General features: G+C 38.3%; 1 protein-coding gene across 1 annotated transcript; it reads right to left on the reverse strand.

Annotated features, from left to right (window-relative positions):
- Positions 1-41741: 41741 nt before the first annotated feature.
- Positions 41742-100565, reverse strand: TGFBI (transforming growth factor beta induced). The gene is made up of 17 exons (XM_020991242.1): positions 100261-100565; positions 92356-92454; positions 75226-75290; positions 73266-73426; positions 72745-72909; positions 71634-71780; positions 68070-68211; positions 65056-65268; positions 64734-64871; positions 63610-63755; positions 60611-60747; positions 59434-59564; positions 55444-55568; positions 54006-54108; positions 45725-45804; positions 43345-43369; positions 41742-42387 (listed from the first exon to the last, which is right to left on the reverse strand). The coding sequence occupies exons 1-17, from the start codon at positions 100392-100394 to the stop codon at positions 42347-42349; spliced, it is 2052 nt and encodes a 683-aa protein (XP_020846901.1). The 5' UTR covers positions 100395-100565; the 3' UTR covers positions 41742-42346.
- Positions 100566-143652: the final 43087 nt, after the last annotated feature.

A 143652-nucleotide genomic window follows, 5' to 3' on the forward strand; every position in this document is an offset into this window, starting at 1 on the left:
AGGCAATTTTAGGGTAAGTGACTTGCCCAGAGTCACATAGCTAGTTGAGTGTTATATATCTGAGGTTGGATTTGAACTCAGGTCCTCCTGACTCCAGGGCCAGTCCTCTATCCACTGTGCCACCTATCTGCCCCCAAATATGTTTCAAGTAATAAGGAAATAAAAAGGAAAAAAGACAAAAGGAAAAAGGGAATTGTGGGGAGGGTAGTTAAAGGAGGCATTAGTCTTAAGTAAAACAAATTTGAACTAAGATTGTACAAAGCTGATTATAACTCTTTTTTTTGAGGTGGCAAAGAATGGTAATTTGTGTGATTGTCCATCAACTGAGGAATGGCTAAACAAATCATAGCATATAAATATGATAGAATACTACTGTACTCTAAGAAATGATGAAAAGGATAGTTTGAGATAAACATATGAAGACTTGTAAGAACTGATACAGAGTGAAGTGAACAAAACCAGAACAATTTATATAATGAAAGATTTAGGAACTCTGATCAGTGTAATGACTAGCCTTAATTTCAGATGAAACATGATGAAATAAGGATGAAACATGTTACCTGCCTCCTGATACATAGGTGAAAGTTTTGTATCAGAATGATGAGATCTGGATGCATACATGCTTGCATACATGCACCCATACCATTTTACTAAACATCCTTTTCTAAAAAGTGCTTAAGACTAGCTAATTAAATTATTCTCAGCTGTTAACCAAGACAGGAAACACATTAGTGAGGCTTTGTTAACTACACAGGATCAGACAAAAACAAGCCCCTCCTTCCAACCCCTGGGATATGCCCTGAGGAAAAGCAGTAGCCAAGCTGTGGGGACACAATTCTTCATTGTGAATGGGAGTCTGGATAAGTGCCTCAGAGCATGTGTTGTACTAGCCAGGTACTAAGCTCAGTTGTTTCTATGGAATTAGTCCTACAGAGCTGGGTGGATTTACTGTTCTAGACAGGAGAACCCCTAACAGATGAAGAGTAGGAAACATGAACATCCCTGCATCTGGACATTTTGTATGCACATTGTATAAATGTGTACCACAAGTGCACTAATACTTACACACTTGGATACCTGTGGTCCATAATAATAGCATTGATGTGGGCTCTTCCTTTCCACCTTCTATGATTAACTAAATTAATTCTCATCTGATAATCATGCCTTTACACCTTCTCATTTTATGCTACTCTTGCCCATGAGTTTTTCTCTAGAGAGGAGCTACACAAGGCACTGCTGCTTACCTGCATGATCTTGAATAAGTCTCTTTCCCTCCCTGGGCTTCCATTCCCTCACCTGTAAAATTAGGAGATTGGGTCAGATAATGAGGCCCTGTCAAGATCTAAGTTTATGATCCTTTCACTGGAGTTCTTCCTCTGATCATTTTATGATTTTTGGGGGCACTCAAGAATGCCCAGAAAAAGAGATAGGTTGGTTATGTATTGAATTAGAGATCACAGGTGGATAGCCTATCTTTATTATCATATGACATTTCCAATATATGTATATTGGATTGATTATTGATGTTATTAAACTGCATTCTAGTTATACTTGCTCTTTGGACCACCTATAGTTTTGCTTCCAAGATCAAGGTGTTAATTTTCCTCAATGAACCCTACCTGAACTGGAGTCAGGCTTCTGAGCTGCATCACAATAACTCCAGAAAAATCCTGAAGTCTTTACCACACATAATAGTGACCAAGAGATATTATAAGAAACTATAGAAAGTAACTTCTTGAACCCTAAAACTGTACAAAAAACCTGTCAATAGCCTACAGACAATAGGAAAGAGGGAGCTCTCCATCAAAGCAATTGTCAGCGCGACCAGAAACAGGATACATGTAGCATACAAAGCTCTGTGTCAAGAGGAAGCAAAAGCAGTGAGTTCCCCTGCGTCTGTCTCCCCAGAGAAGGTATGGGTAAAGACCTTGGCATCCCTGAGAAGGAACAGCATTCAGATGACTTAGGCCTCAAGGCTTTGAGATTCCTAACACTCTGTTCTGAGTTGTCAAAGAGGACACTGAAGAACCAGAGCTGTGAACCTTAAAAATTCTAGGGGAGTCTCTTTAGTGAGGAAGCTGCAAGTCAGTGTAAGAACCCAGGGGAAGCCAGAGTGAGACCAAGAAGGGTCCACCCAAAAGTAAACCAGGAGGCAGAGACTAGCCCTCATACAAAGCTCCACGTTAGGAACTGAAGCTGGAGAGATGAGTAAATCAAAGAAAATAACAATCAGTATAAAAAATTAGTGAAAGTCTAACTCCATAATAACTGCAAAGAGACACTCAAAGGGACAGCTAGGGGGTGCCACGGACAGGGCACCAGTTTTAGAGTCCAGAAGACTTAAGTTCAAATCTATCCTCAAATACTTACCAGCTGTGTGACCCTGGGCAAGTCACTTAATCCTGTTGGCCTCAGGTTCCTCATCTGTAAAATGAGCTGGAGAAGGAAATGGCAAATCACTCTAATATCTTTGCCAGGATAGCCTCAAATGGAGTCACAAAGAGTCTGAAATGACTTAAGTGACTCAACAACAACAAGACACTCAAAGGAAAAAAAAATGGATTTTTCATAGGGATTACATATAAGAAGTTTTTCTTTTCTTTCGTCTTTTAAATTGTGGGATGACATGAGAGGGAGAGAAGATAATTTGTTAACTAGAAAATAAAATAAATATTTTTAGAAAGAGCATGGTGTTCTATGATTTATAGCTATATAGTATTTGGTCATGGCGACCTATATATTTACAAACCTTGTAATAAATGTATGTCAGCCTGGAATCTGTGAATCTGAGACACGTGGGAACATGTTTGTACAGTAGATTTAGTGCTAGAAGGAATCCCTAGAGGCCATTAGTTTAACTCCTTTATTTTACAGGTGAGGAAAGTGGTGAAGTGACTTGCCCAAGTCATCAAGTGAGGAAGACATGTTCAGGACCTACCTTGGTCATTTATTATCTCTAAATCCAAGGCTTTCTCTATTTCACCATGCTACCACCACTCATAAATGAATAGGTTATGTCCACATTGATGTCTTTCATTCCTGACCTAATGGTTATAATTACAGACAATTTCTTTTCCAGGTGCTAAGCCAATCTTCTGTCTTCCCAAGGCCAAGTTATTTTAAATACTCTCCTGATGTACTGTGGACTCAACACTCCCAACTTTAGCCGTGGCATATACTAATGTTGCTTTGCCTGGCATTTGAAGTTCGTGGGACAAACTGAAGCACTGCGAGTGGGTACGTGCAAGTGAACAGACTGACGTGTGGTCACAGTCCTTTTCACGTCACACGTGTGAAAACACTGTGTGATTTGTAGTTATAGCTTTCATGGAGTATATGTCGACCACAAAAATCTTCTAGTTTGGGTCAAGATCTGGTCTATGATTCAGAGGATATGTTCCCTCTCTTAACAGGGGAGTTCTCATATGACTAGGGACCTTGGATTCAGTAAAGCTGTTCTCTCTGAAAACTTTCCTCATCGTGGTCAATGCCTTTGCTTACACTGGACTCTTTTACTTGAGATTTAGAGCTGGAAGGGACTTCAGAAGTAGACTGATCCAACCGGAACATTTTATGGAGGAGGAAGTTCAGGCCCAAGGAAGGTCAAGTACCTTGGCAGAGGTTATACAAGTAGAAAACTAAGAAGATTCAGAAGTGAAGCATCTGATGCCAAATCCAGCATACTTTTCACTGCTGCCTCTTTAGGCAACCCTTCTTTTTCTTGTCTGCCTTACCTAATACTGCCCATCTTTCCATGCTAAAATAAAGTCCCATTCCTTCAAGAAGTTTTCTTCAAATATTGATACATGATAGTTCCAATTAGTAAATTCTTTTCTTTCTTTCTTTCTTTTTTTTAGGCAATTGCAGTTAAGTGACTTGCCCAGGGTCACACAGTTAGTAAGTGTCAAGTGTTTGGTCTGAGGCTAGATTTAAACTCAGATCCTCCTGACTTCAGGGCTGGTGCTCCATCCACTGTGCCACCTAGCTGCCATTGGTGAGGAGACTTTAAAAGGTTCTTTGGACTTCTTGTAGTTAACAACTCAAAAGAAAAAAAAATAATGTTGTATTGCCAGGTCATAAGCTGATAAATTCTCTCTCCAAATACTGGTTCGCCTGAGCTCAGGAAAGAACACATATACATGGAGGCACTTTGTGTGTTCAGACACACAGGGGTAGGTAGAGGACAAAATGGCAACTTTTCTTTTCCCAAACTCTTGCAGCTCACAGCAGTCCTTAGGAGTCAAAAAACCACCAGGGAAGAAGTGAAGAGATTGTCTTTTCAAGCTTTTTGTGTGGGCTGCATTGATGCTCAGCTTCTCCTGAGCCATCTATCCTTCAAAAACTCTTCATCATCACTCTGTCCCAGATACTCAATAACTCATGACCAGAAATGGGCTCCAAAAGCCTCCACAGGTTGGATCAGAACTTGGTAGGACAAAACTGAGTGTGTTCTACTACTCTAGCCCACATTTCTCTCTTCCCTTCCTTGCTCATAATTTATCTCATTCTCTAATTATTTCTCGTGTGTGCCTTCAAGGTGAGAGGTTCATGTATTTCATCACGCCTAGTGCTTCAGACAAGAAGGAAGATAGGAAGGAAAGAAACAAACAAGCATTTATTAAGCCCCTACTTTGTCCCAGGCACTGTTATAAGCCATGCTAAGTACTTTATAAATATTACCTCATTTGTTGAACACATACAGGTGCCATTGTTCCATTTTGCAGTTGGGAAAACTGGGTCAGAAAAAGGGACTTGCCCAGAACCATACAGTTAGTATGTGACTGAAGTTGTTTTGAATTTGTTTTTCTGACTCCAGGCTCAGTACTTTAACTACTGCACCACCTAGCTGTTTTACAATGCTAGGCACATAGTGTGTGCTCAATGTTAGTTAAAATGTCTAGGGCCCTTAAAAGATTATGTACTGGAGTCATCTGTACAATTTTGTTTAGGCAAAACTGGAGACAAACCCACTGGAGAGGAATGAGACCCTAGGATTCACAGCAATTCAGGAAAGGAGATAAAATAGAGGAGAAAAATTCATCTTTCTTCACAGTCTTCCAAATTTGTGGGTGTTGTTTTTCCTAAGCATAGCACCCTTTCACAAATAGTATGTTCTTTAGTGAACAACAAACCTAAGAGCTGAATTCTTGGAGTGGGCTGGAGGGAGGTTCCCACCCTGAGAATGAAATCAGACCTTTTGCATAATTGCTTTGAGATTGATGCTTCAAATGGTTTTTGACAGTAGAGGGGAGTGCTTACTTGAAGCAAAGAAGAATTGAAGGAGTGAATGTGTACCAGATAGCCAAGAGAGGGGATTATTGAAAAGCCTCCTTCTGGCTTTCTACTGCCCCTAAGGACACGTTGCATATTTAAGGGTGAAAAGGGCAGAGTTGATGAACTTGAGTCTAAACTAACTTTTGAGGAGGGATTCAGGGATGGGGTGGGACTGACTGTTAGTACTTTGGACCTTAAAGACAAAATTCTGTGGACTTGAATTCAAAGCATGCTTCTTTAAAAGCAAAACAAAATTAAAAAAAAATAGAACTGGTCACTAGCCATCCTTCCTGAAGTCCACCTTTCTCTAATTATCTCTTCCTATATTTACTGTGAAAGTGTTGGCCTCCTCAAGTGGTCTTCTGTCCACCACTGAGTCAGGAAGAATCATTCATTTAAATGTAAACTTTTGGCCTTAGGAATGAAGGCATGCTTGGGGGGACAAATCTACTTAGCTCAAATAGACAAGGCCATTCCTGTTTCAGGTTGATTGCTTCCAGAAGCCCTGGATAATAATCTTGGTTATTCCAAGGACTTGTATGACATTGGACAAATCCTTTGCACCTCTCTGGACTTCAGCTTTCTCCTCTCATGTTATGCTTATAAATCTTATGACTCCATTCATCTTCTGAAAGGAGAGGAATTGGGCATGATGTTAAAATCTCTTTCCTACTTAGATGTTTTATGATTCCAAGACATCCCATGAAATTCTCCACTGTAGTGTTGGAGAGCTATAATAGGTTGGGGGAAGGAATATAGAGTATGATAATACAAGTAACAGATTCAAATGCAGTCCCTGATAACCTCCCAGTCACCCATAGAAAAGGAGAGATGGTCTTTATGTTCATTTGGCTTACATTATCTTTCCATCCTTCTCCTGAAGATGGCAGCATTGCTAAATCTTAAACATCCAGATAGCACAGAAGGAAGAGATCCAGGTCCAGGAGGCACTCCCTCTGTTGGGGGTGGACAGGATGGGTATCCATGAGATAGAACTGCCCAGCAAGACCTCAACTTGACTCCGAAGGGAAAAGTCCCTAGAGGATTATTTTAAGAAGATAGCCATCCTAATTAGAGACAGAGGGTCTGTTCTCAAGTGTTTTCAAAGGCATTTCCTCAATTAGGAAATCTTTGGCCTACTAGTTCAAATTGCGCTAATTTGTTGGAAGATAAACTAGGGATGTGCTATCACTCAGTCAGATATAGCTCACAAATAATGGCTCTTGGTGAAAGTATGCAGGGCTGGTTTTGTTTGGGGTTCCCTGTTTCTGTTGTTTGGAAAGGTTACCATAACAACCGCAGCTGTGTTTAGCTATTATATACCATGAAAAGCCAAAGGGATCCCTCTAAGAAAGGGGGCCTTTGACTTGGGGAATTTGAGAATACCATTTAAGAAGCTATCAAAAGGCAAAGCAAGAGCTAAGAAGACTATGTGCCTCCCACTTTGTGTCAAGGTTATTTGACAACCATTGGATAGTTTCTTCAGCCTTCTACTATATGAAAGTTTAAGAACTGCCCCTTTCGTGTCCCTTCTGTGGTTTAATATAAGAAGAACCAGGGCTGCAGGCTCTGCTGTGGAAAGTAAATGGATAGAAGAGGGATCTTTGAGGACTTAGGCCAGTCTGTCCAGATGGAGTACAGCACCCAGAAAGTGAGCAGCCAAGAAAGACCCCCATTTAGCAACACAGACTTATTCTGATCAATGCTAGATTGCAGTGATGCCCTCTACCTCTTCATTTATCTCTATCAGAGAGAATTCAGAACAACCTGAAGAGGGGGTTTAAACACCTCTTGCCACATTTGAGAAAAGGTTACTGTTTTCCAGTCTCTAAAGGATTCCTAGATCATAGGGACAAAGTGTCCAAAAGGATGGCCTTTCCTGAGAAAAACCCATTAAAAATATAAATTAACGCCCCCTCCACCCTTTCTTTTGCTGTTTGAGATTTACAAATGTTTTCTTACAATGGCTCACTGTGTGAGGTCAGTTATGTGACTGTGAGTATAAGATAGCATGACATAGAGCATGGGAACTTAGAGACCTGGATTCAAATAGCCTTTGGAGTAGAACACTTATTACCTGAGGGTTGTAAAATGGGGATAATACATACACTGCCATTTTGAGGAAAGCATTTTGTAAACTGAACAATAATGATTATATTATCAAGTACATATATATAATGTGTGTGTGTGAATATATATATGTATATATATATATATACACACACATATATATATAGTTGTTGTTGTTGTTGTTCAAACCTGTGATTTCAGTGTTGCAGGGAGCTCCTAATGAAAGGCTCTCAACCAAGGCAGGTTAGTATATGCTCTGTAGTTTAGCCTTGAGAATTGCCTGAGGCATTGAGAGTTTAAGTGACTTCCTCCAGGTTCACACAGCTATTTTGCATCAGAGGCAGAACTGGAACCTGGGCTTTCCTGACTGAGGTTAGTCCTATCTGTTACTTGCCTCTGGCTGTGCAACTGTAAGTGTCAAAGTTTGGTTTCAAATCCAAGCTATTTCTGCCTGGAATGCAAAGGAATTTTCCATTTTGACGTCTTCAAGACCAATCACCATCTGGCGACTGGCCACCATTGCAAGTAGCTCAGATTTCATTATGTCAGAGCTCAACTAATGAACTCTGGGAGGTACAGAAGATATTTCCTTGAAATGGCCAGAGTTCCTTGTATATTTTTTTCAAAACTTGGGAGCACAAGACTCAAAATCTATCCCTGGAAGATGCTACTCAAAAGAAGTCCAGGAGAAATTAAAGAGTGTATAAATACTCCTTTTTGGGCACTGCTCTTTTTCTAATCATGCAGGCTCATGACTGAAGTCACCTGCACCTCTTCACTCTCACTCATGCCTATATCCAATCAGTTGCAAATTTCATTGATTTTTTTTTCTCTACAACATCTGGCCCATTCATCCTCTTCTTTCCACTCAATTACAACCAACCATCTTAATTTGGACCCTCATTACCTGGATAATAACTTCTTAATTAATCTCTCTGCATTTATTCTCTCCCTTATTCAATCTACCCCTTGCTCAGGTGCAAATTGATATGCTTAAAGCACTGATATGACCAAGTCACTCCCCTGCTCAAGATGTTTCAGTGACTCCCCATTGCTTTAGTACAAAACACAGACTTCTTTGGCATTTTAAAGTTCCTCAGTCTGGCCCCAACCTATCTCTCCTGGCTAATTACATAATAATTCCCCTCACACATTTTACAATTAAGTCAAACTGCCCTAGGAACTATAGTATCCATATACTTGACATTCCATTTATTAACTCTGTGCCTTTTCAGAAATGGTTCCCCAATTCTAGAATATTCTACCTCTTTATCTTTTCCCTTCTGGAACCTCTAGCTCCCTTCAAAGTGTCCACTCAAGTATCACCTCCTTCAAAAGGCCTTTGCCAATTCCTCTCCCCACTGAAATCACATATTTATTCTGTATATGTTCTGAAAAGCAGTGTGGCATAATGGTTAAAGAGCTGGTCACTGTCCAGAAGCAAGTGCTACCTTAGATATACCTAGGCTATGGACCTGAGCAAGCCACTTTTACTTATCTGTGAATCTGTGGTATCTTCCCAGTAGAAAGTAAGCTTTAGGGGGGCTTATATTTGAATTTGTATTCCCAGCATCTAATGCATTGTTTGATACATAGTTACTGTTTAATAAGTGTTTATCAACTGTAGAATAGGTTCAAGAAATAGATTATACCTTGATGCTAGGACTCCAAGGCCATAAAGAGAATGGACCATTGGAGATTGAACTCGAAAGCAGAATTTTCTGCCACAGTTGAAAGCCTCTGAGAGAGATGCAGTGGGATGGATTGTCAAACGGACACAGATGGTAGCAGAGAAGGGGAACAGTAGCAGCAGCAACAGCATTGTGACTGGAACTGGGGATTAAGCAGGCAGGCTCAGTTCTAGGGGAAAGAAACTACAAAACAAAACTCAGATTATACCTTGTGGGAGGTAACTGTATCTATAAAACAGGACTGGTTCACTCCTTCCAATATGTTCTGACATTGGTAGGTTTAGGTTCCCAGAGAAGGAAAACCACTAGAGTCCTTAGGATCAATTTTGTTGTAGTACAGACCTGCATAACTTGGCGTAGATTTTAAGAATCTAAGCAGTGGCTACATTTTAAGAAACTAAGCCTCAATTAGTTCTTTAGCTGATTCTCTAGGGTTCTCTAAATATACCATCTCTAGAGTCCTCTAAGCATACCATCATATTACCTGGAAAGAGTGATAGTTTTGTTTCCTTTCTGGCAAGATTCTCTAAGCAATAATCGAGGACTCAATATTTGCACAATTCTAGCATCCCTGTAGACTGTGCCCAGACTTATAAGAGGTTAAAGGGGTGCCAATGAATATCATAGAAGCCTTGACTGGGTGATTTTTGAACTGGTTCTTATGTATTTGACTTTGTTGATTCCCTATTACCAAAAGAAAGGAAGGAATCTGAAACTCAGCAAGAGGATAGGTATGTTATAGAGGTAGGAGGAGAGATGTGCTCAAGGTGCAATCCACAGATTCCAACTCAAGGATTTCTGTCCAATTACAGAAATATTTAAGATAATTACTTTATCAATATTGAGAGACCTCAGAAACTATCAGAGGTTGTAATAAAAAAAGAAGATATAGATGGGAGTAGATTACTGGACTTTAAACAAAAGAATTCATGTAGACCAGTACACCATGCCAGAGGTGGAATGTCCTGGATTGCCTACTAGACAATTGCACAATTCTACAATCCCTGTAGAGTGTGCCCAGACTTATAAGAGGTTAAAGGGGTGCCAGTGAATATCATAGGAGCCTTGACTGGGTGATTTCTGAACTGGGTCTTATGAATTTGACTTTGTTGATTCCCTATTACCAAAAGAAAGGAAGGAATCTTCCTTACTACCTTTCAGCCTTGGACTTAGGATCAATTAGGACATATGGATCAATTCTTATGTCTGAAGAAGGCAAGGAAAGACTGCATTCATCTGACCTGCTGTATTTTGCTAGTGCGAATGCATGTTCCAAAGCCCTCAGAGGCATCAACCATTTCTCAATGACTGGAGAAAGTAGTTGGGGACATGAACTGCCTGGAAGTACTTTGTATGATTGTACCTTGATGATGTAATTTTCTTTGGTAAGGTACTAAAAGAACATGGGAAGAAACTGATGAAAACATTGTATCAGTTGGAGAAAGTTGGTCTGAACTTGTCAATTGATGTTTCAGTTTTGCAGAGTTTCTGTTATGTGGGCCACATTGTATCAGCAGCATGAATTAGCCTTCAACTTAACAAGAACAACTTCATGCAATACTTCAAAATGAAAAAAATACATTATTCAGTCACTTTAGATAAATCAACTGATACTACTGATATGGTGTAAGTTTTATACTTCATTCAGGTCATAACAGCAGATTTTCTTTGCTACAAAGAGTTACTTGCTTTGGGAAGCAAGTTCCATAGAGTGAACAGAACATGGGGAACAAATATCTTCAACAACTTTCAAGATCAATGTTAGACTGAATTTGGTAAATTTAGTGAGTGTATGTACGGACGGTGTGTCTTCCATGACAGAAAAACATGAAAGGCTCATTGCACAGATTAAAAAAAAAAGTGTTAACAGATCCAGATGCTCTCATTTCTTTTTATTGTATCTTGCATCCCCAAAATCTCTGTGCTAAAGCTACTATTTTAAGTGACACTTTGCAACAAGTTATAAATATTGTTAACTATATTCATGCAAATGCAACACAGTATTATCAGTTTGTAAAATGCTAAAGTTGAACAAAGAAGATTTGCCACATCATTCTAAAGTGTTGGCTATTGCAGGGACATGTGCTAATCAAAATGTTATTTCTGCAAGAACAGACAGTTAAATTTTATGAAGAACAGAATCAGTAATATGAATTATCAAAGGAAGATTTCTATAAGAATGCTGCATTTCTATGACATCATGTCATATCAAAATGACTTGAATATTTTTTGCAAGGTAAAACTAAGTCTATACATGATATGTAGCCAAAAATCCAAGCGTTTAAATAAAAACTGTCTTTTCTTCAAAGTACTTCTTCTTCAAAGGGAAATTTTGGATGAACATTTTCCCCAGTTAGCAAAGGTCATTGATAAGCAGGATGATTTATGTGAATCCTTCGAAGAATACATAGCTGTTATAGACCTATTAATTGGAAAATACAATGAAAGGTTCACTGACTTTGAGAATCATGACATCACATTCAAATTAGCATTTCAGCCTCACCTAGTTGAGGTAACAAATGACTGAGACCCATTTAGAGCATCAGCTGAAACTGTGGACCTCCATGCTGCAACCAAATATTCAAATGCTTTCCAACAAAAAATAGACACAACAAAGTCATTAAAAGGTTAGTTAACTTTAAAATTAACAAATAGTTTTCATTTTTTGAAATTATTAAGTACATAGTAGTTAGATTTTTACAAAATAATGTATATTTTTAAGTATATCTAATTAAAGTTTCTTGAATTTTGATTACAGCTAAATACAATGCAGCCTTCCAATGTGAAAATGTTCGACCCCTGCCCTAGGGGCTTGGTAAGGCTAGTGTGGATGCAGATGCCTTGCTCAGAAGGCCACAAATAACTTGAGTTGTGATGATACCAGAAGGTATGAAAGCAATCTGTGATAACCAAGGACCTTGACTAAAAACAAGTACAAGTATAGCTAAGAGTTTGGGATTTCCCCTAGATAACACAGCAAATTCATATGTAAACTTTGTTTAGTAGAATTATCTTCCTTGCCAAGGTTGTCTGCATATGACTGGTATTGAGAAGAGATGACAGAGCCTGAGGACTAAGAGAAATAATAAAAGCTAAAATGTCAAGTAGTGATTAAGTTGCATTCAGCAGAAGGCATTTTACTGCTGGGGAAAAACAGCAGAAGTTGGAGCTGTGAAATATGGTGCTGCATCAGACAGTGAATGATCACCCACGTGGAACCAGAAAGGAATTGATACTACTCCTAGCATACTGCCTAATAGCCATGAATGTATTGCAAGATAACTTTGAATATATGGATCAAGAAAGAGCCCTTAAGCTGGTAAGGAACAGATTTTACCAGAATAGGATAGTTCTCTCTCTCTCTCTCTCTCTCTCTCTCTCTCTCTCTCTCTCTCTCTCTCTCTTTATCTATGTCACTAAGAAATGTGAAACTTGTGCCAGATGTATACAAAGAAAAGCATTACCAATGATACTACATATTTGGGGAACATAAGTAGCAGTAAGCATTTAAAACTTGTCTGTACTAACTTTCTATATGTGGGAGGAGACAGTAAAATATAAGTTGTATCTTACTGGTGACTAACTATTTTCACTAGGCATAAACATGACCAACTAGAAACCAGAAAGCATATGTTGGAAAATGTCATGGAAAAAGTTTTTTTGGGTGTATCTACTCCTTTTCAATGGCAGCTAGGTGGCTCAGTGGATAGACCACTAGGCCTGGAATCAGGAGTTCAAATCCAGTCTCAGACACTTATTAGCTGTGTGATCCTGGGCAAGTCACTTAATGCTGCTTACTTCAGTTTCTTTATCTGTAAAATGAGCTGGAGAAGGAAATGGAAAATCACTTCACTATCCTTGCCAAATGGGGGCATGAAGAGTTGGACACAACTGAAATGACTAAACAACAAAATTCCCTTTTCAGATCTACTCTGGTTAAAATAGATATTTTGAAAGCAAGTTACTAAAAAAAAAGTTAGCTTTTGTAGTTAGTCCAGTGATACTCCTTTTCATCACAAGGACACCCATAGTCTGAATGTTTTGACCTTATGCTGTTGAAGATGTTGGGAACTTTGATGCCTGAAAAAAAAAACTTAAAGAAGTTAACACATGTCATTTCTAGTATATCTATTCAATTCCACCAGAAATGATACCATAGGTCTTACATTGCTCTTGTTTGGGCAAGAATTAACCCAACAATAAGTTTTAGTTCAACCCCCAGATGAAGGAAGGATGTAACTACTCACACTCAGTACATCTCCCAGTTAAGGAAGATGCTGAGAGACTATCACAGTTTCATTTCAGAAAAAATGTGATAGAACCAAAAGATAATATGAAGCTCTGGTGCAGCGTCAAGATCTTTAACAAGAAACTGAGTTCTATTGAGAAAGCTTGGCATTCAAAGGTCTCACAAGTTAACTGAATGGTGGAACACTTACTCACATAAAGTTGATGAGACCTGGCAACTTCCTTATTTACAAAACAGTCTCAGAAAATGGAGGGGCCCTATCGAGACTATTTAATGCAACTTCCTCTTGCCTAAAGGAGAGTTACCTGGACTTTCTAATGAACACATGGAGAGGACTGATAGACACTTTGGGGAAGGTTAAGAAAAAAAGAGTCTGTCCACTCCAAAGACGTTCTGACCCAGAAATGGGCACTGATAATGAAGTTTCCAGAGAATGAGATCATGTATACTATTACAAAGCAGGAGTGTTGAACTCAGAGGTGACTTCTTCCTTACCTAGAACTGTTACAGACACCCTTAGGGTTTGGATTGAATGCACAGAACACAAGCATACTGACAACCAGTGTAGACAAACAAGTCTATAAAGATCTAGATGGTCAGTCCGTGGCATCTGCTAACTTGGATAAAAAATCATGGATCAGTCAGTGACAAGAGTGGTTGATCCATCAGACCAGTGGCTAGGCTAAAGTTAGGATGTTACAGGTAAACCTAAAGAAATAGACATATAATTGGATGATGATGCTAGAGTTTTCCCATGTGAAATGCATTATTACTACTATATGTTCATTACAGCACATTAGTACAAGTCAGAGTATACTTATTTCATTTTTTGCTGTTATGCTCATTTGACTGTGTTTTGTGTTGTGTTCACACTACAGTAATATAGGTTCATTGTTTTGTATATATGCTAAAACTTATAGTTAAATTGGACAGCTAGGTAGTGCAGCGGATAGAGTCCTGGGCTTGAAGTCAGGAAGATTCATTTTACTGAGTTTAAATCTGGCCTCAGACACTTACTAGTTATGTGATCATGGTTAAGTCATTCACCCCTATTTGCCTCATATGTAAAATAAGCAAGAGGAGGAAATGACAAACAACTTAAGTATCTTCACGAAGAAAACCCCAAATGTGGTGATGAGGTGTCAGACACAACTGAAATGACTAAGCAACATCAGAGTACTTTTCTTATATCTACCTAGCTTTGCTTGTTTACTATCAATTGCTATGAATTTGAAAATTCATGTACTCTTGAGCTTTACATGTAATAATAATAATAATGTCATTTATTATGTATTTATATATTGCCTACTATGTTTGAGACACTGTGCTAAGTACTTTTTACAAATATTATCTTTGTTGATCCTCATAACAACATTGGGAGATAGTTGCTATTATCACCCCCATTTTACAGATGAGGAAACTGAGGCAAACAGTTTAAGTGACTTGCCCAGGGTTACTCATCCAGAGAGTGTCTGTGGTCAGTTTATTTTTTTAAATATGATTATTATTATTTTTACATTAGTCATGTTGTAAAGAAGAATTAGAACCTATGGAAGAAACCACAAGAATGAAGAAACAACAACAAAAGAGAGCAAATAGTATGCTTTGGTCTGCATTCATAGTTCTTTCTCTGGGTGTGGATAGCATTTTCCATCATGAGTCTTTTGGAGTTATCCTAGACCATTGTATTGCTGAAAAGAGATGTCTATCAAAGTTAGTCATTACACAATGTTGCTGTTGTTGTGTACAATATTATCCTGGTTTTGCTCATTTCACTGAGCATCAATTCACTGTAAGTCTTTCCAGGTTTTTCTGAAGTCTGCCTGCTCATTATTTTTTATGGAACAATGATATGCCATTATATTCATATACACAACTTGTTCAGCCATTCACCAGTTGATAGGCATCCCCTCAATTTCCAATTCTTTGCCACCACAAAAAGAGCTGCTATAAACATTCTTCTACATATGGGTCCTTTTCTCATTTTATGATCTCTTTAAGATACAGGCCTAGAAGCGGTATTTCTGGGTCAAAGGGTATGCACAGTACAATTGTTCTCCAGAATGGTTGGATCAGTTCACAAATATACCAATAATGCATTAGTGTTCCAATTTTCCCACATCTTCTCCAACATTTATCATTGTCCTGTTTTGTCATGTTAGCCAATGTGATAGGTGTGATGTGGTGCCTCAGAGTTGTTTTTATTTGCATTTCTCTAATCAATAGTGATTTAGGGCATTTTTTCATATGACTATAGATAACTTTAATTTCTTCATTTAAAAACTGCCTGTTGATATCCTTTTGACCACTTAGAAATTGGGGAAATGATTTGTATTCTTATAAATTTGACTCAGTTCTATATATATTCAAGAAATGAGGTCTTTATCAGAGACACCGGTTGTAAAAAATCTTTCCCAGTTTTCTGCTTCCTTCCTAATCTTGGTTGCATTGGCTTTGCTTGCGCAAAAGCTTTTCAATTTAATGTAATCAAAATTATCCATTTTTCATTTCATAATGTTCTCTGTCTCTTGTTTGGTCATAAATTCTTCTGTTGTCCATAAATCTGACAGGTAAACTATTCCTTGCGCTCATAGTTTGCTTATAGTATCAGCCTCTATATTTAAATAGTGTACCCATTTTAACTTTACCTTGGTATACAGTGTAAGATGTTGGTCTATGCCTAGTTTCTGCCACACTATTTTCTAGTTTTCCCAGCAGTTTTTGCTAAGTAGTGAGTTCTTATTCCAGAAGTTGGAGTCTTTGGGTTTATCAAAGAGCAGATTACTATAGTCATTGACTACTGAACCTATTCCACCATCTACCACTCTATTTCTTACCCAGTACCCAGTAGTTTTGATGATTGCTACTTTATAATGCAATTTAAGATCTGGTATGGCTAGGCCACCTTCCCTTGCATTTCTTTTCATTAATTCGCTTGGTATCATGGACCTTTTGTTGAATTTTGATATTATTTTTTATAGTTCTATAAAATAATTTTTTGGTAGTTTGAATTTTGTTATTTTTTTCTAGCTCTATAAAACAATTTTGGTAGTTTGATTGGCATGACACTGAATAAGTAAATTAATTTAGGTAGAATTGTTATTTTTATTCTATTAAGTTGGTTTACCTATGAACAACTAATATTTTTCCAATTATTTATATCTGACTTCATTTTTGCAAAAAGCATTTTATAATCATGTTTTTATGGTTCCTGGGTCTGTATTGGTAGGTAGACTCCCAAATATTTTATATTGTCTACAGTAACTTTAAATGGAATGTCTCTTTCTATCTCTTGCTGTTGGACTTTGTTAATAATATATAGAAATGCTTATGATTTATGTGGGTTTATTTTATATCCTGCAACTTTGCTAAAGTTGTTTATTATTTCAAGTAATTTTTTACTTGATTCTCTAGGATTCTCTAAATATACTATCATATCATCTGCAAAGAATGATAGCTTTAGGGGCAGCTAAGTGGCACAGTGCATAGAGCACCGGCCCTGAAGTCAGGAGGACCTGAGTTCAAATCCAACCTCAGACCAAACACTTGACACTTGCTAGCTGTGTGACCCTGGGCAAGTCACTTAACCCCAATTGCCCCCCCAAAAAAGAATGATAGCTTTGTTTCTTCTTTGCTTATTCTAATTCCTTCAATTTCTTTTTCTTGTTTTATTGCTAAAACTAACATTTCTGATACAATATTGGATAACAGTGGTGATAATGGACACTCCTTGTTTCACTCCCCATCTTATTGGAAATGCTTCTAGCTTATCCCCATTACCTATAATGCTTGCTGATGGTTTTAGAGAGATGCTACTCATCATTTTAAGGAAGACCCCACTTATTTCCATGCTCTTTAGTGTTTTTAGTAGGAATGGGGGTTGTATTTTGTCAAAAGCCTTTTTGCATCTATTGAGATAATCATATGATTTCTGTTAGTTTTGCTGTTGATATGGTCAATCATGCTGATAGTTTTCCTAATATTGTCCTAGCCCTGCATCCTGGCATAAATCCCACCTGGTCATAGTATATTATTCTGGTAATAAATTGCTGTAATCTACTTGCTAGCATTTTATTTAAAATTTTAATAGGTCTATAATTTGATTTCTCTGTTTTGGCTTTTCCTGGTTTAGGTATCAGCACCATATTTGTAGCATAAAAAGAATTTGGTAGGACTCCACCTATTTTTCCAAATACTTTATATAGTATTGGAATTTATTGTTCTTTAAATGTTTGATAGAATTCACTTATAAATCCATCTGGCCCTAGAGGTTTTTCTTAGGGAGTTCATTGATAGCTTGTTCAATTTCTTTTTCTGAAATGGAGTTATTTAAGTATTTTACTTTCTTTTTCTGTTAATCTGGCAATTTATATTTTTGTAAATATTCATCCTTTCACTAAGATTGTCAAACTTATTTACATACAGTTGGGCAAAATAGCTCCTAATTATTGTTTTAATTTCCTCTTCATGGTGGTGAATTTATCCTTTTCATTTTTATACTAGTAATTTGGCTTTCTTCTTTCTTTCTTTTTTTAGATTAAATTAACCAAAGGTTTATCTATTTTATTGGGTTTTTTTTCATAAAACCAGCTCTTACTTTAATTTATTAGTTCAATGGTTTTCTTAATTTCAATTTTATTGATCCCTCCTTTGGTTTTCAGAATTTTTAAGTGGTTTTTAGTTGGGCTTTTTAATTTGTTCTTTATTAGCTTTTTTTAGTTGCATGCCCAATTCATTGATCTCCTCTTTCTCTATTGTATTCATGTTAGCACTGAAAGATATAAAATTTCCCCTAAGAACTGCTTTGGCTGTATCCCCTAAGTTTTGGTATGTTGTCTCATTATTGTCATTTTCTTAGATTGAGTTATTGATTGTTTCTATGATTTGTTGTTTGACCCACTCATTCTTTAGGACTGGATTATTTAGTTTCAAATTGATTTTTAGTCTACCTTTTGATAGCCTTTTATTACATATAACTTTTATTGCACCATTGTCTGAAAAGGATGCATCTAATATTTCTGAAGCCTTTCTGCATTGGATTGTAAGGTTTTTATGCCCTAGTACATGGTCAATTTTTGTGTTGGTGCCATACACCACTGAGAAAAAAAAAGTATATTCCTTTCTATCCCCATTCAATTTTCTCCAGAGGTTTATAATATCTAACTTTTCTAAGATTCTATTCACCTCCTCAATTTCTTTCTTGTTTATTTTGTGGTTAGATTTATCTACTTCTGAGGGGGAAGGTTGAGGTCCCCCACTAGTATTGTTTTGCTGTCTATTTCTTCCTGTACTGCTTTAACTTCTCCTCTAAGAATTTAGATACTACACCACTTGGTGCATATATGTATTAATAAGTACTGATATTACCTCATTGTATATGGTACCTTTTTAGCAGGATGTAGTTTCCTTCCTTATCCCTTTTAATTAGATCTATTTTTGCTTTTGCTGTGTCTGAGATCAGGATGGCTACACCTGCTTTTTTAACTTCAGCTAAAGCATAATATATTCTGCTCCACTCTTTTACCTTTACCCGATGTTTATCTTTCTGTTTCAGATGTGTTTCTTGTAAATAACATATTGTAGGATTATGGTTTTTAATCTACTCTGCTATCTGCTTCCATATTATAGGAGAGTTCATCCACTGACATTCACAGTTATGATTAAATATGTCTTTCTCTACATCCTATTTTCCCCCCGTTTATATTTTTCTTTTTCTCTCTCTCTTTTTTTGTTTTTTGTTTGTTTTTTTTTGCTGAGGCAGTTGGGGTTAAGTGATTTGCCCAGGGTCACACAGCTAGTAAGTGTCAAATGTCTGAGGCCAGATTTGAACTCAGGTCCTCCTGACTCCAAGGCTGGAGCTCTATCCACTGCACCATCTAGTTGCCCCCTTCTCTCTCTTTTGTCTATTTTCCTCTCCACTTGTGTTTTGCTTCTGACCACAGCCTACCTCCATCTGCCCTCCCTTTTCCTGCCCCTTTCCCCTACTACTTCTTTCTTCCCTTCTGCCCTCCCTTCTATCAACCCCCTCCCTTTTCTTCCTCCTTTTGCCTACTACTTCCTACAGGGTAAGAGAGTTTTCTAAACCTACTTGAGTTTGTATGATATTCTCTCTTTGAGCCAAATCTAATGAGAGCAAGGTTCAAACAATACTCACCTCTCTCCCTTCTTTCCCTCCACTGTAATAGGTCTTTGTGCCATTTCATGTGTTGTAATTTACCCTTTTGCCCCCTCTTTTCCTCTTCTCTCAGTACAATCTTTTATTTTACCCCTTAATTTTTTTTTTATCATCACATCAAAGTCAACTTATATCCACACCCTCTGTCTATGTATAATACTCCTTCTAAATGTCATAATAAAGATACAGTTCTTAAGAGTTACAAGTATCATCTTCTCATGTAGGGATGTAAACACTTTAACCTTATTGAATAACCTGTGTTTTTTTTTCTTTTCCTGTATACCTTTTTATGCTTCTCTTGATTCTTGTATTTGAAGATTAAAATTCCATTCAGCTCTGAATTTTTCATCAAGAAGATTTGAAAGTCCCCTATTTCATTGAATGTCTATCTCCTCCTCCAAAAGATTATGCTCAGTTTTGCTGGGTAGTTGATCCTTGGTTGGAATCCAAGCTTCTTTGCCTTGCAGAATACATATTCCAAGCCCTCTGATCTTTTAATGTAGAAGCTGCAAGGTCCTGCATAATCCTGACTGTAGTTCCACAATATTTACATTGTTTCTTTCTGGCTACTTCCAGTATTTTCTCTTTGTCCTGGTAATTCTGGAATTTGGCTAAAACATTCTTTGGCGTTTGGGATCTCTTTCAGGAGTGGATTCTTTTGATGACTATTTTACCCTCTGGTTTTAGGACCTCAGGGCAGTTTTCCTTGACGATTTCTTGAAAGATGCTTTCTAGGCTCTTTTTTTAATCGTAGTTTTCAGGTACACCAATAATTCTACATTATTTCTCCTGAATCTGTTTTCCAGGTCGGTTGTTTTTCCAATGAGGTATTTTGTTTTCTTCTATTTTTTAAATTTGATTTTGTTTGACTGATTCTTGACATCTCATAGAGTCATTAGCTTCCACTTGCCCAGTTCTAATTTTTAACAAATTGTTTTCTTCTGTTATCCTCTGTACCTCCTTTTCCATTTGGCCAATTCTTTTAAGGAGTTGTTTTCAGTGGACTTTTTTTCCCCATTTGGCTAATTATATATTTTAAGAAATTGTTTTCTACGTTAATTTTTGTCCTTCCTTTTCTAAGCTATTGTCTCTCTTGCATATCTTTCATTTCCTTTCCCAATTTTTCTTCTACCTCTCTTATTTAACTTTTAAAATCCTTCTTGAGCTCTTCTTTTTTTTGTGAAGCAATCAGGGTTAAGTGACTTGCCCAGGGTCACAGTTAGTTAAGTGTCAAGTGTCTGAGGCCATATTTGAACTCAGGTCCTTCTGACTCCAAGGTGGGAGCTCTATGCACTGTGCCACCTACCTGCCCCTTCTTGAGCTCTTCTAAGAAGGCTTTTTAGGTTTGAGACCTATTCATATTCCCCCTGGAAGTTTTGGATGTAGGTATATTGACAATATTGCCTCTTCTGAATTTATGTTTTGATCTTCCCTGTCCCCATAGAAAGAATCTATGGTCAGTGTGTGTTTCTTCTTGTTGTTCATGGTGCTTGCCTAATTCCTAACTTTTGAAGTTGAGCTCTCTAGCTACGGCATAGTGGGTACTGTCCCAAGCTTCTTGGGCTGAGGGCCAAGGGTCTGATCAGTGGCTTTGTGTTCTGGGGCCTCAGGTGCTGGAAGCCAGAGGGTGCAAGGGGGTCTGGAAGCTTACTTGGTGCTGAGCTGGGGGCCTAGTGGTGGTATCTTCATGTGCTGAGGCCACAATGAAGTTCTCCTGCATTTCCCCAGGGCTACACTAAAACTCTGGGGTGGGTGGGTGGGGTGTGGCTGCTGGAGGATGCCAGTCCACCTGGAGCTTCACTGAAGCATGGGAGAGTTGGCTGCTGGGGTATGCCTGCCTGCTACAAATGTGATGGTTCTCTAATCTGGAGTCTGTTGGTTTCCATGATTGTGCCAGGGCACAAAGGTTTCCCTGTTTATGCCAAGGCACTAAGGGGTCCTGATGTTGATGCTTACCTGCTCTACCATCCTAGGGCTCAGGATCTTCCACTGGTTTGCTGAGGTAGGGCTTGCTGCTGGCTTGCCAGGATACCTCCAGTCCTGTACTATTCCCTTTCACCAGAGCAAGAGGGACCTTTTTCATCAATCCCCCTAGGCTTCCAGGTTAAAGGACTACTGCATCCTGTTTTTCTGCTGGCTCCCCTGTTCCAGAATTTTTCCTGGGGCTGTATTTTCTGGGTTTTTAGAGGTCAGTAAGGGAGAGTGAGAGAGACTTACTGCTTGTTCTACCATCTTGACTCCCAGAAGTCCTTGAGGTCAGTTCCGAATTTAGGTTTTCCTGACCCCAGGCCCAGTATTTTGTTTGTTGCACTAGTGACTATATGCTATATCCTGCATGTCACTATTATACCCTGCTAGGTGACGTTCTGTATAGTGCCATATCTATTGCATGAGCTGTTTATGAACATTTGTTTTCTTTTGTTTCCCATGGTTGGTTACCTGAGATACCAGAAAAACACTCTTGTTTCCAAGTTCTCATATCCGTGCTCATGCTGTATAACAGGTTTCAAATTCCTTTTTCAAGGGATTGCAAAGAGTTTCAACCTGTAGAGAAATATATCTTGAGTCTCCATCTAAACCCGAACTTTCTGTGTATTACTGAGTGTGCAACATGATGGACAGCATTTAGGGCCAGTTCTGTACATTCTTTGAGAGAGACACTGGCTTCTAGACTCTTTTCAGGAACAACTCCAGGAGAGAGAGAAAGAAAGATTTCAGAAGCTACAGACATGTAGAGGAGGATGACTCTTTACCACATCCCTGATTTCCAGCTTGCCTCACTAAAGACTTTAGAGAAGGAATTTCTCTTTGGGTGAGACTAACATCTCTCTCTTATTCTGAGCTGAGAGTTTATTTTCTTCTCAGCAGAAGAGTTCATTTACGTGTATTTTTCTGGCACATTATATTCTGTATAAATTCTCCAATTTCTTTTTATTGTTTTGCCTGGATATGAATTTTCTTTACTATTTGTGATGGACTTTAGTGTAATAAATGTTTCCCTTGAAGAGTTAGGGCTACCTTTTCCCCTTAAAAAGCTTTTGGGAACTGAACTGAAAAAAAAATCATACTCTTAGACCAATGATATGAGGTGGGGGGTGGGGAGGTGAGATGATATAATCCTAGAACAGTACTACTCCCAACTGCAAAAAAAAGCACCCAAACTCATGGCCCTTCTCACAGTCTCCCTTGGGGAGGGGTGGGTCAGATTCCAGAGATATTTGTTCTTATTATACCCTAGACCCATTTTAGACAACACATATGATATATATATATATCTGAGTATATGCACTATCTTACACAAACAAATATACATTTTATTTCTGTTTTAGCCTTTATGGACTTTCAAAAGACTTTCTTTCCTATATTGTAAAATTCATGAGTTAAATCCATTTGGATGGGTTATGGTTAGAGGAAGCTGAATGACCATCAGGACTAGAGTAAGACAGCCACTTGTCTTTAATCACTAGAATTTTGTCCATCATAAAAGGACATGACAGATCATGGACTAGCAATTCTGCAGATAGTGTTTTGATTCATTCACTAAACATTTGGAGCAAAGTTACCTTCTCTAGATTTTCTCTTTGTTCCCAAAACCTTTTCCCCAGCTACTCAAACAGGAAGCAGAGTTGGGGTGTAGGGGACAGGGGAAGGAAAAGGAGAGGCCATAGGAATGAATAGACTGCCTCTTGAGGCAGAAGCACACTTTCAGACAAAAGAGTGGAAAAATACTAGACTCCCTTCCTCAGCTCACAGTATCCCTATTGCTTCATGGCCTATAAATAAACCAGCTAGAGCAGTAGCACAGAGCAAATCTGTTTACTGTGATGTTTGACTGACAAAGGGTTATTGGGATGATAGGTTGTAAAGTAACATTCAAATCTTATATAGGAGGAATTTGTTATACATTTGATTTTATTATCCTGTAATAGGGGCGTGAGAATCCTAATAAAGCCAGAATATAGTTGTTAACTCTTTAAGTACTAAGGTTAAAGCAAAGATGAGACTGGTTAGTACTCTGAGATGTCTGCCTCAAGTACCCAGCAACTTTGAGTATCCTGAACATTGTTAATAATGAAGAAGTAAGGGGCAGTTAGGTGGCACAGTGAATAGAGCTCTGACCTTATAGTGGCGAGAACCTGAGTTCAAATCCAGCCTCAGACACTTAACACTTACTAGCTGTGTGACCCTGGGCAAGTCACTTAACCCCAATTGCCTCACCAAAAAGCAAAAAAAAAAAAAAGAAGTAAGCTCAGTTCAAGCAACCAAATAGATACCACAAAGCATATATTCCCTCCTCATCACAACTCTCAGGCTATATTCAGAGTCTACTTACTTTTGTTTAAATGTAGCTTCTAATAACTCTCATAAGTAGACTTCCTAACCCATATGATTAGGAGATGGGGTAGGCTTCAGAGGTAGGCATGCAGACTGATGCCAGAAAAGTTGCAGCCAGACAACAAAGGAAATGGAAAGCTCATAAAGGCATAAAATGCATAATTTACAGGTTAGCAATCTAGGAACATAAAACCTAATCCACATCAAATGGAAATGAACATCAATTTTAAAAGCTTTACATCTAAATGACAAGAGCAGACCAAGTCCTACCCTCCTATCTGATCTAGTCTTAGCCAAGAGGGAGAGGGAAGCTTAAGTATCTGAAGACCTTTAAAGGGAAGTATTTTCAAACTTTGATTTTATTTATTTATTTATTTGTTTTTCAGTGAAAGACAAGGTTTATTTGAACATCTGTCATATTGGGCAGACTCTTAAGGAGTCTGAACACCTTAGTAAAGCAGTGGCTAGATTATAAGAATCTGAGCAGTGGCTAGATTTTAAGAATCTAAGCACCTTAATGGAGACAAGGTGGATCTTACATACAAAAAGACTGGAGGAGGGATCTAGGAGTGGCCAAGTAGTTTCAGGTGACTGGAGGAGGGGGTCTAAGGAAGATCTGGATGGGAGTGGCCAGTAAACTGGAGTGAACAGAACTCCCGGGACCTGGACCATGTGGCCAAGGGAGATAAGAAATGGCCAGGGGCCATAGGGAGTCAAGACAATGGAGAGCTAGGCTAGATTAAGGGTAACAGAATTGGGAGATTGGGCATAGCCACAATGAAAGTCCAATTGATGGAATTATAGCCTCAGGCAAATGCCAGAGATTTGGCCATGTGGAAAAGTCCAGGGTTTTTCCTTTTTGGGGTCTAGCTCCCATTGTCATAATTCCCCCCTCAAACAAATGGGACCCAAATTCTTTTGGGGTAAGGGGTGAAGGTATTAGCTTCTGAAACTGCTTCCTGCTGGCAAGGGGTGTAGAGCTGCCCTACCTCGATGGGGTCCCAAAAAGGAGGTTGACTGGAACTGAGCACAGGCTGCATCCAAGGAATGATGGGGGAACATTGGCTGGTACCCGCTGTTTGCTATCAACTGTAGGTGAATGGCCTGTAGTATGGAAGACACAAATCTGACAAAAAAGACTACAGGGCCCAAATGACAGGATAAAATATCCTTAGCTCTGTTTGGATTCAGATAACTTCAGTTTTTCAACCATGCAGTATCAAATCCACCTCACAGCCAGACTCAGGAATAGCCAGATGGGTAACATTCCTTTTCAAAAGAACATAATGGGGAAACTTAGCCAGGAGGATCCCATCTTAGACTGAGGCTGAAATTGTCCTTTCAGCTTTTCCTGATGCTGACTAGTATCACATTCTCTGAGTAGCTTATGGCATTTCTCTCAGATGGTGGATTATTGATTATTGATGGATTGTGACCTATCAGACAACTTGAAATAAAATCCTGGGAACTTTTACCTCAAACAACAAGTTTCATTAATCACAGCTTAGGAAAAACTTTTCCATGATTTACATCTCAAACTTAAATTTGTCCTGCTGTAAAAGGCCAATCGTTAGAGATTTCTATACACTTGCAAATTCTCAGCAAGCCATACATAACCCAAACAAGCTTTTTTGGCTAGTTTACATATTAAAACAATAACCAACAATAGCCAAATTGTTTTAGTGGTAACTAAATTATGAAAAGTTGCTTGACATAACTGATAGAAAAAGTTCACCAATTTGAAACTTGAAACAAACCCATTACCAATCAGGTGACTTCAATTTTATTAAATTCATTTCCAAATTACTTTACACAGAGAATCAACATCTCATCATTAACAGTTAAAACTACAAATTTAAAAGAGTGTGCTTACCCAAGTTTGGAAGCTAGCTTCTTTACCTTGACAGGATGTGCTGAACCTGGGTGATGCTTCCAGGCAAAGGTTGCTGCAGCACCCAAGGCCATTGCTAGTGGGACTCAGGCTGTAGCTGTTGCCTCTCCCCCCTCCTTCCTTTGCCAGGTAAGGGAGAATGAAATCAAAGGTGAGGGGTAAAAGGTGAAACTCTCTTCTCCTATGAGAGTGGTTAACATACCCTCTTGACTCAAGGGAAGGTAGTGAGAGAAAGGAGTGACCAGGGTTGTAAGGAGGAGTTTCAAAACTCCTTAATGATCAATCACAAAACCTCCAGAATCTGCCAAAATATTTTTAGTTGTTCTAACTTTTCCCTGTAACCTCCATGAAGGAGAATTCAGTGGTGTAGAGAGAAGGGAGTAAGTAAGCCTCAGGGAACCAAAAAGCAACTACAGTTTCCCCCAATTCCCAAGGGCTGAGAGAATTGATAGAATTGGGCATACACTTATGGATAGAGCATCCATCCTTGTCCTCTATGCTGTGGAAGGTGTACCCAGGTCCATGGCCTCAACCTGACCCAGTGGACTGAGAGCCTGAGAGTGTCAGGCTGAGTGCAAAACAGCCTCGTAACTGTCTGAAAAGCACTTCTAAGCCTTGGTGCTGAAAGAGTGACCCCAATTGCAGAGCAAGAAAGTGGGGGGGAGGTGCTTGCATACCTTCCAGTCTTGGCTGGAGAAGAACTTGGTGTAAGGCAGTTTCCTCGTATGGGCCACCAAAATGTTGAGGTTTAGGGGTTTAGGGATGCTGGGACTCCAAAATCACAACACATGGATCCTGCCTGAAAGAATTTCACCCAAGCCTTCTTTCCGCTAAAGACAAGGTTTATTAGAACATCCATCATATTGGGCAGACTCTTAAGAAGTCTGAAGATTAAAAAGCTATTGGCTAGATTTTAAGATCTAGGCATCTTAATGGAGACAAGATGGATCTTATATACAAAAAGACTTATGAGAGGGATCTAGGAGTGTCCAAGTAGTCTATGAGGTAATATAATGCTAGCGTCCTGGGCCACAAGGCCAAGGGAGAATGGAGTCTAGATAGGATTAAGGGTGGGAAGTGGCCTGGTGCCGTAGGGAGGTAAGACAATGGAGGGCTAGGCTAGGTTAAGGGTAACAGAATTGGGAGATTGGGTATAGCCACAATGAAAGGCCAGTTAATGGGATTATAGCCCCAGGCAAATGCCAGAGATTTCCCATGTGGGAAAGTCCAGGGTTTTTCCTTTTTGGGGTCTAGATCCCATCCTCATCACCGCCAGCATCACATTCAGAGTGGCTTGTGGCATTTTTCTCAGATGGTGGATTGTTGATTATCCATGGATTATGACCCATCAGACAACTCAAAATAAAATCCTAGGAGCTTTTACCTCAAACAACAAGTTTCACTAATCACAGTTTAGGAAGAACTTTTCCTGGATTTACATCTCAAACTTAAATTTGTCCTAATATAAAAAGCCAATCTCAGAGATTATTCCTATATAATTTCAAGTTCTTACAAACTTTGCATTTTTAAAGTTAAAGAGGGAAAGAAGAAAGTCATCTTGCCATCCTCCAGCCCCCCGATCCCCTGTAATTGTATGGGTTATGGTGAATGATTTCTACCTTATGGCTGGCAGCAAGCCAAAAATGCTGCTTTTCCTGGAGTTCCTTGGATGACTAATTTAAGGAATATGTAGGGTGAAAAGAAGGAACTTACTGTCCAGTGGGAGGTGGCCAGAGCCAAATGAGGTGTGCAGCTATGAAAACTATAGAAATCACCGTCTATCGTTGTTTCCTACTTTTATGCTTAGTTCTAAAAGTCAAAAATTTGTTTATTCAAGGAGAACAGTGACCTTCTCTATTTCTAACCTATGAGGATCAGGTTCTAGAAAGCAAGAATAAAAACAACTGGCACGTCTGTGTCTCTTAAAGCTTCACAAAGCACTTTCCTCACAACTCTGTGAAGTAGATGTACTATTCCCATTTTACATATGAAGCAACTGTAATTTCCTTAACAAAGGAAATAATTCAATAATTCAAAAGATCAACTTTAAAAAATAATGTTTTAATTTTATTTTTTAGAAAAGCATGCCACAACATTTTCTAGTTACCATTGCTTCTTTTTATTAATCTTCCTGTCAAAAAATGATTTGTAACTTATGTTTTTAAGTGTACAACTGAATGTTTTAAATCTGTTCAAATCATTCACATTTTGGCTGCAGGTGGAAATTCAATAATCATTTTTCTTCATCTTTTAGTCAAATAAGTGTTAAAACTTTCATAAAATGTAGAATATTGTAGCTTTTTATTTTTGTCATTTTTTTCTTCTTCTTCTTGAGTTGTCTTAATGTTGTTCATTAAATGACATTGCTCAGGAAAAAAAAAGAGAACTTATTCCTGTCTGATTCAAAGACTGAACATGGGTCTTGTGACTTTCAACCCAACATTCTTTCCACTTCACTCCCTTAAAGTACGGCTGGTAATGCTCATGTTAACAACCTCCCAGGGTTGTCGTGGAAAGAGCCATTTGTAAACTATAAAGTACCACAAGAAAGTGAGTTGTTTGGAATCATCTCCACAGAATGACAGAGCTGGAAGGGACCAGACCAGGCTGAGGTTGTCATTTTGCAGAAGAACTTGAGACTCAGAGAGAAGCTATTTGCCCAAAGTTCCTGGCAGTACTATGAGGAGAACCATGGCCTTCTGATGTCCATGGCCTGCCCCATCATACCACATTTTAAGTACAGCTCTCTTTGGTAGTTAACTCAGAGTTTTTAATGACTGGGTCTGTCTTCTCAGTCTCCTCAACTCCTCTTAGCTCTCTGGTACATCTAGAACCTTAAGTGTCTGCCAGTTTAAAAATAATCTATGCATAAATGAGTGGGATTTTATTTCCTCTGAGGATAGAATTTTGTAAGTATTGTCTTTTTAATTAGTAATCCTGAAGGTGAGGGATTTTAGATCAGGTAGGAGGAAAAGGGCAGCTCCAGGGACTAGATAAAAGCTTTAAATCTGAGTGATTTTTCTGGGATCCCTTAAAGCACAACTCTAGTATACCCTTCCATGGCCAAGGGAAAAACCTGATTCTAAATCTAGCTGTTAGAAAAAGTGACTGTGACTCCCAAGAATGGCTAGTAAAGGGGGGAGGGGGTAAAAAACAGATTGCAAGCTTCTTTCTAGAGCTGATACTTTGGACTTAAAGGCAAAACAAACAGAGACAGGCAGACAGATAGATATTTAAATAAATGAGAGATAAACAAACAAGGAAATGAATGTAACCGCTGATTTCATCTTTGGCTGGCTTAATTTGATTAAGAAGATGTTTTTAATGTTGTTTGCAAATAACATAGGGTTCCTCATTTCTTCAGTTTCATGACACTTTGGGAGCAGCAATATTGGTGTCATTATGGAAGCATGCAAAAAGCAGCATTTCTTGAAATGAAGCCTTCAATTTTCATTACTAATTGTGGATTAGGACTCTACTCAGTCCTTTGTTCAAATGTTTATTGTAGGCCCAACTGGCATCTTGAAAGGAAAATCAGTTTAATAAGCTGTCTGATTCCAAGATATCTTGCCAAAGCACTGGGATGTTTTATCCCCTGGGGCTGGTGGGAAATACATCCTCTGTAGTGAGCTGGAATTTCGAGGTCAAATTTGGGGCAGAAATAAGATCAACCACTCCATCTTTCAACCTGTACCAGTGACTGATGCTAGGGATTTTTGACTAGGGCAGGATCTGACACAAGTTAGCCCTGCACTCTGTCCCTTCCAAATGTCTATCCATTTCCTTCCCCATTTATTTTATCATGATACACATCTGCAGATGGCATAAATAATAGCCAAAGCTCCAAAGCTACAAGTGAACTAGGCTAGATAGACTGTCCAACACCACAGAGAGTGTAGGATTTTAAGAGTCCCATGTAACAGAAGAGGGCAAATTTATAGGTAGATAAATTCTTTGTTAAATACTTATTATGTGGAAAGCACTGTGCTGCTGAAGTGCTGGAGATGCATATACAAGCACACAAGGAGTTTATTTTCTACTGGAAAGAAAAAATAAAAAAGCAGGGTAGAGGGAGGAGGTGTGAGCCACAGCATGGTGAAAAGATACTGGGGAAATGGTGGAGGTCTGGCTCTGGGCAAGAAAAAGACAAAGTTGACTTATCATAGCCAAGAAACCCAAGGCAGAAGTCTTTACTGTCCATATCTTCTTGTAAATAATTTAGCTTTTCCTTTAGCATTTAAATTTTGTAATGTCATTTGTCACATATATGTTAGGTATTCATTGTCTAAGAGTATAAACTTTTTAGCAAAATGTAGTTTCCCAGTTTCTTCCAATTGTTTTTTTTTTTTTGCTGATATTTTTCTTCTGGAATCAATTACTCCCCCTACTTTTTAAAGTCAAGCTTATGCATAATGGATTTTGTTCCAACCCCTTATTTTAACTCTGTGTAAGCCATTAATTTTCTTTTTTTAATTTAAATCTATTTAATTCTGAACTTAAGAAATAAAACAAGCATTTCTGTAACAAAGGGGATAGAAAAATAGGTGATTGTTCCTGAAGTTGCAGATCCATTTTGTACAACTTGCTATTCTTTTCAAATATACAAAAAAGTTATCAAGTGATTTTTTTGCCTTCCCCTACCCAAACTTTGAGATGACTACTATTAAATACAAATCTGTATGTATGTATATATATATATATGTATATATATATACATGTATGTATGTGTATATATACACAGAAAATATATATTATGTACATACATATACATGTATACATATATATGCACACACACACACACACACACATATATATATATATACACACATATACATATATGTCAGGTTTTTTTTATCTGGATTCAAACAGCATCTTCCTTTATAGAATCTTTGCAGTTAATTTGGATATCTGTAATAGAAGGACTTGGTTGCTGAAAGTTGTTCTTACAACAATATTGCTGTTACTGTATACAATATTTTCTTGGTTCTGCTCATTTTGCTCTTCATTATTTCATGGAGTTCTCTCCATGCTTTCCTAAAATCGAGTTCATCATTTCTTATAGTAGAGTAATATTCCATCATGAACATACACCACAATTTGTTTAGCCATTCCCCAATTGATGGGTATCCTTACAATTTCCAGTGCTTTGCCACCACAAAGAGAGCTGCTATAAATATTTTAGAAAATGTAGGTTCTTTTCCATTTTCCCTAATCATTTTGGGAAACAGCCCTAACAGAATTGCTAGGTTGAAGGATATAGGCAGTTTATTAACTCTTCGGGCATAATTCCAAATCCTCTCCATCGACAACAATGAATTAACAGTCTCAGTTTTTCCACATCTCCTCCAACATTTGTCACTTTTTGCATTTCTGTAATCAATAATGATTCAGAGCTTTTTTTATATGTTTTGATTCTTCATTGGAAAATTGCCTGTCCATATTCTTTTGTTTTCCTTTTTTCTTTTTTCTTTTTTTTTTTGGTTAGGCAATGGGGTTAAGTGACTTGTCCAGGGTCACACCACTACTAAATGTTATGTGTCTGAGGCCGGATTTGAACTCAGGTCCTTTTGAATCCAGGGCCGGTGCTTTATCCACTGTGCCACCTAGCTGCCCTGCCTGTTCATATTCTTTGACCATTTATTAATTGCAGAATGACTCACATTCTTATAGATTTAACAAAGTTCTTTAAGTATTTGAAATATAAGACCTTCATTTGAGGAATTGGCTATAAAGATTTCCCCCCCAGTTTTCTGTTTCCCTTATGATCTTGGCTACAATTATTGTTGTTGTTTTTGTATAAACCCTTTTTACTTTAATGTTATCCAAATCATCCATTTCACATCTTACAACACTCTATGTCTTGTGGGTTCATAAATTGTTCACCTATCCATGAGTCTGATAGGGTAATAGGTTCATATCCTTCAAAATTTTTGCAATATCTCCCCTTATATCTAGGTCATGTATCCATTTTGACCTTATCTTGGCAAATGATGTAAGATATTGGTCTGTGCCCAATTTCTGCTGGACTGCTTTTCAGGTTTCCCAAAATTTTCACCAAATAATGAATTCTTATCCCCAAAACTTAAATCTTTACACTTGTCAAAAACTAGGTTACTATATTTGTTTGCTGCTATAGATTATATGTCTATTCTGTTCCACTGATCCACCTTTCTATTTCTTAGACAGCAACAGATAGTTTTGACAATTACTGCCCTACAATATAGCTTAAGATCTGGTACTGCTAAACCTCTTTCCTTTACATTTTTTTCCAGTAGTTCCTTTGATATTCTTGGGCTTTTGTTCTTCCAAATGAATTTTGTTATTGTTTTTTCTAGCTCCATAAAATAATATTTTAGTAAAATAATTTAATTGGGATGGCATTGAATAGGTAGATTAAATTTGGTGAAATTATTGTTTTTATTATATTGGCTCTGTTTATACATGAATAATTAATATTTCTCCATTTATTTAAATCTAATTTTATTTGTGTGCAGTTTTTATGGTTTTGTTTATCTGGAACCTGGATTTATTTTGGTAGGTGTATTCCCAGGTATTTTATACTGTTCCTACTTTTCTGAAATTATTATTCCAGTTAACTTTTAAGTTGAGTCTTTAGGATTTTCCAAGATTATCGTATCATTTGTAAAAAGAGATAATTTTATTACTTCATTCCCTATTCTGATTCCTTCTATTTTTTTTCTTCTCTTATTGCTATTTGAGGATTTCCAATACAATATTGAATAATACTGATGATAGTGGACATCCTTGTTTCACAACAAATCTTACTGGGAAGGCTTCTAGTTTATCCACATTACAAATAATGCTTGCTAATGATTTTAAGTAAATACTTCTTATGAATTTAAGGAAAAGTCCATTTATGTCTATACTTTCCAGGGTTTTTAATAGAAATATGCATTGTACTTTATCAAATGCTTTTTCTGCATTTATTCATATTATCATATGATTTTTGTTACTCTAATTATTGATATAATTATGTTAATAGTATTCCTGGTATAAATCCTGCATGGCCATAATTTATAATTTTTTATGGTATATTTGCTGTCATCTTTTGGTGAGTATTTTATTTAGGATTTTTGCACCCATATTCATTAATGAAATTGGTCTATAATTTTATTTGTCTGTTTTTACTTTTCTTGGTTTAGGTACCAGTATCATATTTATTTCATAAAGGGAGTTTAGTAGGATCCCTTCTTTATCTATTATTCCAAATAGTTTATTTAATATCGGAATTAGTCGATCTTTAAATATTTGATAGAATTCACTTATAAATTCGTATAGTAGTGGTGCTTTTTTCTTAGGAAACTCATTTATGGCCTTTTCAATTTCTTTTTTGAAAACAGATCTCTTTAGATATTCTATTTCCTCTTTTATGGATCTAGGCAGTTTGTATTTTTGTCAATATTGTTCCATTTCACTTCAGTTGTTAAATTTGTTGGCATATAATTAGACCAAATAACTCCTTATAATTGGTTTGATTTCATCTTCTTTAGTGTTATATCCACCCTTTTCATTTTTAATACTGGTAATTTGGTTTTTCTCTCTCTTTAAAAAACATATTAACCAATGGTTTATCTATTTTATTGTTTTTTTCATAATATGAACTCCTAGTTTTATTTATTAATTCAATGGTTTTCTTACACTTAATTTTATTAAGTTCACCTTTAATTTTTAGAATTTCCAATTTAGTGTTTAATTGAGGATTTTTAATTTGTTCTTTTTCTAGCTTTTTTTAAAAAAACATTACATACCAAGTTCATTGGTATGCTCTTTCTCTTTTTTATTGATATAAACATTTAGAGTTATAAATTTTCCTCTGATCACTGCTTTTGCTTTACCCCATTAGTTTTGATTTTTTTTATTATGGTCATTTTCTTTAATGAAATTACTTATTGTTTCTATTATTAGTTTTTTTTTAACTCATACATTATTTAAGATTAGGTTGTTTAGTCTCCAATTAGTTTTTAAAAATTTTTCCATGGTCCTTTATTAAGTATAATTTTATTTCATTGTTGTCTGTAAATGAAGCATGTAATATTTCTGCTTTTCTCTTTTTAACTATAAAATTTTTTGTGCCCTAATTGATGGTCAGTCTTTGTAAAGGTAGTATATGATGCTGAGAAAAATGTGTATTCCTTTCTATTTCCATTAATTCTCTCCAGATATCTGTCATATCTAGCTTACCTAAAATTCTATTCACTTCTTTAACTTCTTTCTCATTTATTTTTGGTTGGATTTGTCTAGCTCCAAGAGGAGAAAATTAAAGTCTCCCATTATAATATTACTACTATCTATTTCCACCTGTAATTCATTTAACTTTTCTTTTAAAAATTTAGATGTCATGGTATTTGGTACATGTAAGTTTAGTATTGATATTGCTTCATTATCTATGGTACTTTTTATCATCACATAGTTTCCCTGTTTATCTCTTTTGATCAAATCTATTTTAGCTTTGACATTGTCTGATATTATGATTGCACCCCTGCTTTTTTTGCCTTGGCTGAGGCATAATACATTTTGCTCCAGCCAGTTATTTTAACTCTGCGTGTATCTCTTAGCTTTAAATATTTCTAGTAACAATATTGTTGGATTCTGATTTTTAAACCATTCTGCTATCAGTTTCCATTTTATGAGTGAATTCATCCCATTCATATTAAAAGTTACAATTACTATTTGTGTATTTCCCTTCATCCTATTTTTCCTCATTATTGTCCTTCTCAGCTTCTCTTCTTACCCTATCCTGCCCCTAGTTTACTTCTCACCTCTACCTCCCTATTCCACACTCTTTGAAAGAATTTATCCCTTATTCTCTCTACCCACTCCTCTAAGAGTCCTTCCCTTTTCTTCTCCCTCTAAACCTTAATCTACACACCCTTCTACTCCTGTCCTGTTCCCTTACCCTCCTATTTCTTTATAAATTTAGAGAGAGAGAGGGAGTATAGAGCAGGGTTTCAGCACTATCAGCCCTCTAACCACATCAATGTGGTTATCAGTGATGTTTAGATATTTCTTGTGTAGTTCTTTTGTGTATTTGTAACCTTCTTCTTAACCTTTTCTGCTTCTGTTAAGTTTATGTCATTTTTGTCTTTTATCATGTCCATTTTTTTTTTTGCTTGGAATGTTCCCTTATTATCTCCAATTTTCTTGAAGGGCTCTCTTGTCTTTCTCATTCTATTGTTTTCTTCTATTTCTTTGTATTGCTCATTTTAGAAAACCTTCTCATCTTTCCTTGCTATTCTCTGGAATTCTGCATTCAGTTGGGTAGATCTTTCCCTTTCTCATTTCCCTTTCTCTCTTTCCTCAGCTATTTGTAAAGTCTCATCAGACAGGTAATTTGCTTTTTTGCTCTTCTTTTTCTTTGAAATGTTTTTTGTTGCTGCCTTCTATACATTATTGCAAACTTCTGTCCATATTCCGTCAGGCACTCTACCAGGTCTAATTCCTTAAATCATCTTAAATCATCATCTCCATTTCATATTCATAAGAAATTTTATTTAGGTCATACCTATATGGTCTGATGGCCTTCCCAACTTTATTGAATTTAAGTCTGAATTTTGCAATAAGAAACTCATGATCTGAACCACAGTCAACTAGTGGTCTTGTTTTAACTAACTGTATAGAGGTTCTCTACCTTTGACTATGAAGTATATAATCAATCTGGTTTCATTATTTACCATCTGGTGATGTGCCATGTGTAGAGCTGCCTTTTAGGTTGTTGAAAAAGAGTGTTCATTATGACCAGCAAATTATTTTGACAAAACTCTATTGGTTTCTGTACTCCTTCATTTTGTACTCCAAGGCCAACCTTGCCTGTCATTGCTATTATCTTTCGATTTCCTGCTTTAGTATCCTAATTCCCTGTGATAAATGTGACATCCTTTTTTTTGATGTCATTTCTAGATGTTGTAGGTCTTCATAAACATGATCAATTTTACCCTCTTTGGCATCAGTGGTTGGAGTATAGACTTATATTACCGTGCTGTTGAATGGTTTGCCTTGGATTTGAACAGATATCATTTTGATATTTTTGAACTTGTACCCTAGTACTGAAGACTACTCCATTTCTTCTAAGGGATTTTTGTCCACAATAGCACATGTAGTGATCACCTGAGTTAGATTAATGCATTCCTACTTACTTAAATTCACTGACACCCAAGAAATTCATATTCAATCTTTCCATCTCCTGTTTGACCATCTCCTGCTTCTCTTGGTTCATAGATCTTACATTCCTGATTCTCATGTAATATTGATCATTATAGCATCAGATTTTCATTTCATCACCAGATGCATCTGCAGCTGAGTTTACTTTTGCCTTTGTCCCAGCCACTTCATTAGCACTGGAGCTATTTGTAGTTGTCTTCCATTCTTCCCCAGTAGCCTATTGGACACCTTCCAACCTGAGGGGCTTATCTTCCAATGTTATCTCTTTCTTGACAGAGATACTGGAGTGATTTTCCATTTCCTTCTCCAGTGGATCACCTTTTGTCAAAACTCTCCACTATGACCTATCTATCTTGAGTAACCCTACACAGCATAGCTCATAGTTTCGTGGAGCTATGCAAGCCCCTTTGTCATGAAAGGGCAGTGATCTGGGGGGAAGGTGGGGTAAGGAGAAGAAAAGAAGAATTCCTACCAAATTCCTTCTATGATAAAAATATGATCTTGATAACAAAACAGAGAGAGCCAAAATGTTGAAAAGCAACTATAAATCAATATCCTTAATAAATATCGATGCAAAGATGTTCAATTAATAATAGCAAGGAGATAACAGAAACATCACAAAGATTATATGCTATGATGAAATTAGATTTATACAAGGAATGCAAGATTGGTTGAAAATTAAGAAAACTATAAACACAATTCATCATGTGCATAAGGGGTGTGTGTGTGTGTGTGTGTGTGTGTGTGTGTGCATGTGTGTGTGTGTGTGTGGTTCATTTGTATGTTATGCATGTCCACATATAAATGTCTAGTTGTTGCTCACAAGTATGTATTGGATAGGTATCTCTAGTCTCCTCCTCCCACCATTCTCCAAGGGAGATTTTGATTCCTGCAAGAAGAGGAAGGCACAGGTGATTAGGGCCTCATAGTTGGCCACTCTGCTCTCCTAAGAGAGATAGGTATTGGACTACAATTATATATATATATATGTATATATATATATATATATATATATACACACACAATAGTGTATATTTATCCTCCTAAATGTTGTTAGTTTAGGAGAAATAATTTTTAGTTTTATGCTGAGCTCCTTGTCTCTATCTCTTAATGGGGAAGGAGTGCTACAAGTTATAGGGCAGCTAGGTGGCACAGTGGATAATAGAATGGTGTCAGGAAACTCCTCTTTTTGAGTTCAAATCAAGAATTTACTATCTGTGTGACCCTGGGCAAATCTCTTACCCTTGTTTACCTCAGCTCCTCATCTATAAAGGAGCTGAAGAAGGAAATAGAAAATCACTCCAGGATCTTTGCTAAGAAAACCCCAAATGGGGTCAGGAAAAGTTGGATATGACTGAAAAACAATTGAACAATGACCTCCAAGTTGTATTTCCAATATTTAACTCCCTTTTCACCAAATGCCAGTTACACAAAAACCGCACATAAGGCAATAGCAAATAAACCCATTTATCCAAGCTGATAGCAATCAGAAATCAGAAAAGTTATACAGAAGATAGTAATATATCAAAAAATACACAGAGTGAATGAATTCTCCTACTGGGGGTGAGAGGGGAACATCTCAGTTCAACCAAAAAAGAGAGTCCCCAAAGATAAATTCCACAATATCTCTAATGTTGTAAGCTGGAGATATAGACACAATCAAGGCATTATATCCTCTATATGCTGATTTCTTTCAAGAGTCTTTGTCTTCCTTTGGGGACCTCTCCCTGAAGAGAATATTGAACCTTATCTTTTCCTTTTTGAAGATGGAACCAGAAGACCAGGCTCCTTCTCCCAAACTCACACCACTCTGCCTCTCATGTAGGCATCAAGCAATCAATCTCTATCAATGAGGAGAATCTTAGTAAGTGTGCTATCACCTAGTGATATATTTTTAATATAATAGGAATGACAATGTTGCCTCTTTTAATTTATTTATTCAGTGTCATACCTATCAAACTACCAAAGGATCATGTGGAAGACTGAAAGGTTAAGCATTCCATGGGAAACAATGAAAAAAAAATTTGTAAAAGGGTGTCAGATCTCAAAGTATTCTACAAAACTATAATCATAAAAACAATTTTGTTTTGATTAAGAAATACAGATTTATCCATGGAACAGTTTAAACAGGCAGAAGTAAATGAATATAGTAGCCTAGTATTTAACAAACCTAAAGAATGCTACTACTACTGAGCTAAGATCTTAAAATTGGACAAAAAGTGTTGGGCAAACTGGAAAGCAGTCTCTTACAAAAGTATACACTAACATATTATGCCTTATAGTGTACCAAGGCAAGCTACAAATAGGATGTGACTTAGACATAAAAGATGGTATTATAAACAAATTAGAGGAGTAAAGAAGAAATTTGCTGCCAGGCATATGGCTATAGGAAGAATTCATGACCAAAGAAAAGATAGAATCACAGAAAATAAAAGACAATTTTGATTACATAAAATTTTAAAAGTTTTTTTTTTTATTTTGGGTAAACAAAAATAAGGTAACTAAAGCTGAAGCCCTTTTCTTTCCAAAGACTGAGCTGGGGCCATTTTCTTCATCCTGATAGATGAGTCCAAGGTCTCCATCTTCTGGGCATTAGTATCAGAGTAACCTTGCGGAGGTGGCTGAATCTTGTAAGTCAAGGGCTGAGTTCTTTATTGGTTGAGGGGAACTGAGCTGTGTTTTTTTTCTTCTACTCTGACATTTTGGTTAGTCTCTCCCACATATACTTTTTAGGTTCCAACTAGAATATCAATATGGGGCGGTTTGCTGGTATAGTAGATAGAGTACTGGGCCCGAAGTCAGGAAGTCTCATCTTCCTGAGTTCAAATCTGGCCTCAGACACTTACTAGCTGTGTGACCCTGGACAAGTCATTTAATCCTGTTTTGCATCAGTTCCTCATCGGTAAAAACAAAAAATGAACTGGAAAGGAAAATGGCAAACCACTCTAGTATCTTTGCCAGGAAAACCCCAAATGGAATCATGGAGGGTCAGACACAACTGAAATGATGGAACTTAAAAAAATATCAATATGTGAAAACAAAAAACTCAAATAATATGAAGTGGCCAAGATTCTTACAAATTGCTTTTATACAACTTGAGTATTATCTTCAGAAGATCCATGGATGGATTTAGCATCATAAAATGATTCATGCCATTCTTAAAAATTTTGATTTCAGTAAAATGTGCTATAAAATAATCATTGAAGCAAAGTATATGTTCTACACATATTTATTTGGACCATGGGAAACTTCAGTCACTACTGCTGCTTCATAAGTCCTCTACCCCATATACTAATCTTTTTCTGGAAGAAAGTTTGGCTAAGCATCCAAGGACCTATATGTGATATACCTCTCTCTTCAAGGTCTTCTTTGATACACCTACTCATGGGACACTTGAGCAGTGGGTACTTTCTTAGCCAAATGTGTAGGGACTGTCTAGAGTAACTATCTGGGAACTTTGTTATTTCTTCAAGTCACTTCATAAGAGTCATATGCAAGAGGACAAAGAGAACTCTGGGGAATGCCACAGTTTTCTGTTTCTCCCCACCCTTAAGCTACAGCCCTAGTTCATCTCAGCTCTAGACTTGAGTTAGCTCTGAAATCTACAAAGCTTCCTTATCTGAAAACACTTGGTTGATAAGAGCTTCTCTGTTTGTACTGCAGTTTATTTTACAATGGATACTGACAAGTAAAAGGATTGCCACCATTCCTGTGCTGAGATGAGCAAGCAGGTTGATAGCCAAACAAATGAGCATGCCATCCTTGCTGAGCAACATTGTGGCCTTGCTTTATAAGTGTGAGGATACTTTACTTACTGCATCCATGTTGTGATATGACCAGCGCTCCCCCTCTTTTCTCTCAACAAAACTGTTCCTGGGAGCTTGGAAGGTGAGGTTGAAGTGTTTGGCTTTTTCCCTAAAGATGTATTTCAGCCTGACTGTCCAGGATTCCTAATTATGGCTTTTCACATAGGCCCACTCTTCTTGGGCAGAGCAGACCATCATTGCCCTGTCCTAGCCTCAGCACCTTCATCTCAAGCTGTTAGTAGGACTGGAATCTTCTGGGGCTGTCCTCAGCTCTGAGATAACCAAAGTAAAAGCAGGTAGGATAAAGACCAAGAGTTAATGACAGGATGTTCGCAACTGGTGGTAAGGGTGTCTAATCTGGGGGCCTGAGTTTTTGAAGTTTCCTCTCTGGAACTTTGGGTAGTTAAGAATAAATCAGGAATCCTCCCTGAGTACTCTCAAGAACATCATCTCTCTGAACTTCATTTTCTGCCTCTGGAAAATAGTGACAAACCTTGCCAGGCTGTTGTGAGGCTTAAATGAGAGAACAAATGTGGAGGTGTGCTGGACATTACAAAGTACTAAAAAAAATGGGAGGGATTGTCAAACGTGGAAGACAGTGCACAGGCAGGTTGCCAGTTCTGAGTGGCTAAGTTTGTAAATGTTTCCAGGCATTTGGGAAGGACTTAGTCATGGCCCTTGCTTCTGATAGTCATTTTGTCTATATGCCAGACCTTATCTTTTGATGTTGTTTTCTATTGTTGATCTGGGAAGGGGGAGGGAGATGTTTAGAAGATATCAGAGTCCAGTGGTTGGTGGGGAGAGGATATGAGGAAAGGTATGGAAGAAAGTACTAGTAGTTCCCTGATTCTATTTTCCATCCATAAGTACTTCTCAAGAAGAGTACCCAAAACCTTGGCTCAATCTGGGTGTGGCCACAGGAAAAGTCCTTGTGCTTAATGTGAAGTGTGGTGGCAGAGTTGAGGCACTGGAAATCAGGTTGGGATTGCTTCCTGTGATTCTGGGAACCTCCCAGCACTAACAGCCTATATATATATATATATATATACATATATATATATATACACACACATATATATATATATATATATACACACACATACATACATATAATATATATACACATATATACATACCTATTATATATATATATATATATATATACACACACACACGTATGTATATATATTTGCCTTCTATACACTACATCATGGTGCCCCTTGCAATGACCATTTATGATCTTCATTTTACAGATGAAAAGACTAAAGGGCTGAATATGGAGTCAAGAAATCTTAGGTTTATATCTTACTTCTGATGATATAACTATGTGACCTCACCTCTGATGCTCAGCATCCTTCCAGCTGTAAACCTATGGGCACATGACATTAAGTGACTTGCTGAAGTTTGCATAGCAAGTCAATGTCAGACCTGGAACTTGAACTCATGCCTTTTCTTTTCAGTCTCACGCTCTTTCTATTTCTGAGGCAATACCCATAAAAGTATCTCTCTCTAAGAGAAACAGAAAGGGTATGAATTTGAATCAACTCATAAAGGCACACTAAAAAAATAAAACCTCCTCCACCTAGTAAAATAAAGACTGAGAGGCAGCTGTGGTATAATAGAAAAAGCCCCAGGATGGGAACCTGGAGGCCTGAATTTTAGTTCTGGCATTGTCACTAACTCACTGCATGATCTTGGGCAATTTTACCCCTCATTCTGGATCTCAGCTACCCTACATGTCAAATGAGTTTAACTCAATGATCTTTAAGGACAGTGAGTGGCACCACCTGCAACAGAACCTAGGTTTCCTGACTCATGGGGAGTTTAGAACCCTAATGGACTTTAAAGGCAAAATTAGAGATGTTCAGGGTATAAGCCCAAACTCTGAGGGCAATATCATTGAGGTATCTCACAAACCATTCTTTTGCAGACCTGATGAATGTGGTGGGCTAATAGTCTAAGTCATCAGAATACTTCTGATGTCCCCATTGTCTTTGTCCTAGGAGCCTGAATAGGTGAAATTTCACATGATAAAAACACAAAACCAGAGCACAATGAACAGACAAACAAATTATATTTTCTTTTGTTTTATTATTACAAATTGTGTCATTGCCATTCTTCTTCCAGGGAAATTCACGTCCACATACTACACAGACCCACTCCTTCTTTACATCCTGGGGATAGTAATACAGAAATGCTCAAACCTTAGGAGACATAGAACACAAAGAACAGAACCATTCAAACTATAGCTTATATAATGCAGTTTTTTCCAATTGAAACAGGTTTCCAGAATAATGAACTCTAGATGAAGTGATGATGGAGACCAGTTCAAAAACATGGCTGCTATCAGAGATCTGGTCAGACATGGCCCACAGGATGTTGAGTAAGTTCTCCCAAATTGCTACTATGCTTCTCAGAAAGAACACCCAGGATGTGTTTTGCTTTGTTTTCTTTTTGACTGGCTATATGTTTTGGACTTGGTATGTAAGTGTTCTTGTGGCCATGAAATATATGTCCCCCCACTACCCACATCCTCCCCAGATCAGAGGTACTCTGGGGCCACCCTGTTTTAGAGGCAATCCCTGGATAATGAATTGTGAGATTGGTTTCTTCTGCAAGCCAATGTTGTTTGTGGTTGGGAGTTATCATAACACATTACTCCAAAGGTCCTTTGGCTTAATGTCTCATCCTCTCCAATAACTGCTGGTAGACTGGAGCTATAGTGGAACAGAGGGAGGGAGGACATGTGTAAGAAAAAAATAGAGCTCACTGGACAGAAAATGAAAACTCATTTTCCCACATCTATCCTCAGTATATGAACTTCCTTCCAAATGTCTTTCTTTATCTCCACTTTTACAGGTCAGATCAAGGCTCTTAGTAGGCTATAAATAGCAATCAGTAATTGACAGGTTTTTTTTTTCCTTTGCCTCAGTAAAAGATATTTAATTTCTTATCCAAAAGGCAATAATATCACCCACTGTTTCACAAATATTCTTAACCATAAACATCTCTCCTCGTAATGACTGATAATCCTCATATCCCCCCATGCCCACCTTCCCTCAAATCAAAACCATCTTTCTCTTGTCTCCCTCTTAGCCTGCCATTATAAGCACTGTTTTGCTTTGTAGCCTAAAGGTTGCATGAAGCCTCTATGGCTAAGAAACCATTCAGCTTTTGGAGCTCTGATTTCCATAGCCCTCTTCCCAGATTCCAATTTTCAGGAAGGTGGTGGCTTAAGAACTGGCAGAGAGGCCAGTATCTTTATAGTCTTACTCAAAAAATAGCAACAGAAGTAGCAAAAAAAAAAAGCTAAATATTTTAATAAATATATTACTATTCAATGAAAAGATAATTAGCAGACTGAAGAAAAAATTTGTTACAACTTCCTCTCCACGTTTCTCTGAGATTCCTAGGGACTCTGAACCTCTTTTCCAAGTTACATGCATTAATATAAGCCCATGGTTATCAATCTTTCTTTCAGAGATGACTGTTAGTCTCTATAGAGCATATTTTTTGACTTTTAGAAGTGGATCTTTCTGCATTTGCCTCAATTTAATCTGAATGCTTTGCAAATGACCTAATTGATACTCTTATGCAGAACATGCCTACTATTCCCCCTAAGAACCACACTGCTAGGTGACAGACAAAAGAGAAGACACAAATATTAGCCTTACCTAATCGTATAGATCTTTGGGAAGTCTGGGGGGAGAAGAAAAGTAATTTGTTACATTTTCTAAGAGCAATAACATTGGGATTTATTTACTTCACTGGTTTTTAGATGATCAGTGACACATTTCCTCTAATTGTACTATATTACAGATAATGCTTGATTGTTTGCACTCATGGTAGGGCAGAAGGAACATGGAAAAGAAAGTGTGGAAATAGTCTCTAGACTGTTTCAGTCTCCTGTCTGCCTTTGCCCTCCTGTGTAATGTGCCAGGAATGCACACTAGAAACAGTCAATTACTGGGAGCAATATCTCCTCAGTTATCCTTTACCTGTATTGCCTGGAGTTATGGATAAAGACAGAGACTAGACCTATGATTTCAACTGGTGTTGTCAAAGTATTTGAAGACATCCTGTTTTCCCAGAACTAAAGCTATGATCTTGGCATAGCAACAATCCTTTGTGCTCTGGATGACCTCAACCTTTATCAAAGCTTTGGCTAGCACCAGGTGTTCACTGAGGGATTTATGATTTTCATATTAATCAATAACTGTTTAGATTTGTTGGAGCTCCCCTTATTTCCCAAGGACCTGAAAGGCAATGTGCTACAGCCTAAAGCCATCCATCAAAATCTTCTGACGTGCTAACAATCTCTGAAATCTTGTGCTTGTATAACCAAACTAGATACTGCACTCTTGTTCTGGCCAGGCTAACTCTGGTTCTGTATTCCATTGAATAATCACAAGGCTCAAGGACTCTTAATATTTAAGACAATCAACTTAAGAATTGTTCCCACAGTACCCAGGAACACCTGTATTGCCCATGCATGAGCCTGCCATGGGAACTGCTAAGAATGATTGTGTCATAGTCCAGCCCATTTGTGTGTTTTTTTTTAATGTATATAAGACCTGCCTTTGTCCCAGCATGTTAAGCCCTCCTCAGTGGGGGGAAGGGGGAGGGGAGGTCCCACTTGCAAGCATTTTCCTCACTCTGAAATTAACTAAACTTCTGTTTAATCTCTGATACACCTTCCTCTGGCCTGTTCTGTTTAACTCTGGCCATTCCCAGGCTAGAGGTGGTTTCAGTCCAGTTGACAGTGTAAGCAACTCTCAGGTGAAGAAGCTCCTTTTGACAATGCTGGTTGGCACCTTCTCTATTTAAAGTCATTGAAAGTTGTGTAGAGCACTGACAGGTGAAATGATTTGCCCACAGTCACACAGCTAATATATGCCAGAGGGGGGACTGGAAAACAGATGTCTCTTGCTCTGAGACTGGCTCTCTATTCACTATACCATGCTTCCTGAGTAAGGGAAAAGTTAACGGGTCTGAAAAATTCACAAACTTGGTAAACTGGCTCTAAATGAGGGGAAATTATTTAGGCTATGAATGAGTCATTTCTAAGGGAACTCCAAAAATGGGTCTTCTCCTCAGAAAGCAAGAGCAAATGATTAGCTTGTAATAGCAGAGTATGGACAGAGTGTGATACTTAAAAGTAATATCAGGATCACCCTTGTTTAATTTAGGCCTCTCTACCAATCTAAAACCTTTTTCTTCAGGTTCATCTGTTAAGTATGTAATGAGATTTAGGAATAACATAATGGTCCAAATTAATTTGAAGTTACAGGTTTTTTTTGTACTGAATTCTGGGTCATGGCTTAAAAAATTCCTGTTTGTTTTGATGGGATTTGTTCCATTTCATATAGCACTGGCCATTGTCAATGCTGCCTGCATTTGAGACTGCAAAGGTGAAGGGTGTCCAGTGTAGAGAAAAATGTAAAGCCATACTTTTGGGTTCAAAAAGTCAACATTATCAAAATGGCAGAGTCATGAATAAGCAACAGTCCATGTATTAAAAAAAAAAAGTCCCAGAGATCTATTGGATTTAGTCATCACTGTGGGGTGGCTGAAAGACAAGTCAACAAGCATTTATCAAGTGCATATTGAAAATGTTTACTCTGGAGAAAGGAAGACTTAATGGGGTATATAATAGCTTGCTTTGGAAGAACTTTCATAATGAAACAGATTAGATTTGCTCTGCTTGGTCCTTGAGAGCAATGGTAGAAGTTTGGAGAGAGACAGATTTTGGCTTGAGGAGACCTAGGGAAAGGAGGCTTGAGGCTTAAGGAAAAACTTCCTAACAATGAGGTATCAAAAAATGGAATGGGATACCTTACTGGATGACTGCTTTTTGAGATGTAAATATCAATACCTACAATGTACTGATTGAGCTAGATAGCCACTGAAGCCCATTCTATCTCTGAGATTTTGTGAGATTAGCAGAATTGGTAAAGCATTGGGAAGTCTAGCCTTTGAGGGTGGCCAGAAATACCTGGCTGAAGGATCCGAGGTTATTTAGTCTGAAGAACAGGAGTTGAGGACTGATCTTACCTTGGAAAAAGCAGAAGCTTGTCTGAAGATTTCTAGGGCAGAGTCTGCAAGCTCATCTCCTCGGTCCTGAGGTCTATTGGCTGGAGGAGACAGGAAATAACAGTATACATGAGAGAGAAGTGTCAAACAATATCTGGCTTTTATTACCTGTACTCATTCCCCTGGTCCTCAAATAGAGAATTTCTCAAGCATATCCCTAGGGCAGAGCTTCTAATCTCCTGAGGAAGTAGCTCCATGGAAGAGGAACAAGGGCAAACTGAAATGTCCAAACTATGAGATATCTATATCTATATCTATATCTATATCTATATCTATATCTATATCTATATCTATATCTATATCTATATCTATATCTATATCTATATCTATATCTGTATCTGTATCTATCTATATCTATATCTATATCTATATCTATATCTATATCTACATCTATATCTATATCTATAATCTATCTATCTATCTATCTATCTATCTATCTATCTATATTTGTAATTTGAAAACAAACTTAACAAATCACCCATAATAACATAATAGCTGGTATGTACAGAGTGCTTTAAAGTTTGCAAAATACTTTTTATAAATAATCTTATTTGATTTTCATAATAACCCTAGGGGTAGGTGCTATTATCTCCATTTTACAAAGACTTGCCCAGAGTCACACGGCTAGCAAGCATCTCAGGAAAGATTTGAACCTAGGTCATCCTGATTCCAAATCCAGTGAGTATTCTAACCATTGTACCATCTAACTGCTTCAAAGCTGTGTTTTTCAATGGTAACTGTCATGGATAAAAAGAGCCTTCATCATGAATGTATGAATGTAATGCAACATTGTTCAATTTTTTAAAAATGATGAATTTGAGTTTAGAGGAACATAAGAAAACTCACACGAACTGATGCAGAATCAAGTAAGCATAAAAAGGATAAAAATAGACATTATAAGTAAAATAACGTAAATGAAAAGAATTCTAAAAGGAAGCTGAACTCTGATCAATTGTAATAACTAATTTTGGACTCAGAGAACAAACAATGAAACATGACTCCTTCATCGAAGCAAAGAGTGGGGTGGACTTCGGGGATAGAAAAGTATACACACTGTCATTGCATCACTTACTTTGATTTAATTGTTTTTCACTGTGACGAGGGAAGGCTATTTGGGGGAGTAATGGTGGTAGACTGCTATATCCAGAAATGATCATGATGTTAAAACAAAATACAGCAAAAAAAAAAAAGCTGCTGGGAATAAAAGACTATAAGAAATTATCTTCATTTCAGAACCCACCAATTCAGAATTCACTTACTGAAGCGAGATTTGTTTCAACTGACATTTGACTTTTGATTTTACATTCCCCATCTGTAAGTCTCTTTGCTGTAACCATAATATTCAAAGGAGTTGACTTATTTTCAACAAATTTGACATACAAAGAAAGAATAGTAAGATAACTCTTGAGGCCAATTTGTGGGTCATTCTGGCATCTTAAAATAGTGCCAAGTTTTTCAAGTGGGCCTATCTCCAGTAATTTTTTTTTTAACAAATTTCATTGAAATTTACCATTACTTAGTAACTTTCATTTTTTTGAAGTTCCATTTTTATTATCCCATCCAAAATCTTTTGAAGCTATCTGATCTTTCAGTCCACTCTCTCTTTTTTCCTTTTTTTTTTTTAAGGCAATTGGGGTTAAGTGACTTGCCTCGGGTGACACAGCTAGTAAGCATCAAGTGTTTGGTGTAAGGCCAGATTTGAACTCAGGTCCTCCTGATTTCAGGGCCGGTGCTGTATGCACTATGCCACCTAGCTGCCCCTCACACTTTCTTCTTTCTTAAGCATTCCAGTATCTACCTTGTGACTTTTCTCTCTATTTCTACCCCTACCCTCGCATCTAGGAACTTTTTAAAAAATGTTTTTCCCAATTACCAAAAATCTATTTTATTTCTCTCTCCCATTTTACCACTACTCTCCACAATGGGAAAAATTCCTTATAACAAATATGCAAAATCAAGCAAAATAAAATTTTGCACTGGCCATGTCCAAACAATGTATAGTTCATTCTGCACCTTGAATCTAACTCATCTTAGGCAGGAAGTGGGTAGAATGCTTCATCATCAATCCTCTGGAATTTTGACTGGCCATTGTGTTGATTTGAGTAAGTTGTTTGTCTTTAAAATGTTCTTATTTTATAAATTGTTCTCTTAGTTCTGCTTACTTCACTTTACGTTGGTTCATACAGGTCTTTCCTGGTTTCTCTGAAATCATCTCTTCACTTGTTGTAGCATAATTACCCATTATATTTATATACCATAATTTTTCAGCCATTCCCCACATGATGGCCACCACCTTAGTTACAAGTACTTTGCAATTAGAAAAAGAGCTGCTATCAATATTTGTGTAAGTATGGGCTCTTTTTCTCTTTCTTTGATCTATTTGGAGTGTAGACCTAGTAGTGGCAACAAAAGGTATGTAAACTTTTCGGGCATAGCTCCAAATTACTTTACAGAATGATCAGACCAATGTATAGTCCCACCAACAATGCATTAATGTATCTGTTTTCCTGCAATTTCTCCAAAATTTGTCATTTTCTTTTTTTTTTGTCAACTTTGCCACTCTGATAGGAATAAGTATTGCTTTAACTGGCATTTCTTTAATAGTAATTTGCAGCATTATTATATGGCCAGCCATTGATACCTTGGATTTCTTTCTTAGAAACACAAATAAGGTTATCCATATCGGTTGTGGAATGGATCTCATTCTTGTAAATTTGAACTGTTTCTTTATATATCTATGGAATGAAATTCCTATTGCAGAAACTTGTTCAAAGTTTTTTTCCCCCAGTTCCTTGCTTCCCTTCTAATTTTAGCTGTATTGGTTTGTTTGTTTTTGCATGTGTGTGCAAAACTTGTAAATTTTATGTGAAAATAGCCAGTTTTATCTTCTGTGATACTCTCTAGCTCATGTTTGGTTATGAATTGTTTAGCTATAGATCTTAAAGTTAATTTCTTCCTTGCTACTACAATTTTTTTTATGATTTCCCACTTACTGTGAGTTGTGTTTCTATTTGTAGATCATGTTGGTATATGATGTGATATGTTGATCTCCACCTAGTTTCTACCAGACTACTTTCCAGTTTTCCCAGCAGTTTTTGTTGAATAGTGAATTCTTACCCCAGTAATAGCTTGAGTCTTTGGATTTTTCAAACACTAGGCTATTTGCTTCTATATGTTATGTACCTAATCTATTCCTCTGGTTGAACTCTGTTTCTTAATCAGTAACAAATCATGTTTATAATTACTGTTTCATAGTATAGTTTGAGATTTGGCACTGCTAGGATCACTTTTTACATTCTCTTTCCTCTTAAACCTATTCTTTGTCCTCAACTCAATCTCTAGTTCCTTGATCCCTATCTCTTCTCCCAGTTCTTCAGCCCTATTCTGGCTGTACTTTTCTCCCTTTACAATATTGTATATTTAACTAGTTAAGCTATATATTGGCCTGCACCCTTGAATCCTTTTCTTTTTTTTTTGTCCTATCTCTACTTGTACCTACCTAAATTCCAACCTGTTTTTTATTCATCTACTTAAAGTAGCAACTTCTCATGGGATGTTGAAAGCCACTTGAGGGAGTCACACAACCATGCCATATTGGTCTACCAGAAACAATGTGTACTATCTAATTTCAGCGTCATACTTTCTCCTCTCTAGGATTTTGTGACAATGTTTTCTCCTAGCTCTCCTTCTACTTTAGGTAGGTAGGTGGCACAGTGGATAGAGCACTGGACCTGAAGTCAAGAAAGTTTTACATTGAAATCCACCCTCAGACACTTACTAGCTATGAGACCTTAGGGAAGTCACTTAAACATTATCTGCCCCAGTTTCCTAAACTGTAAAATGGGACTCCATTTTCTTTTTTCTCTCTATACTACTACAGGTTTTATCCTAGGCCCTTTTCTGTTATCTCTCCATACTATGCCATTTGGTAATCTCATTAGCTCCCATAGATTCAATTGTTAACTTTATTCAGATGATTATCACACCTCTTTCTTGACCTCCAGTCTAGTATCACAAACTGCCTATTAGATGTCTAGAATTGGATATACCATAGATATCTCAAACTCATCATGTCTAAAACATCTTATCTTTTCTTCCATCCTTCCTCTCCTCTCTATTACTGTTGAGGGTTCCACCATCTTCCTCATTACCCAAGCTCACACACTCCTTGACTCCATGCACACACTCAACCCATGTATCCAATCTGTTGCCAGGTTTTGGTTTCTATCTTCCCAATATCTCTGACAATAGCTCCTTCTCTTCACTCACACTGCCCCTACCCTGGTACATGCCCTTATCACCTCACACCTGGACTATTTCAAAAGCCTATTGGTTTGTCTCCCTGCATCAAGTCATTCCTTTCTCCAGTGCATCCTTAACTCAATTGCCAAAGTGATCTTCTTTAATCACAGGTCTCACTATATCACCCTTTTATTCAATAAATTTTGTTGGCTTCCTGGTACTTCTGGACTCATAGAAAATCTTTTGGCTTTTGAAAATTCTCACAACCCAGCCCATTTTGACATTTCTAGTCTTCTTACACTTTACCCCCTTCCACTGATTTTATGATCCCACAACTATGGCCTTCTTGATAAACCTCCCACACAACATTCTGTCTCCTAACTCAATGGCTTTTTGCTGGCTATTCCTGATTCCTGGGATGCTCTCCTTCCTCATATTCACCTCTTGGCTTCCCTGACTTGATTCAAGACTTGGCCCAAATCACATCATTTATAAAAGGACTTTCTCAGTCCCCCTCCTCCCTTTCTACTGCCTTCCCCCTGAGAGTACCTCCCTTCATACTGGACATATCTTTTATGTCCATAGTTGTTTACATGTTTTTTCCCTCATTAGAATGTGACCACCTCGAAGGTATGGATTTTGCTTTTTGCCTTCTCTGTATTCCCAATAATTAGCACTGTGCCTGGCATAGGAGTACTTAATACCTGATTATTGGTGATGATAATGAAGGGGTGACCCTCGTCTTTGTAGATTAATTCTCTCCTCCTATTCCTTAATCTTTCTCTCTCTCTTTATCACTCTGTCCCTCATTGTTAATCTCTCATTATCTACTAGCTTCCCTCCTGATATCTACAACTATGAGCAGGTATCCCCCATTCTCTAAAACTCGCCTTTTTCATCTCCACTTAAACTATCATCCTAAATCTCTCCTCTTTTTCACCAACTACTAGCAAAGGTTGTCTGTGCTTGTGGTTTCTGCCTCCTGACCTCTACTTTTTTCCAATAACTTATAACCTAAGGCTTCCAACCTCACCATCTGACTGAAACTGCTGTTTATGAGGTTACTTTATTTTATTTTATCTTTTAGGCAATTGGGGTTAACCCAGACAAGGGTCACACAGACAAGGCTACCAATGAAGTTTTAACTGCTAAATACCATGACCTTGTTTCAGAATTCAACTCTGCAGTTCTTGCCATGGTTGACCACTCCTTGTTCCTGGAAACTCTACCCTCCCTTGGCATTTGCGGCATTGCTCTTCTATGGTTCCTCTGCTGCTTATTCGACCACATCCTCAGCCTGCTTTGCTGAATCATCAACCATCTCCTATGTCCTAAACATGAGTGTCTCCCAAGACTCTATCCTGGGCTCTTTTCTCTTTTCTCCACACTTAACTCCTCACTATCTCCCATAAGCTCAATGATCGTCTTAATGAAGATGACTCTAAAATTTATTTTTCTAGCTCTAATCTCCATTTTAAATTTCAGTCATACATCAACTTCCTGCTGGACATTTCTCTTGGATATCTCATTAGCACTCTAAACTCAATGTGTTTAAAACAGAACTAATTATCTTCTTCTCTAAACACACCCATTTCCAAATTTTACCCTTTCATGAAGGGTACCACCATTCTCCTAGCTACTCAGGTTTGCAATCACAAAGTCATCTATGACTCTTCCCTCTCCATTATCTCTCCTGTCCAACCAGTCACCAAGTCTTAATAACTCACTCTTCACAAACCTAGTCCATCTTTCCTCATCTCTCCATTTATACTGCTATTACTCTAAAATGGGCCCTCATCCCCTCCTGCATGAGATATTGCGATGGCCTGTTAATTGGTTTCCCTGCTTGTTTCTTTCTTCTCTTTCACACAATTGCCAAAATTCTTAAGGCACAGGTCTGACCATATTACTCCCCTGCACAAAGACCCTCTATGTTTCCCTATTACCTCCAAGATAAGACTCACACTCCTTAAAGTCCTCCACAATCTGATTCTAATCTACCTTTGAAGACATTTCACATTACTCCTTTTTATACATTCTATATTCTAGTCAAGCTAGCCAATTAGGTATTTATTCCTCAGAAGTTGAAATTCCATTGCTTGTGTCTGTGTGGTCACACATATCCAGAATGGACTCTCTCTTTGTGGATATCTAGCCCAGGCTGTCTTCCATGCCCAGAATGGACTCTCACTTCATGTCTACCTTGTTTCCTTCATTGCTCAACTCAGGTGCTGCCTTCTTACAAAGTTTTCCCCATTTCCTCCAAGTAGTTAATGTTTCCTTCCTCCTCAAATTACTTTGATTTACATATCTATCTATACATTGCAATTGCTCGGGAGAATATAAGATCCTTGGTGATAGAGACTCTCTTTGTAATTCCAGTGTCTAGCATAGAGCTTGGTACATACTAAGTGCTTCATAAATGTTTATTGACAATGAGTCAACATTGATTGTATATAAATAATCTGTTCACTAAGAAAGAGTTAGAGAACCTATATTTGACCACACTGTATATATGCTGTCATATAAACTAATATCAAACAAAATACCACTTATCTGAATTACAGACTTAAAAATAATCTCAACTATCTGTAACATAGCTTTGATTACTAAAGTAAGTGGACAAAGGGCCTCTAAGTAGTAGAAAAGTAGTGGTAAAGTTCCAGCACTTAAGTTATGAGCCTTACCCCCAGAAGAGACCTTGACACACTCAGAGCCCATTTACTTTTATTCAGTATATCATTCTATCAAGTTTGTCCATTGGGTTTCTCTGATTTCAGAACATTAGGAGGGGAATCAGGGAAGGAGTGATATTGTTAAAGTTATACACACTGACAACAGGGGAAAAACTTGCTGCTAGTGAGGGAAGGGAAAGAACTAAAAAGCAAACCCTGACCTCTACTATGTATTATACCATAGGATGAGGACAAGTCTTTTTAATGAACCTGAATCATCAAAAAGTTACATGATATTCAGCACCCTCTCTTCTTCAGGAGAAAAGGTACTTCAAAGGCATAAAACCATGATTCTTTAACAAAAAATTATAATTCATAGTTTCTAGCAGCTCCCATTAAGCTTCCCTTGAAGTCCAAATTAAAGAGGGGTTTCTCTATACATAAAAAAAGCTATTCGCTTTGTCCTTTTGTTGCCCCTAGCCTCCATTTAAGGTGGCTGCCTGAGTTTTTACTGTAATTTCACAGGCAACGTAAAGTCTATACATTATAGTGAAGCCAGTTTAGAAATAACAAAGGAGCGAAGACCCTGCAATAGGCATCCGCAAAGTGAGACCTTTGTCTGCTGCCCTTTTATTGTGGGCACTAAGAGTGGACAAGACAGAAAGAAGGCGCTACTGGGTGTACCTGCTGGGTCCCTGTGTACAAAAAGTAACAATGTTCCCTGGAATTTACACAGGGACTCTTAACTCTTAGCTGATTGCTAAGGAAGCAATGTAATGTGAATGAAGAAGAAGCAGGAGAACAGGGTGTCCACTGTGACCATATAAGAGAAAAAAAATAATGAGAATGAATGGACCAAGAATCTTGATGGATAATTAAAAGAAGTCACTGAAAAATTATGATATTTTATGTGCTAAAATGAATTTATATGTAAATAGTTGCTAAATAAGTTTGGTTGGTTATATTGATGTTCAATATTAAGTTTTTAATAAAACATTTAATTTTTTTTTAAAGAGCACATAGTACTATCATATCTTTTGCCTCCTCAAAATTTACAAGGTGAGTTCTTGTAAATGGGGCAGTAGAAAAAATTAAGAGGTTAAGAAAAATACCCAAGAACACACAGTGAACCAACTGGATCAACATGAGGACTAGGGCTCGGCTATTCTGACTTGAAATCCAGTGTTCTTTCCTTTAGACGAATCTACCATCTCAACCTTCTGTCTGTGCTATGATCTCCCTCTCTCCCCCAGCTCAGCTCAGAATAAATCTCTGAGGAATCAGCACAAGGTATCCAGAACAGGCTTGCTACTTTTTGTTCTTACCTGGAGGCTGCAAAACACTCTTGATAGCATAGACCACCCCATTGGTGGCCATGATATCAGTTTCTGCGACAGGTTCTTTGTTGACATTTACAACAGCATTTTTCTAGGGGAAAAATATTTTTAAAAAATCATTTTGATACAGAAATTAAAGAGATTCTTCATGAACATAACCCAGATCAATAGTGAATGCAGAAGAATAAATAATTAGAATCCACAGAGAATCCAAAAATCTTTACTGCTTGTCCCTGCTTGTCCCTTGAATATCCAACAATCAACCAAAAATCATCCATTAAATGACTATTATGTGCCAGCAGTTGTGCTGGACACTGGGGATACAAATACAAATAAAAGTACGTAGAAAAAAAATATAAGGCAACATTTGTGGAGATGCTACTGACAGTTCAGGGCGCCAGAAATATGAGTTAAGTTTTGAAAGAAGGTGAGGATTCTAAGAGATAGAAGTGAAAAGGGAATGCATGGTGGATAGATGATGCAAAAACATGAAGGCAGGTGGTGGAGTGTCATATGTGAAGGACAACATGAATGTCTATCTAGCTGGATCATCAAGCATATGAAAAGGAGTAACATATAAGGCTGGAAAGGTAGGTTCCAAAGAGGTTAAGTGTAATTGTATCCCCTTGAGTTTCCCTTGCTAATACTCTGAAGGGCCCTACTGAACAAAGAAATGACCCAGACATCATGGATGTGGAGACAGATGGAGCATCTTTTTAATTTACAAGCTTTAAAACAGCCAGGAGTCAATAGACTCAGAAGTCACACAAGTCAAGTGAGACAGTGCACAGGAATCTAAAACCAGTTTTATTGTCCCTTCTTCTCTCTCCCTTCTGGAATCTGGGCATAGTTTGAGTAGACTTATCCAAGATCATGGAACTACATGTCTGGCATGCTTTTCCTCCTCACCTCTCCCACTTAGAAACCCTGGCTTCCTTTAGCATTCAGCTCCACACCACCTTCTGCTTCAGTCCTCTCCCTGCCCTGCTCCTGCCTCCCAGCTGCTAAAGATTACCTTGTGCTTGCTTTGTAGGTCTCCGAGATTGTTTTTGCTTTTCCTTTGTACTCCCAGCACTTAGAATAACGTCTGGCAATACTCAATATTAGCATTAGTCTGTAGTAACTAGCATCTATATAATGCTTTGAGGTTGCTAAAATTCCTCACACATATTGTCTTATTTGATCTGTGTACTTTGTCTCTGATCATAATGATAGGCTGTTTCTACTGAGGAAAACTATGGATCTTTATTTCAAATCCTTCCCACTCCCAGAAGGCCCAACTTTCTGCATACGTTGTTACTTTCATGAATGTGCCTTCTTGCTATCTGGGGTTCAACAGTGATGTGGTGCCCCAGTAGGGTCTAATTTAGCCAAAGTGTGCATAAAAAGCTACTCCTGGACGAAAAAACAATAAAGGAACACTTACCGAGCTGATTTCCAGTTTATCGCCTTGTAGAGACTTTAACCTCACCAGGGCCCCAATGGCTCCACTGACCAAGATCTCATCCCCAACATGGTATTTTAGAATGTTGGCAAGTTCTTTAGCATTTCCTAAGAGGAAGTCATTTGACAGGAAATTAGTTTCTGGATTTGTTAGGAGGACAAAAGACACCAATCAGAAGGATTGATGAACAGATGGACTTGCTATTGTGATAAGTGTCAAAAAGTATTTAGAAAGCTATTAACCACATACAACAATATATAGAACAAATTCAATGGTATCTATCCTTTGGGGAACTTAGAATCTATGACAAATGTCACTGAGACAGGTACTCAATAAAGGCCAAAAAATAATAACCTGCTATCTAAATGGGGATAATATTAACTATTTATTGGAACTATATGTATATATAATTTTGGCTTGAGGAGCTTCACTTTCCACATATCTGACACAGATGTAGATTGTAGCCCATCTCTAATAGATAATACTAGAAAGTTACCTGAGGTAATACCACTAGTGAGTTTCAAAGGAAATATTTTAAATCCAATTGTTTTTCCTTCCCAGATGGCTTCTGTTTTTGTTGCTCATTTATTTCAGTCATGTCCAACTATTCATAACCACATTTGGGGTTTTCTTGGCAAAGATACTCCAGCTCATTTTATAGAACAGGAAACTGAGGCAAACAGGGTCTTGTCTAGTATGACTTACCAAGAGTCACATAGCTAGTAAGTGTCTGAAGCCAGGTTTGAACTCAGGAAGATGTGTCTTTCTCACTTCAGGCCTGGTACTCTATCTACTGTGCCATCTAACTGCCCCAGATGTTCTGTACACTATTTCATACCGTCTCTCCTATTTAACTATTTTCATGTCTACAAAGTCAAGGGGGATTAATGAGCAAAGGAGGAATCAATTGATTTCCCAGATTGGACAGATTGGATGAACTTGCCTTTCTAATAATGATAGCATCAATAGGAGATAGTTGTGCTGTGCTTTATAATTACAAAGTGCTTAATTTACATTATCTTACTGATCCTAATAGCAACTCTGTGAGATAGGTAGTCAATCATTCTGCCAACAAGCCTTTATCCAGCACTACTGTTTAGTCTAGTGCTTAGTACTATGAATAAACCAAGTAATATATGGCTTAGTTCTTGATCTTAAGATTTGCCCTCTCCTAACTTTTCTAACAAAGCTACAATGCCTTGAGATGAACAATGGGATGCATTTGTATGATAGCAGGTCCGAGCAAGGGGACCAACATGTATGAAATGTTGTTTGAAATTGGACTCTAGGTTGAGTCTAAGCCTTACTCTAACATCCTCAGTCCCAAAGTTCATTGCTGTTCTAGAGCTGGAAATGAATTAAGTCACAATTATGACTCATGTTTCTGGAAACTAAATATTTGCTTCAAAAGCCGGGGACTTTTCCAACTTTCACATCTGGGATGCTTCATCAGAAGAGTGGCTACCACTAGGTATACGCAATAGTGATATATTTATACTTTCTACACTCAAATGCATTTTCTCTCCAAGATTCTGGTTTCCTGTTGGGTGAATTTAGTAGAATAAACAGCTATTATCTGGGAAAGCTATGGTAGGATTGGTGGTGAGATGTGTATTACCCCCTACAGAGCCTCTTGATCATTACAGTGCAGCATTCCTTCTGAACCACATCAGTATTTTTATGGACTAGGTAAAACATACCACTGCTTAGGCTTATATTTATAAGACTGCGCACATGCTTCCCAAATCAAGCATGGGAATCGTTTTTTTTTTTTTGAAGTCACTAGCTGCCCCCTAATCTCTATTCAGTTTGATATATTATCAGCCAAATGGTTGGATTTCTCTTACGGTCATTTATAGCTTGTTTGTACTTTTATAATACCTTTCATCTGAGGAGTTAATAGGTTTTTTTTTTTCTCAACACTTGTGTAGAGTTCACTCAGTCTCTGGAAGACCCATATTACTATTAAGCAATAGAACCTTTAAGCACAGAGGGGCAATATCTTACATAAACAAATGGATGGATCTGAGTTCCCCCACAGAAAGAACAGACTGTGGATGACCAAAGACAGAGACAAGAAGAATTAAGGAGTCTAAAGTCTTCCCAGAACTGGACAGAGCTTAATATTGAGTGTTTGTGTATGTGTCCTGACCATACACCGAAGAATGACATTGGGGGCAGTGGCAGAAAGTAACAAGCTAATTGGATTTGGAGTCATTGGATTGGGGGGGTTGGTTAAAATGTCTCAAATGTAGTTAATATTCAGAGCCAGGAAGGACCTCATTGACCCTTTAGTTCAAGCCTTTCATAGTTAAGGAAACCGAATCCCATGAAAGTTAAATGATTTCTACAAGGTTTAACAGATAGTAAGTGGGATTTTAATGTTAGTTCTCTGATATTGCTCTTTCCTTTGTACCTCTGACAGTGTTGCCTTTTGGGTTCAAATCCAAGCTCTTGTACTTACTACCTGTGTGAACTTAGGGAAGTATGATCATAGGAAGATTTAGGAAATTCTGCAGGAAGCTCTTTTATACCTTAGTTTTCTCATCTGCAGAATGAGGGGGTGGGGCTAGTTGACCTCTGAAGTCTCTTCTTCCAAATCTATGATCTGATGATCCTCTGCATAGACACTAGAATGGCATGAACCATTATAAAAATAAAATAGCTTTTTGCCTGAAGATATTGGGGCATCGTAGTTAATTTAGGTCTAGCTTTGTATGTGAGAGAATCATCTTCTTTTCCTCTTCCCTGATTATGCTATCAGCAATGGTGTTGCAACAATCCCTACCTACATTAAGAAACTTATTTCTTTTTGGAAAGACAAAATGGAAAGTTGATGTTGAGAATGAAGGTAAAGGCATCCTCTTTAGGAATATGAAATAAGGAGGCTTACTAGACAATGATTCACTGATCTATGAAGACACCCGCCTGTTGGTTTGGAGAGGGAGGAAATGAAGTTGGAGGAAGTTCAAATTTAGCCATTTAAGGGACTACAAACTAAACTTTCTGCTTTACTTTCATAAAATGGTAAAGTGAATGATAATGGAGTGTGAGTTCCAGAGTTTGGATGATGTAATTCCTAACTGTTCATGCTGTTGAAAAAAAAAAAGGAGAGAAGGACTCACTAATTGGGATGAGTTGAGGTAAGTCTGCCTGGAGGAAGGGGGTAGGTTAGAGCAGCCAGGGACTTTCCTGATAGGTCTTTGACTCTAAATTTATAAGTACTAGGTAATAACTAAGAAGTAGAACAAGGCAGCATGGTGTAGTGGATACATTAGGCCTCAAAGTCAGGTGTAGAAAAGTTTAAATCCTGCCTCTGACACCTACAGGCTGTGGAACTCTGAACAAATCACTTAGCTTCTCAGTGTTCCAGTTACAAAAAAAAGCTCCCTACCATGTATGAAGTCTCCAAACTAGACCTAACTCTAGCCCCTCTCTCCACCCACTCCCCTAAACAAAAGAAAGAGGGAGAGAGGCAACATGGTCCAGTGGATATTGGGCTGACCTTAGAGTAAGGAAGACTTGGGCTCAGGCAGCACCTTTGACACACAGTACCTTCAAGACCAAAGCTAAGCCCCTGCTCCCAGACACCTCTTTAAGATGACACTGTTACCGCTGAGGAGTTGCTGGTCTGGATCATGGAGGAAGTTTCCACATTGAGAGTTCACCATATAGATGAAATCACAAGTTCACCAGAGAAAAACCAAACCAAAACAAAACAACAAAGAAGGAACAGAATGTAAGTAAAGATCAGAGAGTAGCTTTCTATTCACCTTCTAAGCAAGACCTCACTTAACCTAACTGCTACATGAACATAATTTGATGTGACCTTATGGTTTTGGAACTCTTTCCATGTGTTTTCTCATGAGAACCACAGTTGGGGAAGGGAACAAACATTTATTAAGCAAATCCATGAGAGAAAACAGCTCCTCAGATCTCCTTCCTGGATGTGTGGCAACGTGAAGCACATACCCATGAGTTTATTCAGCTCCCCTGGTGGCAGGGCCTGGAAGGCTTCATTTGTTGGAGCAAAGATGGTGTAGGCACCTTCTCTGTTGAGGGTTTCTGTCAGACCTGCAGTTTGAATCGCAGCTACCAGCATGCTGGGGAAAGGAAGAGATGACAGCTATTGGAGAGCTTTTTTTGGGGGGGGTAGGGGGAGTTAGTTCTTAATTTTCCACAGAGAATGAGGGAGAAGAGGTAGAATGTGGATGACTAAAATTCACAATTCTCAGTTTAAGCCTGTAAGGTTAAGCTCTCCCTGCTAAGATTTTTATCAGGGCTGCTCAAAAAGAACAGCACAGTCTGGTTTGAATTTGGCCTCCTCTCTTTCCTGGCCCCTTCTCTGTCTCCTTGGCTTCTTCTCTCTCCAGTGAAGCACCCTGCTGCCAATGCCATGAGTCAGTCAAACAACTGCACCCAGAGGATGACAGTGAGGAGGTGGAAAAGGAAAAGGTGCAAATAAACCACACAATAAGGAAGCAGCTCAGGAATCAGAGCATTTAGCGTGTGCATGGTTTCTATTGTGCTCAGAATTTTATTAGGTTTGACTTAATCTTGCTGGCAGCTATGCTTAGTCACGGGGAACACAAGTGAGGGGAAATAAATGCACCGAAGGATGAAGTAACAGGCAAGGTAGAAATTTTTAAAAATGTGGAAAGAACAATTGGTTGCTAATGTTGGGGCCTTCAAAGAAGGGAATGGGAAGGAACTTTAGTTGCATTAGACCATCTAGGTAGAGATGGAGAAGAGGAGAAGGGGGGAAAGAAAGTGAGAAAAATATTGTAAAAAATAGACATCTTCACTTTACTAGATACTTAAAACAGTAGAGAGTGGAATTTTCTCTACATTTTATCATTGCAAATGAAGTTATTTTCCTAGGAATTAAGGAATCACTTTTAGAAAGATATGTTTTAGGCATTTATATCTTATCTTAGGCATGCCATCCATCCTTTCCACATTCCTATTAGAGCAGTTCATAAAAGACTACATTTGACACAAACACTTAAGATGGAGGGAGGGAAGGAGGAAACAAAGAAGAGAAGGAGAAGGGAAATTAAGCCCATGAAAATTGCAGACAATTGCCATTTGTAATGTTAATTGCAAAGGACATCTCTGAGATGGAGAAGGGAGGAACATTGGTTGTTACCTGAAACGGTTGTCAGCTTTAAGAACATCCATGATGGTCCCTACTGGTGGTGTCAACATCCGGTCCATAGTAAACAGGGTACCAAATCTTCCCCTCTTGTCATGGGCTGCAATGCAGCTGTTCTCAATACACAAGCTCTGTGAAAGTGATGATGGAGGGAAGGGAGGAAAGGCTAGTTATCTCATTTTTCTCAGGATCTCTGACTGTCATCTGTGACATCAGATTCAGACATAATCAGGGGGAACAAACTCATTTCCTGAATCTCAACTGACATGTTGGAAAGGCTCATCAAGGCTAAGAGAATATGATGTGTTTTCTATGTGAGGGAAAACAATAAAAATGAGTATCTAAATCTGCTCAAATATCCTTAATGCATTCCCTATAGGATATAATATAAACTTCTTAGCCTGGCACTTGAGGCCTGCCACAATCTGGGACCCACCCGGTTTTACTTTTATTTCATATTCCTCCTTTTTATAAATTCTACAGATTGAATTATTACTTACCCCTTGATCTCATCCTAATTACTGATATCTTCTGTAGGTTGACCTTTGTAACTGGAATACAAACTTCTTTATCTATGTCTATTGAAATCCTTTTCCTTTCAAGGTCATCTTAGGTTCCAACTCTTTCATGAAGCTTTCCTTGATTCTTCTTCCTCACCTTTCTCCACTGGTAGTGAAATTTCCTTCTTAAAATTCCTCATAGAACTTTGTCTGGATCTCTCATTTGCCCTTCTAATGTTCTGCTAATGTTCTAACATTTAATTTTGTATGTGCCATATTGAGATCATTAAACCGTAAACTCCTTATGCCCTTGGTGCCCAGTACAATGTTTTAATACATGCTAAAAAATATTTGTTAAATTATTGTTAGTTCAAAGAAACTATGAAAAAAAGATTTTTAGAAGGTGTAAAATAAGTAACATTTTTTAAAAAAGAGAGATGACAGGATGAGTGTATAATGTCTATTAGCCCTCAGATTAATAGACTGAACTCATGTTGGGCATTTTCATTTTTAATCTACTAGTTTGATTGTGGCCATTTTTAATAACAGCTACTTTTATATGGTGCTTCAACGTTTGTAAAATGCCACACAACTACCCTGTGATATAGGTGCTTTTATAATCTCCATTATATAGAGATGGTAACTGAGGCACAGAGAGGTTTCCCAGAGTACAGATAATAAATTCTGAGACAGGCTTCAAACCCCAGTCTTTCTGATTCCATTAACATTTCTTAGAAATAGTTAGCATGTGAAAATGTTATTTATTGAGTCAAAATTGTACTTATTAAGGCAAAGTATTAACTTTGTATTTATCTTCTTTCTTGAATAATGTGCTTGGTTTCTCAGAATCACCTTTGATTATATAGGGTAATAGGATATATAGGATAATAGATATAGGATATACAGGATAACAGAATCTCAAAGTTAGATAGAATCTCAGAGTTCATTTTGTCCAACCTATACCTGAACAGGAATCTTTTCTCTAATATCTTCAACAAGTGTTCACCCAATCTCTACTTAGAGTACACTAGGCATGGGAAAATCACTGCCTCCATTCTTCTTTTGGACATTTCCAAGTGTTAGGAAGCTTTCCTTTTATGGAGTGGAAACCAATGTATGCCTCTTTCACCACTGTTACTCATTCTTCTCTCTATGATCCACACGATAGGCCTTCCTGTACTTCACATAATTACAGAATCAAAGAATTTGAGAGTTGGAAGGGACCTCACCAATCATCTAATCTAACTCATAAAGGAGTTATGTTCCCTAGTGCCTCACCCTCTAAATGCTGTCTTCTCCAGGCTGAACATCTCCAATTCCTTCAAGTGATTGCCATATAGTATAATTTCCAGTTCTTCTGGACACACTGTAGTTTGTCCTATGATATGGTGGTGAGGTCTGATAAGGACTGAATATAGCAAGGCTGTCACCTCTCTTGTTCTGATACAAAGCTTCAATTAATTCATTCTAAGATTATATTATAAGGGAATGTGTTGTAGTTGATACAGAGCCAAACTTGGAGTCAGGAATATGTGGGTTCAAATTTTGCTTCTGTCATATCTTGTTTGTGTGACCATGGGCAAGTGATTTAACTTCTCAGTTTCTTAAGCACTTCTCTAAGACTATATGTCACTGACAAGTTGCAGATCTGTATCCATGGAAGGGGTTTTCACAACTTGAATTCATAACACCAATGAAATCATAAGTGTGGATCAAAACAAGTTGAAGTTACCTTTTTTGGATGCTATGTCATGTTTTTGACTCATGTGGAACCTGTAGTCCACTAAGATCTTAATGAAAGTCTTTTCCTCATATACTTTTGACTAGCCACCTCTCTTACCTTATACAGTTGATATTTTGAGCCTAAGTGTAGGACTTTACATTTATCTCTAATTCTAATCTTATATTAGGCTTATTATTGCAGTTTGTCAAGATCCTTTATGATCACAATTTTTCCATTTGTTATGTCAATTATTTTTGTTTAACTTCCTGTCATCCAAAACTTTAATAAATACACTGCCTATGTATTCATCCAAGTCACTGACAACAATGATGACCAGGTAAGGGTCAAGGATAGATCCTTGGGGTACTCTATTAAATCTGTCAAGCACCAAATAAGGAATGCTAAATAAACAAAACATGGTTTTGAGAAAAGAAGTATAAATATAATAATTCATTGACAGTAGATGTATGTTTGCTTATTCCCTTGCCTGATAGAAGCCCACCCCTTAATTCTCCTAGGCAGATAATGTATCTAATTTATCTTCAAAGATCTCTAGAAATAATCTTATATTCCCAACATAAGATCCTATTCCAGCATTACCTTCAGGAATTTTTTCTCCTAGCTCTCAGAAACATTTTTAATATAAAATCTTTCTACTATTTCCCCCCATTCTGCTAATAAACAGAGATATGATGATAATCTGACAACCTATGGAACTCATCCAGAGAAGGAGCACAATTACAAACAGATAGAATAAGATCAGAACTTACGTTACGATAAACAAAAACTCTCAGTTTCTTGCCACCCAGAGTGTCCAGGGTCTGTCCATGGTACAGATACTTGGAAGATAGCTGGTCTTTAACAATGTGATTTAGAAGCAAATTTTTCATGTTGGCATCTACATAAGGGACACCATCTATAAGAGAACATTTATTAAAGTTCAGTGAGGCATTTTTCTACAATTGACAAAAAAGATTTGGAAGGTGAATATAGTAAAAGCACCTGCAACTCAATGAAACTTAAAAATTCAATAAACACTATCTGTCTCTTTAGTGCAGGAGAATCAGACCTTGAAATTTAAGTTTTCACTAATCTCTGGAATCTACATGTGAAGATATCCAGAGAATGGCTGGTTTTGGGGTGTTAAGTTTTGAACAGGAAGTTTGGAAAGCACTCAAAGGTTAAAAATTCTTTGACTCTTCCCCCAATGGCATGGTTTACATATACTCAAGGGTTGAACATTCTTTGGCTCCTTCCCCAGTGGCATAGTTTACATATGTCATGAAAATGATTAACTCTATATTTTGAGGTGTTTGTGGTCCAGACCTGTGATGTCTTTGGTTGGGGAATACCCAGTATGGAAATTCTCAACTCTAGTGTAGGTCAGCAACACATCTGTAGCACATTCTTGGATGGTTGTCTGAGGCATTGAGAGAATAAGTGACTTGCATGGAATCAGACATGCCAGTATGTGTTAGAAGCAGGATTTGGACCCACCTCTTCCTGACTCTAAGGCTAGGCTTCTATCCATTATGCCATAGATTGCACCCCTTACTCAACTTTACATCTGTCAAATGATCTTGTAAATAAAGCACAAGAAAATAAGTAATCTTTGCCTAGAAGACACAGACTCTATTTTTTAAGGAAATGATCCTCAGTCACCCTTTCTTCCTCATATTTTTTTATCAGTTAAAACACTAGAAAATTTTAAGTTTACCCTAAATTTGTGTCCTTTCTTTCTGTGGTATTAAAATTCAACTTGCTTAATTACACTAAAATTCCATGTGTATTGTGCTCATTATTTCAAATGGAGAATTAGGGGCAGGGATATGGTAGTGGATAAAGGGTTTTTACTCCAAGGTAAACTGTCATACCTTTTTTGTGTTAACTATACCTTTGAATACAGAATTCAGAGGGGCAAGAAGGGTCAAGCGTTCTGTTCCAGAGAGATGAGAACCAAGTCCAGCTTGTTTATAAAGGTCAATAGACGTTGAAACATCAGACTCAGCAGCCAATTCAAACAGAGTCTTAGCTAGAAGGAAAAACAAAAGTTGGTTTGAAAATTTTAAATGATATTTTCATTTGTTGTTCATCCACTCTAAGGCATGTCATACATCAACAAGAATGTTATAATGGGAAGCAACAATCTCCTATAAACATAACCAGTACAGAGAGAAAAATTAACCCTAGAGTATATGGATATTACTGAGCTTTACCTGAGTCTGGGATCAGTAGCTCATCCACATAATGGATCACTCCATTGGTCGCCAAGTTGTCCTTGTTTGAAATGATAGCCTTCCCATCGATAGTGAGGACATCACCATTACAACCAACCTCCAGGGTGTTGCCCCCCAAAGTCTCCATGGACAGTCCTGCAATGATGGCTTCAGCACACATGGCTGATTTCAGGATGTGGTTGTTTAACAGGTCTGGGGAATAAAGAGAACATGGCTCAAAGCAAGAACTGAAATCATCACAAATCTATATTATTGGGAGACCAGGGTGGCAAAGTGCTGAAAGATGGAGAATGAGAATAGGCAATTGTCATCCCAAGTGCTGAGGGATACTGCCATCTGCATTGGGCACTGCTGCATCCATAATGGAAGTGCCTAATGAGGGGGCATAGCTGATTATGGCTCAGAAGTTCACAGGATTTAGACTCTGAAGAAAGAATTTTTCTTAATCCTCTCATTCTGGAGATGAGGAAACTGAAATCAATGGAAGTGAAATGAGTTCCAACCTAGAAATAGTGAATAATTATGCTACCAGAAAAGAAGAGAAGGACTAGTGTGTGGATAATCTGGTTTTGGGAGACCAACCTTGCTGGTAAAAAGAGGTAGCATTTGATAAGAGTCAAAATATTGAGAGTGTTGGAGAAGTAAATAGAGAGGTTAAAAAGTGTGAAGTACAAGGGGACCTGAGGTGTATGGTCCCAGTCTCCTTCCCTTATGTTATCTTTGTGGTATATAGGGATAACCACAGGTGTTGGTGTTGATGTTGATGTTGGTTTGACTTGGAGCTTTATGATGTAGTAATACCCTACACACACACACACACACACAATGTGCTCCATTATGAAAATAATGAAAATAATGAGGCTGTGCAATCAGATCCAGTCTAAAGTTTGCTGTATAAATAGTCACACTGAGGTTGCTTCTCTGTACCCCTAGTGCCAGGAACATAATAAGTGCTTAATAAATGACCTGTTGGGTTTCTTGATTGATTCCTGACTGGTTTTGGCTCCTCTGACATGTAAAGCATAACTCTGAATTCCTGTGGAGTTGCAAATTTCCTTTTACTACAGAATATAGGAATAGAAACACAATAGTCATCAGTCAGGGGAAGTTGTAATGCACTGTGGAGTCATCTGGTTCTTGAAAAAACTGTTTGCTTCACCAAAGGAACAGAGTAAGAGTCTTTCTACTGTTTGGTGTTTCATTTACAGGGACTGAAGGGCATGTAAATTCTTGTTGAATATAGCATCTGCTAGCAAACGTTGGAGTCCAGCCCTCTTACAGGATGGGTTTAGGTTGCCCAGACTCCCAGACTCTAAATCTAAGCCTATGGCAATGCTGCTTTGGCCTTTCTCCAGGGCAGTTCTGAATGCTTCAAGACTGACTCAATTGCCAGAGGGACAAGGACTCAACAATCTCCAAAGCCAAATAGGGTTGAAGGCACTAAGGTATACTGGAAAGAACACTGAACTTGAAGTTAGAAAATACTCTGTCATTTACTATGTTGTCTGACCAAGGGTAAATGACATGCCCTTTCTGTAAAGTCTCCTCATCCGTAAAATGAGAGGATAGCACAAGAGGATTTTTAAGGTCTCTAATAGCTCTATTAGCTCTAATAGTCTGTGACTGTGTGGGTTCCAGGTGGCCTATTAATAGCAAGACTGCTCCCAGGTTCTCCTGGTTCCTTTTTTCACCTTCTTTGGAGGGATGTGAAAGATTCAGGAGGGAAACAAATGGGTTGACCTGAAGTTAGCAAAGTCTCTGTTGCCTTTATTGCCAGTTCTGAAGTTAAACTCTCTGCTCAGCCCTTCATGGACACAGGGGAACCATATCTGACTCTTGGCAGACTTAATGCCTCAAGTTACTTCAGAGGGAATGAAATGAGTCCATTATGATTTGAAACTCTTCTTCCTAAATACAAAATCATTTACCTGTTTTAACTCCTCTGCATCTTAGATAGATTCCTTTAGGGGAGGCAACAAAATGTAGTCTAACGGATAGTGAATTTGGAGTCACAGCCCCTGAATTCAAATTCTGACACTGCTACTCATTCCTAGGTATAAGATCTGTATGTGGTATGTCAGGTGGACTCAGGCATACACACTGCTTTTAAAAGATAGGATATTTACTATCTCACTTTTAAAGCTCATGTTTTTCAGCAAAGTTTGTGAAAAGAATTATTTAGTTAAGTTTTAGTTTCTTTTGTTTGACAAATAAATACAAGGTTCTTTGTCATTGAGCTCAAACATTTGCCTAAAAAAATTAACAAAAATTCCCTGAATGTGCACCCTAAGGATATGTGCTGCACATGCCCGTGTACATATTAACTATGTGAACTAGAATAAGTTACTTCATCTCTAAGGGTCTCACTTTCTTTATCTGTCAAATGAGGTCATACTAGATAACTTCCAAAGTCTTTTCCAACTTTGTCTATGATGATCCTTTATTTACTATGCTTTTATGCATTCATTTCTAAGCCTAGTTGTACTACATCTCTCATAAGGTTCACATGAGGATTGAATGAGATAATGTTTATAAAATAATGTATAAATCATAAAATGCTGTACAAATATGTTCTATTTTGTGAGCATCTTTCATTTCTTAATGGAAAGGGTTATGACTTCCACAGGTAGGAACACCTCTACACCTTAGGAGATAGTCGTATGCGCTGTAATTATTTAGGAGCCAAACTTTCGGTGATGAGCCTTTTCTGAGCTTATTAACTAGGGTGACTCTTGTTGACAGACAACAGTCTACTGGGTTTGTGCTAGACAGAAGCCTCATAACTTGAAAGGACTGGCCAGAGCTTGTGCCCAGGTATCACCCTTACAAACCAACGAGGATTTTCAATATAATATTATTATTACTGCTGCTATCAATAACAATACTGATGATAATAATAATAACTGCTTTGCTGAAACACTGTCTTCAGACCTAGCCGCTAACTTTGACCCCAGGCCTTGCTTTCCTGCGCACTTGAAGAGGTGAGCACTCACCTTTCAGTGCTTCAGGGTCACCCAGAATACGGTTCAGAGTTTCTGGATCAATCTTCTTAAATGCTTCATTGGTTGGGGCTAAGAAAGTGAACTGGCCATCACTTTCTAGCAGAGTGTTAAGGCCTGAAGCAGCCACAGCAGCCTAAAAAGAAAGGGAATGAGACTTTCATTTAGGAAATTCAATTCAAGTAAAATTATATTTCTTAAGTGCCTACTGCACAGAATGTGCCAAGGATACACTACAACCATGAAGACTTACAGAATTTCTGTCCTCAAGCTGCCTGCATCCTACTGTATCTATCCTACATGGCAAGTGGCTCTTCTGGGCTTTGTATAAGAATCTTTTTCTCCAGGAAGAAAAATTAAAGAGTATATGTAGCTGGCCTTAGACTGACCTGTCTTCAAAGGGCTTAAAATATTAATGAAACCTCAAATCAAAAGGCAAGTAAACTATATCTCTGCCTACTAAGAGGCTTAAAGAGCCCCTGCTGCTAAATAATTGGATTAGCCTCCGGTACATATTCCATTTTCGTGATCCTAATATCCTTTGTTTCTTTTTACTTTTTAGGGGCATTGTGATGTAGTGAAAGGAACACTGGATTTGGTGTCCGAAAGCTTGGGTTCAAATCTCAGCTTCATCACCTAAATACTTACTTGTTCTTGGACAAATCTGACCTTGGATTGTAGCTAAAAGGTCCAAGTTTTAACCTCTAGATTCTGTGATCTATCAATTCAAACAACTTTAGGATATCACCTCACACTTATCAGATTGGCTAAGATGACAGAAAATGAGAATAACAAATGCTGAAGGTGATGTGGGAAAATGGGTACAGTGTCGGAGCTGTGAACTAGTCCAACCATTTTGGAGAAAAACTTGTAACTATGCCAAAGGGCTATAAAATTATAAAACTATTTAAAAAACTATAAAACCCTTTGACCCAGAAATACCACTACTAGACCTATACCCCGAAGGGATCAAAGGAATAGGACCCATATGTACAAAAATATTTATAGTGGCTCTTTTTGTAGTGTCAAATAATTGGAAATTGAGGAGATGCCTATCGATTGGGGAATGGCTAAACAAATTATGGGATATTATTGTGATGGAATATTATTGTGCTGTAAGAAATAATGAATAAGATCATTTCAGAAAAATACTTGGGAAGACGTATCTGATACAAGTGAAGTAAGCAGAACCAGGAGACCAATGTTTACAGCAACAGCAACATCGTAAAGATATTAAAGACTTAGTTATTTGATCAATACAATGATATACCATGACTTGAAAGGACTTATTGTAAAAATGATGTCCACTTCCATCCAGCAAGAGATCTGAAGAACTCTGGAGAACAGTTTGAAGTATATTTATTTCCTTCATTTTTCTTGTTCTTGTTGTTGTTGTTGTTGTTTTAACCTGGAACATGGCTAGTGCAGAAATATGTCTTGCATGACTTCAGATGTATAATGGGCATCATATTTCTTGCTTTCTCAATGGGTGGGGGAGAAAGTAGAGGAAGAAAATTTGGAACTGGAAATTAATTAACTAATTAAGAATCGCAAATCCTATGATATATGATTGTAATATACTGCCTTAGGAGGAGCCTTATGGTAATGCAGAACCAAAGAGACTACAAAATTCAATAGTGAAAAGAAACAGTTAGCATGGAATAGTGGAAAGGATGTTGGATTTATAGTCAGACCTGTGTTCAGATCCAAGCTTGGCCACATACTATGTGACCTTGGATGCATCACTTAATCTATCTGAGCCTCAGTTTCCTCATCTATAAAATGCAGTGGTTGTATTAGATGAACCCTAAGGTCCTTTCAGGCTCTGAATCTATGACCCTATTCCCCTTCAGAACTCAGCTAGTCAACGGAAAAACCATACCCATATAAGTCTAGACCCAGAGTTTTTCAATTTAACCTTGGAAGTCTTCAGGGAAGCAGACACCATAACCCCCCTCACTCCCCAATTCTGATGCCTCATGGCTATTGTTGCCGGGGAGTTTTCCTCTCAAAGAGTTATGAAATTGCTTACAAAACAGTTTCATTTCCTTTTGTTCATTTATTTAAATGGAGTGGACAATAATTGCTCCTACCCACATAGAAAGACAAATGTCCAGTAAGACCAGTGAGGGAGGAAATTGCTTTCCTATAGCCACATAGGGAGACAGGATCTAAGCCAATAATTAAACCCCTGACTCTCAAATCTCAGTCTTTGCTGTTATCACTGGTATAGGTTATGATGAAAAGTGAGTATGGCTCGATGTAATGGGCCCAAAGGTTCTAGAAAGCAATTCTTGACAGACCACTTGTTCTAGTCCAGTGAACTGAAAACCAGGGTCTACAAGAGAGAGGTTCCTACCTCTGGAGCCAGCATTTTTGCACATGAGGCAAATGACACTGGAGAGGCTTTAGTTAAGGGGTATGAGGACTGGAAAGGAGCTGAGCTGGAGTATGGCTGCATGGAAGAAGGCTGTCGATTTTATCTAGTTATTTTTGCTACACGTGCTAAGCTCAGCAGTTTCCACACTGTTGAAGGCCTACAAGTTGAGTCAGCATCCTCTAAATTTCAGCACCCTAGAGCAAAGCCCCAACCAACCCTCCTTAATTCCTGTCTAGAACTAATGTTTTCCTGTATTTTAATAGTCATAGGTAGTAGCTAGTCTAGCATTCAATAATAAATAGTGAATTCAATAATAAATAGTGAAATAAAAGACAACAAAGTGTCTTTTATTTATTTATTTGCAATGCCCAAATATGCTCAAATTTAAATATATTTAAATATCCCCATGTTTATTTTATTTTCTTATATTTATTTGCAGTGCTCGAAGAGCATTGGATTTAGAGTCAGATATCCTCAGTTCAAATCCTGATCTTAACCACTTACTAGATTTATAATTTAGCATGTCATGGACCCTGATCCTCAGTTTCTTTATCTGTAAAATAAGGATAATGATATTTGTACTACTTATACTGCTATTGAGAGGAAAGTGCTTTGTAAATTTTACCATACAAATGTGATTTACTGTTACTATTTGTGATAAAATGTAGAGTTTTGTTATTAATTGTATTTACAATGCTCAAGTAGCAAATAAAGAAAACATAAACTCCTTTCACCAAAGTGGGTCCAGTGTTTCATTTTCTCAAGTGCCTGGACAGACTCTAAAGGACTGTACATGATCCCCCCATATGTTGCATGTTTCAATCAGAAGTCCAGATGTGACCTAGTTTATAATAATAATAACAAACAAGTGAGCTACCCTTCAGTGTCCAAGAAAATCCCTCTATTTCTACTAGTGAAGCCAATAAGATTAGAAAGTTTTGCAAGTAAGAAGGAGAGACCCAAGAGTGAACTCACTGGGAAAAAATGGTGGTCGTTTTAGTATGTAAACTCCAAATGGTTGATACTGTATTAATTAATTTCATAATATGTATTTCAAAGAATTTTATTACAAGTCTTCCAGCAAATTAAGAATTTTCTTTTCCTGACCACTCAAATATTGCATTTCTAAAGCCAGCTATTTGCTCTATCAGAGCAATTTATCTAAGCAAAATGCTCACCCGAAGGGTTTCAAATGTATCTTCAATCTCAATGAACTGTTGGATGCTGTTGGTAGTGGTGGAAATGACCTTGTCTATGAGATGGACCACACCATTGGTAGCATGGTGGTCTGCTTTCAGCAGCCGAGCACAATTGACGGTAACAATCTGAAAGAGGAGGAAATAGGGAACAGGAGTTGAAACAGAGTGGAAACTAAAGCCTTACATGAAATGAGCTCAGCGTTTCATTTGATCAGACTGTTAATTGTCCTTTATTAGAAGGATTCCCTCAGATGTCGCATCCTTCCAACTGAACTCCAGGTGGAACCTAGTGCTCTCTACTCAAATGCCACATTCTGTGGGTCACTTCAGCAGGGCGAGAGTTTCTGTGGACCACAGCTAATCCTTTCTTTTTATTCTCTTATGACCGCTAAATACTACTAATTTTGTCAGCTTTGCTTGGTCAAATAATGATGACTATTTTCTGTTTTGTGAGGGGTTTTAACATAGTTAAAATACTTTTTATAGGACCTGTGATTTGAGTGGTATATTGTGCTCCTAGTAAGGAAGTTAACAATAAAGACTGGATCCATGATTTCTTTGATAGAATGAATTCCTAGCAAATGATTTCCTTGACTAATACTGGTGGGCACATTCTCTGCAACTTAGAGAGTTGCCTAAAACATTAAGAAGTTAAGTGACTTGCCCAGGGTCACACAACCAGTATGTCTCAGGGGCAGACCTTGAATCACTCTCATCTTCTTGGCTCCACTATACCATACAGCCTCTCATATAGGAGTCAAATTACTCAGAAAACAAGTCCCAATGAAGATGATGGGTCTTTACTGATAAAGAGCAATAGTATACAAATAAAGAATGCTCCTGCTCTGATAAACAGCATGACGTAAGAGGTGGATATTAAAGTCAGGAAGACCTGGATTCACAACCTGCCTCTGAAAACATGCTAGCTGTGTCACCATGGACAAATGATTTAACTTCTCAATGCCTTAGGGAAATTTCTAAGACTGAAAGATACAGACAGGTTGGTGATCTGTACCAGTAGAAGGAATTGCTATATAAGGAGTTTGACATATTGATGAAATCACAGATCTGGACCAAAATATACACTTACCCCATTGGGGTAATGATGGATATGGATGTCTGAGTTCTGGTACATTGAGGTGAGTGTTGTTCCGTGTTTCAGCTCATCAGTCAGGACTCTTCTGTCTATCATGTGGTATCGAAGTGCATTGAGTAGTTCAACATTGACATTGCTGACCAAGGAATCCAGAACTTCCTGGAAGAAAGAAAGGAAGGGAAGAAGGAAAAAAAGTTTGTGGATCTGGTAGCCCTGTGGTGACAGTCCCTGGTCTAGAGTCTGCTACTTGGTGAGGTTGACCACAATTTTTAGATGCAATATAACTTTCTAAATAGGTCATAGTCTATGGAAACAACAGCTAAAAAGATGTTTAAACTCAGGTTTCACCAGGGTTCAATAAGAGAAAAAGAGGAAAATTTCCTCATGTGCTAATACTTCTTTATCTGTGAACTCTATCTGTGACACCCCTCATTATACATCAACTCTTACAGAAACATGAATGTCTCTGACAAAAGAAGCAAGAACGCCCCAGAAGTAAATCATCATTCTCTTACAGCAGGCAGAGCAGCCCAGGCCTCATTGCTGGGAGCAAAGATCGTGAAACTTCCTGGGCCTTCCATCTCAGGTCTCAGTTTCTCAGTCCTGTCAGTGTAGAGCTGAGTGGTGGTAGATCCAACAATGCCCAAGGTCTCATAGATGTTTGAGAGAGGCAGTGCTGCAAAGATCAAAGGGTGTATTTAAAAAAAAATGGATTGTCTACATCAGATGTGTCAAACTCAAACCAGATAAAAATGTAATTGGGAAATGTTTAACAAAACAAATAAAAATATAAGACAACTAAATTAATGTAATGTGTGGTTTCCAAAGTCAACATGTAGCCTGTAGGAATTATTTTCTATTTGGATATGATGTCATTAGTCTCTTTCTCCGATGAAGAAGATTTAATGTTTGAGGTGATATCAGTGCAGTGAAGCCTGAGGGCTTAAAATTCCTCTGAAACACAAGTGCTGAACTTATTCCTAGGAGGTTCATTTTGTATTAAAGTCATCTCAATTATATTTCCCCAAAATCCTGAGGTACAAGAGGGTAATAAAACATGATTCAAACTTAATTATTTCAGAATGTGTTAATTTAGAGAAGAATAAGGCCAAACAAACCTTTTCTTCATAGCCAATGGCAAGTTAACTGTGTGGGTAAGATTTCCAAATACTCTTTCATGAACTCAGAAGCATATGTAATACATACCCTCCAAAATCAGTGTGTGAGTTACAAATCATATCATTCTTATTAAAGCAACCATTAAATGAGTCCATCAAGGATCTCTACTAGAGAATAATTTGAATGAATGAATTTTAGAATCCTCATTTGAATTGAATTATATTTTATTTCTTTAGAAGCACTCTATAATTCTGATAGGTTTTCTCCCAGAAGACATGGATCCAAGTGTCAGGCACTATGATAAGATATATGCATTTTAATAGATGATAGAACCGAATTCTAGTAGTGAAATGATCTGCTCAAGGTCAGTCTTCTCCCAGTTCCTGCTATCATTTAAGCTAGTAATGCTATGTCCCATCTATGAATAACATTTGTCCACCCTTTTCATGGCCATGGTACCAATTGTTATTGCATATTTTTCAGGATCTCAGATTTTACAGTTACTGGAGACGGTGGAAAATGTCAAAGGAAAAGAAATCCGTTCAAGGTTAATACAGTCTGTGGGGGTAGGGAAGATGCTAAAATAGAAGAGATACTAAACGAAGGATTTGGGGAACATTCAATGGTGGCCATACAATTTGTTTACTGTGAGTGTCACCATTTTTATATCTCTTTTATAGTCTCTAAGCTAGATCTCCAAATAAAAAGCTATTTCTCCACATGGCTCTAACATGATAAGTGTAAAAGGAAGCAAAAAAATTTCTCATCACAAAGACAATTTTGGAGATATGGGCTGGCTTTGGTTATCCCATCTAAATTAGAAATAAAAAGGCTCATTAGTGGGATCCTACAGGTCCCCTCAATTTCATTTGCTTTCCCGCAGGGATTTTCTACCATGCATTTCCATCCAAATCAGAAATGAGATGGGCCATTAGGCAGACACCACTGCTATGCACAGCTTGGAATTGCTCTCAACCCACTTGAACAGTCAAGATTAATAAGAGACAGTGAGTTCGTCCCACCTAAGCTTATCCAAGAATATCTTTAAAATTAGAGCTCTGTTCACCAGACTCATGCAGAAAAAAGAAATCCATCTCCCTGATGTCAGGAACAACAATATTAGAAGAAAGATGAAAATGTCATTGCCTCTAGATTCTATTAGACTTTGTTTTACACTAACCACACCAGCATGACTCTCAGAAATGTCAGAAGAATATTAATGCTTCAGAATTCCATCCATTCATAATCTGAGAGTGTCACAGAATTCTGTAGACTCTCCCCTTTTACCACTTTCCTTTATCCTGACCCCTTTTAGCTGCCTATCCTGCTTTGTCTACATTTTAGAGACTGGTTTACCAGCAGGGCAGCCTTTTTCTCCAGGGACCTTCTCATATCCAGGACAACATTCATAACTGATGATTCTAGAATGAGAAAGAAAAATAGTGCTTTAGGATAGATTTTCAACATAAATTATTTATTTTTAGTTTTCAACATTCACTCCCACAAGTTTTTGAATTCCAAATTTTCACCCCATCTCTCCCCTCCCCCCACCCCAAGATGGCATGCATTCTGAATATCCCTTCCCCTAGTCTGCCCTCTCTTCTATCTCTCTCCCCTTCTCTTATCCCCTTCCCCTTCTAAGGATAGATTTTTCAAAAACCTTTTCAAATGCCCTCATTTTTTTTTAATCACAATCCACCAAAAGGTCATCTCCATATCTAAATAAAAAAATCTGCAAAATAGGAAAACATATTTTGATATTTCTTTAGTAGTTAATTCAACTAAATTTAATAAATATTTACCAAATGTCTATGATTCATTCACTCATTCATTCAATGCTTATTTGTTTAAAAACCTTTGCTGTAATGATACCCAACATGTGTGTATAACACATTTTACATATATGATCTCATTTGAATATCACAATAACCCTGTGAGATAAGTGATAATGTTATCATTCCCACTTGCAGATGAGAAAAGTAGGGCTCCAAAAACTTAATTAACTTGCTTAAGGTCATATATCTGAGTAAGTGTCCTTCTGACTGTAAGTCCTGAATGCTTCCTTTCCTATGTGCTAGATACTGAGGCAAACCTAGTAAAATATGAGTAAGACCTGGCTCCTGTTCTTCAAACAGCTGACATTCTAGCAAGAGTAGACAGGTTAAAACAAAGTACAATGGAAGTACAGAAGAGGGGCATTATGCCTATAGGGGAAAGAAATGGAGATCAGGGAAGACTTCATGGCAGAGGTGACATTTGACATGAATAGCACTTTGACAGACACATGAGAGGTATTCCACATATAACGAACAACACAAACAAAAACTCAAGATCCAGAGATTCAGGATATGATCAATTGTTCAGTTTGGTGGGAGCACAGGGGCGAAGGGGAATAGTGGGAGAGAAGACCAAAAGGGTAGGATCAGAGGGTCTTAGATTAGAGCTGGAAGGCTTCTAATCGAAGTACCTCATTATATAGAGGCTTCAGCTTTCCTGAGAGATTTCAAAATGTCATATAGTTAGTACATTACAAAGTCAATAGTCAAGCCTAGATCTCCTGATGCAAAATCCAGCATTTTGCTACACCGTATGGCCTACATTGGGACCCAATCATGGAGAACCAGAAATGCCAGGTTACGGACTTTGCACTTTATTCTGAAGACAATGGAGAGCCATTGAAATATATTGCCCTTAAAGTAACATGGTATAATAGGAGTATCATGAGCCTGGGAGTGAAGAAACTGAGTTTTGGTTTTGTCATTGACTCAGTGTGTGACTTTGATCAAATTACTTCCTTTTTTCTCTTCAAAATGAGAAAGTTGAAGTAGATGATCTCCATGGGCACTTCCATCCCTGACTTAGAACAAGAGATAGGCCAGTCTATGAGAATTATTTGATTCCTAAATATTTATGAGCTTTTGAGGTTTAATTTTAAAACTTCTTTTTTATTATTTAATTAGTAAAGGTATAAAAGAAGTAGTCATGCAACAAGAGTGTTACAATCTGCATTACTTTCACTGATAACACTGGAATATTTGAGCTTTTTTCAAAGGCACCTAAAGACTTGTAAGAAGTAAACTTTCCATTTCAATTTAAATATAATTGAATGATTTAAAATGCAAAATCAGGAAATTAGGAAGGTTTGAAACATTCTTTCCTAACTCAGGCCTCACTATCAAGAATCATTTGCTGCATGCAATATAGGATAAACCAGAACTTAACTGCATAGAGTTCTTCGTCTTACAATATTCAGAAGAGAATTCTCAGTAGCTATGTTATTATATCATGAAAAGAGAGATATAAAAAATGGTATTTGGCATATCAAAAAATTATTAATCACTGATCAATCTTTTTTTCCAAAGTGCCAAAGTTGAGAGTCAAAATTCTAGGAAACCAGGCTGGAAGGTATCTGAAGCAGTCACTAATCCAGTGGTGGGCAGCCCAGAAGTTTTAGAGTTTATCATGTATGTGGGCACCATGTACACCACTGTGTAGATAACCCATTCAAGTCAATTCATAATTTTCTTTCCACTGAGCTCAGTCTTTTAGCTTCATCCTATGAAAGTGCTAGAATGTTTGCAACTTAGTTGTCCCAACAAAATTTTCTAAGACCCCAGAGGATGAAATAGTTACTTTCTCTGGTTAAAGAAAAAGATTGCTGCAGAAGGGAAGAATCAATACAGGATGAGAATACTGAAAATAAGGCAGAAAAGGGAGTGGAGACAAAATGGTAGAGTAGTGGGAAGAAGTACAGAAAGCTTCCTCCTGAAAGACTCCTCTAAATAGATTTTTAAAAATACACCAGACTGAATCCTGATGGGGAAATCCAGAAAAAGTCATAGCAAGTCATTTTATTTTTCTAGCCTGGGTCAGCATAGGGAGTTAGACAAACAGGTCTGCAGACATTAGAGACGAGGACTGGCCAGGAGTGTGACAAGGGATCTAACACAGGGAGACACTACGCACTAGGGAAAGATGAGGTCCCAGATCCATACTGGGACATCCCCAGACCCATACCAGGGCACCAATACCAGAGCACTACAGTGGAAACAGTGGTCAATTAGCAACTTTCTTGGTATTATCCATTTCTGGGAACTAGGGCAGACTGACATGGGTACCTGGCATTCCAGGGTGAGAAGTTGTCTCTGGCCCTAGATGGTGCACTGAGAGAGAGGCAAGCTCAGAAGCAAGCAGCAGCAGTGTGGCTCAGATTCCAAAGGGCAAAGGATGGGGTGGGGGAGGGGGAAGAATGGTTCTCAGTTCTAGTTTTTATCCTAATTGTCTCCTACAGTAGAATAGCCAGGGCGGGAATCCCAGAACAAAAGAGAGCCTGTGGTTCTGTCATTCTGAACCAGCAGAGCTTTCTAGCTACTTGATAGTGAGTGAGTCCAGCAACAATCTACTGTTGCTCAGATCCCAAACCCTGTTCAAGAACTTACCAAATTCAGACTACAGACTACTTACCCAAGAAAAGATCATTTGGGGAATCCTAAAAGCTTGCAGATTCCCAATCTGAGCTGTCTCTGAGATCCTGGAACAACACGACATTCAATATGTCCCCAAGAAAACAGCAACAGGACCAGCCCAGACATTTTTTTTCCAGAAAGCACAGAGCCTAGTTATAACATCAAGATAGGAAGCAGGCTAGAAGAATGAGCAAAAAAATAGACAAAAAATCCCACCATAAAAAGTTATTGTGGTGACAAGGATGTTCAAGACACAAACCTTGAAGAAGAGAAAAATTCCAAAATAACTATAAACAAGACATCAAAGAAAACACAGCTTAGGAATAAATTCAATTAGAATTCCTGGAAGAGATAAAGCAAGGAGTCAAAAGTAGTTTAAAAAACTTACGTTAACATAAAATAAGAGTGCTACAGGGTAAAAAAGTAAAAGAAATGAAAGCTATGGAACAAAGAATTAGAAAGGAAATTAATTATTTTGGTACAAAAACCACAAAGCCTTGCCCAAGCAACAAATTCCCTGAAAATGGACCAATTAGAAGCCAATGACTCCATGGGCAAAGAGAAACGCTAAAACAAAGTCAAAAACTGACACAAAAAAATAGAAGAAAATGTAAGATATCTCATTGCAAAGGCAGCTGATAGGAAAAACAGATCTAAGGGAAATTTTTTAAGAACCATTGGCCTACCTGAATGTTATGAAAAATAAAGAGCGTAGGCACCATATTTTAAGAAATCTTAAAAGAAAATTGTCCAGATCTCTTAGAACTAGAAAGCAAAGTAGAAAGAGAAAGAATCCACTGGTTACCTCTGGGAAAAGAGTAAGGTAGATATACTACGATGAGTGGAAAAGCAGCACTACATAGAAGAAAATTTCATGATGATAAAATCACTATATAATAAAATTATATAATAAAAACATAGTAAAATTCTCTAATTGATAAATGTCTAAGGATATAAACAGACACTTTTCAGGGGAAGAAACTCAGGCTATCTTTAGACATATGAAAAAATGTACCAAGTCACTATGAATTAGAGTAATGCAAATTAAAGCAGTTCTGAGGTTCTACCTCACATCCATGAGATGGTTAAAGATGACAAAAAAGAATATGATACATTTTGCAGAGGCTATAGGAAAATAGGCACATTGTACACTGTTGGGAGACCTTTAAATGGGTAGAAAGCAATTTGTAGCTGTACAAAAGAGTTACTAAACAGTGAATGCCCTTAGACCCAACTATATCCCTGCTAAATCCATATCCCAAAAAGATCAAGGAAATAGGGAAAAGTCAAAAATGTTTTACAAAAATATTTATAGTTTTCTTTTTTTTATGGTGACAAAAACTGGAAGTCAAAGGAATGTCCATCATTTGAAGAATGGCTGAATAGGTTGTGGTATGTGAATGTGATGGTATAAATATTGTGCTATAAGAAATGAGGAAATAGATGATTTCAAAAACATGTGGGAAGAATTATATAGATTGATGCAAAATGAATTAGTAGAACCAGAAAAACAATTTTGCTACAACACTGATATAAAAAGAGCCATTTTGAAGACTTATAGAAACTGATAAAGAACAAAATGTGTAGAGCCCAGAGAATAATTTATACAATAAAAGCATTGTAAAGACAAACAACTTTGAGAGCCGGAAGAACAATGATCAATACAATGACAATCCATGATTCTAAAGGACTGATGATGAAACATAGTATCCACCTCTTGTCAGAGAAGTGATCAATTTAAGATGCAAAATGAGACTTGTACTTTTGCATAAGTCACTGAGGTAGTTTGTCTTGCTTGACTACATATATTTATTACAGGATTCTTTTCTTTTTTTAATGGGGTGAAAGAGAAAATACATTTCTATTAATTAAAAAGAACAATAGAGAGAGATGAGAAAATACTACAGATGTGGAATGTTACATGTACTTTCAAATGAGGTCACTATATTTCTAGATTTATTTAATTGTTTTACTTAGTTACAAGGTATGGCTTATAGAGTAAGGGTAATCTATAAATATTATTAATGTAAAAAATAAAACATATCAATAAAATTTTTAAAAAAGAGGTAACAAGGGGTCTCGGCCTACTTTGATGGAAGGTTTTAAACCAGGCTCAATGTTCACACCATGCTACTAATCCAATTCTACCTTCCAAATCCAAATCCGGCAAACATTTATTAATTGCCTTTTATAAGCAAGGTACTATGGTAGTTGATGGAAATTCAAAGACAAAGTGAAAAATGGTATCTGCCCATAAGGAGGTCACATTCTTTTGGGAGGATACAGCATATACATAAATAACATAAACATATGCATGATTTGAGGTGGGAGAATATTCTAATATCTAAGGAGGTCAAACAAGGCTTCCTATAGGAAGTCACACATGTACTGATCAGAAACTAAAGATGCTAAGGTAAGGAAGCTAAGAGGTTAAAAGACAATATAATCCAGCATGCAGGATAGCCTGGACAAAGGAATGCCAACTGTAGGAACCAATGAGCAGCCTAATTTGGCTGGAACATGGAATATGTGAAGAAAAGTCACATGAAATAAGACTGGAAATGTAGTTCTTATGGAGGCACATGGCCCCAGCGGTGTGGTACTATACTTGTAGTCAGGAACTTCTCAGGCTGAATGCATGCAGCCTCTGACATTTTTTAGCCGTGTTAGGCTGGGCTTCAGTTTCCTCATCTATAAAATGGGAACGATAATAACATATAACTTGCAGAGTTGTTATAAAGTTCAAATTTGATAATATACGTAGGATGCTTTGCAAACTTTAAAAGTGCCATATAAATGCTAGCTATTATTATTACTTTAGGAAGACTGCTTTGGTAGGATGGATTGGAGGATGGACACAAACTAGGGAGTCTCTTCAGAACTGTTTGTCCCTAGAGCAGCCTGCTGGGACTCAATTTTTTGTGGATGATGAGAGAGAGTCTTCCTTTTTTGGAAAAGAACAAATTCAGAAGAACTGATTGTTCTCAGTCCTTGTTGGGACATAATGTATATATATTGTTAATGCTATGATTCACTCAACTGCCTGTGAGAGGTCCCCTGAAAAAGGCCCCTCCTGATTTTAAAGGAGTCATATTTACGTGAATTATTTGACTTTGAATGCCTTTTTGGAAATGATAATCTAGCTCAACCACCCATCCTTAGTTCTGTAATTGTACATGGACATATCTAGCCATTGAGGGGTGAACATGAAGGACCCCAAAAGTGAAAGAATGAGTATCAAACCAGATCCCTAGAATATTAGGACTGTCTAATAAATTATCCTGAAAAACTGTTTCAGGATTTTTTTGTTTTAATTTAAAATTTGAAAGACCAATCACAATTTGGCCATGAGAATTTTGTTGTGATTCAGTGGCAACACTTCAGCAACCTTCTGTAAAACGGGGCAGTCAGGCCTGCCATAGCGGGAGAGAATCAGGGCCTACCAGGGGCAGCACAAGCGTGCTCAGTCTTCAGAAACACTCTACCCCAGGATAGGGAAAAAGAGCTTATACCCTGTAGCAGCAGTGGGCACAGATGAGGGCTCCATTGGCAACAGTGGACAGCAGGCAGAGACTCTGGATCCAGTGGCAGCAGGCAGTGGACAATGGACTGACTCCCAGAAGCAGTAATAGCCTAGTTACAGAAGAGTGGGTACCGGCATGTGCAGTCACAAAAGTCAGTTCCATTATAGCCCATTGCTTAATGTAATGTAAAACTGATTGTCCTTCCTCACATTGCTGCCATCATTATAGAGCTCTTCCCCAGGGGGGTTTATAGGATCAATGACATCGTTGGGAGGTGGCTTGCTTTATTGAAAGTAGAGGGAAAAGAAAGTGTCTAACCAGCCCCCTCCGAAACCTCTCCTAGGGCAAAGATTTTGTCATGGGTCTCCAAAGGAGGGGGAAGTTTTAGCTGATAGAACAGGCAACACTAAGTGGGTGGCAGTATAGAGCAGGACTTCTTAAACTTTTCCCACTGCAGACTCCTTTTCACATTTTGGCAGCCTTCATTGGTGTTGCATGGCCTGAGGGCATGCACAGTGCAAAGTGCTCATGCTTTGTGCTCAGAACCAAGGCTTCATTGAAATTGCTGGATGAAACATGAGCAAGCACTGCCAGAAACACCACAAATTCATTACATGTTTGATTTTTAATTAACTTTCGGTTGTTGCATGTTCACAAACCTTTTGCTGTTGTTAAAGTGTTTAAAAAGTGTTTATTTAGATCTGGTACTTGGTCCTTCCTGAGACTCTCACAGATACAGTTACTTTTTCAGGGAACTGTTATATTTTTTGTTTTCTTTTTCTTTTAGTTTTCCTCTTCCTCCTTTAGTGATGCCAACATCAGACTTCTTGAATATCAGAGGTCAGTGTTGATCAGTAAAAGCCCCTAAGGTGATTTAAGTGGTGGGAGGTCCTTTTGAAAACCTTCAGAACCTTGCTAGCAAGAGGTAGAATATGGCAGGAGTAATATTCTCACCTTTCTTCCCATGGAAGTTAGGCAAGTTTTTCCTTAAAAGATATTATGACAATTTCTGAAGACTTGGTTGGCCCAGATAATTAAGGCTTCAGAATACTGACATCACCACTTCATCACCTGAGCTCAAAGCAGCCAGTTGGGGCTCTAGGAACACTTGAAGGCTTGGCTAATGGACCATGATGGGTAACTTCACTTGGAAGAATCAATTCAAAGTGTCCTTAATACTCATCCTTGTTGATATGCTATGGCTAAGTAAAGCTTTGTGTTAATTGTTGAATGATACACAGATGTCTCGTTTTGTTTGAATATAGAAATTTAAACTAAATATTAGATAATTGGCAAGAGTCAAACCCAGCCCCATATTTTACAGATGAGGAAACTGGAGCCTAAAAAGGTTAAGCAGTCTGCCATGGATAGGAAATACAAAAGATCAGATTTGAACTTAGGGCCTATGACTCTAAGTTCAGCACTTTCCCAACTCTCCCAAATAGCTCTGAAAACAGTTGTGCTGGGTAATACAAGGGTCAATCAAGGAAGAATAAAAGGATTGTGTCATGGTGAAGAGTAGATAACATAAATGTTTAACATACCTAGCAGCTGTATGTTGTATGACTTCTAGCAACATTCAGGGATTCACATGTAGGAGTGGAGAAGGCAGATGGTTGGGGGGTTCAGGGTTGGAGTTTGAAAGAACTGAGAGTACAGGACAGTGCCAAGTAAAACTGTCAGGCCAGATTGGGAGTTATGATGCCAACGAACAATAGATCTAGAAGGAGTGAGGCCTAGGGAAAGATGGAAGAATAGGAGATTGTGGCCAGAGAGGGGAATTTAATACCTCTGTATCATGGAGATAGTTACAATGGAGATGAAGGGTTACACATCCCTGTGTGGAATTATGGTGGAGGGAAAGTATAGATCATAGGAGATTAAATAACACAGAGGCTGGGGTGCTTGAAAGAATATCAAACAGTATATTGAAGTCTCCAAGCAGAAGGACAGCTATTAAGGAGGAAGAAAGAGCCGGATGCTGAACTCATTGAGAAAAGAAGGACCAGTTAAATAATGTCCAGGAGGAGTAAACATGCCCACTCCAAGGAAGAGAGGCTTCTGACTGAGGATAGTAGTGGGAAGAATTGGAAGTGGCAGAGGAGCAAAGAATACACTGCCTCATACTGTCCCAATGTGTTAGAGGACGTGAAGGATGGATCCAGTCCTAGAAAAGATGGTCAAGGATGAAATGCCAGAGCAAGAGGTATATTGATAGGAAGGAACGTTTGTTAACAATAGAATGGAAGGTTCCTAAAGCCACAAAGGATGTAGTCAATACAGGTGATGCAGATGACTTTTCACTTAAACTTAGCTATGAAACAAAACCAAAAACAAACAACAACAACAAAATCTTCTCTCCTGAAATAACTTTTTGATTATTTTTCAGATCCTTAGCTGAATCTTGGCATCACTACCAAATACTATTTATTAAGGCTTATAGTATTGACTCTGTAAAAATAATAATAATAATTATGTGAAAGGCCTCAAAGCCAGGAAGACCTGGGTTGACGTCCTACCTTTGACACAAGCAGAGGTATTAGACACATGGTGCACACAAATCCACAGCACTCCTGAGTGTAGCATAACAAGATTAAAGTGTAATTGGGAAATATTTAACAAAAGAAACAAAAATATAATAGAACACAGGTTTTACATTTGAAAACTAAGTTAATAAGTGACCTGCAGGGATCCTTATGTATGTATTAGTCAACTCTATCTCTATTTGAGTTTGACATCAGTGATCTAGACAACTCTCCAAGGTTATATGTTGCAGAGAAGATGCTAACCTACATTGGTAAATGGAGTTTCCTCACCCTGGAGTTCCCTATACTAATGAAAACACAGGCATGGTCCCTTTCCTTATTGCTGTTGTTGTTGGTATCATTTGCCTTGTCTATCACCAAGTGGTCAGCTTGCTGCTGAAGAGCCTCTCCATATTTGGCCAAGTATTTAGTATTACTGTGCTTCCTAATCTCTTACTGGGTCCAATAATATTATTATTGCTAATCATAAAAGTCTAGCTCAGAGATGAAGGGCCACTTGTGGGTAAGAGGGAAGATAAATACTCATAATTAGGATGGGGTTAAAAAAATATAAATATAAGAACAGAGAGTGTTTTAAAGATTTCTTGCTATCTCCTCTTAACATCTTCTTTTATACTTTAATCAGATTAAGAAGGAAGTATGATGTTTTCTTTGATAAATTAAGTTCCCATAAAGTTAAATGAAAACAAGAAAAAAATCTCCCTCTCCTCCATGTGCCAGCCCTTCTCTGATCACTGTCAACGCCTGGGAATACGCTGAACTCCATGAGGGGAAGGGGATAGGGGTAGAGAATGACCTCAGCAAACATATTCTCTTTCAAGGTTTCCAAATAGAACCTTAAAACAAACCCAGACTGATTATCTAGACATAAGCAATTCCTTTCCTATATTCCTGATTACTTTTACCTTTAGCTGTTCTTCAAGGCCCTAGCATTATGAAAGTAACACAATTTTACCCCCTTTTTCAATACTAAAAGATTTTCTTTTCACCAAGGACTGGGAATGCAGAATAAACTTACTCAGTACCATAATGTGACGCACATAGATTTAATTCAGGTGAATTCTGGAAAGTTTGCATAAGCGATTTGAGTTCTGGGATATTTGGGCAGTCTACACCTGGTACTATATTTATAGACCTATGGTCCTGTTACTAATATGCCATGACTGACTTTCTTAGCATCTAGTGGGCATGTCCTACTTCTTTGGGCGATTTGTAGACTTGCTTATGCCCCATGTTACTGAATGTCCTTCTGCTTGAATAGGAGGGTTGGTTATCTCCCTTATGAAGCATGTCATGAAAGGGGAAGTAAGGAGCACTCCTTCTCCTATCCTTGTTCAATAGGAGCTTTGAGAGAAAAAGCAGCGAGACTTAATAAAGAGAGGATCAAAAAATATGGGGTCCTCAGTGTACCTCATAGTACCTTATAGAGAAAGCTGGATTTCAGTGAGCACTAGAATAAAGCATTAATAGTTAATATGTATAAAGATCATACTTTAAAATTATAAAGCACTTCATAATAATAGCTAACATATATAATGACAGTGTTTTACAATACAGTCATCCAAGACAATTCTGAAGGACTCATGATGAAAACTGCTGTCCTCCTCCAGAGGATAGAATTGATGAAGTCAGAATGCAGATTGAAGCATACTATTTTTCATTTCATTTTTTTTCATGTTTTTTTGTCTCTGTTTTCTTTCACAGCATGACTAATACAGAAATATATTTTTCATGACCGCACATGTATAACCCACATCAGATTGATTACCATCTCAGGGTGGAGAATGGGAGGGAAGAATTTGGAATTTAAAATAAAAAATGAATGTTAAAAATTGTTTTTACATGTAATTGGGGAAAATATTATTCCAAAAAGAAATAGATGGTGCTTTAAAATTTGCAAAGCAGTTTACATAGACAATCCCATTTGATCCTCACAATAACCGTGTAAGGTAAATGCTGAGGCTGAGAGAAATTAAGTGACTTTTTTTTTTGGGGGGGGGAAATGGGGTTAAGTGACTTGCCCAGGATCACAAAGCTAATAAGGATCTGAGGCTTGATTTGATCTCAGATCCTTTTGACTCCAAGGCAGGTGCCCATCCACTATGACAACTAGATTGCCCTAAGTGACTTTCCTAGGGTCACATAGCTAGTAAATATTTGAGCAAGGATTTGAACTTGTCTTCCTATCTCCAAGTCCAAAACTATGCTGCCCAGCCACCTCAGCACAAGGAAACAAATGCAAGATGAGATATAATGTGAAGGGGAGGTAATCAACAGTAAAGGAAAGCTTCAGAAGGCACAGTGGAAAAAAGGACGGAATGGACAGGCTCTAGGGAGGACAAGGGCTGAGTTTTCTACGAACTAGGGCTGGAGTAGTGGCTGACCTATGTGGTCTGTGCTGTAATTCCAATGCTCATCTCAGCTGTCCAACACTGCACAGGCCCCAGGGCAGACAGTATGGTACATTTCAGGACAGAATGACAGAAGAGCCTGACAGCCTCAGGACCCTGAGGGATGGCAATGCAGGGGGCGGCAGCAGAGGGGCTGGGCTTTGCTGAAGTGGGGAGACAAAGCACATTCATTCCTCCAGGACACTGGTGCCTGGGGCAAAGTTCTGGCCTCTCCAGAAAGCTGTGGTTCCGGGGTTAGAAAGATCGCTTCATACCAGTTGTGATCAGTCAATTTCCAAATTTTTCACACAAGACGTAACAAGTGGTCATTTCATAGTCCTTGGGCAAAAGTACCGGTTTCTACTAAAGTCACTGGTGACATCACAGCAGTCTTAGCATTCTCCTAGCTCTGGTAGATCTTGGCTTTTTTGTCCCTTTAATAAATATCCAACTTATTAAACAACGTTAGGACTTGTGAAACAGACATGCAGCTTTTTTTTTTCTTCACTTGACAACACCTGAACTGGTTTAAACCAAACTACATTTATGATGTCTGAGCCTTGGTTACAAATCATTCCAATTCCATGATGTCAGGGTCAAAGCTGCACACTAAAATAAGCAGGCCTTTTTTCAGGGAGAGCCTTGCACAAAGACAGCCTGTCGTATATGCGGTGAGGCCTGCTGACCACAATTTCCTGCAGTATTGGTTGAGTTGCTGAATGCAAAAATGTTAGGGTTACTAATCAGATTTAGGTCTCAAAGCACTGCATGGGCTGTGTGTTTCTGTGACAGGAAAAAATGGGCCCTGAGCTCCCCTTTTGTATGATCAGTCTCTGTGTCACCCCTGTTGAGTTTTTAAGATCTGAAATGGGATCTGAAGTGAATTTTCCAAGGTAATAAAATACACTGAAGTCACTGAATAGAGGGTCATTTGTAATCATTTCCTGTAATAAAATCTATATGTTGTGTTCAACAAAGAGCACCGAAGGCTTAGGTCTTTTCTCTCACTGGAGCTGAAGAAAAGTTACTTCTGAAGAAAAAAAAAAAGACTTTTGGTGAGGCAATGGATGACACAGAAACTGAGCATGACCAACCCTCTCTCATTCATGACCCTGGAGGTCGGGGGCAATTAGAATGAATGAAAACCAAAGGCTTTCATTTACCAATACTTCAATCTGACCTTTTACCTACAATGTACACGCCCCAACAACAATGCTGACAAGATTGAGTTTTCCTTCTCTTCATTCTCCTTGGTTGAGGTTCTCAAGTAAAACTTCTCTGCTCACTTCAAGGCTATCCACAAAGCTCTCTCTTAGATATCCAATCCTCCATGTTCCTCTTCAGAGGGCAGTCTCCTCAATGTCCCAAATATGTCACGCTAGTTTCCATGTCTGTGCCATTTTAAATGCTGCTCCTTTGACCTGGAATGCCCCTTACCTCCTCCCTCCAACCAAATTCTAATCCTATATCCTCTATGAAGTCTTCCCTGATAACTCCAGCTAACATCTCTCTCCTACCTAAGCCTATACATACCACATATATCACCACTTGATTTTACTGAATTTTGCACTTTATTAATACATTTTCTTGCACAGTTTTCTGTTTCATCTGTAAAAATCTCCCTGAAGACAAGGTTCATGCCTTCTTCTTTTCCTGTCCTTTCCCTTAGCACCTGGCATAATGCAAAGCTCAAAGTAAGAATAGGCTGAATTGCACTGATGCTTCCCCTTAGTCTGCTCTCACCAGTGTTACTTCCCAGAGCCTTTCCTTCTGAACTAGTCCCTTCTCTTCATTAATAGCCTTTCCTCCTTTTTCTGGATCCTTTCCAAGTCATCTCCTCTTTCTCAATAATCTACACAATGCATCAAAGAACTACAGCAAGAGACACCGGAGATACTCCTAATTCCAGTGCTTTCCTTCTTTTAATCATTCCCTATTTATCCTTTCTATAGCTTGCTTCATGTATATTTGTTGTCTCTCCCATTAGAAAAGAGCACCTTGAGGCAGGGATTGTTTTTGCCTTTCTTTGTATGCCCTGTGCTCAGCACAGTTCCTAGTACATAGTAAGCACTTAAATGCTTCGTAACTGACTGAGGTTTTCATCTGTCTCTTAGAACCCCTGGTTTCCTTCAAAACATAGCCCAGGTTCAACTTCAATGAGGTCTCTCCCAGTTTCCCCGCTGACATTGCTCTTTTAAATGACTGTAACATTTTGTGTATATACTTCACTCACTAACTTTTCAGGAACACATCTCAAAACAAGAGAGAAGCTTGCAGCTTAACTAGCACAGAAGAGAGGATGGAAAAATAGCTTACTTAGTTCAGTCTTTCTGGACGTCTTTATGAATCACCTGTGATAGAGTTTGATCTGGCTTTGGGGTCAACTTACTCTACATCTGGATTACATCAAATTCATAGAACCTCCATTTGCCCACCAGTGAAATAATTATTTTTTGACATGCACAGGGCAACAGAGCTGAGTATCCATAGCACATCCAACTTTGGGCTTTAAGGATAGGCCTTGACTCAGCACACCAAATGCCATCTCTATTCACTTGGAATAAGTCCTTTGCTTGTTGTTATTCAGTCACGTCAGACTCCTCATGACCCCGTTTGGGGTTTTCTTGGCAAAGACACTGGAGTGATTTGCCATTTCCTTCTCCAGCTCATTTTACAGGTGAGGAAACTGAGGCAAACAGGGTTAAGTGACTTGCCCAGGGTCACACAGCTACTAAGTGCCTACTCCAGGTGTGGTGCTCTATCCATTGCACCACCTAGCTGCCCAAGCCATTTGCTAGCCTGAACTTAGGTTCACACTAGTTTAGAATTTTATGATACAACAAAGCTAATATTGTACAATGGAAAGAGTATGGACTCTGGAGTCAGAGCCATGGGTTCAAAGAGGTGGGAACCTCTAATATTTAATACTTGTGTGACCTTGGGCAAATCACTTTATCTCGATGGGCCTCAGTTTCCTTACCTATGAGATGAGGAGGTTGGACTCTCCGTGTATTTTTATTGACTGTCCCCTATGCCTGACATCTCCCTCCTCTCTGTCTTCCTGCTACCATTCCCCCTTAATGATCTTGCCTTCCCTCAGAGAGTATCTCCAATTTATTCTTTGCATATCTTATTTGTACACAGTTGTTTGCACATTGTCCCTCTCGTTAGACTGTGAACTCCTAATTGTTGTTGCCTTTTTTGTAACCCTAGTGCTTAGCACAATGCCTGGCATGTAATAGGTGCTTAATAAACTTGCGTTGACTTGTGGCTATGAGTTGACTCAACAGTCTTAAAAGTTCCTATTAATTCTGAATCAATCAATAAACATTTATTAAGCACCTATTGCATGCCAGGCACCAGGCTAAGCACTGGGGATATTGAAAAGAGGCAAAAGACAGTCCCTGCCTTCAAGGAACTTGCAATCTATTGGAGGAGAAAACATAAAAACATATGTATATATATATATATATGTGTTATATATATATATACGTATATATATATACGTATATATATGTATATATATGTATATATATATATGTATATATATATATACACACACACACATATACCTATATACACACACATATATAGGTATATGTGTGTGTGTATATGTATATATATATGTATGTATATATATGTATACATATATATATATATATATGTATCTATATATGGTTCTATGCTCTTGGGAAAGGGTGCTTCTATGTCCCTGGGCAAGTCACTTAACCTCTTTGAGGGAAGTTAGATTAGCTCAATGGTGTCAAATATGTGCAGTTTGCAACACTCCTAAGTAACAGTGAATCAGATTAAAATATAATTGGGAAATATTTAACAAAACTAATAAAAAAAATAGAAAATAGATGAGGTTAATATGTAATTTTCTAAGTCAATGTGTGGCCAGCAAGGATCCTTGTGGATGGTTTAGTGGCCCCTATTTCTATTTGAGTTTGATACCACTGACCTAGATGATGACTAACTTCTCTTTTAGTTTTAAATCCTATGAACTCAGCATCCCTATTTTTCCTTGGCTAAAAGTACCAAAAGTCATTTATCATAATTTAAACTAGGATCACAAGTGGGAAAGCATTTGAATTTAAGAATTAAAAAACATGCATCATCTATCAGTTAGCCATTAGGATGAAGGAAACTATACACAATGATATTAAAAGCAATAAAATTTTAAACTCAAGAGCCTGGAAAGCATTTTGTAGATATAACATCTAAACCTTTCTTTCCTAGAAACAGGAACTGTATAGGACCTCCTATATAAAGTAATGTTGCTTAGAGAAGGCTACCTCTGCCTAGATGAGAAAGATAAGCCAGCTTAAAAGCCAGCTTGTCCATTTCTGTGACAAGAGATAAACATGTCTGTTTACTGTTGGCTCCCAAACAGATCTGTTTCACTGGAATTCTGTCAGAACACACAGGCTAGTCTGTTTACATGCAGCACTAGGCAGTGCTGATGGATACTGCCTCCACCCATGTTATCCAAGTCACTAAGCATGTATCTTGAATAGCTACATGGCTCCATATTCCCTTACTGCAAACCAATTTAACTCTCACAATCTTCATTTGCAATACTTTGTCTACTTCTATGCAGACGTGCAGAATCATAAGATCATAGATGCAGAACTAGGAAGAACCCTAAAGATAATTTATTTCAGGAGTTCTTACCTTTTTTTTCTCAATCACCCCTTTGGCAGTATGATGAAGCCTATGGATCTTTTCTCTGAATAATGTTTTTAAATGTGTAAAATAGAAGACATAGGATTGTGAAGAATATCAACTATGCTAAAATATGGTTATCAAAATATTTTTTTAAAAAGTTCACAGACCACAGGTTGAGAACCTTTGATCTAGTTCAATTCCCTCACTTTATAGTTCAGAAAACTGAGGCCAAGAAGGATTAGGTGACTTGCACAGTGGCACACATATACTCAGTGGCTAAGCCAGGATTCAAACCCAGGTCTTCTGACTTCAAAACTATCACTCTAAGTCATTAAAAAAATCTCTTTGCTCAGGCTGTCCAGCATGTCATCCATCACTTTGCATCTGGCACAATCCCCATTCTAGGGCTCCACACTCAGAGAAGTGCCAAGTGTGCTTATCGTCTGATCTTCTTTTCTAGCATCACATGATATACAACAAACACATATGTCATTGACTAAGAATTAGGAAAACCTCACACAGGAGGTTTCATGTCTTTCCCTAGGCCTTAAATCAGCTCTAAAAAAATCTACCACAGTCCCAACAACAGTAAAAACTGGGGCAGGGAGGCAAATCAAAATTGGCCCATTTGTTATGTAACTTAAGAAAGTGACATTCTAAAAGCATATACTTCCCTAACATGTTCGTACACATTTCATAATATCTTTTTTCTTTTCTTTCTTTTCTTTTTTTGTATTGTAACATTTCAGAGTTTTTGAGGCCAAACGCAGTTCTACTCACAGAGCTCACAAGCATTCTTATCTCCACACACATGCACACACACACATACACACACACACACACTGCAGCCTTAGCTGTGATTCCTTGGGGATGCCACTCCAGGACCTACGTGGATTTTCCGCAGATTTTCCTCTGGTACCACTGTTTACAATTCGTGAAGTACTTCCTGTTGGTTCCAATGAGCTTCTGAACAGCACAGACATTGGGGCTGAAAGGAAAGGCAAACACATCAGAAAGATGTTAAGCAGTCCAACCATTCATACCAACTAAGCTAGAGTCTCTTGGGGTCTGAGCTGCTCCTGGGTTGAAGCCACCTTTGCAATTTCTGGACCACTCAAGTGCTATGGATTGTTGAGCCCTATATTTGCAATTCAGAAGACCCAAGTCCTGATTCTAACATTTGCTAGCTGTGTTGCTAACAGGAGGTCACTTAATAAAATCATAATCGATATCTACATAGTGTTTTGTGCATTACAAAGAGGTGTACATTGTATCATTTGATCCTTAGAACAACCCAGTGGAGAGGCACAAGAGATGGAGGGACAGTATTGGAATTTGGAAACCCAGGGTTCAGGTCCTGCTATTATATACTATGACTATATGCTAGTTTTGTGATCAATAGCAAATTTTGTACACTTGCTAAACACTGAGCTTCACTTTCCTTGGTAAAGTTGAGGGTAGAGGGTATGGAGTAGTGGATCTCTGAACATCTCTTTCAGCTATACAGGTAAAATTAGCACATAGGAGTAGCTGTTACAGAAATATTTCTTGAAGCTACTTGTTGAAGCACATGCAGGTGAAAGAAATTCTGAAGAAGGAAATGGCAAACCACTCCAGTATCTTTGCCAAGAAAACCTCATGGACAGTATTGGTATCCTATGGTCTATGTGGTCATGAAGAGTAGGACACAATTGAATGACTAAATAACAACATACAAGTGACAAGACATTTGCTAAGGAAATTAGGCTCACTGTATTTCTCAGAATTACAAGACTTGGCCTAGGATTTCTTAGGAAAGAGTCTTTCATAGCTCCAGAGGAGGCCTGTATTGTCTTGTTTATTTTTTTTTTTGGGTTTGTTTTCTTTTTTAGAATGTAAAATCCCAACCCTCTATTTCCCTGAACTTGACCTAAGTTATATCAATGTTTCCATATGAACACTTGGAGAACCAGAGGGACTCATGACTAAAATGTCAATGGGGCTTCTGGCTGAACCCCAAACAGGCAGTTCATCTTGGCTGGATCACAAGTTAGAAGAAAGCAGAAGAAAACAAATGAAGACTTTCTGAGTTCAAAATAGTTTTGCATTTCAAGAACTCTGGATGACTTTTTAAAGTAAGGCACTTGGGTCTCAGTGCTCAAAACTGAAACTATTAACTGCAAAGTAATCACTAATCATTATAAAGGCCAATCCCTATCTACTTTGCTATAATTAAAGATTGATTTTTCACCTTCAGTATTCTCTGATTCCTTTAGGATAAAACATAAACTTCTTAGTCAGTGTGTGAAGTCCTCCAAAATTTGCTCCCATCTTCCTTCCTTGACTCATTACACGTAAGTCCCCTTTACACATGATATAAGTCAGCCAAACTGACTTACTAGCTGTTCCCCAGATTCTGCACACCATCACTTGCATCTGTACTGTTCTCCATTCCTGGAATGCATTCCTTCCTCACCACCGCATCTTTTTAGCTTCTTTCAAGGCTTAGAATCATTAATTTACAGACACTCAATTCAAGCAATACCTTTCACAGAGAGTCTTTCCTGATCCCCCGTTAGTGTTCTCTTACTCAAATTATTTTGTATTCATTTATCTACGTAAATGCTGTATCCTCTTGGTTGCAAGTAAGCTGCTCAAAGAACAGAAATGCTTCCTGTATTGTTCACACCAAGTATGGTGCCTTGCACATACAGAGACTTACGATTTCATTAGCAGAGGGAAATTCCAAGTGAAAATGCTCATTCTTCCCAAAGTAGATTGACATCAAGTCTGTTATTTGTCCCATTTACAGAGCTGTGCAGATTACTGAGAGTTATATGACTTGCCCAGGGTTACATATGTGACAATCTAGGAACTTTGAACAAAGTTATGAACCTGGAACCCAAAACAGTGTAGATACTACACTTCCTTGCTCAAGAACAGTCATCGTACACTACTTTCAGATGCATGACCTATAGCATAGAGTCTTGCTGATAGTCATTCTGTAATATTCCATCTGATTTGTGTGTGTTGTGTTGTGTGTGTGTATGTGTGTGTGTGCACACGTGCATGTGTGTGTGTATGGATGAGCAAAAGGAATGGTGACAAAAAAAAAACCCAACAACTTGGCACCAGATGAAAAAATAAACAAAACCAACTACCTCCATGTTCCATTATGACTGGGCATTCCCACTTTCTAAATAAAATTATAATGCAGATCATGTAATTCCAGATCATTTACATTTTATAGTATTGGTGTCAAAATGAACCATTACCCTAGCCCAAAAAGGATGTCAAGGACTTCTTGAGAGTCTGAAAGAAAACTGACTTCTACTGGGCAGGGTTTTTTTTTTTTTGAAAGAAGTAAAAATAGCAGCAGCAGCAGTAGTGGTAGTAGTAGCAGTAGTAGTGGTAGTGGTGGTAGTGGTGGTGGTATTTGTGGTGATGGTGCTGGAGTGCTGGTAGTAGAGGTATTAGCAATAGAAGTAGTGATAATGATGGTGGTAGTCATAGCAGTAGTAGGAGTAGCAGCAGAGACAGTGGTAATTGTGGTGGTGTTGGTGGTGGTGATGGTAGTAGTAGTGGTGGTGGTGGTGGTGGTAGTGGTGGTGGCAGTAGTTGTGGTAGTAGTAGCAGAGGTGGTGGTGGTAGTAGTGGTAGTAGTAGTTTTAGTGTTGGTAGTAGTAGTAGTAGTAGAAACAATAGCAGTGGTGGTGGTGGTAATACTACTAGTGGTAGTAGAGGTAGTGGTAATAACCGTGGCAATAGTAGATGTAGTGGTGGTGGTGGTGGTAATAGTAGTGGTGATGGTAGTGATAGTGGTGGTGGTAGTGTGGTGGTAGTAGTAGTAATGGTAGTGGTAGAAGTGGTGGTAGTAGAGGCAGTAGCAATAGAATTAGTGATAATGGTGGTGGTGGTGGTAGTAGTGTTATTGATGGCATTAGAAGTAGTAGTAGTAGTAGTAGTAGTAGTAGTAGAAGTAGTGGTAATGGTGGTGGTGGTGGTGGTGGTGGTGGTGATGGTAGTGGTGATGGGGGTGGTGGTAGTATTGATGCTATTAGAGGTAGCAACAGTAGAAGTAGTGTTAATGGTGTGGTGGAGGTGGTAGTGGTGGTGGTGGTAGGAGTAGTAATAGTAGTAGTAGTGGTGGTGGTGGTGGTATTAATAGTTCTAGCAGCTTGCATTTATATAGCACCAACTATGTTTCAGACACTGTGCTAAGTATTTTACAAATATTATCTAATCCTCACAACAACCCTGAGAGGTAGGTGCATTTATTATCCCCATTTTACAGTTGAAGAAATTGAGGCTAAATGACTTGCCCAGTATCAAAGAGCTACTAAGTAAATATCTGAAGCTAGATTTGAACTCAGGTCTTCCTGACTCCATGCTCAGCTATGTACTCACTGTGCCATCTAGCTAAAATCATAGCATTATTGATATATAGAGCCAGAAGGAACCTCAGAGCCTATTAGTATCAATCACTAATCTTAGAGCTGAAGAGAGTAAAGTCCAGGGCCTCAGTTCAGGGTCACACAAGGGGTAAGGGGCAGAGTTGATATGTGAACTCAGCTTTTCTGACTTCAAAGCCAGTGACCCCCCTTTCTATGGTGCTGCCTCCCAAACCTCTGATGAGGTCTACGCAAGTGTAATCTGGGTGTGGTGCCAGAAGAGGAGTGGTGCTCAGACACCTCTTCAGATTATCCTAATGCAACACTGCAAGGAAAGGATTGCAATCTGAACTCCTTGGGAGCTCAGTTCATCAGGTCCTTAAAAAAAAAAAAACAAGGTCCTGAGATAGAAATCAAAGCACCCCAGGCCAAGCATGTGGTCCAAATGTCACACAATTCACTCCAGGAAAGATGAAGAAGGGATATAAAGAGAGGGAGAGAGGCAAAGGGAGTCTGGCAGACAAGTGTAGACAGAGGCAGAGAGACAGAGAAGAAATAATGTGCCTTCCAACTAATGATCAGGCAAACAGAAGCAGCCTGAGCTTTCAAGGAGGGGGAGCACATTAGTCTGTTCCAAGTGGATTGATACGTGCATCTTTTGCTGGAGAAATGACAGGGAGTTGGTGCATCAACAGTCAGTCTTTTTATGAATGCTAGTGGGATGGCTTTAGCTTCTCTTATAAAGAAGCTGACTGGTTGCCTACTTTGTCTCCCTCCTGTCCCACATCAAATCCAAGCATAACTTCATTCCTTTCTTCTTTCAATAAATGTTTAGTTTAGCCCTTAGTGAAAGGTGAAACTGCTACAGGCTTCTGCATTTCCCTAGCCAGCTCAGATATCTTTCTGTCCTCTAGATGAAGCTATGGTTTGTGCTCTCATGACACCAGCCAGGCCAGGGACATACTTCCTTGATCATGAGACTGAAGGATGGTCACAAGGACATTGAACTCAAATCCAGACTTAGACCCAGTCTCTTGAAAGCTTCTCCCAAAGCAGTGGAAGGACAACACAAAATACTGAAGTCATGAGGGAAGAAAGTTCCTTCCTTACTGCTCCCATGAGGAGGAGAGAAGTGACCAGAACAGGAGTACTCTCTCCTTCACTCCATTCCCCTTCCCAATGGTGACTCCAGATCACTCTGGAGGATTGGAGGTGGGAGGGAAATAAGCATTAGTGTCTACCGTGCTCCAGGCACTGTGCTAAGTGTTTTTTATAAATATTATCTCATTTGATCCTCACAATAACCCTCGTGCTACATTTTACAGTTGTGGAAATGGAGGCAAACAGAAGTCAAGTGACTTGCCCAGGGTCACATAGCTAGTAAGTGTCTGAGGTCAGATTTGAACTCAGGTCTTTCTGAGTTGAGGCTTGGTGTTCTATCCACTGTGCTACAGCTGATTGTTTTACAAGTCTTCCACGAGCTCAGTGCTCAAAAGCCAACACTCCAAAGGTTCAACTGAGCCAGGGGTTTGAAGACCTTAGTTCGAATCTTGGCTCTACCAATTCCGGGGTGGGCTTTGGGCAAGCCACAGCCTCTCTGGGCCTTGATTAGCATCTTTATCTTTGATAGAAATAAGCAGACCTAGTCTGCTGCTTTTGGAGGGGATGACATGACAAGGGATACGACAGCATATACATGAAAGTTCTATGAGTTTGAAAGAAGAGAGCTACTAAAGGAATTTGAAGTATTGCTCTAGAATATTATTAGTCACTGTTTTGTGAATTGCATTAGACTGGGACAAATACATTTGTCGGGGATCACTGCCACAATTCCCTGAGTCATCTTTATGACTTTATCGACATTTTAGGTTGTCCTTTCCCCTCAGAAATCCTTTCAAAGTACTTTTAATATGAAAACTTAACTTCTAAAAACTTTTACAAGGAAGAAAATTACACCTCTGTCTAGAAAGACTGAAATTAAGCCAAGAATGTAAGTCGGGAGACAGACAGAGGACTGAGTATACTAATAGCTGAGCCACAAGGAACCTCAAAAATCTAGTCATCTCCCCTTAATTTACACTTGAGGAAACTCTCTCTCACTGAAAGAATAAGGGAATTGTCAAAGGTCGCTTAGTGAATTAGTGGCAAAACTTGGTTTAGAATAGAAGTCCTCGATATATTCGCCACAATTCTTTATACTAACCCATAAAGTCCCTTCAGACTGATAGGATCTTGGACAAGCCCCTTCACTTCTTAGTGCCTCATTTAAATCATCTGTAAAATTATAGGGATGGACCAGATGATTTCTAAAGCCCATCCTAGCTCTCATTTTCCAGTATTCTGGCTTATCCTCCTGCTCCTCAGGCAAAGGGAGCTATCCTGGGTGGAGAGAGAAGTTGATTTTGAAAAAATTTTTACAGGAAGAAACCCTTACCTCACATCAAGGGCTTTTTCACACCCATGGGGCAGACATGGCTGTAGGACCATGGAAACCATTTATAGATCCCAATAGGAGCCTCCTAACTGCCTAAGGGCAGTATGGAACTTTAGGGTTTGAAAAGCACTTTACAAATATTATTTCAATTTATCCTCACGACAACCCTAGGAAGTATGAGTTATTATTATGCCCATTTTACATATAAGAAAACCAAGGCAGGTGGAGATTAAGTAACTTGCCCAGCTAGAAAGTATCTGAGGCTGGATTTGAGCTCAGGTCTTCCTGATTTCAAGTCCAGCACTATATCCATTGCATCATCTTCTTTGGATGTGGAGCAAAGAGATTTAAGCTAAAGAGGAAATCAAAGAAAATATCTGCTGCTTCCTTCTTCACCTTGGGAGAATAGACGGGTGATGATGGTGAATAAAAGGTCTTTAGACTTTTACCAAGATGAAAATTACTCCTGTACTCCCTCCCCACCTTTACTTGGGATTAACTCCATGGCAGTAGTGTCAGGAGCAGCAGAGATTGCGTTAGTCACTTCATGTTCTATTTCCCAGGGCCACTATAGAGTGAGTGACTCAGTCACAGAAGGGCAGACTGATAGATGACTCTTCCCCCAAACATATTATGGGATTTCCTACCTCTGTATCATTACTCATACTGATTCCATATGTCTGGAACATCTTTCTTCTCCATCTTAGACTGTTGAGTTTCTGTCTATCCAATAAAGCTCAATCTTAATGTCACCTCTTCTGTGACACTGTCTCTGATCCCCTCACCCCCACGACCTTCCTCTTAGAAGGAAAACACCTCCTACTTCAGTTTGATTTGCATTTCCCTAATGTACATATCATATATTATTGTGTATTATAGTTTTCTGTATTTATGTCTTATTTTCCCTTTATAATTTAAGCTCTATGAGAGCAGAGCTCATGTCTCATAAAAAGCTTCCGGTTTTACGTATCATAGAATCATAGATTTAGAGGTGAGGGACCTTAACAATCATTTGGTCCAGCCCCCTCATTTTACAATTGAGGAAACTGAGGACCACGGAAGTTGTTACTTCCCCAAGGTTGTAGAGACAGGCAGGATTTGAATAAGAGAGAGAGGCAGGATTTTAATCCAAACCTTTTGACCCCAAGTGCTCTTTCTACAGTCCGATTCTGCCTTCGATCTACTACTTTTGCAGACAAAGCAACTGAAACCTGACAAGCTGTGATTTCCCTAAGGTCACACAAGTAGCTAAGCGTCAGAGGTGGGGTTTAAACGTATGTCCCCTCACTCCAGAATCAGTGTCAGTTTCATTGTGCCAAGCCGCCTCAAAACCACCTCATCCAAACTTTGTCCACCTCACCTCGGAGCCTAGAACATAGCTTGGCACATAGGTTGAATTTGATGATTTGTTGAATTGACTTCCTTTGTTTCCCTCTAACGAGTTAAGCCCACATACAGGGTCCAAGCACCAACCCCCTCCAGTGACCAGAGAAGGAAAGTGGTAGAGATCCACCCACTCTCCTTATCCCAGGGAGCTTGGGTCCTGCCGTGGAGATAGGGATGTGGCAGAGGGGCAGTCACTGACCCCAAACCTTTGCCCCCACCTGTTCCCATACCCTCTCCCTTAGGCTGTCCAGCTATCCCAGAAACAGGAAAAAGTCAGTGCCCTCCAAGCTGCAAACCCCTAAAAGAAAGGGGAAGCCGCTTCTGGGGGCAGGGGCCTGGAGCACATGATCTGAGACTGAAACTTTGTTTTCTTTGGTGGGAGGGAGGCTGGAAATTCAAAAAAGGTGGCTGTAGTTTGGGATCTTTTATTTCTCGTTTAGCTCCCAAAACAACTTGTCCAGCAGGAAAAAGAAATAGAGGAGACTGAGGCAATGAATGGCCTGAGAAAGAAACAAGTTTTTAGTGGAGTTTGCTTTCTGAAGCTCCTGGGTCCCCCTCTCCCTCCTCTCTCTAGCCCCCTCTCTTTTTGCTGTCCCAGGCTTACCCGTGCTGCCTGCCTCGGAGCCGGCTGTGTTGGAGTACAAGCTGGTAGGGAGACTTGGCTGGCCCTGCAAGGGTCTCCCCCAGGGTCAGGGCCAGAGCCAGAGCCAGGGGCAGCGGCCACACAAAGGACTTCATGGTCTTGGGACAGGAAGGGAATGAGGCTGCGGAGCTGCAGCTCCGTACACACACACATACACACACGCACACTCACACACACACACTGTCGGGCTCCTAAGTGGAAGTGAGAGATCCACCAACTGGGGAGCCAGGTTAAATAAGAGCAAGGGAGCGGGAGAGGGAGAGGCTGGAAGGGGGCGGAGAAGTCCCAGCGCCTGAGCAATGTATTGCAATGGGGAGTGTACCGTCCGTCCAGAGGCGACTGCCCTCAGCACCCCCTCCTTACTCCACCCCCACCACACACTTGAGGATAGCCCTGAACCTTCTGCAGTGTTCATTTCCCCCTTCCTTTGTTCTCCTTTCTAAGGCAACTCCCCCTTTCCCCACCCTACACATATGTGTTGGTTCACTCATACAGATCCTGAGAGGGAAATCAAGATAGATTCTGAAAGGGGCTAGATTCTACTGGGATCCAAGAGCAAAAAGTGAAGGGGGCCAAGCAACCTTCCCCACCTTTCTCCAAACGCATGCCAGCCCCAGTCCAAGGGGGCAGTCCATTCATGTGAGCCTGTGAGCCCTAGCTTCATCTAGGAAGCACCCTGAAATCACCTCGCCCAATTAAAATCAACGAATCGACCAAGAGTCATCGAGCACCGCACAGAATTTTGAGAAACCTTGCTAAACCCCAGGGGAGATTACAAAGATAAATAAGATGTTGTCCCTGCCCTCAGGGAGCTTGCCTTCTAGCTGCAGCGATAACTGGTAAAAGAATAGAAGCACTTAGCAACTAATACAAGGCAGATTGTAATCAAGTGCAGGTCTGTAAAGAAGAGAGATGGGCACTGGACCTTTGGTTTCCGTTCACAGAGGGAATTCTGCATGAGGAAACTCTCTAGAAAAGTAGGCTGGCATTTTCTCTGCAATTTATAACCTTAAAGAATTGCTTCGAGCACCATGGAGTTGTGTCTTTTTCAGAGTCACAGAGCACAAAACATAAATACTCTCTAAGTTTAAGGGAAAAGTTGGAGGGCATTGAGAGGGAAAGTAAATAAGAAAGAAAAAAAATAATTAAGAAAGAAGTTCCCTGGAGGAACCAGGGCTTGAGCTGAATAAGAGTAGATAGGATGTGTAGGATTTAAAAGTTGAAGATTGTTTCATAGTAATGTAGAAGAAAGAGTTAGGAGACTTGAGTTCCAACTCTGAAACAAACAGGCTATGAGTGCTTGGGACACCTCTTTAGGTCACAGTTTTCCCATTCATAAAAGAAGGAGGCTGGGCTAGTTGGTGTCTATAAGTCCTTCTCTCTCTGGTGTTCTTTGAACCTATAAAATGAATCCCATAATAACAGCACTCAGCACCATGCCTAGCATATACTAGGCACTTAATAAATGTTTATTGATTGACTGATTGACTGAAAGGGTCTTCCCTTGAGGGGAAGTGTTAGCAGTTACTCTGCTGGGGCTAGATTGGGCAATTAGGATGGCTGAGTTCCATTTTCCTCCAAGCAGGACTTTTGCTTTTCCCTCAGTGGTTAGGCCAAACTTCCCTTTTTATAAATGATTGAAACTGAGACCTAAAGGAGCCCAAGATCACTCAGGGAGTAAGTAGCAGAGTCAGGATTAGAACCCAAGTCCTCTGATACCAAATCCTCTCCTAATTCCATGCCTCCAAGCTCTGTCCCTTATTTACAACAAAAGAGCTTTCATTTATAAGTATGGTTACATCTTCCATTGATGCAAATTATAATCCCTTCATTCATGAGTTGCTGTGGCAACAAAAAATATCATCACTTGATTACCAACTATTCTATGAGAAACCTTAAAAAACTTATCTAGATTGTACCTCATATGACAGCCCCAGTCCACAGATAAGTTCCTTTTCTAAGCTTTTCTGGCTTGGTAAAACATGTCAGAGTTCATAGTTCACTGTTATACCTTCCTTATAGAGCTCTGTCATCACGGTCACCTTCAGGCCAAAGTGAGGAACAGGATAATTGTAGTTCAACAAATATTTCTTGAATTGCTGGATGTATTTATTTCCCCTGAGTAGGCTGTAATTTTCCCAGCTACAAATCTAGGGGCAGGAGTGAAAGCATAAAGGAAATAAATGGGTTTGGGATATTAAAAAAAGACATAGATGATCTAAGGACTAACTTTCTATTTTCTAGATCTGGGTCCTGAAGTTGAGAACAGTAATAATAGCTCACATTTATATATCATCTTAAGGTTTGTGAAGCAATTTCCTTACAATTCTGTGTTACGGGTAGTACAAGAGTCGTTATCCTCATCGGGAGTCTGCTGGAGCCTGCTCCAACTGGCTCTGAGAGTGCATTGTTGGAGCATTTACACCCTGGAAAATGCTACACATCAGCATTTGATTTATTGTTTTGTTGATTGTCTAGACTTAAGAAAGTAAGGGAGAAAATGTTAATAGTGTGTCAGGTCTATATTTCTCACCCTTTCAGAGCAGGATTGTTGGTTTTTTGTTTGTTTTGTTTTTGTTTTTACTTTAAATTTTTTTTTCCAATTATATGTAAATTTTTTAAACATTCATTTTTTGGAATTTTGAGATCCAAATTTTCTCTTTCCCTCACTTTGCTCCCCACTCTGAGACATCAAGCAATTTGATATAGGTTATACATGTGCAGTCATGCAAAACACATTTCCATATTAGTCATATTGTAAAAGAAAATACAGACCAAAAAAAAACCCCAAGAAAAAATAAAGTAAAAAGAAGTATGCTTTGATCTGTATTAAGACTCATCAGTTCTTTCTCTGTCACAATCATATACCACAACTAGTTGAGTCATTCCCCAGTTGATGAATACCCCCTAAATTTCTAATTCTTTGCCACCACCAAAAGAGCTGCTATATTTTTGTGTATATATACACACATATATATGCATATATGTGTGTGTGTGTGTGTGTGTGTGTGTGTGTGTGTCCTTTTCCTTTTTAAAAAAATCTTTTTGCAGTACAGATCTAGTAGTGGTATTGCTGGATCAAAGGATATTCACAGTTCTACAGCCTTTTGGGTATAGTTTCAAATTGCTCTCCAGAATGGTTAGATGAGTTCACAACTCTACCAACAGTGTATCAGTGGCCCAATTTTCTCACATCCTTTCCTAAATTTATTATTTTCCTTTTCTGTCATGTTAGACAATCTGATAGATGTGAAATGGTGCCTTAGAGTTGTTTTAATCTGCACTTCTCCGATCAAAAGTGATTTAGAGTAGTTCTTCATATAACTATAGATAGCTTTAATTTCTTCATCTGAAAATTGCCTCTTCATATTCTTTGACCAATTGGGAAATGGCTTCTACTCTTATAAATTTGACTCAATTCTTTATATCCTTGAGAAATGAGGCCTTTATCAGAGAAACTTGCTGTACAATCCTCCCTCCCCTAATTTTTCTGCTTCCCTTCTAATCTTGGCTGCATTGCTCTTGTTTGTGCAAAACCTTTTTAATTTCACGTAATCAAAATTATCCATTTTACATGCTATCTCTTGTTTTGTTATAAATTCTTCCCTTATCCATAGATGTGACATGTAAACTATTCAATGCTCCCCTAATTTGCTTATGGTATTACCTTTTATTTAGGCAAATCGTATACTCATTTTGACCTTTTTAGAGTATATGATATGAGATGTCGATCTATACCTACTTTCTACCAAACTGCTTTCTACTTTTCCTAGCAGTTTTGGTCAAATAGTGAGATCTTTTCCCTAAATCTTGGAACTTTGGGTTTATCAAAGACTAGATTACTATGGTCATTTACTACAATGTATTGTGTACCTAATCTACTCCACTGATCTATCACTCTACCAGATTGTTTTGATGATTACTACTTTGTAATGCAGTTTGAGATCTGGTACAACTAAGCCATCTTCCCATAACATTTTTTTCCCACTAATTCTCTTAATATTCTTGACATTTTGTTTTTCAGATGAATTTTTGTTATGATTATTTTTAGCTCTATAAAATACATGTTTGGCAGTTTGATTGTCATGCACTGAATAAGTAAATTAATTTAGGTAGAATTGTCATTTTTATTATATTGACTCAGCCTACCCATGAACAATTAATATTTTTACAATTGTTTAGATCTGACTAATTTGTAAGAAAAGTGTTTTATAATTGTCTTCATATAGTTCCTGGGTTTGTCTTAACAGGTAGACTCCCAAGTATATTATATTATTTACAGTTATTTTAAATTGGACTTCTCTTTCTATCTCTTGCTACTAGACTTTGTTGGTAATATATAGAAATGATCATGATTTATGTGAGTCTATTTTACATTCTTCACCTTTGTTTTTTTAATTTTTTAAAAATTAGTTCTAGGCAATTGGGGTTAAGTGACTTGCCCAGGGTCACACAGCTAGTAAGTGCCAAGTGTTTGGTCTGAGGCTAGATTGGGACTCAAGTCCTCCTGACTTCAGGCCCAGTGCTCTATTCACTGCACCACCTAGCTGCCCCTTCACCTTTGTTGAATTTGTAAATTATTTCAACTAGTTTTTAGGGTATCCTTGTTTTACCCCTGATTTTAGTGGGAAGTCTTCTAGCTTATCCCCATTACAGATAACGCTTGCTGATGGTTTTAGACAGTTACTACTTACTATAAGGTAAGCTCAAAGCAGACTTTTGGACATTTACTGGCCCATCTCTGATCATCATTTTACAGGTAAAGAAATAGGCTTAGATTGGTTGTATCTTGTTAAACACTCAACAGATCTTATCAGTGTGACTTTTCTCTATTAAAAGTGAAAATCACAACCTATCCATACCTTTGAACCAATCAAATCTAATGAGCATTTATTAAATGCCTATTATGTGTCAGGCACTGTGCTAATTCCTTGGAATGCAACTAATAAAATGAAAGACAGTTTCTTCCCTTAAAGAGCTTATAATCCAATGGAAGGTGGAGAGAAGAGACACACAAAAGGAGGGAGCAAAGCAAGTAGGGATGGGAAGAATGAAGCGAGACTTAAAAGTCCAGTTTCTGACATCTATAAAGGAAAGCTTTGGTATTCTATTCAGAGAGGAGGCTGAGGGAGCTAGTGTTGATTAAGGCTTCAGTTAGCATCTGGTGGTGAGATAAGAGGTGATGAGTTTATCCTGGGAGAGGCATCTTGTTCTCAGAAGTTGAAACCAGGCAGAGCAGCAGATTATAGTGAATTTTCTCCTCTAAATCCTCTAAAGAGGTCTTCTCAACATATGAGATACCACCTTTCTCTAAGTCTTTTAACAGTCAGTGAGGCAACAATGCAGCATTTGGGCAGTTAGGCTCACTCCTCTCATCAATCATACATTTCCTGGAAACATCTGACACCTACTGACTGTGTGGCTCTGGGCAAATCATTTAACCTCTTAGTGCTCCAAGCAACTCTCCAAGGCTAAGTTGCATAAAAGATGCCTATCTTCACTGGTAAAGAAAGTTTCTCCCAGACAGCTCCCTATGTCAGTAAAATCACAGGTACAATCCTTGTTCCTTATATTTCCTAGATGATGTCTTTTATGTCATTTCTTGTAATATGCTCATTTACACCCTCCTCCCCTTTTCCTCTGTGCATGTCTCTCTTGTTTTTTAGCATCACTTGCATTGTCCCTAGCATCACACAGCTAACTCTTTTTCAGAAAAGGAAACTGAGGTTCATGAAAGTGCAGTGAAGTACCTGAGGTTACACAGTTTTTATGTGACATATGCTTGATCTGGGTGTGAGTTTTCTGGCTCAGTGTAATCATTTTGTCACTGCACCACTGCCTCTGTAAGGAACACAGCTGTAATTGCAAGATAAAAACTGAAGCAGGAATAAGTATTTGCTAGGTATAGAACTTAACCTACCTAGGATCCCAAGGCTATGGTTGAAGGAACTTAGTTCAGTCTTCTCATCTTATAGATGGAACTTTTTCATATTCTTTCGACCTTGCCTAGATAACAATAGAGCATGCTGGTTGAAGCAGGTACTATGGATTTTACTACCTTCTTTGTATAAAAGACATCTTATGGAGGAAATTTAAGCTCAGGATGGTTAAATAACTTGCTCATGGTCACATAGATAAGAAGCATCAGAAATGGGTTTTGAACTCAGGTCCTTTGACCCTAGAGTCCATTGCCACCAGAGTAGTAAGGGGCTTGATGCTCTCCTCTAACATCTTCTGTGGACTCTCCTCAAAGTAAACTACTGGAGATTTCAACAGACAAGCATGAGATCTGTCTCTAGGGTGCCTTTCTGTCCAGACAGCATTCCTAGCAATTTGGGGAGGTTATGCTGGCTCCATTGCTACCCAGGATAGCTGCTATGAAAGGAAAAGAAATTGACCACAATCATGTAGGAGACAATTTTGCCAGGGCAGAAATGGCCTCTGTCTTGCTCTTCAGTTAGCAGTGCTAACTATTCTTGGTTTTTTGTTTTTTGTTTTGCTAAGCAGTGGGGTTAAGTGACTTGCCCAGGGTCACACAGCTAGTAAGTGTTATGTGTCTGAGTCCGGATTTGAACTCAGGTTCTCCTGAATCCAGGGCCAGTGCTCTATCCACTATGCCACCTACCTGCCCCAAATGCTAACTACCCTTAAGACAACAGGCTTCAACTGCCCGGGACACATAAATGGACTTTTCCCCAAACCTAATTCTTGGGAGTGGAGCATACTATTTATATTGGATTGCATTCACAGTTTTGAATTCTTAGATTGATCTCCCTTTTAGAGGGAAAAAAGTCACTATGTTAGTGATTCATTTTCCTCATTGTTTTTCTCTTATTTTTGTAAAGGTTGAATTCTACTTTGCTTATATTTTATAGGATAATATGATTTTAGACTAGAGCTGGAAGGGATCTGAGAGGCTGTCAAATCTATCCCCTCCTTTTATAGATGAGAAATCTGAGTTCCAAGGGGATCAGATAAATTTGCTAAGACCAATAAGGACCTCAAGACCAGAAGCTTTTAAGTTTCTCTGTATCCAAGGAACCTGTTCTCCAGTTTTTAGAGGAGCAAAATGAGAGGATTAGAGTAGGTCATTTATTTTTACCTCTAAATCTATGATTCTCTATAGAGTAAAGGGGAGATCTGGCAATCATTGATCAATCAATCATCAGGCATTTATTAAGTACCAACTCTGCTTCCTAGTACTATGACTCAGTTATTTTTTATAGAGGTATATTTCTTGACTGATCATGCAGGCAAGAGAAGTCATAAATGTCCAGGAAGCAAGAACCCAGTTCTATAAAGAGATAGGAATAGTAGCATAAGTTGAATTAGTCATATTTGGAGCTGTGCTACTTCCCAAGTAACAATAACAACTAATCATATACCATTTTATTTATATGCATGGCCTACTGTCCTCAGACACTACCCAAGAAGGTAGGTATTGAATCTACGATCTCTTCAATATAGGAATCCTTTCCAAAACAATGTAGACGACAACCCAGCCATACCATACCTGCCCATCACATGCTACTTTTGTGTAGGTTCTCCCAGAGCTTTGTCACAAGAGGTCCATCCAATGTTCTGGGGGACTTCTTCATGTTCTCTTGATCTTGCCTATATAACAATACAGCATGTTGGCTGAAGCAGGTACTATGGGTTTTATTACCCTGTTTGTATAAAAGACAGCATGTGGCTAAGACAGGGGCCATAACTTGCTCATGTTTACTGTGAGTGACAGAGGCAGGATCTGAAAGTCTATGTCTTTCCTGATCTGAAGTCAAGCACCGTTTCTATTATTCCACCTTTTCTAGTATTAGGAGAGAGGATGGTTAAACAGCTGCTCTTTCATTAAAATAGAATTTCCTTTGAAGTGTCATCTCCTACAGATGTGACTTCCCTTTGGCTTGAAGGGATCCTCTTTTAGGATTTCAGTCCATAACAATCCCTGGGATCCACATTGCAAGGGAGGCCAGAGAAATGGTATTTATTTCTAGGGATGATGGAAGACAGACTGTGTGGGAAGAGTCAATGTGAAGGATCCTCTATAAAATTTTGCTTTTAAACTCAAATTTGAACTTCAAGTCTACACAGTCAGAATTCACAATACACATGCCAACTTTGCTGGAACAGTAGTCTCCATGTGATTCTCTGACTTCAGTTTTTCCATTAATTCAACAGGAAAAGTATACGGTTGACTATTTAGAAGAAACAAACTAATGCCCCCATCCATGGCTCTCGCTTCCCCAAACTCCCAACTTCCAATCCTTATATTGCAGAAATATTCTAAAGTAAATAATTCTTCTTGTGAGTGGATGCTTTATGTTATTTCCATTCTAGATTACATTCTAAATTACAATCTGGGAGTGATAGCTGCAGGAAGAAAGATCAAGCATTTAATTTATCCCCAGAGATGACCCCTAAGCCAAAGAGGGGAAACTTTTTCACATTAAGGAATTTTTATTTGGAAAGAGTTTTTTCCCCTTTTATGCTAAACAACCTAGGAGAAGAAAGAGAGAATTATTCGAAGCTGTAAATATAAAACTTCTTCAGGAGTTTTATACAAAAAGGTGACTTTCACATGGTGCAGAGAACAACTCCCAGAAATGTTTAATTGGGGAAAATATTACTGTACTAAGGGGTCCTAATTAGTGGGTGCCATGATTAATTAGCTGCTCCACACAATTTTCATCAGAGGGAAATCATAAATTCTGGTCCCATTTTGGCCAAGAAAGAAAATTGCCCAAGATGAATCTGTAGAAGAGCAAGCAAAAGAATATTCAGCCTCCTCTTGAGCCCCACCAAAGACAGGACTCCTTTTATCAAGCACATGCAGGCAAGAGTAGGAAAGCTTGGATTCATAATTATATTCCAGGCATCAGTTAAGACAATTGACATGGTCATAATTATTTCCAGAGGGCATCCTGCCTTTTGCTCATTTGGCTTTAAAGCACAAACTTGCCTGTAGGGTGGTGGAAAACTATGGCAATCTTTCATATTGACTAGATCCATGAATCAAATTCATTTACCTCAATAATATGTAGCCAACTCCCCTAACCCTTTCTCCCACAAACTCTGATTTAAGAATATTCAGTAAAGATGGAAAAGACTTTAGATGTCATCTAGTCCAAGTCTTATATTTTGCAGAAGAGGAAACTGAGAGCCAGAGAGGTTAACAATTTTCCTAAGATTACCCAGAAGTAAGATTTGAACCCAGATTCAAGAAAAAATCCAGCACTCTTTCCACACCTCCAACGTACCAAACCAAATGAAGAGCAACATTGCAGAATGATTTTAAATTTTATAGAAGTCAATCTTATTCATTCATTCATTCATCTATTTATTTATTTATTTGCTTGCTCATTTATTTATTTATTCATTCATTCACTTATTTATTTATTTGTATGCTTGTTTGTTTATTCTTTAGGCAATTGGGGTTAAGTGACTTGTCCAGGGTCACACAGCTAGTAAGTGTCAAGTGATTGGTCTGAGGCAGGATTTGAACTCAGGTCCTCCTGACTTCAGGACCAGTGCTCTATCCACTGTGCCGCCTAGTTGTCCCAAGACATCAACTTTAATAGCAAATAACCTCAGTGCACTGACACGAGGATTCCATTTACCTGGGGAATACATCCATAGCCTAAAACAAAGTTCACTTGCAAATACTTGCCTGGTAGTCAGTCTCAGCTCTCACTGAGCTTCAAGATGATCTGTCTGAAACTATTCTCCAGATCACAGTCTGTATTCAATTCATTTAAAAAATAATCTATTAAGCAGTATAAGGAGCAGCTAGATAGCACAATGGATAGAACACTGGCCCTAGAATTAGGAGAACTTGAGTTCAAATCTGGTGTTATACACTTACTTGCTATGTGACTCTAGGCAAATATAGTAATAAGAATTTATTAAGAGGTATCAAGGCATAGTGGGCAGACAGCCTACCCCAATCACAAAGATCCAAGTTCAAGTCCAACTTCTGACATACACTGTCTGTGTGACCCCAGGAAAGTCACTCCCCCTCTCAGTGCCCCAGACTACTTTCCAAAACTTTCAGCTCCTCTCCATCGTAGAAAGAGTTTTCTCACAGAGAGGTCCCTATATTATTGAAATCATAGGTTTGATCTGTTTCCCTTTATCCCACCCCCCCCTCCAAGTTTACAAGTCATTATGCTAGGCCCTAGGAAAAGAAGCAGAAACCAGAAACAGTCCTTGCCCTCATGGAGCTTTTATCTTATTACAACATTTTTCTCTTTATAGATGTTATGAATAATCGGGGATAGATCTGTCTATAATTGCAATTGTTGGAAATTTAGTAAAATCCACCTATGAAACAGTGAAAGGAAACTGGGTTGATTTGGAGTCATCTCCTTCTTTCCAGTGCTTGTAAAAAAAGGTCACTAGGCCTCTGGACAGTGGGAATGTAGAAAACCTGCAGCCTGTGACTGAACAATATGCTGGTAGATCCTGGCAACTAGAGTTCAAAATCCAACCCAAAGATAGAAGCTTTTCTTCACTTTTTGGATGGCATTTTATTTTCACAACTGTATAATAAAAATTTTTCCAAATAAGATTCTGCCTTGCTTAATCACTCAGAACTTGCCAAGGATTGTTCATTAGTCAGAAAACAATTTTATTTTCCAAGGGAACTGATTTTTATAAGAGGTTTCACATTGATTTGACCCAGGTAAGTATACTGATAAACACACAGAACTTATGTTTGTAGGTACCTTTGCCATTGGATTCAGTGCTTGATGTTATATTTAACCTCTACATTTTGGGTGGAATAATGAGCATAGTAAGGAGAGTTTATATAATCCTAAGGCTGAATGGATAATGAGAGTTTAAATACCCTAGCTTGTGTGGTACTGTACATCAAATGTGCCTAAGGAATGAGACTATCCTGTTTTAAAAGGACTCCTGAGATGAAGATTCCATAATCTTGGCAAATCAGCCTAGGGTTGATATAACTCCCATTGTCCCTCTAAACCAGCTTCCCTTCCCTACTTTTCCAATTTTGTTACTATTTCCCTAGAATCCCAGACTAGATATCTTGAAGTCACCTTCAATTCTGCATCCTCCTTTCTCTGGAACCCTTCTCTTCATCTAATCAGTTCCAAAATTCTTTTATCTTCTTTCAAATCTCCCTTGGAGTCTTCCTCTCCATTTCCACCACCACTTCTTAGCCCGAACACTCATCAACTAGCACCTAAATCATTATAATGGAAATAAAATCTGCCTTCCATCTGTCTCACATTTAAGCCCTCCTACACACTACTGTCCTGTTAATCTCACCCCAAACATCATGTCATCACCCTACTTACAAGAGTTTACTCTTTTTTATTGATTTTTATCCAAACTCCCTTGCTTATTTTCCAAGGTTTTTCATAATTTTGTCTCACCTGTGAGACTGTCAGCTCCTTGAGGGCAAGGACTGTATTTCTTTTTGCTTTCATTTGTATTCCCAGTGGGTAATACCGCGCCTGGCACAAAGGGAACATTTAGTGGATGTTTTCTTTATCTTTATTTTTGAAAGACTCTTTTTTTCCCAAACAGCTTATTTCCTATTGATGTCATCCTATTAAACACACACACACACACACACACACCACACACACATGCACAACACTCAATGCTACATTCCATCTCTCTTCTATGAATTCTGTTAAGTGGAACAATACTGGTGAGGTAAGAGACTGGGAGGGATGCCAAGAAAAAAAAGGTCTATTTTTCTTCCCAAGGCCAAGGAGGTAGGTTCCTGCATACTCAGAATCCAAAAAGCATCCAAAAAGGCACTTGTTCTTCTGCATAGAGAATATGAACCATTTTTCCATGGATCAGCTAGAATTATTTGACGATCCCTGGCAGCCTACTGTCAATGCAAACCATGTGGTGTATGCTAGTCAAGAGCTTAATGGAGAATCATGTGTATTTACCATTGGGTACATCTAATTGCTTTTGTAATCCCTGATGGCAGGGGCCATACCTTCAGTGTTTGATGTAGTATTGACTGAATTGCTACTGCATTAAAAGAGTATTTCCTTATAAGTTTCTTCAGATGTGACTTCCCTTTCCCTTGAGAGAATCCTTTTTCGGTATTTCACTCAGCAAAAATTTCTGGGTTTCGTGTTATCAGGATGTCACATTGGAAGAAAACACAGCACAATATTATGTCTACAAATATACGTTTTCAAAACAAACCAATGAGGAATCAATCAATGAATAGACGTTTACTTTTGGTGGGGATACAAATAAAAAGTGAAAATAGTCTGTCTTCAAGTGTCTTACACTCTAATGGGGAAGACAATGTGTGAATGTAAGGGCATAATAGGGGACCAGCCAAAGTGGGGAAAACAGTCCTTGAAGCAGATATTCCCTGCCTGGTTTCAGTCCTTAGAGCACATGTGGTTACTATCAGCCTAATCTTAATCTAACACGAGGAGGCTTGGTGAGTTTACTTCTGGCCATCAATGACCAAGGGACTGGTACTGTAGGGATGATGAAGTCATCTGGTTGGCTGAAGAACTGGAAGGGCCAATGATTCCTGAGTTACTGAGTCTGAACTGAGTATGTATACCTTTTACTTCTTTTCCTTTCTGATGGCAAGTTTCAGGAATCATGACCCCACATGGAGAAATATTGGCCATGTATTCTAAAAGGCACTGATCCATTAAGTCTAGCCTCTAGAGAGCTATACCTAAGGGGAACCTCTCAAGGACTCTGTAAAATAAGAAAAGAACTGGGATTAGGAGTTAGGAGGTATGCCTTGGTCACCCTTATTCTCTCCACATGTGCCTCATTATCATTATTTGAGCCCACACTCCCCAAGTACTTTGTGTATGTAAGGAAAGAGGATTCTGGGGATTGTTTAGTAACCATTACTTTTCTCGGTACACTTTCTTAGTAAATCCCTTTTCTAAAAGCTAATGGAGATTTACTGTTTGACTGACAATGGTGGGCACACTGAATGGGGGCTTGTGTGCAAGAGTGTTAAAAACCACAATTCCTTATAGTTATCAATAGTACCTTGGAAGGAAAAGTTGTCAGGCACTTCTCTGGGCATCCGACCTACTAGTGTCAATGAGAATTATAGAAGATTGAGCTCAGAGGGGGTGCTGCATAGATATATACAAGATATCTACAAAGCTGATATAAGGAAACTTTAGATAGTAAAGTACTAACAGCTAGGGGGAACAAGAAAATCTTGCAGAAGGTGATGTTCAGTTGAGTAGCTGATGTGGAGAGAGAGAGAGAGAGAGAGAGAGAGAGAGAGAGAGAGAGAGAGAGAGAGAGAGAGAGAGAGAGAGGAGAGAGAGAGGCAGGCCTGGGGAACAGTCAATACAAAGGAAAGGAAATAGGAGAGACTCTTGTGTATGAGAAAAAAGCAAGAAGGTTGGACCATGGAGTTTGTGGAAGAGATTAAATTATTCTTATTTTCTGTGGGAAAGAACAAGTGCCAGCTCTCCCATTTTGGATCCTGAATGTACAGTACCTCACCTCCCTGGCCTTGGGATTCAACTAGGCCTTTTTCCTTAGCCTCTCTCCCAGTCTTTTTCCTTATCGGTTCAGCTTCCCTCAATATAATGAGTAGAAGAGAGATGGAATGCATTGAGTGTGTGTGTGTGTGTGTGTGTGTGTGTGTGTGTGTGTGTGTGTGTGTGTGTGTATTTGTGTGTGTTTAATAGGATGATATGAATAGGAGATAAGCTTTTGGAAGAAAGTCTTTCAAAAACATTAAGAAGACTGGAAAGATAAGAAAAGATCCAGCTGTTAAGAGCTTTAAATGAGAAAAAAAAAAGAAGAGTTTATATTTGAGCCTAGAGATAATAGGGAGTCACTGGGATGGTTATTAACTTAAAGCAACTCTTCAGTTTACAAAGGGATTTTTTTAGTTAGACAGGATATGCATTGGTTTGTAGGTTGTCCCCATGCCTGAAACATACTTCCTTCTCCTCTCTTCTTTTCTCTTATGACCAAACTCAGGTACCACCACCTCCAAAAATCTGAATCCTCAGATGAAAATAATATTTCTCTCCTCAAAATTTCCCTGAATCTTTAATCACATTCTACTTTTTGTCAAACCAGTTTGTGCACAGGTTATATCCCTCCTATTGAATTTAAGTTTCTTGAGAGCCTGCTATCTCACAAACCAGTAGTTTGTCCATTAGGTGACTAAATTTTATCAGTGATGGCCACCCATGAAATAAAGAAAAATACAAAATGGCACCCAAGCCTATGCAAACTTTTTATGCTTTTGCAACTACGTGGCATAATGGCAAAAATAAAGGGACAGAAGATATAAAAGATCGTGCAATTTTTACATGATTTAGAAAGGCTGATTGGTACTTGAAATGCAAGATTTTGTCTAATGGTCAACCAGTTGACACACTCCCTTAGGAACAGAACCATATCAATTTTAACATTCTCTATATCAAAGAAACCAGAAAATGTAAAGAAGTTGCTGCTAAATGGAATGATGGTTTAAAATATTCTCTTTGGAGGGGAAATAAGGAAGTTAGCCAAATTGATTTTATTGTTGGGACTCAGTAATCTCATTCTGAAATGCTCATAATGAACAAAAGCAAAAAAGATAGTCATGAAGATAATTGCAGCTTATGCACTGAATCTGTTACAGAGAATAAAGTGTCAAAGAAATTATATAAATATTTTGATAAGACCTTCAAAGTTAAGTCAACGGGTTACTTCAATGCAAGAATAGGCATAGGTATAGGCCCTTTGCTTTGGTTCAGTGAAAACTGTATCTGAAAATATGGTTCAAGATTAACAAATGAAAGAGGCCAAAAGTTTGCTGATTAGTCATAAGCATTTTGCTTTTAATTTATAAATACTCTTCAAGAAAAGAGTCAGAAGATACTAGGCATAGTAAGGACTGAGCAATATAAAAAAAAACGAAGTTGAAAATTTCTTTACAGACAGGAAAGGACTAGATAAGACATGAGCATCACTTCTGAATAAGTTATCTGTACAGACAGACCATGAACAAAGATGCAAATCAATACCAAACTAGAAAGAAAAATAAAGGGAAGGGAAAGGAATGGAAAAAAGAGAAGGAAGTAATTTTTTAGACAGCACCTACTATGTGTCAGGCACTGTACTAGTTGCTTTTTTACAAATATCATTTTATTTGATCCTCACAACAACCATGCAAGTTAGGTGCACTTATTTGTGCATTTTACAATTGAAACTGAGGTAAACAGAGATTAATGACTTTTCCAAGGTTACACAGCTAGAATGTTTGAGGCTGGATTTGATCTCAGGTCTTCCTGATTCCAGGCCTAGCACTCTATCTACTATACTACCAGCTGCCTCCTAAAGATCACAAAATATGGCATGTCATCCCTCTTCCATTTACACTTTGCCCAGATTATCCTCCATGACCCTGACAGATTTCTTTGTATACTCTCATTTTATTCCACTCTTGATATTGATAATCAGAGTATCATCAAACTAAATTATGTATTTTATTGTGTCTATCAAGAAACATGGCAGATATTAATATATACTTGGAACACCTTGTTGGAGGATAGCTTTTAATTCTGCTTTTCATTCTACTGTCAAAAGCTTTTTTATCATCAACAAACATTAAACACAGTGGGAAGAAGCATATTTTACAGAGTTCAGAATGCTACTTGGCAATAACCAAGAATAGACTGAAGGAGCTGAGACACACATGACCTCCAGCAATGAGTAGAATGACTGACTGCCAGTGGAACTGAGCAAGGATAAGGAGGAAGGTGAGTTTTCAGTGGTTTCCCTGAACCAAGGAATCTGGCAAAATCCTGATAATCCTGGAGTCAGTATGAGAAATGAAAATACCAGAGAGGCATCTGAAGATTTCCATGCTGGTTACTAAAATGAAACTGAGAGAGGACAGAGAACAATTAAATCTTTTTTCACCCCTTCTACCTATGCACAGGAGTGATTTAATGAAAAGAGTTTTGGATTTAAAGTCCTCGGTTCATTTCTTCACCTTACAATGCTGTTGTTGTTCAGTTGCTTCAGTAGTATCCGACTCTTCATGACCCCATTTGGAGTTTTCTTGGTAAAGGCACTGGAGTGGTTTGCCATTTCCTTCTCCAGTTCATTTCATACATGTGCAAACAGTGTTAAATGACTTGCCCAGGGTCACATAGCTAGTAAGTATCTAAGGCCAGATTTGAACTCAGGTCTTCCTGACTCCAAGCCCAGCACTCTGTCCACTTCACTGCCTAGCTGCTGCATGCAGCTAGGGTCTATGACTCTGTAAAAGTAAATTAAAAGTAACTCAGTTATCCTCTTTTGGATTTCACCATTATAACCTCAAGAACTTCATTATTCTGTAATTTTGCATCTCCTTGATACACACACCCCATCAATACTCTCAGTACCCTCTGTCTGATTGGATGGAAAGTGGAGCCAAGAGTTCCTGCCTAAAGCTTTCATTTGAGGAAGGCGGCCTTAAATCTCTTCCCTTCTCTTCATTGCATGCCTTTTGGACTTGCCAGGTACTTTCCCCTCCTCAGCTTTCTTCTGTGTGTTGTCTTCCTCCGTTAGATTGTAAGCTTCTTGAGGGTAAGGACAGTCTTTCTTTTTCATATTTGTATCTCCAGCACTTAGCACAATGTCTACCACCAAGTAAGTATCTAACAAATGTTTGTCTGCCTGACTGATTAAACTGCCTGAGACTGAGGCTTCTTATCTGTAAAATGAAATGATTGGACTGGATGGGCTCTAAGCTTCCTCCCCAGATCTAAATCTGCAGTTAATGATAGTTTTCCCATTCTAAATTGAGTTTCTCCAGGGGTTATTGCTTTCTTGAGTACCTGCAATATCACAGATATTCTTGTGTATTGTATTTTGTGTATGATCAAGAGGAGTAAAAAGAGAATGAGAGAGGATTAAGGTGAAGATTAAGAACCATATCATTTTCGTATGTGACTATTCTTACTATTCTGTCTTAATTAAAAATTTCACTATTTGTTTTATGGCTCTTCAATCAATAAATAAATATTCATTAAGCACCTACTGTGTGCCAGGCAAAACAAGGCAAAAGATAGTTCCTGCCTTCAAGGAACCTGCTGTTTGATCCAGAATGCATATTAGAACGGGAGGTTGACCCATATTTATATAAACAGAATTATATACAAATCATCCTTATAAATCCAAAAGTAGGTAGAGGTTCCAGAGTCATAATTCCCATAGCACCTTACTTAGTAAGGGGTATTTAGTAAATGCTTATTGCACTGCAATTCTCAGTGTATTTGAAATAGAACTGTTTACAAAAGTTACAAAAGCTTCTTAGAGGCAGCTAAGTAGTATAAGTAGGGTACGACCATAATCAGGAAGATCTGAGTTCAAATCCAGCCTCAGACACTTACTAGAGGTATGACTTAAGCTCTGTCTCTTCTAGTTTCCACTGTAAAAATGGGGAATAATGATAGCATCAACTTATGAGTCTTGTTCTGAGCATCAACTGAGATAATATTTGTAAAATGCTTAGCACAGTGCCTGACACACAGTAGGCATTTAATAAATGTTTCCTTCCTTCCTTCTTTCCTTCCTTCCTTCTTTCTTTCCTTCCTTCCTTCTTTCTTTCCTTCCTTCCTTCCTTCCTTCCTTCCTTCCTTCCTTCCTTCCTTCCTTCCTTCCTTCCTTCCTTCCCTCCTTGTCACACACATATCAAAGAACACAGATTATTGAGTTTTTAAAAAGCTACTTGTGTAATTTTTTTTAGATGACTTGTTTTCATGGGAGAGGTTTAATTTACTTGGTCTAGAATGGGTGCTCAACAAAGGTGCTCAGAAAAGAAACAATATAAAGGATTAGCAATTTCTACTAGTGAATTCCTCCCAGAACCTCATTTTAGGATCCATCTTCATGCTTCATTCCCCTACTGGCTCTGCTTCTTACTCTCAGCACTTTGCTACCATCTGTTCTCCCCACTGCACTTCACTTACCACTCTTTTGTGTGATGTTTTCCCCTCGTTAGAATGTAAGCTCGTTGAGGGCAGGTACTGTTTTTCTTGTCTTCAGCCCTTCACACAGTGCCTGGTATATAGTAAGCACTTAATAAATGCTTGTTGCTTTTCGTTTTTCTCTCCTTCCAAAATCTCTCCCAAATCAGAATTCATAAATCCAACAAAATAAGCACACCAGACACTACTGAGCCCCAAATCATGGGCTCATTTAACATGTATATGTTAAATCTAGCATAGAATTAAACTAAATCTTCCTTATGGTTATTTTACCTAGAACCAAATAAATAGAATCAGAATTTTTTTACTACTCTCAACAATTGCTATGACCATTATATAAGCCACTATAAAGATGTTATAAATCCCCAAACTACTTGAGCCAAATAGAGACTTTTCAATGAAGGTTTCAACTGCTCATTTATCTGTCTTTGTTACAATGTTTAAATGAGGGTGGTACTTTATTTGTGGGGGAGGTACTTTATTTCCCCCCCACAAGTTGAAGACTTCAAGTAAAGTACAGATGACCCCTTTGGGATATGTTGTAAGTAGAGTTCTTTTCTAGGTATCTGTTGAAGTAGGGGACCACTGAGATCTCTTCTGATGTTAATATTCTGCATATCTGTGAAATATTTTCATGGGCACTACCTGAAGGCACTTAAATTAGCTTCATTTGCTTAAGTCCGTTCTCCAACCAAGTTCAGAGGAATTGAAACTCAAGAGATCTTTTGGCTTTTTTTCCTTTTTTTTTTAATATAAATTTATTTATTTTTAGTTTTCAACATTCACTTCCACAAGTTTTTGAGTTCCAAATTTTCACCCCATCTCCCCCCTCCCCCCACCCCAAGATGGCATGCATTCTGAATATCCCTTCCCCTAGTCTGTCCTCTCTTCTATCTCTCTCCCCTTCTCTTATCCTCTTCCCCTTCTATTTTCCTGTAGGGCAGGATAGACTTCTGTACCCCATTTCCTATATTTCTTACTTCCCAGTAGCATGTGAAAACATTTTTTTAAACATATGTTTAAACTTTAGGTTTCAAATTTTCTCTCTTCCTCCCTCCCCACCCACCCTCATTGAAAAGGCAAGCAACTCAATATAGGTTGTACATGTGCAGTTATGCAAAACATTCCATAGTAGACATGTTGTGAAAAACTAACTCTATTTCCCTTAATCCTATCCTGCCCTCCCATTTATTCTATTCTTTCTTTTGACCCTGTCCTCCTCAGAAGTATTTACTTCTGATTACCCCTTTCCCAATCTGCCCTCCTCTCTATCATCCCCTGCTCTCTTGTCCCCTTCCCCCTATTTTCCTGTAGGGTAAGACAGATTTCCATACCCAATTGAATGTGTATGTTATTCCCTCCTTAAGCCAAATCCTATGAGAATAAGATTCACTCATTCCCTCTCACCTTCCCCTTTCCCCTCCACTGTAAGAGATTTTTCTGTTTTTTTTTTGTGAGATAATTTACCCCATTCTACCTCTCCCTTTCTTCTTCTCTGAGTATAATCCTCTCTCATCCCTTAATTTTATTCTCCAGATATGACCCCTTAATCTTCAACTCACCCTGTGCCCTCTATCTATCTACATATACATACATATAATTTTTTTCCTCCAACTACCCTAATACTGACAAAGGTCTCATGAGTTATAAATATCATCTTTCCATGCAGGAATGTAAACAGTTCAATCTTAATAAGTCTCTTATGATTTCTCTTTCCTGTTTACCTCTTCATGTTCCACTTGAGTCCTGTATTTGAAAGTCAAATTTTCTATTCAGCTCTGGTCTTTTCATCAAGAATGCTTGAAAGTCCTCTATTTCACTGAATGACCATTTTTTCCCCTGAAGGATTATACTCAGTTTTGCTGGGTAGGTGATTCTTGGTTGTAATCCTATCTCCTTTGCCCTCTGGAATATTATATTCCATGCCCTGCGGTCCTTTAATGCAGAAGTTGCTAAATCTTGTGTTATCCTGATTGTGTTTCCACAGTACTTGAACTGTTTCCTTCTGGCAGCTTGTAATATTTTCTCCTTGACCTGGGAACTCTGGAATTTGGCTACAATATTCCTAGGAGTTTTCCTTTGGGGATCTCTTTCAGGAGGAGATTGTGGATTCTTTCAATTTCTATTTTGCCCTCTGGTTCTAATATATCAGGGCAGTTTTCCTTGATAATTTCTTGAAAGATGATGTCTAGGCCTTTTTTTGATCATGGCTTTCAGATAGTCCAATAATTTTTAAATTTCTCTCCTGGATCTATTTTCCAGGTCATTGTTTTTCCAATGAGATATTTCACATTGTTTTCTAATTTTTCATTCTTTTGGATTTGTTCTACTGTGTCGTGATTTCTCATAAAGTCACTATCTTCCAATTGCTCTATTCTAATTTTTAAGGAAGTATTTTCTTCAGTAATCTTTTGGACTTCCTTTTCCATTTGGCCAATTTTTCTTTTTAGGGCATTTTTCTCCTCATTGGCTTTTTGGACCTCTTTTGCCATTTGGGTTAGGCTATTTTTAAGGTGTTATTTTCTTCAGTATTTTTTTGGGTCTCTTTAGCAAGCTGTTGACTTGTTTTTCATGATTTTCTTGCATCACTCTCAGTTTTTCCTCTACTTCCCTTACTTGCTTCTCAAGATCCCTTTTGAGCTCTTCCAAGGCCTGGGACTGATTCATATTTTTCTTGGAGGCTTTGGATGTAGGAGCTTTGACTTTGTTGTCTTCTTCTGGTTGTATATTTTGATCTTCTTTTTCACCAAAGTAAGATAATATAGTCTGACTCTTTTTGTGCTGCTTGCTCATGATCCTGGCCAATTACTTGAGTTTTAAACTCTTTGTTAAGGTACAAATCTGCTTCCAATGTGGAGAATGTACTGTCCCAAGCTTTGGGGGGTTTGTACAGCTGTTTTCAGAGATACTCGTAGGGCCCTGTAAATTTTCAGTTCTTCCAAGGTGGTATGATAAAGGGTGAGGTGTTTACTTCTTTCCTGGCCTGTGACCCCAAGTACTCCTTTCTGTCCTGTAACTGTGAGGGGCTCCTCTTCACAACCACAACAAGCTCCACCATGCAGCGCTCCTCCTCCCCCCAGCACTGCTGCCCAGAACTGTGACCCAGATCCAAACACGGGCAAAGCAAGAGATTCCTGCCTCAGCACTGGCAAAGAGATCCCTGCAATCCCTCTCTGATCAGCCACTGGATTCCCCCTCAGTCTGTGGGCCAGAAGCTCGGGAAGCAACTGTCCCCCCCAGGGCCACAGAAACAGACTTTTCCCACTGACCTTCTAAGTTGTCTTTGGCATTTGTGGATTGAGGAATCTGGAAACCTTCACAACTGCCCGAGATTCAGTACTCTGAGGCCTGCTCCAGGTTCGCTGAGGCCTGCACACCCATGCCGCGCTGCGCTGTGCTCCCAGCCTGGCGTGATACACCTTTCTGATCAATCATCTAGGTTGTCTTGGGCTGGAAATTTGTTTCACTCTGTCTTTTTGTGAGTTCTGCTGCTTCAGAATTTGTTTAGAGCCATTTTTTATGAGTATTTGGAGGTGTTTGGAGGAGAGCTCAAGCAAGTCACTGCTTTCACTCCACCATCTTGGCTCCGCCCCGGCTTTTTTTTCTAAATAGCACATTGCTATTTTTGCTCAAGGAACAAATTTATGCCTTTGATTCTTAGAAGGGTGTGTGTGTATGTGTGCGTGCGTGCATGTTTGTGTGTGTGTGTGTGTGTGTGTGTGTGTGTGTGTGTGTGAGTTGCTGTGCCCAAGCACAGTCAAACTGAGCCTGGGGCATTTACTTTTAATTGTCCAGATATGCTGAAATCTTCTGGTACCATAAGCTATATGTGCCGTCTGACCCTGAAGCTAGCAATGCAAATCACTTGCTTTGTAAGTTTATTATTCCTGGGAGGAGAGGCTAATTTATATTGAGCATTCACTGTGCCTGGTAAACGATTATATAACTTTGTTTAAAAAAAAAATGAGAAAGTGCCTTGCTTTGAACTGTACAGTATATGAAGTTTCCCACACAATTACTTTAGTATACTTTATATACTTTAGTTAGGCAGAATTTTACTTTTATTTTATTTTTCATGAATGATAAGTCAAATCTTGTTGCAAATCCCAAATCTCTGTGAAAAGATTTCCAAAAACCAATGACCCCAAATCCCAGTCAACAAAAGATCTCCAACAAGCCCTTGGAATGTAAGATAATAGAATCTGCTGATTATTATCAAATTTCTAATCTCACATTGGAGCTGTACATTGATTTTTGTATGATATTTTTCATTTTCAAAATTTCTGCGATATCTCATAGACATGTTATTAAACAAACAAACAAAAAAATCTAGAGATTTTTTGCATTGGTTTGCCCCAGAAGATGTTGTTCTCCATCTAGGAGGTAAAACCAAGTCAGCCAAGTAGAAAAGAATCTCAAGCTAAACATGGAATCAAGACCAATATTAAGGACAGGATTGTGGGCCTCAGTTTCTGGCTTTGGAGCAAGCACATAGCCCTCCTACAAGGGTGGCTCTGTGAACTCATTTATAATGACTCAAAGGAACTTGTAATGAAAGGATTACTCTTTTCTGTTTATCCTTCCACATAAGAGAATGTACCATCTTGACTGTTTTATGTTCTTCCAAATTATCTTCTTCTGTTGCATAAGAATCTATCCAGTAATTCAGAGTTATAATATAAACTTCTTTAAATATATGGCTATTACCAAACTCCAAAGAATGAACATTTCAAAAAAAAATGCTTGCCCCTCTCTTGGATCTATGAACATATTGTGGGGAAAATACTTTATTATTTATTGTCTATTAATATTGTTTGAACCTAGCTTTATGTGGCTAGAAATCATCTAACTCAAAGTTTACTGTAGAGGTCAGGCTGACCATAGAGATGTTCTGAGGAAGCCAGATACCGCTGCAAGGAATGCTTGAGTCCACCCAAAAAAAATTTTTTTTGGCTCTGCTCACCCAGGTCTTGTTTTAGGTCCACCCCAAGCTTGTGTTTTGGGGTTCCCCAATAGCTTATGTTTTGCCTTCCCCCAAATTACATTGAATGTTTATACCTACCTGACAGCATAAATCTTGATCAACCTTACCTGGCAACTGCCTTTTTCTGGAAACTGCCTAACTGCCCACATGCTGGCTACCCAGCTGCTTGTCTGAATTCCATATGATATGAAACTTAACAAAGACATTTGAGAAAGAGCCATACCTTTTCCCAACTCTCTCCTCTGCCAAACTGACTTAAACTTCTTTCTAAAAATCTTTTTAGCCCCATGATTTGGGGCTAATTAGTGTCTTGTATGCTTTTTTTGGGTAGGTTTTATGAATTAAGATTTGGGAGAGATTTTGCCAGTGAGACAAGGCAAAAAGCAACAACCCCCCAAAAAAACCCCCCTTAGAATCATTCAATCTAATCTAAACTAATCCAACAGTCATTTATTAAATGCCCATTATATTCAAGGCATTGTCCTGGAAAACAAATATGAAACAGACAAACAAAAAACATAACATTGTCATAATTCATATTTGAATAATCACATTGTGTTTACATGCCTGAAACATTAAAAAAGTTGCAACTCAGCTTTTAGGAGCATATACTTCAAGGTGAAAATGTAGGTCAACAAATAATAAATTATTAAATAAAAACAAAGCAATAGCTGACATTTATCCCTAAAGTTTAATCCCTTTGGCTTCATCAAGTTGGCTAGGCTGTCCTGATCAACATTCTTCAATAACTGCAATGATAATACTAAATTAAATAGCTGACATTTATGTCACACTTTTAGCAAAAGACTTTACCTCCATTATTTCATTTACTCCTCACACAATCTTTAATGGTAGGTAGTGCAAGTATTATTTTCTCACTTTGCTAATGGAGAAACTGAAGTTCAGAGTGTGGCAATGGATTGCCCAAATTCAGGTGGGCAAGCCAGGATTCACACTTAGGCAACCCAACTTCAGATTTAGGGCTTTTTTCTTTATTTTGCTTCATTACCTCCCAAAACAATAGTTTTCATTCTTTTGCAATTGTTTGTTGAGTAACCATACTTTACTTCTCTGTATATGAATGGAATCATTGGAAACCCCATTGGCATCCTAATGAGAAAGGATGCCAATGGCCCACCAAATTAGAGAAGGCTTGATGAGTGTTTGTGTACAAAAAGCAAAACATAAGGAAACGGAAAAAATCCTTCTGGTGATTAAAGTTTAAAAAATGAAGTTTCAAAAACTTGTTTATTTTCATAAAATCATCATAAGCCCCATTAATAAAATCTTGGCCTACTGTAGCATTGTGTTGTGATGAAGTCATGTCCCATTTTTAACATTTGTTTTTGCAACCCACCCTGGGGACCAATGTTGGAAATTCTACACAAATAGATTGAAAAATCAAGGAACAGAAAGAAAGACTGCCATGTCAGGAGGTCCCACACTTCATGACTTTCCTTTCTGTACAAGTGATTCCAGATGTTTGGATTGGCAGTGTCAATTACTGACACGACCTAAAGACAAGTAACTCCCTCTTTGATGAAGACAGCTACTGTTTCCTGGCAGAACAGTCTGTTTTTGTTTGTGTATGAGTGGAGTCTTCTTCAAGTAACCTGGCAGGAAGCCAATGCTCCTCTTGAGTGCTCACCCACCAGAAGTAAGCAAGCCAGCTACAAGATGGCATAGTGACTTGGGTATAAAATTCTCCCAGAGTAGATAAAGAAAACTGCTACTCCTCTGATGATTGCAATAATCCTGAACAGTGAAACCAGGCTCTGTTCATTTCCATGACGCTTTGCGTAAAATCTGAGGGTGAGTTTTGGTTTGAAACAATCTGGAGAGTAATGATGATACATGCTTGTTCATTGGTCAAGAACTCATCCCTTAGCCAAACCAATACCACTAACTCAACATAGATTTTCATATGAATAACAACACCAGGTCCAGCTACGTGGAAGACTCCAGTAGAGTCTAGATGGAATCATGGAATGGTGTTCTACAGTGGGGCCAGGTGCAGACATTGAGATGACAAGACAGTTGGAGATTGGGGCAGGGTCAAAGCTACAATGCAAGTACAATTGAAAGAATTATACTGAAATGAGCCTCAGGTGAACACCAGGACCATGTGGGAGAGTTCAGGGGAAGTTGGGCGGAAAGGGTTTTCAGGGCCTGTAGCTCATCATTGCCCCCTCAAACAAATGAGACCCAATTCTTCTGGGGTAAAGGGTGAAGGTCTTGGCTTCTGAAACTGCTTTCTGCTGGCAAGGGGCATAGAGTTGTCCCTGCCTCAAGGGAGTGCCAGAGAGGAGGTTGACTAGAACCAAGCACGTGCTGCATCCAGGGGATGATGGGAGGACATAGGCTGGTACCCACTGTTTGCTACCAACTTCAGGTAAATGGCCTGTAGTCTGGAAGACCCAAATCTGATAAGCAAATCTGTAGGGGCTAGGTATAGGGAGAAGTAAAAGTGCAAGAGCCCTATTAAAATAATTTACATTTGACCTGCAGGATTATCTGATATTGTTACTGCCCCAAGCTTCCGCTCTGATCCTGAATTCCTTTCTTCCCCAAACCAAACTGAAGATATTTCTGATTTAATTTCAAGAATTTGGGATACGGAATGACTACATTCAGGTCAAAACAGCAAGATCTCACACACTTGCATTGTGCTTATATCTTTTACTGATCATTTGCTCTGATCATTGAAATTTGCTATAAAAGGATAAAGCAGGGACAAGATTTAAACCAAGTATGACAGGATTTTCCAACCATGCAGTATCAATTCCATCTCATAGCCAGACTCAGCAATAGTCAGGTGGGTAACATTCCTTTTCAAAGGAACACAATGGGGAAACTGAGCCAGGAAGATCCCATCTTAGCCTAAGGCTAAAATTGTCCTCTCAGATTTTCTCCGATACAGACCTCCCATTTGTATCACATTCTCTCTTAGCAGCTTGTGGCATTTCTCTCGGAGGGTGGATTATTGACTATTAATTATAGATAGATTATCATGATCCATCAGACAACTGAAATTAAAATCAGTTATAGTCCCGAGAGCTTTTACCTCAAATAGCAAGTTTTACTAATCACAGTGTAGGGAAAAATTTTCCAGGATAGATATCTTAAATTTAAATTTATCCTGGCATGAAAGCCAATCATTAGAGATAATTTCTTTATACTTACAAATTCTCAGCAAGCCTATTTCATTGTTTAGGAACTCCATAACCCAAACAAGCTTTTTGGGAAGTTTACAAAATAAGGAGATCAACAGGGACCCTAGAGAAGGGGCTTCCTATCCACTCTATCTACCCTTACTACTGAGAACTCCTCTGGATGGCCAAAACCAGTCTGGATGAGGTTTTTATCTTTCCACACATCAGCTTTAGGTTTTAGCATTAAAACAATAACCAACAATCTTATGATTTTCATAAGTGATAGCCAAATTGTTTTAGCTATAACGAAATTATGAAAAGTTACTTGACAGAACTGATATAAAAGTTTACCAATGTGAAACTGGAAACAAACCCATTACCAATCAGGTGACTTCAATTTTGTTGAATGCATTTCCAAATTACACAGAGAATCGCATCTCATCATTAACATGTTAAAACTACAACTTTAAAAGAATGGGCTTATCCAAGTTCAGAGGCTGGCTGGCTGCTTTACCTTGACCCATCCCACTTTCCTCTCTCCCCACAGCTGCTGGGGGAGGAGTGGGGTGGGAGTGGTGAACATGATGTGCCAAACCCGCGTGATGCTTCCATGCTTTCTGGATTGCTCCTGGGCCCAAGACCATTGCCAATAGAGTCCATGTTGTAGCTGCTGCAGGAGGATGAATTCAATGGGGGTAGGGGGAGAGGGGGTAGTGTGAAACTCTCTTCTCCTATGAGAGAGGTTAACAGAAAAACCTGGGGCGGTTTGCAATCACCACACTGAGAGACCCTCTTGGCTCAGGGGAAGGGAGTGGAGGGAGGAAGTGACCAGGGTTGTAAGGAGGTATCTCAAATCTCCTTGATGATAAATCACAAAACCTCCAGAACCTAAGATGTTTTTAGCTGTTCTAGAAGAATCTTAAGAATTTTTCTTTGAACTTTTACAATTTATCTTGGTCCTCTAGATCCTAAAGGCCAGGCACACAAAGCTTTCCTTTTTGAGGTCTTGGAGACCTAGCTTTTTCCAGTTCTAAACTAGGGGAAAATCTCAGGGAAGTATGGCTGTGAGGATTCTGTAGCCATGAGGCCAGGAGAGAAGGGGGATCCTGCCAGCATGTGTGTGGGGATGGGGTGTCCTGGGGTGTAGAGGGAAGGGAGTAAGCCTCAAGAAACCAAAAAGCACCTGCAGTTTTCCCAATTCCCTAGGGTCTGAGGGAATTGAGAGAATTGACAGAATTAGGCATATGCTTCCAGTTAGAGCTTCTGTCCTCTATGCTATGGAAGGCATGCCTGGTCTGAGACAGCCTAGTAATCATCTGACCCACATGGAACCTGGGTGTCAGGCCTGAAAAGCACCTCCAAGCCTTTCTAGGTGCTTAGAGAGCAACCCCAACTGCAGGGCAAGAAAGGGATAGGGAGAGAGAGGAAGCTTACATACTTTCTAGTCTTAGCTGTAGAAGAGCTTGAGGTTGGCAGTTTCCTAATTAGGGAATCATATGTTGAAGTCTAGGGGTACAGGGAACCCCCAAATTCAAGGGCAAAAGGGCATGAGTCTTGCCTCAAAAGGATTTGACTCAAGCCTTCTTTCAGTCTAATAAACAAGTTTTATTAAAACACTGATTGAGGTGGGCAAGATTTTAAGAATCCACCCTTTGGCCAGATTTTAAGAATCTGAGCAGACACAAGGTTTATTATATTGCCAATTGAAGTGGGACAGACTCTTAAGGAATCTGAGTATTTGTGATGCGAATACAACCTGGCCAGATTCTTAAGGAGTCTGAACTTAGCATTCATTTTCACAATATTTCAAGTCCCAAATTTTTCTCCTTCTCTCCTGCCCCTTCCTTCCCCTCTTCTGAAAATGGTAGGCAGTATGATGTAGTTTATTCATGTGCTATCATGTAAAAATATTTCCATATTAGTCACACTTGTGAAAGAAGAAACAGATTAAAAATTTATAAGAAAGAATAAAGTAAGTAAAAATACATATGCTTTAATCTGCATTCAGAATCCACCAGTTCTTTATCTGGGTATGGATAGCATTTTCCTATGTGAATCCTTATACTTGCCTTGGATCATTGTGTTGCTGAAAAGAGCTGAGTCATTCAAAGCTGATCATCACATAACATTGCTGATACTGTACATAATGTTTCCCTTGTTTCTGCTCATTTCACTTTGCATAAGTTCATACAAGCCTTTCCAGGATTTTCTGAAATTTTCCCTTTCATCATTTCTTATTGCACAATAACATTCCATCACATTCATATAGCACAGCTTGTTCAGCCATTCCCTAATTGATGGGTGTCTTCTCAATTTCTAATACTTTGCCGCCATGAGAAGGGCTGCTATAAATATTTTTACATGTGTAGGTTCTTTTCCCCTTTTAATGATCTCTTTGGGACATAGATCTAGTAGTGATATTGCTGGATCAAAGGGTATTCACAGTTTTGTAGAGTTTTGGGGATAGTTCCAAATTACTCTCCAGAATGGTTGTATCAGTTCACAACTCCACCAACAGTGCACAAATGTCCTAATTTTCCCACATCCTCTCCAACATTTGTCATTTTCCTTTTTTGTTATATTAGCCAATCTGATAGATGTGAGGTCGTATTTCAGAGTTGTTTTAATATGTATTTCTCTAAAGTGATTTAGAGCACTTTTTCATATGCCTAGAGATAGCGTTGATTTCTTCATCTAAAAACTGCCTATTCATATCCTTTGACCATCTGTCAATTGGGAAATGGCTTGTACTCTTAAAAATTTGACTCACTTCTCCATATATTTGAGAAATGAGGCCTTTATCAGAGACACTTGCTGTAAAGATTGTTTCCCAGCTCTCTGCCACCCTTCTAATCTTGTTTGCATTAGTTTTGTTTGTACAAAAACTTCTTAAATTTAGTATAACCAAAATTATCTATTTTACATTTTGTAGTGCTCTCTATGTCTTGTTTGGTCATAAATTATTCCCCTCCCCATGGATCTGACAGGTAGACTACTCCTTGAGCTTCTAATTTGTTTATGGTGTCACGCTTTACGTCTAAATCATGCATCCATTTTACTTGGTATACAGTTTGAGGGGTTTGTCTATGCCTAGTTTCTGCCGTACTACTTTCCAGTTTTCCCAGGAGTTTTTGTCAAATAGTGAGTTCTTATCCCAAAAGCTAGGGTCTTTGGTTTATAAAACACCAGATTACTGTGGTCATTGACTACTGTGACTTGTGTACCTAATCTATTCCACTGACCCACAACTCTATTTCTTAGCCAATACCAAATAGTTTTGATGATTACTACTTTAAAATATAATTTGAGATCTGATATTGCTAGGCTACCTTCTTTTGTATTTTTTTTCATTAATTCCCTTGATATTCTTGACCTTTTTTTCTTCCAGATGAATTTTGTTGTTATTTTTTTCTAGCTCTATAAAACCATTTTTTGGTATTTTGATTGGTATGACACTGAATAGGTAAATTAGTCAGAATTGTCATTTTTATTATATTAGCTTGGCCTACTCATGGGTAATTGATATTTTTCCAATTGTTTAGGTCTGACTTTATTTGTGTAAAAAGTGTTTTGTAATTGTGTTCATATAGTTTCTGGGTTTGTCTTGGCAGGTAGATTCCCAAATATTTTATATTGTCTACAGTAACTTTAAATGGAGTTTCTCTTTCTATCTCTTGCTGTTGGGCTTTATTGATAATACAAAGACATGCTGATGATTTATGTGGGTTTATCTTATATCCTGCAACTTTGCTAAAGTTGTTAATTATTTCAATTAATTTTTTAGTTGGTGCTCTAGGATTCTCTAAGTATACCATCGTATCATCTGCAAAGAGTGACAGTTTTGTTTCATTATCTCATATTCTATTTCCTTCAATGCCTTTTTCTTCTCTTATTGCTATAGCTAACATTTGTAGTACTATATTGAATAATAGTGGTGATAATGAGCATCTTTGCTTTGCCCCTGATCTTATAGGGAAAACTTCTAGCTTATCCCCATTACAGATAATGCTTGCTAATGGTTTTAGACAGATACTGCTTATCATTTTAAGGAACACTTACTTTATTACTTTGCTTTCTAGTGTTTTTAATAGGAATGGGGGCTGTATTTTGTCAAAAGCTTTTTCAGCATCTATTGAGATAATCATATGATTTCTGTTGGTTTTGTTACTGACATGGTCAATTATATTGCTAGTTTTCCTAATATTAAGCCAACCCTCTATTCCAAGTATAAATTCCACCTGATCATAGTATACAATCCTTGTGATATATTGTTGTAATTGCCTTGCTAGTATTTTATTCAAAATTTTTGCATTGATATTCATTAGGGAGATTTGTCTATATTGGTCTTTCTCTATTTCAGCTCTTTCTAATTTAAGTATCAGTATGACATTTGTGCCATAAAAGGAGTTTGGTAGGACCACTATGCCTATTTTCTATAATACTTTATATAGTATTGGAATTAATTGTTCTTTAAATATTTGGTAGAATTCACTCATGAACCCATCTGGCCTTGAGGATTTTTTCCTAAGAAGTTTATTGATGGCTTCTTAAATTGTCATTTAGACATTCTATTTCCTGATCTGTTAATCTAGGTAATTTCTATTTTTGTAAATATTCATCCATTTTACTCAGATTTGTTGGCACATAATTGGGTAAAATATTTCCTAATGATTATTTCAAGGTGATGATTTCACCCTTTTCATTTCTGATATTGAATATTTGATTTTCTTCTTTCTTTTTTTTTAATCAAACTGACCAATGGCTTCTCTATCTTATTGCGGTTTTTTTCCTTCATAAAACCAGTTCCTAGATGTATTTATTAGCTCAACAATTTTTTTTAAATTTTAAATCTTAGTAATCTCACCTTTGATTTTCAGGATTTCTGATTTGGTGCTCAGTTAAGGATTTTTAATTTGTTCTTTTTCTAGTTTCTTTTCTTTTTTTTTTTAGTTGCATGCATAATTCATTGATCTGTTCTTTTTCCATTTTGTTGATGTAAGAATTTAGAGAAATAAATTTTCCCTTAAGTACTGCTTTGGCTGTACCCAAAAAATTTTCCCATATTGTTTAATTGTTGTCATTCTCTTTAATGAAATTATTGATATTTTTCTATAATTTGTTCTTCTACCCACTTATTCTTTAGGATTAGATTATTTAGTTTCCAATTAATTTCAATCTATATTTTTATTGCCCTATGTTGAATGTAATTTTTATTGATTTATGATCCAAAAAGAATAATTCACTATTTCTGCCTTTTTATATTTGATTTTGAGGTTTTTATGCCCTATTACATCAGTCTCTGTGTAGGTGCCATGTGCTGCTGAGAAAAGGTATATTTCTTTCTTTTCCATTCAGTTTTCTCCAAATGTCTGTCATATCTAGCTTTCCCAATATTCTATTTACCTCCTAGTTTCTTTCTTATTTATTTTTGGGTTGGATTTGTTGAATTCTGAGAGGGGCCAGTTGAGGTCCCCCACTAGTATAGTTTTGCTGTCTATTTCTTCCTATAACTCACTTTAACTTCTCCTTTAAGAATCTGAATGCTATACTACTTGGTGCATGTATGTTTAGTATTGATATTGTTTCATTGTCTATGGCACCTTTCAGCAAGATGTAGTTTTCTTCTTTATCTCTTTTAATTAGATCTATTTTTACTTTTACTTTATTTGAGATCAGGATCTACCTCTGCTTTTATACTGCAACTGAAGCACAATAGATTCTGCTCTAGTTCCTTACCTTTACTCTGTGTGTCTCTCTCTACTCAAGTGTGTCTCTTCTAAATAACATATTGTATGATTCTGTTTTTTTTTTTTATCCACTCTGCTTTCTGCTTCTGTTTTATGGGAGAGTTCATTCCATTCACATTCACCATTCTGATTACTAACTGTGTATTTCCCTCCATTCCATTCTTCTTCTTGTTTGCCCTCTCTCTCCTTTCACCCTGTCCCTCCTCACCAGTATTTTGCTTCTGTCTACCACCTTCTCTGATCTGCCCTCCCTGCTGTTAGTCCCTACCATCCCCCTTAATTGATCTCCTCTTCTCCTGCTTCCCCTGTCAGGTAAGATAGATTTCTATATTCAACTGATTTTGTGTATTATTCCCTCTTTGAGCCAATACTGATGAAAGTAAGGTTCAAGCAATGCCCATTGCCTCCCTCCCATCTTCCCCTCCACTGTAATAGGTCTTTCTCACCTCTTCATGAAAGACAATTTACCCCACTCTACCTTTCCCTTCCTTCTGCATCCACTGTACTCCTTTTTCTCCTTCAATTTTTTTGTTATTCCCTAAAATTCACCTTATACCCATAGCCTCTGCCTATGTATTTTCTGTCCAGCTGTATTATTAGTGATGCAATTTTTAGGAATTATAAGTATCATCTTTCTGTGTAGGCATGTAAAAAGTTTAACTCTATTGAATTCTTTATGTTTTCTTTTCCGTTTTTACCCATGACAGAGGAAGTGTGTTGTAGTAGCGACAGAGCTGACCTCAAAGACAGTAAGACTTGGTTTCATGACCCACTTCTAAGACACACTTGCTGTGTGATCCATGACAAATTCTTCACTCTAGGTGATTCTCTATGACTATATGTTGCAGAAAAGTCTCCTACATTGGTAGACAGAGCATCCTTATCTGGAAGTTCCCTATACCAAATAAAATCACAGACCCAGCACCTATCTCCTATATCCATGGCATGGATAGTCAAGACCTTTAAATAATGAGGTAAACCCCAACTAAGACTATTGCATCTGTTTGATACTTTGTTTTGCAACCGGATTAACTTGGATTCTTATCTTGTATAAATACCTTGAAAGGGAACCTGGTTACACCCTACAACTTGAACATTAAAAACGATGTAGCTGCCACAATCTGAAACCTGTTTGTTTGTTTGTTTAATGGTGGGAAGTAGGGGAGAGGCGTAAGGGGTTATGTTTGGTATAGACTTGCCCTCACTGGGGAAGAGACCCAAGAAGAACATGACTATATTGACTTGGCTTATCATTGCACCCAGATGGCTCTGGAAGAGAAAATGAAGCTAGTGACTTTGCACAGCCCTCCCTCACTCAAATCAAAGTTAATTGCAAATCATGTCATCATCTCTCTGATGTCATGGTTCTCTTCAGAAAGGACAAACCACACAACAAATTATGTATTTAGACTCAATCTAATTGTTCATTAGAATTTAGGAGAGTCAATTTTAGAGCATTTACAGAGAGTTTCAAAATCAGCAACATTTTGAAAGTTTTGCTGAATAATCTTTGCTCTCAATGCCTCAAAGGACACTATTCCAGTTGGACCAGAATTGTCTGCTTGCTGTTTGGCAGAGCTGAATGGACAGCTTTTCATTCTCATGCAGAGACCTCCCCTCTTTGCTTCCTTTGGAGGAAGCTTAGTAGCTTAGGCCTGTGCTGGAAAAGGTAAACTGAGGAACATGGATCATTCATCTATAAGATTCAGAACTTTAGCTTCTACCTTTGAGCCACTAGACGTGGGCCTCTTATGCAAGTTAAGCATTTACACTTAATCCTTACTTTGAATTTCTACATAATGATGTGATTTCAGAGAATAGCTTCCTAAAGACATGTAAGTAGTGGTATACTGGAGTCAGCTCTTATAGTCTTGGGAAGCTAATTGTTAAATTTCATTGTTCAGAAATTGACTAATGCTACAAATTAGGGCTTGATTTATTGTTTTGTTGATTCTCTAGACTTAAGAAAGTGATGGAAAAAATGTTAACAATGTAGATTAAACTTAAGGGTGTATCATGCAAATATATATATAAAAACATATATATACATACATACATATATATGTGTGTGTGTGTGTGTGCACGTGCATGTGTGTGTGTGTATAGTTCCAGAGTTAGTTGTTAAACATTTACTAACACACAGCTAACTGGGGCTGTTGAACCAATATGGGAGGTAATAGATCCATGCATTCAACAAATATTTATTTAAAAATCTATTGTGTACAATGTACTTTGCTAGGCAATAGAGGAGGAAAAAAAAACAATGAAGTGCTCCCTGGTTTCAAGGAGCTTATCATCTTGTGATAATAATGATGATGATAATAATAAACAACTATAATAACAATATATGATAATAGTAGCTCATATATACACAGATGCATCTAACATACATTAAAAAAATTTATACAGAGTACAAAGTTTTATGAAATTAGATGGAGAAGGGACTGAGCAATTATCTGTATAGCATGACTGATGAAAATCTTGTCCAAAGGCAGAAAGACAGATGTAGTAGCTTATATGGGTCTATTCCAGTTCTAGAACTCCATTAAAAATTAAATTATTAATTAATTAAAATGTATATTTTTCCTACTATATAGGCTGAGATCAATGCTGGGGATATAGAAATGAAAAACAATAGTCACTGAAAAGTACTTATGATCTACTAGGAGGGATATGACAGGTATTATAATGAGTGTAATACAAGGCAGGGTGCCATGAGAATAAAAAAGAGACTAAGACAAAGTGCTCTGTGATAGTTTGAGGAGAGAAATCAATTTCAGCTAGGAGGATCAGAAAAGTGTTCATGGAAGTGGCAGCTGAGCTGGACCATGGATGAAAAGAAGGATTCTGACAGTCAGAAACAAGGAGGGAATGCATTCTAGGCATGGCAGATGGCCTGTCTGAATGCTGGCAAGAGAATGCAAGATGAGATCAGAGAACAATTTCGCTGAGATGAAGAGCACTTGAGATAACATGGAAAGCACTTTGTAAAACTTGAGGCACCCTCTGAATATGAGTTATGGTGGTTATAGAGAGTACAGTGAAATGTCTGAAAAGATAAATTGAAGCCAGGCTTTAGATGTCCTTAATGCAATGATGAAAAGTTTGTATTTTATCTTAAAGACGCAAGGGACAGGGGAGTGGCCTTGTAAGACTTGTTTGTTAGAAAGATTATTTTAGCAGCTATGTGAAGACTTGGCATGCATATTATTATTTTTTTGGCAAATATACTATTTCCCTTGGTGATTTCATCAGCTCTCATGGATTCAATTATCATCTCTATGCAGATGATTTTTAGATCTATTTATCCAGCCCTACCTTCTCTCCTGACCTCTATTGCATATCCAATGACCTATTGGATATCTCAAACTGGATATTCTATAGACCTCTTACATCTTTCTCTCCCAAGCCCCTCTCTCTTTTCACTTTTTCTATTACTGTAAAAGGAACCTCCACTCTCCTAGTCACTCAGAACCTAGGTGTTATCCTCAAATCCTCTCTAGTCCCCATGATTCTGCCTTTGTAACATCTATCATGAGGTCCCCTCTTTTCTGTTGACACTGCTACTACCCTGGTGTGGGCCCTCATCACCTCACACCCAGACTATTGCAATAGCTTCACTACCTCAAGTCTCTCTGCAGTCCATCCTCCACTAAGCTGTCAAAATGATCTTCCCAAAGCTCAGGTCTGACCAAGTAACAACTCCCTACATTTGATAAACTCTAGTGGCTTCCTACCACTCCAAGATTTAAATATAAAATCTGCTATTTGTCTTTTAAAGTCTATTTATAACCTGACCCCTTCTTATCTTCCCAGTTTTCCTACATCTTATACCTTAACCCTAACTCCCTTCCTTATTCTTCCTTTTCTCTAACATTTCATTTCCCAAATTTTTACATTTTCACTGGTAATCCCCCATGCCTGGAACTCTTTCCCTCCTTATCTCTGACTCCTGAATTCTCTGGCTGCCTGGAGGTCTCATTTAAAATCTCACCTTCTACAAGAAGTTGTTCCCAATCCCCCTTAATGCTAATGATTTCCCTCTGTTGATTATCTCCAATTTAATTTTTATATATCTTATTACACATGGTTGTTTGCCTATTGCCTCCTCCATTATACTGTAAGCTTCTTCATAGCAGGGACTGTTTTTTGCCTTTCTTTTTGTTCTCAGCACTTAGTATAGTGACTGGCTCATGTCAGGTACTTAATAAATGCTTATTGCCTTGACTTGAATGAACTGGAAAAGGAATGAGACCAAATAGCAAGCTATTGCTTAGGTGAGAGTTAATGAGGATGGGAACATAAGCTGAAAGAAGAGAATGAATTTGAGAGATATTGTGGAGGTAGATTCTAAAGTACTTGAGGGGTGAGAGAAAGGGGAGAGTCAAAAAATGACTAGTGTTTTGCATCTCAGTGACTCAGGATTATTAAAACAAACAAAATTTGCAGGATGGTCATACCAAGAAGGAAGGGTGACAAATTCTGTTTGGAACTTGTTAGTTTAAGGGGCTAGTGGAAACATCCAGGAGCAAGCATCTGGGAAGGTGGGGGAGGGCTGAATGTGTAGAATTGGGAGTCATTTGTATGGAGAAAATAATTGAAGCCCTAAGAATACATGAAACCACCATGAAAATGTGTAAAGAGAAGAGAATGTGGCTGAATACAGAGTCTTGGGTTATGCTGACATCTGGGCGAAAGGGAAAAGAAACATCTATTAAGCACCTACTATGTGCCAGGCACTGTGCTTTACAAATATGATTTCATTTGATCCTAACAACAACCCTGGAAGATAGGTGTTATTATTAGCAACCATTTTATAGTCAGGGAAGCTGAGGAATACATAAGATTTGCCCAGGGTCAAACAGCTAAATGTCTGAGGTCTGACTCCAAGCCCAGCACTCTATCTACTGTGCATTAGGGGCAGAATGAATCTATTAAGATTGAGAAGACAAGTAGGAGAACCTGGTGCAGAAAGAGGTCATGAAAAGCCAGTTAGTTCGCTAAAACCCTAAGTCTTTTTCACATTACACTATTGTTACATCAGGCCTCTGCTATCTGCTCCTTGTATGGTATTGTTTTGTGGTTAGTGGATGTGTATTAACAAAGGATAGCTCTTTGCTTTTCCCCTCATTGAATTTCATCCTGTCAGTTTATGTCCATCCAGACACCAAGATCTTTGTTTAGAATCCTAGTTCTGTCATCCAAAGTATTCAAATATACACGTGTAGAACCAGAGGTCACTGAAAAGCTATATACAAACACATCTGAAGTGGCTTTTTAGATTTCTCCTTTCCATTAAAATTCTATTACTACCATATTGATTCAATCTACTTTTCTATGATAATAGCCTCTTGATTTTCCAGTTCATCCTTCATATTTTGCCAAAGTATTCCCCCTGATTCACAAGTCTGATCATATCACATCTCTTCATCCTTCAACAGGCTTGTTGTAACTTCGCATTGCCTATAAGATAAATGCAAACTCTTGGCTTGGGCTTTCAAAACCTTTCAGAATATGGCTTCCTCCTACCTTCTATCTTTATTTTATGTTACTTGCCTCCATGAACTCTGTGTTTCTGCCAAAATAGGTCACTACATTTTATTTCATTTTTTGTTTCCTATTTTGTACCTAGACGAGTGTAAAGATGAAAAAAAAAATAAGGAAAGTTGCGGAGATTTTGAATTCAATATAAGCAAAACATTTCTCTGGTTGTTGTTATCAGGCAAGGCAAAGGGCCAAAGGTTTTCTCTGCTGTCATGGAGGATGTCCAGCAAAGGGACTAAATGGACTTCCTTATATGGTGAGGTCCTCCAGATGCTCCCATTTGTATTAAGCTCAAGAACACTGCTGAGTCTTCTAAAAGAGATTCATGGCCATTCAAGAGAATTTGAATTAACTTTGTTAACACAGGAAAACTCAAGTGAACAAAGAATTCCTCTTCTTCAGACTACCAGATTATGATATACAAGTGGTTAGCCAGCCCTTTGAGCATCTTGGACAGACAGTGCAGATGAACAGTGAACTAGACTGTGAAATACATGAATAGAGCTAGCTAGATGGATGGCATTAAGAAGTTGTGCAGTGCTTTGTATAACCCTGGCCTTTTCTCTGAAACAAAAACTTACCTTTTCAACACTAGGATTCTAGTAGTGATGTTTTGTGGATGTAAATCGCGCAATACCATGATCTCCAAAGAATCAAGACTGTGGGCTGCGAAGAGATGTTGTTGTTAATTTGTGTCCAACTCTTTGTGACCCTGTGGGACCATAGCATGCCAGGCCTGTCTGTCCAGCATTTCAATATTCTCCACGAGGTTTTCTTGGTAAAAATACTGGAGTGGTTTGCCATTTCCTTCTCCAGTGAATCACCTTTTGTCAGGAATACTTATCTATGACTTGTCCATTTTGGGTAACTTTGAATGACATAGCTCATAGTTCCACTGAGTTACACAAGCCCCTCTGCCACAACAAGGTTGTGCTCCAGGAGGAGTGAAGAGATGTAGGGTATGTAAAAGACTGCAGCATGTTATCAACTACTGACTTCACTACAGAGCTGCTGACTCAATATTCCTTAAATGAATATCTAACCAATTAATTCCTCTACTAAATATACTCAAGCCAGACATGGTAGTGGGGAGCCTGAGGCTGGCAGATTTCTTGAGCTTGGGAGTTCTAAACTATAGTGGCCTAGCTAGATTGGGTGTCTATATTAAGTTTTGCATTAATGTGATGAGCCCCTAGGATCAAGAATTGTGGGGGAAGGAGTCATGATAAAGCCATCTCAGGTCACAAATAAAGACAGTCAAAGCTTTTCTGCCAATCTGTAGTGGGATCAGACCTATGAGTAGCCTCTTTACTTCCAACCAGGGCAAGATAGAAAGACTTTTTTCTTAAAACAAAAACAAAAACAAAACTTCAATAACTACTTATCACCTTTAGGATAAAGTAAAAACCCCTCAGCCTGGCATTTAACGTAATCTGGCTCAAACATACCTTTGCAACCTCATCTCATTTTATTCCCTTTCAGGCACTTTTGGTTCCAGTCAAACTGGCCTGCTGCTCTTCCCTGTACAGAACATCACTCTTCCTGTGTCTACACCTTTGCAGAAGTGGTCCTCAACCTTTAGAACCCAATCCTTCCTTACCTCTACCTCTTGGAATCCCTAGATTCTTTTAAGACCCAGCTCAGATACCACCTTCAAGAAGTGGCCTTTCCTGATGTACCCACTTGTTAACACTTTCTCCATTTTAAAGTTATTTTGTAGGTATTCATTTTTTATATTTATTTCTCAAGCATAAGAATTGCTGGTCAAAAATGTTATAAGGAGCAGAGGAACCTAAATTTAGGACTGAAAAGGACCTCAGAGCCCATGTAGCCCAACCTTCTTATAGAGGAGGAAATTGTAGCCCATGGAGGTTAAATAATTTACCCAAGGTAGTAAGTGTCAAGGGCAAGATTTGAATGCAGGCCCTCTGAATCCAAATGTAGCACTCCTTCCCCTGTGTCATGCTGCCTCTCAGCAGGAAATTCCTGTTCAGGTATATGTTGGATCTCTGAAGTCCTTTCTAGCTTTGAAATCCTGTGCTCCTGCAAAAGGTTCATTCAGTTAAATTGAATTACATCCCCTCCCTCCATATACATCCAATAATAAAGAGAATGTGAGGATATTCAAGAACCTTCTGAGTGAAGGTATAACAGCATAGTGTCCTAAATGCCAAGACCAAACTTGAAAGTAAGAACTAGAATGTCAGATATGGGAACAAGAAGAAGGCTAATTTGACTAGAACTAAGTGTGTGAGGAGTAATGGGAAATCAGTCTGGAATTTGAGAATGGGAAACAGGAAGAGTAAAATAACTGGAAAGATAAAATTGGAGACCAGGAGAATGTCATGGTCAGGAATATGTTTTAGAATATCAATTCTGTAACTATGTGGAAGAAATACTGGTGAGACAATGCATAAAGACCAAGTAGGAAACTATAGCCTTTGCTTAGGCAAGAGGTGATGAAAGCCTCAGTTTAGGTGGTTGTGGCATGATAGAAGAGGGGTTGTGGCATGATAGAAGAGAGCTGTTGTGGAGGTAGTATGAGCAAGACTTGGCAACCAGTTAGATATGATCAATATGTTAAAATACACAGTTATTGAAGGAGTTCTGCTTTCTTTAATTATCCTTTTGTTGATTTCTTCCCCCTCAGTAAGTCTAGGGAGCTCTTTCTTCCTAGAGGAGCTAAAGAATAGATTCCTATAAGTACAAACTCCAGGCTTACTAGGAATCACAGAACCTCAGGGATCATCTAACCAAATCCATACCTGAAAAAGAATTCTCTCTATATACCATCCAGCAAGTGGTCATCCAACCATTCTTTGAAGACCAACCCACTACCTCCTGGAGCAGCCCACTACTGTGCCAAGCCATGAGGCTGGCATGTTTTAAAACTTCCTGCATTAACTGGATTAAGAATTGACTGAATGCTAAGGCTCTTAACGTGGGGTCCATGAACTTAATTTTTTTTATAACTATTTCAATATAATTGGTTTCTTTTTCAATCCCATGCATTTTGTTTTATATATTTAAAAATATTATTCTGAGGAATCCATAAGCTTCACCAGACTGCCAAAGGGGCCTATGACAAATAAGGTTAAGAACTATTATTCATGATATGACATATGGCTCCAAAATTATTTTAAAATAAAATTTCTAATTCATTCTTCCCTCATCCTGCACTTGGAATTTCTCTTCTAAATCAATAGCATCCCTTTCTCTCCCCCAACTCCAGGTACTGAGGATACAGAAACAAGTGGAAAACAAATCCCTGCCCTAAAGAAACAAACCAAAAAAAAAAAAAAACAAGATGCAAAATCCAGTTCACCGTCAGAAACACAACCACCAAGCTTGATAAGGAAACACTATCCAATCCCTCCACTGAATTGAGCAAGCCAGCAGGAATTTGGCATCCCAAGCTTGGCTGCAGCTCAAGTTGATGATAAATGAGCTTTTAATGGAGTGAATTGTACTAGCAATTGAGTTTGGAATTCTCCTTTCCCCCCCTCACAATGTGAAAATCATTTATTAATTTATTCTCATAAAATACAAGTATTAGGCCAGAGAGTCAAAGGCTATAAAGAACGAGCAGGACTCCACTCCAATCTTCATTGCTCGATACCATCAACAAATATGTGAGTACCTTCTGCAGTAAAAATAATGGCTGGCATTTATGGAGGGCAGTTAAGGCTTACAAAATATTTCATATACATTATCTAGTTTGATCCTTACAATTACGCAGAGGTAGGGACTATTGTTTTCCTCATTTCGCAAATGAAAAAGAAGCTGAACCTAAAAGAGGTTGGTAATTTGCCCAGGGTAACAGAGCTAGAAAAGTTTCTGAGGAAGGATTTGAAAACAGGTTTTCCTTTCTTTCAGTCCCATAACATATTCAGTTTCCTGCCCTTTCTCTAAAGCATCTGTAAAGTCCTCCCTGCAGAGAACAAATCAGAGATCCAGGGGGTCCCACCCTCTCTGATGTTGTCATCTAAGACCAAAAAGAGTCTCAAGTTTTATTTGCCCCTTTTCCTCTATCATCATTATCTTCCTGGATGCCCACCTACTTTCTTGACTTTATCTGGGCCCCATGTAACTCAATTGGTTCATTTTTAGAGGAATTCTGTTAAGTAGCAATACAGTGTAAGCCATGATCACCCTTCATCTGGTCTAATGCAAAAGTATCTTAATTGATATCCCAGTTTCCAGGCTTTACTCTCCAATCCATCCTCCGTAAAGTGGTCAAATTTTATTAAAAGAGCATCTGACCATGTATCTTCAAAAGCTCCTTAAGACCTGTAAGACAGAATGCAAACTCCTCAACTTTTCATTTAAAACTCTTCATGGCTCTCACCTACCTTTCCAGGTTGATTGAATATCATTCCCTTTATACACTCTAAGTTCCGGCTAAACGGCATACTGGTCATGACCTTGACTTAATACTCTTATTTCTTGTCTCCATGTTTTAACATGGACTGTCCCCATTCCTGAAAATCACCCTTTCTTTTCTTTTTTTTTTTTTGGGTGAGGCGATTGGGGTTAAGTGACTTGCCCAAGGTCACACAGCTAGTAAGTGTTAAGTGTCTGAGGCTGGATTTGAACTCAGGTCCTCCTGACTCCAAGACCAGGGCTCTATTCATTGCACCGCCTAGCTGCACCTATTCATTCTCTTGTCATTTGTGCCTCTTAGAATCACTATTTTGTTTTATGATTCAATTCATGTACTATTTCTACGGGTAGACCTTCTTTATTTCCTTATGGTTTTCTGCCTTTCCCTCAAGTTGTTATAAATCAACTCATCTGTTTACACATTGTTGATTCCAATAGAATCTAAGTTTCTTCAAGGTGTTGATTCCAATAGAATCTAAGTTTCTTCAAGGTGAGACTAGTTTTCATTTTGTCTTTGTATATCCAGTATGTCTACATATATGCAGTGGATATATTGTGCCCTCCATGTAATAGACACTCTATAAATATTGGATTGGATTAGATTAGAGGTTCATTATTTCCTTTGGATCAGGGTATGCCCATTACTGATGAAGATGCAGATGTGACAGCAGTATGTGTCCTGTGACATATTAAAGAGACAGCCAGTTACTTTTGCATCATTTGTCTTTTAGCATTTTGCTATTTTTCTCTATATATATGAGAAACATATATATATATGCTGGAAAAAGATATATATGGTCTATAAATTGTTTCCCTTAGAATACGAAAAATTAGCACATAAGTACTTAATAAATATTGATCAATTGATTGATTTTTCCAACCCAAAAAAGACATTTTATGGTAAAAACAAGAGAGCTAATTGCTATCCTGAATCAGGCAATTTGTATTTAATTTTAGAAAGACTTGGTTTCTTTTAGGCTGGTTGGATTTTAAGGTGCTTTATAGACTGAGACACCAATCTGTTCCTAGAGAGTTTTGAAAATAGGCAAACACCTCTTAGGGATTCATGGTCATAGTCTGGCATAAAGTTGGAGATAGGTTTGGAGGTCCCTATAACTCTAGGAAATTATGACTCTAAGCATAAAACTGGCTCCAGAACATGACAAATGTAAATTTGTGCATGTGTTCCACTTTTTTTTTCATCTTGAGTATCTTTATGCTACCACGTAGAATTTTTTCTTTTAGAAATTACCTACCATATGAGTGATTTGATTTTCTGAGGCAGATACTGGGAAGTTTCTGACTCCAGTAGCCACTCCATTGTCCATAAGGATAGCATGGCATTGGAGCCAGCTAGATGGCACAGTAGATACAGTGCCAGGACTGGAGTCAGGAAGCCTCAATCTTACTGCATTCAAACCTGACCTCAGACACTTATTAGCTATGTGACCCTGGGCAAGTCACTTAACCCTGTTTACCTCAGTTTCCTCAACTGTAAAATGAGCTGGAAAAAAAGAAATGGCAAACTACTCTTTCTTTGACAAGAAAACCCCAGATGAGGAAATGGGGTTATG

This window comes from Phascolarctos cinereus, unplaced genomic scaffold (assembly GCF_003287225.1).
Source record: "Phascolarctos cinereus isolate Bilbo 61053 unplaced genomic scaffold, phaCin_HiC Scaffold_2;HRSCAF=192, whole genome shotgun sequence".
NCBI classification, from domain to species: domain Eukaryota; kingdom Metazoa; phylum Chordata; class Mammalia; order Diprotodontia; family Phascolarctidae; genus Phascolarctos; species Phascolarctos cinereus.

Excerpts from the sequence above, each read along its gene's own strand:
- TGFBI (XM_020991242.1), bottom strand. The coding sequence starts at position 100,394 with ATGAAGTCCTTTGTGTGGCCGCTGCCCCTGGCTCTGGCTCTGGCCCTG. Across the intron at positions 64,872-65,055 it reads GCTACTGATCCCAGACTCAG|CTAAGACTCTGTTTGAATTG; the intron begins GTAAAGCTCAGT and ends TTTTCCTTCTAG. Across the intron at positions 42,388-43,344 it reads CCAAAGATCTATACGATTAG|CTCCAGTCTACCAGCAGTTA; the intron begins GTAAGGCTAATA and ends GTTCCACTATAG.